We start from the raw sequence: 128514 nt of genomic DNA on the forward strand, positions 1-128514 counted from the left end.
TAAAAAATTAATTGATTGCTAAACTTTCAAACGGAATGGCGTTTTTGTTTTTTTTTTATTATTTTTAATTTAAAGAATTAGGCTGATTTTTCTTTTGTATTTAATTTATTTAGAAATATGTAACAAATGCAAAATAGATTATGTGAGTAATAATATCAAATATATAGAATTAATATTGTAGGCCGAGCGAGTTATTTATTTAGTTCTCATGTTTGTCAAAAGCGCGTTCCGTTGTTTGAAATAAATTAACATGAACGAACCGAATAACATATTATTTATCTTAAGGGCAAAATTAAACAATATTCACAAGTTTTATATTTAATACAAATCCACTATATATTATGTTTAAGTTCAGACATTATTCTATTATAATAATTTTTAGAAATCTATTTTAGCGCACAATTTAAGTAACGTAACGAGAGAGCGCGTGGAAAAAAGCGCGCCAAAACACATTTCTGTCAAAGATTATGAAATCTACAGATATGGATAACTAGAAACAGATTAATATTTTAATCTAAAACTAAATATACTTTATACAATCCGTAGTACATTCAAGCGAAATTTCTAAGTCGTTCTTTTTAGTATGTTAACTAAATGTATGTTTAATTTCGTTTAAAATGTGCATCAATTGTATCCGCCATTTTGAATTAGTGCAGGAGAAGTTACACAATTTATTTTGAAACACATTTTATTAAACTTTAACTAATTTATTATGGTTGCCATTATCATTAAATGTCAAACATAACCATCAACAATTTTTGTCTTTGGTTGCAAATAGAATATGTTATTGTAAATCGTTCGCACACACGTCAGTATGATTTGTGCTATTGTACAACTATCGGTCACCTGTGAGATCGCATAAATAATTTTGACAGCTCAATTGTGAATGCTTAAGTACAGTTCTCTATTTTGTAACGTCCCGAACAAAATTGAAACCATAAATTGATTCATTATAAGAACATTGAAAGATTTAACATGATTGATGACGAAATTCATTTCTGGCAGATTATGAAAATGTTACAGATGCACATTTAAAACGAAATTGACTAAATATTTGAACTTATTAATGCTAATAATACTGTACACACCTCCATTCGAGTAATGGTATTGTTCAAATGGTTACGTACTATAAATCTTTACTATTTCTGACAGTAGACTCTATAAAAAGGCGCTCTATACAAACAAGTACAATAAAAGAGCTTTGGCAAGAGAAATATTTGACCGAAATGACCAACTTGTATCAAAATTTCAACTTAAAAGTACAAGAGTCTATCAACTAGTTTATAAATAAATCTGTAACTCTTACAGAATACGTATTATATTTAAATGAGGTACGTTAAACCACTCTGACTAAATATTCGCGGCGTTGGATATTATTTTTTTTTTGAAAAATGACCTATTTTCTATTATGTACAATCGTGGGCTGATCAAAACATTTGTCAAAATGTGGTAACACTGTCTTAATTTGATAGCACACTAGCGCCATTCAAAGGTGAAGAAACTTTTTAAGTGTGTGTGTTATTATCTGAGTATTGTCTATGAAAAAAGAATCGTAAACTATGGCCAAAAATGTATCTTGTCATCGAATTGTTTCTATGAAGAAAGAAAACGAAACGTAAGAACTAATACGTGTGAAAATGCCTCTTGTGGATGTCGACTTGTGTTCGTTCAAACTCGTCTCGTGGGCATCGTAAGAGCGTAGTACTCGTATGTTCAGTTACGATGAGAACCAAATTATCTTTGGGAGTTGGCCTATAGTGCTGAAACCTATATTGCGAAAGGTTATATTGTACTAGTTGTCTTCCGCGACTCCGTCCGCGCGGAATAAAGAAAAAACTTAATGTTATTCCAGACTAATGCCACAAATTTCAGCGATATTAGTTTCGTAATAAGAAACATCCAACCATCTAAACTTTCGCATTTATAATATGAGTAGTAATTATTTAAAAATTTATAGACGAGTGTAAAAAAGTACTTCAAACTTAAGTAAATATGAATAGTTAGGTTTTGTAGTTAGTTTTTTTAGTTGTAGTTTATCGTTTGGACGGTTATTACTTCCATCTCTACGGTTAATTAAAATTAATTTATAGAAACAACGACTGCTACAACTGTTTCTATGTGCGGTGTATTTTCAGTGTAGATTTTTGACAAATGTTTTGATTCGTAATATAGCCAGTTGTACTCACAATATTAATAATATGAGCTTTTAATAATCTAACAATTATACAAAATGCTTCAAATGGAACAAAACTTATTTATTCTAGTTTAATATTTGATAGGTTAATAAATAATATTTTTAATATACGTTCGTCAACAAAGTCCGTACTTATTCTTGTTTAAATATAAATAAATATTTGAACAAATTATGACCATGTTGACGACCGTTTATAATCACTAACAGAATCCTAGGAATGAAAAAAATAATTAAGTCACGAGTTCTGTAATTTTTGGCATATAATTAAGAAAAAACATCCGAAGAAAACATTCCGATTTTAAATTTATTAATTTAGATTTTTAATCTATATTCATATTTCGTTGAGATGGCTGTCAATGTAATTTTCCACATGGTTCCTTTTTGAAGTTTTTGGTTATAAAGTTTAATTTCGTTACAATTAATAAACACATATTGATTAGCTTTTCATCGACCGCTCAATACACACTAAAGTTATTTAAATACTCGACTAGGTTAACATTTAACTGGATTTAGTAATGAAAAATCTATTTAAGTTAGCGTATGGCAGTAACATTGGATACTAATTATCAATTCACATTTTGCACGGAACATAGACGGAATATGCATTCAAATAAGACATCGTTCGATCGGTTCCTTCTGTAAATAGATGTTCGCGGCGCCACTGTTGCATTCCAAGATGGCGGCGAGCGAATGACGGCCGGCGACAGCTGTCAGCTAGTGGCAGTTGATGGCGCGCCGCTGCAGCCGGCGGATGCGTCTGTGCCAGTCGTCGCGCCACTCCAGCAGGAGGGTTCTCTCTCCGACCGTAAGGCCGGGCATGCCAGATGATGCTCCCTCTTTTTCCACCCCTAGGATTAAGTAGGACCTGTGACGAAGCATAGTTATTAGTATTAGGCAACATTTCTTAATGTTCTATCCTTCTTCCATCACCAGCCTGTAAACGATCACTGCTAGAATAAGACATAATGGGACTGACTTGTTAATCTTGATCTTGGGACAGTTGCACGCGAGGTCTGCGGCGCGCACGTAGAGGACGGCGGCGCCGCGGCGCAGGCGGCTGCGCGGCGCGCGCTTGTACACCGCCTGGACGGCCAGTGCCAGCCGCGCCCACGCCGCGCCCGTCCCGCCCGCTGGCTCTCGACCCACCACCCGACCCATTATGACTGCACATAACGAACAATGTTACTAGTAAAGTAGAGTCGGACGCACCAGAAGTCATATAAGATACTGTTTTTATAAGCAAGGTCATTAAAAAACATCAATGTTCCCTACCCCTTACAACATAAGGCCAACACATTTGCGATTCCTCAAATTGTTACCAATGGTATTGAAGTGTTTGAATTAAAGACAGTACTAACAAGCCACAAATGGAGTCGTAACGCTTGTCAAACATTATCGCGAACAGAAAAATACCAAATAGTTTAGTTAAGAGTTGTAATGAGCGTTCTCACCGTAGTCTCGGCTGCAGTACTTGTTGAGGTTTAGTGTGCGTGCGCCGGCGCGGCACCGGCCGCACTGCTCCGTTGCTGCACAATACATACACTTTGATCAAGTTAATACATAAAAATATACAGATGTTATAAAAATGCTATTGAAAATGAAACGGACAATAATCAATACATAAATAATAAATATACATGAAATGAACAATGATTTGTAAGGCAAATGCAGTAAATTAAAGTTACAAAGTTACTCAACATCGATCTAAAAGTTACATGCATAGCAAAACATACTAAATTACCTGAATCACTTGCAAATTTTAAACAGAAAACAGAACAATTAAATGAATTTTGATTTGTTGATGGAATTTAAGAAAAAGCCTGAAAACAAGTCCTTGTTTTAAAATGAAGACATCTATACATTTATTAAATAAGTATAATTGTGCAAATAAATCTGTAATGAAATGATATTACCTTATGTTCCCGTGAAGAATATTTTAGGGTGAAACAAGATTGCATGGTGCTAAATAAATTCGAAGAATATACTGTAACACTGAATACTGGAGACAGTTAGATGATAAAATGCGTTAAAAGTTTGAAAATTCCGAAAATATATTTTGTCATTGTTTTATTTACAATTTTGTATTATATTTTGAATCATTATTTCTTAGTAATATTAATAAGTTCATGATAATTAGAGGATTTCTTTGTTTCAATTCTTTGTTCAACGTCAAATGTTGGTGGGTATTTACTTTTAGCAGAATTAGGATGGAATATTGTATTATTAACTATGATAAGGTAAAATCACTTCGATGGCGGACACTCGTTCACATAAAATAAGACTATTTAAATAATTATAACAAGATAGGTTAAATAATTTTTTTATTAAAAGACATGCCCTTCTTAATTGCATGAATAAAGGAAAGTTATACCACGTACTGATAAATAATTTAGTAAAAACCGAGCAATTAATTCTCTAAGAACGAATTTATCTTGTAATTGAATATAAACTCTTTTGTTCAAACTCTTTGGTCATTGTAAGTACATGTTCCAGTATTATTGTTACTGGCCAGTGTGAACGAGTGCCCGACGGCATGCGGTGTGGTGAGGCGAGAGTGCATGAAGGTCCACTTACTACTTACCGCGCCCCGGCTCCGCGTCTACCGCCTCCATCGCCTGCACCGCGGTCACCACGCGTGGTATACCTGCACATAACACGGCACGCTGTTTATAAACACTTATACACGTGTCAGTCAAATTTACGTCAAGGGTGTCTTAGTGACTATTTTATTACTCTGAATGCCGCAGTTACCATGTAAAGGAAGACTTTAGAGGACGTTGTTATATGTCTAAATGAGGCTGACCACTTGCTCATCGTATAAAGACTCACGTATGCAGGGCGCGATGTGGCTCCGCGACTGTTGATAGCCCTTGGCGCAGCGGTTGCACGTGGTGCCGGTGACTCCGTCCTTGCAAGGGCACTGCCCACTCGTCTGGTTGCACGTCTTGCCGCTCGCGCCCACCGGGTGGCAGTCACAAGCTGAAGGTAAAAAAGATTAGTTTAGATTCAATAATCAAAGAAAATTACAGAAGCAGGAATAAACGATGAACATGTGTTCGAATGGAAATATTTACTGATATTTCATCTAAAACTATTCGTCAGCTAATAAAGAAAACAATCTCATTTTTATGGCCGAAGCAAAAAAGAAAATAAAATAACTGGGGAAAAATCAATTGCGTCCCTTCTTTTTACTTTTTTCAGACAAATTGAGTTGCGGACCAACAGCTTTCAGTAGCCCAGGGAGGCTATAAAGTCGAAAAAAATAAACTACGCGAAATATCCACAGTCCATTTGTTGCGGTCGGGTCGGAAAGTAGTTTTCCCATAAAAATGTTAGCGCAGGCGTGCGATGGGACCCTGGGGACAGGGGGAGGGGCTTTATGGAGACGGGACCAGTTCTGCTGACGGAGAATTGATGAACTTACACTTTTAGATGGTCGTGAAGGTGAAGATGTTTCTTAGGGTAAGACTACACTGGGCGTTTGAATATTTTGATTTATTTTATTAAATAATTCAGAGCATTTTGTGAAAAGGAAATTACGGGAATTCGTCACGTTAACCAATACTCCTACTGTTGTATATTTATGTGATTCATTATCAGAAAGTTCATTATCAACCTGCCCTTTTCCCTATGGAGGGTCGGCACAATATGAACTACTCCTCTATACATCTCTATCATCCGTCATATCTGAATTTACCACCTTTTTACGCATATCCTCTTTCTCTCAATCCATCCATACTTTCTTTGGTCTTCCTCTACCTTTATAGCCATCCACATTCACATAAACATTCACACACACACAACAGGTTATCAGCAAAAGTTTGGTAACGTCATCAAAATAAAACATAAATACCATCACTAAAATGAAAAAAATCTTTTGAAAATCTAATCCAACCAATACCGGCTTTAGGTGTTATAAAAGGCGAGGTAATTCGGTGCCCGAGGTAACTCTGAGGTCCATTACCCTTCCGTAAAGTGCGAGCAATCTGCCCCCGACCCGACCCGACCGCACGACCGCATGATAGACTTACGAGAAACTTGCGGCAGCCGCCGGTCGGGACTCGTTACAATAATTGAGTTTTCGGGATCGCCACCGAACCCTATTGTGAGGTTGAGAATAGCTGATGTTACGTTTTATGATTATTATTTCGTTTGTTGGTTCATGTTTTACTCTACAATAAAATATTTTAACTGTTTCATTATACATGTATTTTTGTAAATTAAGAATGGTAATTTTGTGTTCATGTGGGTACATTATTTTTTTAAATTCACAAATATTTGACATTAATAATTTTATTATTTTAATATTTAATGTACAACATAAAAAAATATAATAAAAATAAAACTTAAAATGAGAAAACTACGGTAAAGATTGTTTAATTTTGAGTTAGGATTTGTTAAGTTTTACGATACTTTCAACAAATATTAAATCTTCTGTTGTCAAAGTTAAACAAAATGTCGTCTGCATTGTACACAACACACGCGAGGTACAGTCACTCCCCCACGCCATAAAAACTTCAACTGATTTATATATCGTTACATTTTTAAATAAAGACGATAGTACACTGTTTACTTTCACGCCGTGCACAGGTGAATAACATTTTTTATGATGCGTCTTTTATTTATTTTATCTGTACCCAGCAGCTAACTTACTTTTATCGTAAAAAAAAAGTTTCAAGAATTATTTTTATCTTCGTTTTTGACTTACCCTTTTACGGTGTCAATAAAATGTTGTTTAATACGCGTTGAAGTTATTCAATTACATTTTTTTTGTAAATAAATTGGAGTCTGGTAAAGTTTAAACGGTATTTTTATTACGTATAATGTTTTAACACCTAAAAATGTTTATTCCTTTTTTGGTCATTTTTATCGAATAAAAGACTGTGTTTTAATAACAACCCGGTAATCTAAAAAAAAAAAATATTAAAATGGTTAATGATAAATCTAATTGAAATAATAAATTGTTTAAGCTCAAATCAAATTGACGCGGAGTGCACCACGCGCCAAAATTAGTTGAACTATAACTAACGTTCACAAAACTAATTGTACAATAGATTAAGAGTTAGAGGGATAAGGTTAACTTACGTTTGCAGGCTTTCTTGTGCGTGATGGGCTTGGCGGGATCACGGTAGTAGCCCTCGCGGCAGTAGTGGCAGTGTCGGCCCGCGGTGTAGTGTCGGCACTTGAGGCACACACCGCCGCTCGCTCGCCCTGACAGCTTGTACAGTTCCATGTTGAAGCGGCACCGGCGCGCGTGTCCGTTGCAATTGCACTCTGTGACCAAATGTGGAGCTGTTACTGTACTTTCAGACTGAACATAGTGGGACACTTTGGAACATACGCAATACCATAGAAGAGACAATTACCAATACTATAGAAAAGATCAAATAGGGACTTGTCAGGGGTTAAGCACTTGTCTTATAATCTGTAGGTCCTGGGTTCAAATTCTAACATATACCAATGTGTTTTTAGATTTACATATGTACATGTATGCATTATGATACAACCTGAACAAAGCAAAGAAATTTAAAGATACGCCAGCGTGGTTGACTATGGCCAAGTCGCCTTATGGTAGGCTTTCAGTAGGGCCCAAGTAAGCCCCTCAGTAGGGACGTATTATGAGCTGATGATGATTAAGGTGTACTATTAACAAAGTGTTTATTGTGAATTAAATTATACAAAACCGTGCCACCATCAGCTATACGTCCCCAGCGAGGGGCTCGGAGCCTACCATAAGTTTAGGGTTGATTAGTTCATAGTCAACCACGCTGGCCTAGTGCGGGTTGGTTGACTTCACACATATCATTGAATTTCTTCTCAGATATGTGCAGGTTGCATCACGATGTTATACAAAACCGTTACGGTGATAATAATACGTCCTGTCGACGCAACGGCTCACATTAAACTGTCAGCGTATGATCTGTTTTAATGTATTACATATCACTGCCGCCAGATGGCGCTCACCAGTCCCTTTGTGGTTTTCATCAACATTCGTTACGATTGATTTATAATGTAGAAGAATTATAACTTGTAGTGTTTTCTTGTTAATTTATTGTACATGTAAATGTATTATTTAAATTAGGTTCTGTAAAAATATAAGTATCGCTTTATTTGGGAAAAACAATTTCTATCTCGTTTTCATGCATTTCTCAAAAAAAAAGTCGAAAGTACCTCTATAATGTAGCCATTGAATCATAAAACAGCAATCTTCCGAAGACAGACATTAAGATAAATTAATATTAACTTGAAATGTAGTCGTGTCTATTGATTTATAACTCTGTGCTAGCTTTTAACTAAATGCTATTTGTGTTTAGCACCGTTATAAGTTGTGTGTTAAAATTATAAATTTACTGCTATGTTTTATTACCAAATAAAATGTTTGAAAACTTGTTAAACGATGACAAAGTTAAATTTAAACGGACATCTTTACTACAATCTAAAATAACTAAGGATACTATTAAACTTATTTATATTACTATAATTACACTATTAATAGTTTGTACCAAGTTTTTTCGTTAATGAAAATAAAGCTTAATTTTTATTTAAGTTTATATAGAGTCGTAATCAACTACTATCTCACTAATATTATAAATGCGAATGTTTAAATGGATGGATGTTTGTTAGAAGATTATCTCCAGAACGGCTGTATGGATTTCGATGAAATTTGGCATAGATGTAGAACACAGGAAGAACACATAGGCTATTTATTAAGATTTTTTTTTTAAATCCGCGCGGACCGAGTCGGTGCGACAGCTAGTTATTAATTATCTGCTTATAAATTCAATCTGTAAGTAAATTTTGTAAATCCAATCAATAAACAATCATACAGACTTTTAAAAGGAAATCCCTAAATTTTCCAAGACATATTTTGTATTCAATAGACGTCAGTGAATCAGTATTCAATGTTGTAGGCGGGGAAAGCCGCACCGAAGCCTTCGTTACGTAGCTCGCGCGTGAGCTTTTACGTTTGCATTTTGTTACCATTTCGTGTACAATCTTTTTTTCGATTTAAAAATTAAAGACATCATGAAATCCTAGACGACTGTGAGTACAGAAATCAGTGTAATGTATAGTTTTCCATTTACCGTAGTTAGTATGTTTGAAAAGAGAGCACGGTAATTGTTACTTTCCCCGGTGTGCACGTGGTACGGGTACGTGCGGCTGTACATCCGGCGCCGCTTTGCCCGCCGCCAGTGGACGTGACCCGGGATAAAGAACTGGCTGCCAAAGGCCCGATAGTTCCTAGCTATAGTCATTGTTGTGTTAACTTTTGTGATTGGTTCATTAGATGGAGAAATTGCTTAGTGTTAGTGGAATTTAATTATAATAATATAGCCCTTTATTCTGAAATTATTTGAAACTTATATAGTTACACGTGTTAAAAAAATTATAAAATGTCCCTAATCTCAGTGTGCCCCTTGGCATCCTCTAAACAATTCCATTGAATCTTAGGCGAGTCTCCTCCAACATGTGCCGACTGCCATCTTTATGTACTCCTCCCATCTTAGATGCTGCCAACCTCTTTTTTTTAATATATAATAAGGTGGCAAACGCGCGAATGGTCACCCCAGTTTGCCGAAATAGCAAAGCGACCGCTGCCCATAGACATCCGCAATTTCAGATGCGTTATCTACCTCTTATCGATGCAGGAGAGAACGCACAGAAAGAAAATATTTCCACTTTCTATACATTCCCTCCTCCGTCAAATCCACTTCTCCCTTCCCATCCTTTCCTTATAAGAAAAGGTTGGGAATCGAAAGAGGACTAAAATTAGGTCTCCGGTACCACACTCATCAGTCGAAACGCGGAATTGCTTCCACTTCACGCCAGTCTTCTGTGTGGTCGTGGTATTTCACCGGGCGAGCCGACCAATTCGTGCAACAGATGTTGTAGTTGCTGGCGTCTACCACTATTATGTATTTACTAGAATTTACTTTACCCTTATATTTACTAGACAGAATTTATACCACGGAGGGAGTCTACGCCGAAACTCTCTAATTAGTTTCTTATCCTCTTAACAGAGATTCGAATATGTTTTTGTTTGCATTGCCTTTCATTGTATTGGTCTTTGTACCCTTTTTTAATTTCACGTTTCAAAGGTTCTAGTTTGTTTGATAATATAATACTCCGAATATAATACGTCGTTTTAGATTACTGTCTCGTTCTATACATTCATAGAATTAATCTCCTCGCTATAAACAGTTAATTTTAAAGACAATTAAGATAAAGTGACTTAGGCACTGTTAAATCCTATCGTGTTAGACAGTGCGAAAGGAAGCCAGACATCGTCAACCCTCTGTAACATTGTTAAAACGAAGGGGAACTCCAAATTGGCGCACTCGAGATAACAAGTTTATTAATTCAATTAATCCCGAACTCAAAATGGATGTATTAGCGCTTAATTATTCGGCACAAAGGTTGAGCGTCCCTGGCTCGTGTGGAAGACATGTTAATTAGTAACGATGTTCAGGATTACTCGTGAAATTTGAAACACCTCAAACATACAGTTATTAAAATAATATTTCCTTAATTATGTTATTGATATTAATGTAAATTACATTTCTGAATATATTTTTAATAATTAATGTAATTAAATAAAACAATATTCAAGTACAATAGTATGTTTAAAGAACTAAAATGTAAAAATCCAGTAAAACGTTGTAACAAAACCAGCCATAAAAATTAACAAAATACAATCAAAATCTTTTGAACCATAAAACGGATTGTGAATTCAAATATTATCACATAAAATAACTATTTGGAGATCATAGTTTTTGATTCTATAAACCATAGAATAATTTTACAAATGTCCGTTATTTTATTTATTAGAGCGGGTAAGGAGTGTATGAGATTGTTTAAGCCATTCGTTTGTTGTACATAAACTGACAGTCAGATTAACTCTAATCTGAGACCAATGACTAAACTCCGATGCTAGCCAACTAGGTGCCCTCAGCGGCAATAATTTATCCATTGGCGATCCGCCAGGCGGTTTCAGGCCGAATCCGAAATACAATAGTCCGGTTAAACGCACTGTTTGTACGATTAACTTCTGATTTATAGTCTGTATCGTTTATTTCGTTTTCGTCGCTCGTGTTCGTTGCTGTGACATTGCGGTCTAGATTTACGTGAGATTGAGATATTATTAGTAAATTTGTATACTGTATTTATATATGAATTAGCTGTCGCCACCGACTCCGTCCGCGCGGAATTAAAAAAAAAAACTTGAGAGGTGTCAAGGGACACCCGGATGGAACGAAGTTCCTTTCAATTAATTAGTGAAGGAACTAATGTTTATTCTATGAATAAAAAAACTTAAGTCTTCACAAGAAGTACATTTTATTTCTATGAATTTTCGTTATACGAGTATATTGTCACGTCGTTGCCATGGTTACTATAGGAAAAAGTGTCGTGACAACTTTTCGTAAGAATTTTTTCCGTCTAGCCCCCTTTCACAACGCGCGATAAGGAACTTCGTTCCAAGAACTTGATAAGTAGTCTATGTGTTCTTCCAGACTATGTTCTACATCTGTGCCAAATTTGATCAAGATCTTTAGAGCCGTTCCGGATGTACCTTTATACAAACATAAACATTAGCATTTATAATATTAGTAAGATTAATGGATACATAAAGTTTTATAAATATAGACTAGACTCCCCCGACTGCGCTTGCTGAGTCTATCTCCCCTGGGAGATGAATAAAACATCCGAGAATTGGTCAACACAACTTCGCCACACAAGTTATGATTGGTACAATATATGAGCGTATACTGCGGTATATTGATTGTACCATTTAATTATGCTAAAATTATTCGTCCGTTTCTACAAAAGTCTTAAATAATTTGCTTAACCACAATCCTAATTAACAGCGATGACAATTTTTCAACATTATTTTGACACAGGCTATTTCAAAATTGAACGGTTACACTGACGATATTTTTTATGTCCTGCTTTATACAAATATTCAATAAAATTAACAGATTAAAAATATTTTACACTGGCTGTCGATAGCGAATCCGTTCGCACAGAATTAAAAAAAACTTAATTTGTAGCCTATGTGTTCTTCAAAATTTTAGCGAAATTCCTTTAGCCGTTGAGATATCTTCAAACAAAAATCCATCCATCCATCTAAAATTTCGCATTTAAATATTAGTAAGATTATATAAGTCTACTTTCAATGTTTTTTTTAAATTTTATAGTGTCGCTTTTGATTCCGTTTTGACTTCCGCTTAAGTATGTATCTTGTACCATACGAATGCAACATCTTGGCTCGTATGAAATGCATTAGTTCCTACAACTAGCTCGATACAAGGCTGTCAATAAATAAATATTGCATAGAGTTGGTGCACAGGGTATGTCGATGGCTCAGTCTATATCCAGGCAAGACAAGTAATTGATATGTCATCAGGGATAGATAGGGAGACGTGGGAACTTATAGAAGTGATAGGAAAAAGTATTAAGACAAGCAAATCGACCATGCACAAGGATTATTAGTCTAATAGTTTTGATCATATAAACAAAAAAGTAATGAGATTGAATGTGGATGGCTATAAAGGTAGAGGAAGACCAAAGAAAGTATGGATGGATTGTGTGAAAGAGGATATGCGTAAGAAGGGGGTAAATTCAGATATGACGGCTGATAGAGATGTATGGAGGAGTAGTACATGATGTGCCGACACTTCATAGGGATAAGGGCAGGTTGATGATAAAATTAACTCAAGGAAGGTTAAATAAGTTTAAGAAAACTTTGAAGTGTCTTAACTGACTTTAAAATAAACATAATTTCGTTGTATCAATAAATTGAAATTCACAAAACTAAAACTACTAATTCGTCCGTAAAAAAAACTTTATGTCCTGACATTTATATTGTTAATGTTAAAATTTAGAATAAAACAGAATAGTTACATTGATAGTATATTTTAGGACTAAGAACTACGTACATTATTGTCTTCTTATATATATATAAAAGAAAGTCGTGTTAGTTACACTATTTATAACTCAAGATCGGTCGAACTGATTTAGCTGAAAATTGATGGGGAGGTAGCTTAGAACTAGGAGACGGATATGGGAACTTTTTTATCTTGTGTGCATTTTTTTTTTATTCCGCGCGGACGGAGTCGCGGGTAAAAGCTAGTTAGTAATAAATGCATATGATCAAATATGTTTATTCTTTGATAAATTTAATTACACAAGTAAAGTACATAAAGAGTACTTATATACATAAAGTAAATGGTTTCTAGTCAAGATAGTTACTGTACTTTCAGGTCACGTTTTTCGATTCTCGGCAAAATAATTCGATGACGACAAAGATAAAGTCTTTTCCTCTGAACTCTACCTACGACGTTAAATTTAACAGGTAAGATAAAATAGAGTAACATGCAACATTATATTCATGGGAGTCATCGGATTATCTCAGAGATCCACTATATATCTGATACATTAAAAACCAAATTCTTTCAACACTTCCATTTGAAAATGTTTATTTGGCGTCTACTGTTTTGTACTTTATGGTCCATAGTATGATAGTTATAGGTTTCACAAACGACGCCATAGATGTTCAATTTATTTATCAAAAAATCGTATTTTTCATCAAACGTGTCAAACCTCATCAAACATGTTGATTGTTTGACACATGGAAGAAACACAGCCATATACTATTAAAAAAAAAAGTATAATCGTTTAAGTACTATATGTCAGTCAATCATCAGCTCACTATACGTCCCCACTGAGGGTCTCGGAGCCTACCCCAAGTTAGGGGTGACTAGGCCATAGTCAACCACAGCCAAGTGCGAGTTGGTTGATTTCACACATATCATTGAATTTCTTCTCTGATATGTGCAGCATCACGATGTTTTCCTTCACCGTAAGAACGTCGGATAAATGTAGATATGTTAATCGAGAATCGAAAAACACATTGGTACATGTCGGGATTCGAACCCAGGACCTGTAGATTACAAGTCAAGTGCTTAACCCCTGAGTCACCGAATCTCTTAAGTACTAATAATCCCTAATAATCAAAAGAAGTCCTATATTTTAATATTAATTAACTTTCACAACATAACTGATAATCTCTGAATTCTTTTAATAACATCTTCATATGTATAAATTAAAATATTTAAAATGAACCTTATCCGTTGGTAATAAAAATCAATAAAACCCGAAGAATTATATCCCAAGTACTTTAACGTATCGTAATTAGACTTTTCATAATTTATCTTTTAATTTTAATATGTTTTATGGTGAGTTGCGATCGTAAAATTTTTTCACGGTCACTAAGTACAATCACGCTCATCAATTTTATGCGACTCTAATTGAATACCTCTTTTGAAAATGATTTACGTGCTTTGTAAAAATATTTATGGCGACTGATTGTACTTTAAATTTAAAACTTTAATGTGGCGAAGTTCAAGTAATTTTTAAATATAAATTAAAATTTTACTACCAATAAAACATTTAATATGTATAATTTTAGTTGTACCATCAAACAAAAGAAAGCTTCTCGAGACAATAACTTATTTTTTAAATGAATTCTGACGTTTAAGGTTAAAGCAAACATTCAGAAAATAGTATGATGGATGTACTTTCTAAATGTATTTAGCATATTTTAATTTGACATATTGCTTTTTTGTGTTTTCTAATTTAGATGACACGGAACCAGAGATTAAAACAATACTAAATCGTAGGTCTGTTTTATTTATTTAAAAAAAATTATCAAAAATTTTATCACTTGTGTTCATGACTGTATCGTTTAAGATGCATCTCCATAAAATCTCACCTTTTCGTGTTACAAGTTGTATAATTTGACGACGTCGCTTTGGCGTGAAATATTCATAATGGGCTCTTATTATGGCCATACGAGGTGTAGGAACTAATGTCAGCTCTCACCCGGTTAGTACTTCGAATTAAATTTTATTATTTTAAAAGATATTGGTGCTTCAAAATATATGCAAGTAATAGGAAGTTTTTCATTTGGAGTTTTTACGCTGGAGAGATAAGGTTTTTGGCCATGCATAGGACTTAAAGACCAATTGGTGTCTAATTTTTTGAGAGTTTCGATTTGATTCTTGTTCTAAAAAAAAAAAACTTTAATTAAAGTAAATAATTATTTTATAATGTAACCACCATACATCTACAAAATAAATCCATTTGTACGTTAAATATGTACTAAATTTGTTACAAAGTGAAATCGCCCGAAACCAAAATGGAAATTAATTAAAAATTGTAGTTGAGCTTTCCGAATTAAAACACAATATTTAATACAAAATGTACAGTTATTGTGTATCAGGGGAACGCATAATGAATCCCAACACGACATTTGATCTCTATGGTGTGTGGTACAAGTTAGGAACGCGGAGCGTATGAACCTTCGCACACAAGGCAAATAATATTGTATTCTTGCGTCGCGTATACACAACGTTGAATCTTAGACGTGAGTCGTCTATTCGGTCAGTACAGGCATAGCGATTTTATGTCACATGTGTAGATTTGCGCCACCATTTTCAAAATTGCAGTACCTTTTCTCGGGTCGATTCTGACAAACTGGTTGCGAGCGACTTTATTGATAACAGATAGAAATGTCAGCTCTCCGTGCTTAGAATATTGTCACAATATGAAGTATTTATTAATCGTGTTTATGACTGCCATGATTAAAATCGGGTCGGTATTAGGATGATCACTTGACAATTTTGTCAACCGTCGTGTGCTTTTATTTTGTGGCACAGGGTTTATTTAATTTCTGTTTGTGAGTTTAGCTTTGATATGCGAGAGTCTGCATATTAAGCTCTCTTAGCCCAGGGCTGGCGATCAAAGCGAGCAATTATTTCAGGAGAGCGCCGTTTTGATAGCGGCGCATAATTTCGTCTAAATAATTCATTATAAAAATGCGCCATCTATTCTCGTATATCATAAACAATACCGGAAACGAGCTTTTTGAGTTTAAAAGCTCAATTTTGTTTCAGGAAACTTTAATTGCTATCTTTTGTTACTTTTAGCTCAAGAAAGGTTTGACTGTTTTACGAAATAAAACCACTAAACCATCAACATCTTGAAAACAGATCCAAAAAGTTGTTCTTTTATACATTTTAGACAAGTCAAATAGGAAAACGGTACCAATTTTACTTAAAAAAAATTACTGTAATATATTTCGAAACTTCAAAGTAAGCTGATTGTGCAGCTTTGAATGCAAAGAAAAGGGATTGAAATAAATCCCTAGTCGAGAGAAAAGCTTTGAGAACTAAAATCTGTATAGATAAAATCGTTTTTAGCAACATCGTTAGAGGATTACACCAATACTAGCGTAGTCGCATCACGATGCTTCGTTACGTAGTGTAAACAGAGCCTTAGCTAAGACAAACAGAATTAGTATCAACTGTTCGACGGTCTGTTTGTCTGTCTATTTGTTTCTATTGATTGTATTGTATTAAACAATGACAGCGTAGTCTAAATTAGGTGTTTAGTCCCGTTTGATTTAAAGTCAAGAATGCATATATCGAGTCTATTTCTACTGGGTTTTAACACTTCGAATGAATACGTAAAACTTACAAAGTAACAGTTATACAGTACTACTAAATGACTATTTTTGTGGTAGTGTTGTTCATTTTAGTAAGTTCATAATATTCAACTGGACTGTAGTTGAACTGGAATGATTTAATTGACGTGAATCGATATCAAATATAATTAATAATATCTCTAACATTGTACAATTCTCTTGTGAGAAACCTTTTATATTCACGTCGTAAACATGATAAACGTCCATCAAAGTTTGTTCGATCGGTTACTCTGTGAGGCGACAGTTGACAGTCGCCAGTCGTCGCGGTGGTCCGTACGGAACCGGCTCTCGCAAAATGCCGTTCCCATTCTACCTCACTTCCTTAATAAAACTTTTCTAAACGAAAAAAAACAAGAACTTTGAAATACGGCCTCTGTCGGCGCAAGTTGTAACTCGAGATGCGTACACCGTTACTATTTAGAGCCGGCGCGACAGCGCTGTGGACAGCGGAAAGAGTGGCGCTAGTGTGCAAAGACTAGTGCGGGGAATATCGATATCGATGATTTAGAGAAAATTAATATAATGGAATATTTCAAGGGTTTTACAAATTAAAAAATAATTATAAATAAATTTTAAAATCTTAGTAGAATAGCTCCGTCTAGAAATAAACCTACATTTTCTTATGAATATAACAACAAACACATAAAAAATTGTTAATACAGCGAAATAGGCGTGTGAAAATAACAGGTAAGTCATTAAAAATAAATTAATAAATCTCGATAACTATTTTTAGTGCCAGATAAACCCCTAATTTATATCCAGTACAGTCGCGTGGGCAGGTGGGGTTGTAACTTCGCACGCAAAAGTGTTAACCCACGGGATTACATCGACTTAGCGGAACATGACTGGTATACTGGCACACAAAAGTACAACACTACTTACGGTTTGAGTGTAATTGATCATGGCATTGTACTTACACTATGTTGATTATTCAGGACTGTAATATGTTCTTTTTTTCAACATCAAAAGTTTATTATTAAAAACATTTATTTTTTGAACTTGTGTAACTTGTGCTTTCACAATATAATGTAAAAATATATTTTATGTCAAGCAATCCGCACTTGGCCAGACTAAAATCAAGAAACTAACTTAGGGTAAGTTTGAATCCCTCGATGTAGATGTGTATGATATAGTGACAAGGTATACATACAATAATGAATAATCAATCATTTGAATCATTAATTTTAATGATAAATAGCAGCATAAAGTGTGTCATTGTCCGAAAAAATAGCTTGAAGAAATGCGATGATTGCATATAAATTATTTATTAACGTATACAGATGTAACAGTTGTGTGTGTCAGTGTACGCCAGAGTATGCAGGTGAACATTTTACGACCTCGTAAAGCAAGTGAAGGCGGATAAACCTCTAAATAGAATTAGGTGCGCGCTACACTCGCTGGGTCCGAACATCAGACACACGACAGGCGAACGTGTTCGACAGCGAACAGCTGACCAGAGATATTGCGCTACATTTTTAATGATCTGTCATCATTTAATCTACAGCCTTTGCAACCTTCTTAATAAAATATCGTTAATTACTAATATTAAGAGAGATTTTTTAGATGCCTTTTATCGTGGGTTACTGAGAAAAAATCCCTGTATAAAGTATGTTATTGTTATCTCTATTTTGTCAAAGACTCAAGAAAGGTCACAGAAACCAACTGTGGGTATAAAAGTAATGAGCAGTGAAACATCACGTAGAACTCTTCAGTGTCATTAAATGATCACTAAGGAAGACTTTTATATTGATTTATTTATTACTTTAAAATTACACAAAGGGACTGTCACAACGAGAGTCTCACAGAACATAATCTATACTAGGTAATGTAAGTTATTCTCTCGAATAACATGTAAATTGTGTATCAATTGGAATATTATTTGACATACGATATTCATATTAGAACCGCTAGAATCAATCACGTATTAAACGCTTATGAATAATCAAACGCAACATCAAACATACCATTATATTAATAATTTAATTAACATAATTTGTTCATAACCAGACTTATCAAACCGTATGATTAGTAAATTTGAATTGTGATTTATTATAAATGTCTTCATTTTAATATGATAATATATTTTATCCATAACAAATTATTTAAGAGTACAAAAACTCGGTACTGCTGTTTAAATTTTAATTCCTAAAGACATCTCGACTCATTTGAAGAAAATAGTTACATTTCAAAAGATGTAACTCTTATCGTTAGATTGGTTAATATGTGTTATTTAAACTAGTGACATAAAACCAACTAAAATGTAGATAAGACAATCATAGAAGGGTAGAGAAAAAGTGGTCAAAGAAATACAAGATATAAGTATATGATTTGTGAGAGTCAATGAATATAGACTATTTGATTTTATAAGGTTATATGATCTTACTTTTTCCACAGATAATTAATTAGTTTATATTCGCAAATGAATGACAGAGTACTAAATTGCGCCGTTTCGTCAACTTGGTATTGCAGATGTCCATGGGCGTCGATGAACACCTTGGTGTTCCCGCTGCTCGTTAGCCCCCTTTTCTTATAAAAAAAAAACTGCCCTCATTAATTGCCAGTAGGAAATGACAGCTTGTTTAATTGGATTAGAAAATTATCTCTCCACTCGCTTAGTATTGTATTTTCAAGTTACCTTACGCTAAACTTTATAGAGATAATTGTTTTTTATTAAAATTTAATTTAATGTAATATATAAAATTCTCGTGTCACAGTTTTCGTCACCGTACTCCTCCGAAACGGCTTGACCGATTCTCATGAAATTTTGTGAGCATTTTCAGTAGGTCTGAGAATCGGCCAACATTTTTTTTTAACTGCGCGCGGACGGAGTCGCGGGCGACAGCTAGTAATTCATTAAGTTTACTTTTAATTTAAAATGATTAGTAGAAATATGTTGTGTTTAGACTAGGCTTATAGAGTATTGAGTTGCAAGAAAACTTTAGACTTAAAAACAGTTCGAAACATTGCAAACTTAGGTTAGGTTATTAAACGTTTTTAACCTTAGGTTATTAAGATTTTGTTTTCGCCTACACTAAAATTGTAAACGGTTGCGTTTAACTCTTATGTATGCAACAAACAGTCGTTCGTGTCCATTCTGGTTTGACTTGTTTATAGCAGTTTGAGAATTTTTATTGCGCTATGAAGGCAGCGATGTTATGTAATTTTTATTTGATACACTGCGCCATCGAACTCATAGTATCGTAGATTTAAACATTAAATATTGTACCAATTTATTTAATTTAAAATTATTATTATATGTTACAATTTTACAACGAAAAAAATGTACTCAAAATTGACCTCTATTGCTTAAATAAAAGTAAATATGTTATAACTTGTAAAACAGATTTACATAGCTCACTTTCGAAAGATAAGGAAATAATAATAAGCTATTAAAGAGCTATATGTTGCCGGACATTGTGGCAAATGACCTACGCGGGTCACGGCGGTCGCCGGTGAAAGTGTCAGAATTATTGCTTGCACCGCAACAGTACAGAAAAAGATACAAAATACAGATAAGGGGTAAGTTAGACAAGGACAGATGTTACAGTTGAGTATTTCTATTTGATATTAAGATTAATGTTCGCGTTACTCAAGGTGTCAGAACAATGCCGCCTTTAAATATTGTTCTTGTTCGTAATAATTTCTTATTCCGACACGCACTAATAATTTAATTTAAAGATTGCCGGAGATTTATACGTTTTTAACAGTTTTATCAAACATACGGAATTGTCTACAAACAACGTATTTGTAAGAAATCTATCTATATATATAAAAGAAAGTCGTGTTAGTTACACTATTTATAACTCAAGAACGGCTGAATCGATTTGACTGAAAATTGGTGGGTAGGTAGCTTAGAACTAGGACACGGACATAGGAACTTTTTTATATTGTGTGCATTTTTTTTTATTCCGCGTGGACGAAGTCGCGGGTAAAAGCTAGTGAACAAATAAAAATAGTAGAGTGAGAGACAAAGGTAATAAATAATGATTGAAATCTAATTAATTTGGGTTTCTGTTTTCGTAATGTTTCGTAACAAACCAACTTAGAATTCATTTAATAAATCACGTAACATCTTGGATTCTAGTTTTGTATGTGTACAAGAAGCTTTTTGTATGTGTACAACAAGCTTTTTGTATGTGTACAAGAAGGACACTTACTGAATGAAATTTACAAACTTCTCTTTAATATTATCCCGAGGGTATTGTCAAATAAACAGGCTTATGATAAGGCATTGTCTTCCATCTTGTTTTGTACAACGACATTTTAACTCGTTACATTAACACGCCTCTATCCTCTAGGGTACGGTATGATATGACCAAATAACAATACTGAATAAGTTCGCAGATAATTAAGATTATCATAGAAAGGGATAAACTTTTGTTGTTTTGATTAAAGGACACTGATAGGACTTGTAATTTTAAAGCATTACTAGTGGTCGCCCGCGACTTCGTCAGCATAGTATTAAAATAAATAAAGGCCTATTATATGTTCGCGTGAACCAGCTACCTTCCCGGCTAAGTCCAGTCAAAATTTAAAAAAACTGGTTTCTCGTTGTCAGCAACGCAAATACATCATGTGTACGAAATATGACTTTTTTCGATATTACATACAGACACTCCAATTTTATTAATATGTTTAGATAAGATGTAAAACATATTACTACAAAAAACTTTTTTTTAATATCATAAGGTGGCAAACGAGCAAACGGCCACCTGGATTCGCCGCAATAGCGAGGCGACCGTTGCCCATAGACATCCGCAAATGCAGATGCGTTGCCTACCTTTAATCAACGGAGAAGGGGACGCACAGAAAGAAGATATTTCTCCTTCCTATGCGTCCCCTCTTCCGCCAAATCCACTTCCCCTTCCCATCCTATCCTAATAAGAAAAGTGTGGGAAGGGAAAGAGGACTAAAATTAGGCCTCCGGTACCACACTCATCGAAACGCGGAATGGCTTCCACTTCACTTTGTACAAAACGAATGTGTTATAACTAATTTGCAATAATTCCAGGTAGACATAACCTAGTGCGGACGGCTGATAGTTGCTGGTTGATATTGATGAAGCTAGTTAATACAACACTAAAGAAGATAATTTTCCCCGCTACAGATCTCTGGTTTCGCTCGTAACATGTCTGAAAATAGCGTCCAGTTAACTCTCGTCTAATTGAGATCACCTCGTAAAAGACACAATAAAGCCGTCGTGAAGAGCGGCTCGCGGTTTTTCTCCGTATGCCGCCGTGTGCGACCGCCTTGATAATTGGGTCAGTCCATTTTTACTTTGTTCTTTTTCTACCAGACGTATCATTGAAGTTATTTTAGTTTTATTTTGTTACATTGGATATGCTATTACATTATGATATTGAACCTCCTCATATCTCACTCTTCGAGTTTAGTTAAGTCGTTTAATATTTGTTTTTTGAGATCAAAATCCCGTTGAAAACGTATCGTCGTTCATCTCATTATCATTTGGTCTTAGAAACCAACGAGTTATTCATAAAATAAGTACACTATTTAAAAATATTTAAACATTCAGTCTCCGGTAGATCATAAACAATTTTAAAGACATGATAGCGTTAAAATTAATTACAGAGTAACAGATGATTACAGAGACTGGGAGCTTATTGTGCACTACGCGGTCTATTACGGTCCATTATACCAGCTTTATACCATGCACTGGTACGAGCATTACCATGGAACTGGTACGGATTTTCTGTCCATCGATCAAAAGTGTTTAACTCATGTCACGAATTCCAACTCGTTGTTTAGCAACAGTAAACAGAGTTTAAATTATGATTGATTGGTGTCACTGGAAATGTACGTTTTTTGAGAAGTAAAAGATATGCAGAAAACTGACAAAGGTACATTTTATTAAAGGATTATATATATAGGTATATAGACCTATGGCTTTTTTATTTCCTTAACATTTAAAAGTAATCTCGACTTTATTCATATAAATTCATTCTTTTGCCTTTTTTCAATCTTTAATTTTTAACGTAAAGCTCGCTCTATTATTTACCATAACTTAATAGTTAAGGTGTATATACACTAGAGCATTTTCTCAAGCATTTCTATGTAATGTAACCTTCTTACGAATGGTATATTATAAGTAAAAGCATAATTTCCAAAGCACTTCTGTTTCCTGAAATGTGATACACTAGAACATATCATAGAGCGGCTTTTTTTTGTTACAAGTAAATGCTCTAGTCTATATCCACCTTTATGAGTTTATTTTTTTATCAAAATTTAACTGAACCTATCATAGAATTGTTTAAATTATGACAAATATTTTCTTACACCTAAGCTATTTGTCACTTAACTAACACTTAGGTTTCAACGCGAGCTTCTCTAATGGATACATTATAATTGCGCGCCGGACAACTTTATAAACCGGTTAAGTTATAGCTTGTAATGCACTAAGCTAAACGCCCGCCGTTTAACTTATCTAAGTACCGCAACTTAAAGGGATTAAGTTAATTCACTTGAAGTTATAGACATCGTGTACAGATAATGATATTTATTTATTTTAATTTATTTATGATTTCATGCGATGGAAAAGATAGTTTTCTGTGACAGACGACATCAACAAAATCTGTCGCACGAATGGGTCCGCTCGACCGGGGAAATACCACACAGAAGACAAGCGTGAAATGAAAGAACTTACGCGTTTTGTCTGATGAGTGTGATGCCAGAGGCCTAATTTTACTCCATATTCTTATAAGGAAAGGATGGGAAGGGGAAGTGGATTTAACGGAGAAGGGGATGCGTAAGATGGGGAAATATTCTCTTTCTGTGCGTCTCCTCCTCCGTTGATTAAGGGTAGGCAACGCATCTGAAATTGCGGATGTCTATGGGCAGCGGGCGCTTAGTTATTTCGGTGAATTCAGGTGGCTACTCGTTTGCCATCTTATAGAGTTTTAAAACGTAATAATAGTTCTAGTTGACATTTAAATTTGACATTACTGAAATAATTTATTCGCCCAATTATGGACAACAATCGTTTACTTGTATTATAAAAATTATAGCTTATAAAACTGAACTTTTAAGAGCTCTACCAATCTAATTCAACAGTCAACATTAGGCAACACTCAACAGAGGTAAGCTGGCGTAGTGGTTGCATATCGCTTCAGTTACATTGACAGATCACTTCCGACACGCTAATTGTAACGGGATGGTGACGCCCGTGTAACGTGGAAACACACACCGATAAATTGATTGTATCAATTTAACACGAATAGTCTCTATTCAGATATGTCTTGCGATTTAATAAAGCGATTTCGACATATCCGAGGAAAAATGTCACGTCTGTCTGCTGTCCAACGTTCGCGCGGAATTAAAAAAAACAATAAGTAACCTATGTGTTCTTCCAGACTATGATCTCCATTTATGCCAAATTTCATCGAAATCCAGTGAGCCGTTCTGGAGATACCTTCAAACAAACATACATCCATCCATACATCTAAACATTCGTATCTATATATATATAAAAGAAAGTCGTGTTAGTTACACATATTAAAACTCAAGAACGGCTAAATCGATTTGACTGAAAATTGGTGGGCAGGTAGCTTAGAACCAGGAAAGGGACATAGGATAATTTTTACCCCGTTTTCTATTTTTTATTCCGCGCGGACGGAGTCGCGGGAAAAAGCTAGTTTATAATATTAGTAAGATTCGTTTATAGTAAACATAGATAGAAGAATAGACTGAAGTTTACGGACTTAGTATCTTTTTAAAAAAATAGAAATATTCTAGATTCATAATATATCTCTGACTTTCATTTTGTTAAACTTCTTAGGGTTTATTGACTGTTAATACTAGTTTTGTACGAAGACAAAGAGTATTTTAAACTATCTATATTAATTATATCCCTGTAATATCACAGAGGGAGTGAGGTAAGAAGGGGTGAAGAGCTAGAGGGATAGGTGCCAGGGGTGGAGGGCAATCGATGTACTCGTGGCGGAGTCAAGTCGAAACCGAACGCGATTGAGGTCTGAGTGGCGAGCGGTAGGGGGCGTCAACAACCACCTGACGTGTAAAGGGCTTTCGAAACAACTAAGGGCCTCTATTTTAAAGATTTTTTTTAAATTAATTAGGAAATTGTTTTACAGCAAGAATTTATTAAAAAAAACGTTAAATTAATAAAAAATGATATTTAAATTTCACAAATTCAGATAAAAAAAATCGAGGTAATAAAATTACTCGGTACATTAATCGATTACCAACATCTGATCTTTCGACTAATCGAGATGCAGTATAACCGAGATATCGAGTGGAGTACAAAAATCGATTGATCAAAGTCCTACAGTTATCTGTAAAAATAACTCATCGCGACACTAATCTTGATAAAGTACCGCCATTTTGTGTTATACCGAAATAATATGTGTTTCGGAAATTGCGCGAGTAAATCATTTCGAATAATACGAGATTAAGGTATGTCATTTGACTTGCTTGAGTCCGCAATTAATGGTGCTTGCAAAGACCTTGTAATATTTTTATGCAGTTACTTCGCTTGGATTCGCACAAGGAGTTATTTAACTTCAAACTTTCGTGGTTTTTACTAATATAATGTTCGTAAGAAACGGGATTCTTACCACGATTAGGCTGTTTGAGCTCCCGATATTTCGGCACAGTTGCATGCGCCATGTTCACGGGTTGACTGGTGTTGTGCGGTAGTGTAAAAAATGTTAAAGATAGCCGTATCGGTCTACCTTCTTCCTGATTCGGCGACCACTACCACTGTCCGCGTTCTCACTGCACATTAAGTCCGCACTCGATGTTATTTTTGTTTGTCGACAAACTACACTCACTGTGTCCACATTTGTGCGCGTACTCGAAGTCGGTTGCTGTCCAGTCTTGTTGTAATACTGAATCACTGGATTCCAGGCACTCGACAATTTAAACCCATCTTCGCGATTGAAGTTTTTGCATTTAGCAATTTCAATCGCTTCTCTTACCAATCTTGGTATGTAGTGGCGTTCTGTCGATAGTACCTGGGGACTATGAAGTTCAATCCAGTGATTGGTGGAGGGGTCCAAAAGGTTTTCAGCTATAGCCGACTTCTGAGGATCGTTGTTTTTAACAACAGCCAAACAACAAACAAGTCAAACAGCCTAATCGTGGTAAGAATCCCGTTTCTTACGAACATTATACAAGGAGTTATTGTTCCATTACCAAGAAAAATAACATTTAAAGTTATATTATCAATGTTTAAGTTGTTATAATAGGTAGCGTATAATAATAAGAGCGTTGGTGGCTCAGGGGTTAAGCACTTGACTTGCAATCTACAGGTCCTGGGTTCGAATCCCGCCATGTACCAATGTGTTTTTCGACTCTCGATTTACATATGTACATTTATCCGACGTTCTTACGGTGAAGGAAAACATCGTGATGCAACCTGCACATATCTGAGAAGGAATTCAAAATATATGTGTGAAGTCAACCAACCCGCACTGGGCCAGCGTGGTTGACTATGGCCTAGTCACCCCAAAAACTTGGGGTAGGCTCCGAGCCCCTCAGTGGGGACGTATAGTGAGCTGATGATGAATAGGTAGCGGGAAGAATAAATAAAGACGAAGTTACTGTAGAGAGAAATTAAACTGTGTTAAATATTTTGAACGGCAAAAGAATTCACACGAGTTATAAAGAGATAAACAATACTGTCATCAAATAATTTCTTAGTTCACACTTAGTAAAATATGGACAATGTCATTTTCAAATTTTATCTATCTTTTTAATTAAGATTTATTATAGATTAGCTGCTGCCTACGACTCTGTGCGCGCGGAATTGAAAAAAATCTTAGTAGTCTGTGTTCTTCAAGACTATGTTCTACAATACGATGCATGCGGCCGTTCTAGAGATATCTTCAAACATCCATACATCCAAACATTCACATTTATAATATTAGTAAGATAATAAATTAAAAATCTAAAACATAGATTCTTTCTATTGTTTTTCAACCATTCTCGTTTGCAAATTTTAAAACTCATTTTCAATATGTATTTTATTTCAGTTTATTCGTTATACGTTACATAACATTTCAAGTGAAAGCAGTTAAGGATTTTTGTACTTTTTATTCAAGTAAATAATGTTTGTATTCATTCGATGACGATTGATGTTCCCGACTGGGATTTTATTTATCTGAGTCCATTACAAGTTTCGCGTGGGCCGCGGGATATCTTCTTTGGTTCGTGATTTATTATTGTCTATCTACTGAGAACGATAACATACAGATTTAAATTAAATTCTTTATGCAACTATGAGTAATATTTTTGCTTAATATAAATAACGTCTCTTAGATAAGCTATTCAGTTTATAACAGTATCAAGCAGTTTTCATGATTACAAAAAAAACTTTTTGGAGTAAAGTTTGAACTTTAAGTTATTTAATTTAAAATTCTCTTAAATACATGTTTACTATATTAAGATTTTTATATTTTAAATTGCATATTCCAAAAATTATTGCAAACGCAAACTCTTAATCTTATTTCTTACTAATATTATAAATGCGAAATTTTAGATGGATGGATGGATGTTTATTTGAAGGTATCTCCGCAACGCTTCAAAGATGTAGAATATTGTCTGAAAGAACACATAGATTACTTATTAAGTTTTTTTTAATTCCGTGCGGACGGAGTCGCGGGTGACAGCTAGTTAATAACATAAATTATGATACGTTCAAGACAAAATGTTCGTATGTTAATTAATGCAATATCAATAAGTTCTTAATACATGCTAATTAGATATATGTAAATGTAGAGAAATGTTGTTAAAGAAAGACTTACGGACGCGTCGCCGCGGGCGGTAACATGTACACAGATAACATATGTGGGTGACGACCGGATAGCCCGCTAATTGTTATTTATAGTCCACTTAGATTAAGGAATAATAGGGAATTTGCAAAAGATGTATTGAAAGGTAACAAGTAGAATATGTTTAAAAGAAATATCACGTTTTACTATTGATTCTGTAAACAATATTAACATCGTTAGAGTTAAACTGTGTTACATTTGGAGTATTTTCACAATGTTCCCACTATAGTTTACCACATTTAGAGTTAGTCCAATCTATATATTTATTTACGAAAATGGTAACAGTATCAACACAATTTAAGTTTTTATAGTAAGTAAAAGTCACACTTAGCACTAACCGTGGATTTCTGAGATTAAAATCTCCGTTTAAAACTAATTTTTATCTCTAATTTGTCAAATATAATGACAGAGATTACGATGTCTCAGAAACCCACGGTAATATTGTATTTAAGTAGAGTGAAAAATAGTTTTTTTAAATTTTTTCAAAATATTAGACCAAAGAATTATATAACAGCGGTTCAATATGTTCTATAAATATGTATTAAATGCGGTTCTAATCGTATTCTGTACAGCCGGGGGCGCCGGGGCCTGCATTAGCTGCCTGAAATGAAACGCCTGTCTCGCCCGCAGCGCCAACATGCGGCGGTTGTTACAAACGAATACAATATTTCTCAATAATCTCGCATTTACCAATATCAAAGACTGTTTCGTGGTTTAATGAAGCTCTGAAGGTTTGTAAATTTAGTCGTGGGTTTTATTGACGAAAAATAAAAATACACTGTTTTTGAGTATAGTTGAAAAAGGTATGCTTAGATGTTTTGAACACGTTGAAAGCATGAATGAAAGATGTTTGGAGCGAAAATGAGCTGCAGTGTTGGACGGACTTCTACCGTCCAGATTGGTGAAGGGTGGTTTTAAGAGATACATAGATGTATGAATACGTACGAATACGAATACGAATACAAATACGAATACATATCGAATACGTAGATGAATATATATATTTAGGACATCTTATTGCTACAACAGACTGCACTGGTAAAGAAATTCAAAGAAGAGTAACCAATACCTGGAAGAGGTATTGGTCCTTAAAGGAAGTTATGAAAAATAAAAATATAACAATGAAACATAAAAGGAAAGTATTTAATATCTGCATTTTGCCTTGTTTATCATATGCGTGTCAGACGTGGGCATTAACAAATAAACAACTCAATAAGTTAAAGGTTTGTCAAAATTCTATAGAAAGAAGTATACTCGGAGTAAGGCTTAAGGATAAAACAACATTGAAACATAATAAAGAAAAAACACAATTTAACAACATAACTAATACTGTAAGAAAACTAAAATGGCGTTGGTCAGGACACATGATGAGAGAAAAGAAGGAAAAATGGTCTAGATTGGTTACAGAATGGTACCCACGTCAGGGAAAGAGAAACAAAGGAAGGCAGATAAAGAGATGGGAAGACGACCTCAAAAAAGTCGCAGGTCGTTTGTGGACGAGAGAAGCCAGGGACAGACAGAAGTGGAAATCTTTAGAGGAGGTCTTTGTCCAAGGACAAGCTGTAGATTAAGGTTAACAGTCGCCGGTCTAAATTTATTTTTTGTTATTAAACAATGTTAAAACTTGTAAAAAATCTTCAGCAATAAAGGCTTTATTATTATTATTATTATTAGATGTATGAATGTAGAAAAAGCGAGAGAGATTTGTCAGGACTGTGCCAAATGGAGGTCCGTGGTCTCTGTCTACCCCTCTGGGTTGCGAACGTAAGATATGTTGTTATGTTGTTTCAGTTAGTAACTGAAAAAAAAAACCTGGGTTTATATCGTTCAGTCGTAGTACTTTAATAACACTAAATTGTAACAAAGGAAACGTACGAAAGAGATTACCTACTAAAAAATCAAAACTTGAAAGAATATAATCATTTAAGTCGCAAATAATTAGAACTAAAATTAAGATCTTATTTTACGATTCCAAAATGTTACGTTCAATTGATATAATTGACGTAACATATTTTATCGTTCCTTCAATAAATTAGCAAAGTTATCTCGATCGAGTAATAAAATTAAGCTCCACTTAATTAAAGAGCAATTATTTTAATTACTTAATTCATTCATAATTTACAATCACGGCAAAGAGACCGTAATGTAACATGGCGTCCAAATTGATACCAGCGCCCTCTATAATTTATTATAACTGTAACGATAACGATAAAATTTATCATGTATATAATTTTTATTGGAAGTAAAGGAATGTTCCATTTTTAAAACATTTATGGGTTGGGTAATTTAATATAATGGATGCTTGCTGTTTTACCGGTAAAAAGTTTCATTTCTTAAATTGTTCCTGTCTTGAACAACAGTGGTGGGTTCGATAAAATTTTGACTCACTTTTAATTTCCATTATGTTCCTGCACCATTCCCTATGGAGACATAGTATGTACTACTCTTCCATATATCTTTATCAGCTATCATATATTTGAAGTAATTACAGAGCAGCTGTCATGTAAAGTGAATCTAACAGTACCTAAAGATTATTTCTTTTTTTATATCATAAAGTGGGCAACGAGAAAGCGGCCACCTGAATACGACTAAATAGCGAAGCGACCACTGTCCATAGACATCCGCATTTGAAGATGTGTTGCCTACCTTTAATCGACAGAGGAGGGGACGCACAGAAAGAAGATATGTCCTCTTCATATCCGTTAAATTCACCTCCCCTTCCCATCCCGTCTTTATCAAAGGGTGGGTAGGGAAAGGAGACTAAAATTAGGCCTCAGGCAACACAGTCATCAAATGAAACGCGAAACTGCTTCCACTTTACGCCTGTCTTCTGTGTGGTCGTGGCAAGCCGGCCAATTCATGTAATGGATATTGTTGTTGTGGCCGTCTACAACAATAACACCTGTTCTTAAATTGTTAAATATTTTAATTTATAATCCAACAGTATCCGTGTAAATCGGTGGGAGCTTGTTGCTTTCCTCGTGAACACGTCACATCGCTCTGTCAAGGCTAGCTATAGGGTCATTGTTTTATTCGTTCCGTTCCTGCCCTAATTCGCTACGCAATCGATTGTAAACGCACCTTTATATTACACACGAAGGATATTAGACTTTATGACCAATGATGAAGGTTGAATTTGTTATAAATATAAGATGGTCGCGGATTTACTTGAACGAAATGCAATGCTCAGAGCATCGTCACGGTATTCGAGACGTGCCTTAACTAACGAAAAAGTAAATAATTGTTACAAGTGTACATAATTTTTTACATTTTAAGTTCTTGAAATTATTTATGTTTACATAATAATATATCAAGTACAGTCAAAATCTGTTATAACGACATCGAAGGGACTACTCATATTGAGTCGTAAAAACCGATAGTTGTAACAACCGGTGACAGGTATTAATAGGAAAGATATGTATATAACATTCAGCCAGGACCTTTGATTTTGGTCAATTTAACCGGTCCGGTATGTTGTTCTAAACGATGTCGCCATAAACGGTTTTGACTGTATTTATTTAATATCTTCTTTTTATTCTTCTCAGCCACATAACGCCCACTGCTGGGCATAGGCCTTCCCCATAGATGTCCACGATGAACGATCCTGTTCAACACGCATACAGGATACTCCCGCGACCTTGACCAGATCATCGGTCCATCTATCTATTAACCCATAACTTAAACATAAATTATGCTATGTCAAGTTGCATCAAAACGTTAAATTTAAGTTCGTTATGCAATTTTATAACTTGTGTAAATATCATCTTATTTTTTTGAGTATAGCGTAAAGGATCTTTTTTTTATTTTCTGTGTACAAGCTTAAATCTTTTATATTAGAGGTGTTTGTTGGATGAAGATTAAATCACACTTTATTACAAAACATCTAATCTAGACAAGTATCTTTGGACGCCGACGACGTTTTGCTATGAACTAGACACAGACAGCTAAGTAAAACCAGCAAATGAAGCAAAATTGGATTTCTAAGTACGTGTCGGAATAGAAACTAATGTTTGAAATATACCTTATAATATATCTCTGCTATAGTTTCTAAATAAAGTAAACTAATTTTGAAGTCCTGAATTTGAGTTTACATTTTCAGTAAAAATGCAAATAATTACATTTATTGTTGGTTTATCTTGCTGTGAATTCAGTCTTTATATTTGTGAAATGAGAAAAAAATACTAGAATATTTTATTCTTATGTAAATGACAAAAGAATTTTACATTTCCCTTTTTGTTTCTATTAACGCAAGTGAACAAGATCAACATTATCTTAAAAAGGATAAAAGCTTCGACATTTGCTTTATGCAATCTCTACATGTAAGGTTGTACAATAAATAACAACGTACAAATTGGCTGTATACATTTTTCTTGTGACTAATAAGCGAGTGATAAATAAAAGGCGCGAAACATACTCATTAATTGGCGCTTGAAGGCGCGTCATAACTCGTGCCGCCATCTTAAGTGGCGCTGCGGTCGCGCCTTTTCTCTTTAATTTTTTAAATAGTGATAAATGGCTCCGATGACATACAGCCATTCAGCATAAATGAATTATCATCTAAATTAGATATTGTTTAATGAATGTAAGAATAAAAGGGACTGCGTGGGTGTCATAATTTATTTGATCTTTGAACTAATTTTACTTTAAAAGTAATAACTTTTACTTGATTATATTTCTGTTTTGACCTCGCACTAGGTTCAAGTTTGTTGGAATGAAAAAAAAAAAAAAATGAAAAAATATTTATTGACATCCAAAAAATACAGTGAATTATCCAGGATCCTCGCACTAGGCGCAGCCTGTATCGCGAGGACCCAGCTCAGTGATTTAACAAGAAACATCGTTAGATGGCAACACATGGGCATTAAACAATATTAGAATAGTTAGGAGTTAAGTAAACAGTAAAAGAATATAAATGTAGTCTATAATATTTCTGCATACATCAGTTATCTTCCAGAAAAAGTCCCGTCAAAATCGGTTCAGCCATTTCGGAGGTTAGTCGAAACAATAACAGTCTTGCAGACAGACAGACAGATTAAAAAAAGGTTCGTGTTGTAAGTTACGAAAATATATCACGTGTACGAAACATGGTTTTTTAGCTATTAAATACAGACCTTGCAATTTTATTAACGGTATACATGTAATGTTACTCATTAATTTTTTTTACATGATCAGGCTTCATTTCACTTTCAAATTATGGCGGCGGGAAATATTGAAATCTTATAAGCAATTAGCTAATATTATATACGCTTTATGATTTATATATACATAAATAAGCCTAAAACTAAAACGGATTATAAAAAAAAACGCACGATTAGGAATAACATACGTGAGTGTTTGGATGTATGGCTGGAATTGGGCATAAATGTAGAACATAACCTAAATACATAGGTTACTAATTAAGTTTTTTTTTTAATTCCGCGCGGACAGAGTCGCGGATGGCAGCTTTTATTTTATATATTAAAGTGCAATATAACTACTAACAAATTCCAACTTCAATCTATCGCGTACTATTCATAGCAAAAAGTAACCAAGTTCCCATTAACAGTTGAATGAGCGTTCCGAATTAACAGTCGGTTATTTAATCGATACCGAGATACGTTATAAAATACCGTTGACGCAAACTGTTATTCGCGTATTGGATTCGTTTCGTTGATGTTATTTTACGATGTTTACTGTTTTTATAAAGTTGTATTGAACTTTTGAACGCTGCAATATTAATTTAGTTTTTTTATAGGATTTTCGCATAATTTAATTGTCATAGGTCGCGATGAAAAGAGATGTAAAATATTGATTTACCGTAGATTTCTGAGATCAATATCCCCTTTTAAAACGTATTATATTAATCGTATTATATTATCTCTGTTTTGTCAAATATGATAAGGGTGACGATATGTTTTATACAGAGATTATGGTCTCAGAAACCAACGATTAATTAGACAGAACAGAATAGAAGAAAATACGTAGTACAACAATATAGATGCATTTTGTGTGAATGGAGATTTTTATAATATTTACGTTTAAATTTACACTGTAATTGTAAAAACAAACATTAAAGTTGTCTTTAAAATAAATAGCATTTATATATATGAATGACGTCCAGACAAGATACAATAAAAATGATAAAATAAAATGGCAGTAGCTTCGTACTTCACGTGGGTGTAGGTTTGAAATATTAACGCAGCTCGCAGATCGAAGATTGTACGCTGATGGATGGAAATGCGCTTTAGCTCCGAGAATATTACATGTGAAAAGTGAACGTTGTGTCAAAAACATGTTTTTGATACCTTTTTTTGATTTTTGTATCGCAGTTCACAGGAACTGTTGCCTTTAAAAATACAATTTAAAAGTTTATAAGTAAACATATAGTTTCTATTCTATTTGTTATGACCAGTTTTTAAAGTATTTTTAATGAGAAATATATGATATATCCTGCTCAAAGGATCATAAATATTATTCGTTCGCAAATATATTGAAAGCAGATAATGATCCAATATCCGCTTTAAAGAGATGTGTTTGCGTTTGTTTAACAAATATTTATTGATGGAAACGATTATCTGTGTGTCGAAGGCAAAATATTGGCGATATCAAAGGCTTGATAATAAGCCGGTTAATAAGCTCTTTGTTTACCTCATTTAACAATTTCATAGCAAGAATAACTGGATGAGTTTATGTAAATAATTGAACTGATATAATAAATCTAAAGTATATAACTTTATTTTTCTACTATATAAAATAGATATGGGACAATTTACTTGTCAAACATTAATAGTGCTTATAGGATTTCGAATGGCGAACTCTTAGGTCAATAAAGATTAAGTAAAGCCATTTGATAGAAGATTTATGTATGTTTTAAAATATAACACGCTTATCCAAACAATGTTTGCGAAGCTAAAACAATACCTATTATTACGTAGAAATAAATCACAAGCAAAAATAACAACGGCGAAATAGAGGCGAAGCATGATAAAGTAAATTGTACAGAATTACCTTACTGATAATTTGGACGGTGCAGAGACCCCGCGGCTAAAGTGCACAGCAAACAAAATAACTCAGTGATTACTGACCGAGATGATATGATTGCATGACTTACTGCCTGCCTGCTGCAGACGTGCGCTGCATAGTGTAGGGGACCTAGGATAGCACCCTGAGGCATGCTCGGAAATTTTACATCAACTAATGTGCACTTTACGTTGATACGAAGTATGAATACTTTATGAATGTATGCTGTTATATTTCTGAAGGTAGCAACTTATTGTCGCGTTTAGATTAATACATCTATGAGTTGAAACCGAAACAAAAAGAGTCAAATGCCTATCTCGAATCGAATCCCGGGGTGGCCGGTTGTGATAGTAACTCACTATGTGTGGTCGACTCAAGATTCACAGAACGTAGACGATCTTCGGTATCGATATTCAGAATTAGATATTTTAGTAGAAGGTTAATGTCAAACGAGGATTTACCGTTTAGTTACATCAAGGTTATCGTCAGTAGTAAGATTTTTGAGAAAACTATACAAAATTTAAAACAACTCTTAGTAATTAAACCAAGAAATAACAAAAACATAGCAGTAACAGATCAAACAGACAAAAAGAATTCAATGTCTACAGTCATAAGATTTAAAATACGGTACGTAATCGATCAGTTAGATTTTGTGCGCAATAAACTTACCTTCTATTAAGGTGCAGTCGTAAAAATGGATAATGCTAAATGCAAAGCCGGTGTTCTGGCTGGAGGTAACATACGTGTTCAATTAGAGGACTCGTTTCTAATTCAGCCTTTCTTACGTCTATGTAATTAAGGTCGAGTTTATATTGAAGAAATTTACCGTTCTGTGGAAACATTTCTTGTTTTACAACAATGGATCTAAAGATGGGTATTGTTGGTCAGTTTGCATTCGTAATAGCAGAGCCGTTATTGTAAACTACAAAAAAACCGTTATTTATTTATTTATTTTCGTAACGAACATTATTTACATGAGCAAAATTATTGATTGAATACAAAGATAATATCTGTCGCCGTTTTTTAATATTCATTTGCATGGCACCAAGAAATTAATGAAATGTCAGTAAAATTATGCGAAATGGTTTTAAAGGTTTAAAGCTCATAAATCCTGAATCTGCATGTCTTTTAATAAAATATAACTCATTTTAATACTTGGAAAGAATTCTTCACGCATCGCAATTCGATCTAGAGACAAAAATCGAATAAATCGCAAAGGATCGAGACAATCGAGTCACGAATCGCAGCCGCAGCGGACTCGTGATGGCGGGACGCTAAGCCAGAATTGTTTTTTTTTTGTTGTCATCGAGACACGCGACTGCTGGAAGATTGATCCTCACGACTTGAATGTTGTCAAAGACTAACTGATACTGAAAACAACACGATAACAATCGGCAGGTAACAAAGCATCTTTAGCATTTTCATTTAGTTACTTCATAGCAAACAAACGGAAAGCTAATATAGTCATTTTGTACTAATAATTTCATTCCACATAACTCCTATAAATTCAAAATAATTTTCCAGGAATCTAATCGCTTGCTAGTACAGCAAAATTTATTGTCAATGTTTAGCTGTGGGCGACTAGCGTGTTAATAAATCGTGGCATTTTGAACTTATTTATAATAATGGCAAAACTACAGATCTGAATTTTCTGTACTTTATAAGGAATGTTAAGTGAACGCAGACTAAACATCTCGCAGTCAAAATCTCGCCTAGAGCAAGTACCGAGCAACCCTTATTCCCACGATTAAATCGGCACCAGTATTGAGAAGCAGACTCATGTAATTTGTTATTGTTAAAGATAACAAAATTATTTAAGATGTTGTTTACCACAAAATAGACAGATTTATCAATTTAACTCAAAACATACGAACAAAAAGTCAGAAATACGGTGAGAAATCCTTTTGACACTAATATTCTCCCACGGGCATATTCACATGGTTGCAATCAAATCGCAATTAAAAAGTATATAAAACAAAATGACGATCGCATTATCGACCATCGAAACATTTAAATTGGCAGAAAGGGTATCGCAGGTTTGCTTTATGGTGTGGCGGAAAAAGATGTCCGTTAATTTATTGCAACGGCTGGGAATACGGTATTTAAACCCGATTCGAATAAAATATTTGTATTGTAATCATGCAAATATGATTAATTGTTAACTTTTTTTACATAATAAAGTTAAGGCAATGTTGTGCAGAAATTGTTCAATGATCACCATTACAAGTAAGTAAAGATTAGTGAAGTATCTATAGGTGTGTTTTAATATTTGAGATACAAAGGAGTTACAAAGTTATTTTGTATCCAAATTGTAGCTTTTTAAACTATACGATAAGTGCACTTATCCATTAGAACTCCAAAATTAATTCTTTGTTGCAATAATTGCAAAAAAGATATTTCTGAAAAGGAACGTATTAATTCAATTACCATATCGAACATTGATGCTATAAATATCCATAAACAACTGCTTTTTTCTTTTAAACCAAAGCACCATAATTAGGTAAGGATCCGAACGAGATGTTTATCGATACAGCAGGCACCTCACTCGACACGGGCGAGCGTGAAGCTACAAAATTGGCGGCCATTACGCGTATCTGATCTTTGGCCACAGCTTCCCGCGCCCGCGCACACTAGCGCCGCGCGTACCGTTACGGCCAGCTGCCGACCACTGCCGACTGGTTCTACAGATACAATTTTAATATTCCAACATTTTAAATTTGGAATGTCGATAGAATCCCGAACGTTTTGGAATTTTTCTTTTGTTTTTTTTTAATGATTTATTTATTGTATCATGGTATTTTGATTTTGAGGTAACTCAGATTCCGATTTGGGAACTTTACAAATGGCATATGGATGCAAAAACAGTTTCTGATTACGTTGTTTTTGTGATAGTAACTAATGAACTAAAATCATGGTAATAACAAAACGATTTTACGCTGGCAGTTTTACATTTTCACAGGCATAAATTTCTTTACATGGCCATTTTAATAAATCCACATATTCGCTAATTTTTACCTATTATATAAAGTCTGTGAGAAACATTAAAAAAAACACGTTTATTAATAATTTGACCATAAAACAACAATAAATTAATAACAATTATATGAAGAACTTAAACCAGTTTCCATAGCACTTATATCAAGGACCGTTTATGGACGTACAAAGGACATAAACTATGTTTTTACAAGATAACATCTCATCTCGGATCTGATAAGGAATTAATTACAGAAAAACGACACCATTACAATTTGTTACGGTGACATTACCAAGATGTTGAGACTCGAACGAAACTCGATCGAAAATGTTAGAGAATATAGATTTTTTTAATAACCATTAATAAATAAACTCCTTGTTTAAAGTCACTTTAATTATGTTCTCCTGTGCTATATTTATAGCTTTGTAAAAAAAGAAAAAACCTATGTGTAAATATCGGAAACACATGAAGGTAGGATTATAAACATTTCAAAGAGCGTATATTTTAAAATGTGTAGAGGTTGTATATAAGACCTTTTTATATAACACGATTGCGCAAATTGAAACATTTACATTACAGTTTTTGTTTACATTTGTTTGAAGATTGACATAGATTTATTGCGATTTGATGTTTGCCTTATCTGGTAAATAGTGGAATGGTTTCTCCTGATACCTCCAAGAGCAGAAACGCAGGTAAGAAGTAACAAATAAGGAAGTAACGCAGATGGTGATAACGTATTATAAATAACACCTTAAAGGGCAAGATTGATCGTTGAGTGATGTTTTCTCTGAATTTTAGGTTAAACATAACCTCAAAAGTCATTAACACTGTAAGTACTTTTTGCTGTATTTGGTCTTGTTTTTTTTAACACTAGGTAGTAATATTTATGTTACTTAATTTTTTCTGGAATTTAGTCTATTAAACGATAAAAACACAATAATTGTATCTAGTAGGATTTTACGTATTTTTGTCACATTTGTAACTTATATAGTTGTTGTTTTTTTTTTAATTTCATATCTGACTTTCTTAGGATCAGCAAATAATGAGTGCTGTAATGTTTGAGTCAAGTATAAGTGATGACGAAGCAATACGGAGACCTCACAGATTTCATGCGTTTTTAAAACTACACTCTATGCAACGTACGTATGTTTTACAACGTATAAACACTTTTATAGATGATAATTTAATTGAAAACGAACAACAAAGTTCTAAAACTAGAACTAAGCGAAACAACGGCTATATAGACCCAACTAATATTATTAATGTGAAAATTTGTAAGAAGGTCTCTCCGGAACGACTCAACTAATTTCGATGAAATTTGGCATAGATGTAAAACATAGTGGAAGAACACATAGGCTACTAATTAAGTTTTTTTATTAATTCCGAGCGGACGGATTCGCGGACGACAGCTAGTGTTAAATAAAATAGAAAACTAGCTTAAATTAAACTTTTTCTTCGAGGTTATGGTCTAAAACGATGTGACTAAAAGTTCAATCTTATGCTCTTTTTTATCCATCAACTTGTTACAAGAGTTTAAACACTCGTACAAAAATATATTTTTTTTTCTTTATTTATTCGAAGTAAATAAGATGTTTTCGTCAGTGGATGTTTACGATTATATTAACATTCCTTAGAGAATCCATCATTAGTATGACTTCTAAAGTCTGTTGCGTTCCTTTAGTGCTTCTGATGGGTTCGTCCGCATTTTTTGCTGTATAAAATTAATACCTAAACGTATAACAGGATGCAAATCTGTTGAAGTTGCATCCTCTACGCTATTGTGGGTAATTTCCTGCTTACTTGTTGTTGTTTGGACCAATAATAAGAGTATTAAAAAAATAATAAGACGAGTGAGGTGTGCCAGGACCAAATGGAAGTACGTTATCTCTGCCTACCCCTATGAGATAGGGACGTTAACGATTGTTGATTTATCACATGGTCAATGATCATATTTTACAGAGTTACCAGTTACTTACATTTAAACTTTATCGTTTTTATTCCCCCTATGTTCAGTTAAACATCGCCAAAGGATATACGAGTATTTTCAGATTAACATAAAACACGTAAAAGAAATCTGTTAATTAAATTCACGTATGAATCACTTCATTCGAAATTCAAATTCATTTAAACTAATCGAATTAAGGTTGATATGATACGGTTTTGAACCAGTGTCCGATATAAGCTAGAAAGCTCAGGTATGTAGGGATCCTGATTTAATTGGAGACCAGCTTAATTGGACGTAATTGAATTAGTGTTGCCAGACTGCAGATATTTGCGATCCGAGCCGGAGCTTAAGGTTCCCAAATAAACAGAGTAACGAAAGACAGAACATGATAAATGGGGTGAATTATTTGATACTCGTATCTCTATGACATTGTTACAATAAATTTTATCAAATAACTGATGACGAAATTGAAACGCGTCATTTAAAAAATTGGAATCTATATATATAAAAGAAAGTCGTGTTAGTTACACTATTTATAACTCAAGAACGGAAAAGCTTAGAATCAGGAAACGGACATAGGATAATTTTACCCCGTTTTCTATTTTTTTTTATTCCGCGCGGACGGAGTCGCGGGTAAAAGCTAGTAGGTAATAATTTACAACTGTAAATTGCAGCAGTTTTTACAATTTATTTCGTACTGTCAAAAACGTTTGGTTTTATACGCAACTGCAACCGACGATTAAATAGCATTCAATCAATCTCAATTCCATCGTAGGGGATGTTGGTCGCCGCAACAAATAACATTGAGACCGCAGGCGGCAGAGGGCGCTGCCGGCACAGGCAATAAACGCACAACAGAACAAAAACATTTCGGTCACAAAACAATCCGTTATTACTTTACGCAGAGCAGTAGAAAGTCCAGTACTGCTATTTTAAAGTTCAACGTTGAGACAGACAAGCTACACTTACTACCATCAATATGAAAGTTGCCATAACTTCCAAAATGTGATAAACATGCGACATTTTGGAAGTTATAGTCACTTCTATACATTTCAGACTTTTGCTGTACTGCACTGTCTGCGACTCTGCCTCATAGTTCTGCTCCCGTGTGTAATCGCAGTGGTACTGTACGGACGGACAGACAAATATTATTGTTTGCCCCTCTATTTGTTCTAGTTTCCACATTAATCGGTACCGCTATACAAATTGTTTTTTTTTCGATCGACTTTCTTTATTTTGGTTTAACTGTTATAACAGTAACTCTATGGGTTTTTAGTTTTGTAACTATTGGATATATATCTCTCTATTAGTTTCGATAACAAGTTCACCAAATGTAAAAAGTTCAATGGAATGATAATTTCATCATATTGAAACCTTTGTGCAAATTAATAATGACAAACTAATGCACAAATAAAAGGTAAATTGTCCGATAATTAAATTTCATCGGAACAAAGTGACCGTCCAAATAGTCCAAAAAGGAATGCCTCCAAATACGTCGATGCTCGTTTACGCGCGGTCGACGCGATCACGCGTTAATTCCCGCCAAAAACGGCGGACATTTTGTAAACGCGAGCGGACATTTTGAAATGGCGATGATTTAACGTCATCGCTGTTATCGGTCCACCTGTTCGGATAAATTATTGTTAATTTACCCTGTGGTCTACGTCATGTGTTGTTAATCGTTGAACGTTTAAATAAGTTATTGATGTATAGTCTTCAAGTCAAACAGGGTTATTTGAGCCGGTGAGAGGCGCTGCTCTGCTCAGGGAAGATGTAAAACCTGCCTGGGCATAGAAAATGGTATAGAATAAAAACATTACATGACAAATACAGTGCGAAAAAGTTCTTGTGTTACTTATTTGACGTTGACAGGAGGCGCTAGTTATTTTTTATTATGTCCAACCGGTAGTATTTATAAAATGTAGTATAATGCGTCTGATTCTCTGTGAGTGCCATCAAACTTATTGTCAAATTAATTATAATAACTTTACAATTGACAACCCTATATCAAAAGGATATAAAATCAAATATTAAATGTTATACTAGAGTCGTATTTGAATTGTAATTTATGTCGTAATGTACAGATTTTGATTTCATATTAAATTCAATATTTAGCAATTGCAATGATCGAATACTTCCTCCAATATCTACAGACAGAATCAACGTAGCTTTAATTAACGAGAATAAATCAAACTATCATTGAATTAAGGGAGATTGGGGATTTGAATTATGCGTTTGTGAGGAATATAGCTTACTTACTACAACTGTTAAACTTAGTTAATGGTCACTAAATTACTGACATGAATACAAGGTAACTAAATCTAAGCTGTAAGATAATAACGAAACGGAAAAGGAAAATTAAAATCAAGTCAGAAAAAGGTATAAAACTTTAAGTAAAGTTATTTATAAGAGCTAGTACGCTATTCAATATGTATCAGTGTATTTAATTGAATAGCATTTAGTTTAATTGATCTTAGTTATAACTGCGAGGTGTCAATGAGCGCACACTTCGCCTGTCACCGCGGTAATATGTCCACGCGGACGAAACCTGTTTGACGTGTGGTACAATTGACAAGATACAATGATTATTAGAATATTTAAAAAAAATCAAATCGGTAAAGTTTACTACGGATACTAAAGATAATTTAGAGCCAATTCATGTGTTAGAGGAAAAGCCTAGTTATGTAAGCTTCAAAAAAAATTATGAGGTATGTAAATTTCTTATTTGACAATGGTTTTAATTTATCAACAACATAAATGTAAAATGTAGACTTCATACAAAGTCAAGAAATGATTCTTAGTAATACGCAGAAACGCAAGTTATGCATCTTTCTGAACAGTTGTTCTATCTCACTCTAATCCCTGAGACGTCAAGATGACAGACGCGATGACAGCAAGACAAATTAATACGCGCGACACGAGCGCACAGATTATAAAAGCGACCAGCAGTCCTACGACACCGGTCGTCTGGCCGAATACCAGAATGAAGAATGATCAATCTTAAGATATGAGATGTCTCGACTGTAGGTGTGTTTGCGTAAGTTCGTGCTTACTGCTTAGGCTGTGACACTCGGAATTGAGAAATTTAAATGTACTGGCTGATAATAAGATTTTTTTCTTTTTACTCTTAACACTGGCTGTCTTGAATATACGACGAACTTATCTTGGCCATTAAAAGACGCTGTTATCGTGATTTGTTAGAAAATTAACTAAATCTACTTAGGCATAGACAACAGTACAAGAATCTCGTAGCACTTTTTTTAATTAACAGGGGGATTACCTTACTGTGAATGTGTACTGTGTATCTTGAAGTGATGTCTATGTTCAAAGCCTGTCGGTTAAACAACGTATCAAAGCACAGGTAGCCGTGGTCAGTGGTTTTATATTCGCTCGTGCCAACATACGTCGCTGGCTTTGTGTAAACCGATATTGCTGTCGTACTGCTATGTATTAGTAACCACTGCACTGTGACATCTTTTTTCTTTTTTGTAATCTTTTACTATTTTAAAAATAAAACAAGGTGAATATTTAGTTGTTTTTGTAATGAAGTATTGTTGTTAGGTTAGGTTAATAAACAGTTAAAGACTTGTATAAAAAAAAAACAGTTTTTTACATTTTATTTAAATATGTAATTTACAAAATTGTTGCACTCAAAATATCAGAAATTTGGTTTTGATTCTGTTTATATTAATAATGCGAACTTTCATTCTAAACACCTACGAATATTTTCTCTAACTCTTGAAATAAAATCGTTCATAAAGTTGATATTTTCATCTAATGTAATAAAATGATATCAAAGTAGATGGTTTGCATATATTAATGTGGGTGGTAAATAATAAAAATAGATAAGATATGCCCGAATACTGAAACGTTACTTAAATATCTCCTTTCGTAAGCATTGCTTACAATTTAACAGACGTCAAAATTTAAGTGGTATACACAAACGCAAATCAAGACATGTAAGCGCGTGATTCCGTAAGTAGACGTATTATTTTTACGTCATGGCAACATCCTTTGTTTTCTGTCAAAGAGTGCTTGTTCTCGATTACGTTTTCTTAAAATTCACTTTACGTATCCGTTTCACGCAGCATGGCTTGGACAACCTATAGTTGTAAGACGTGTTCATTCCCAAATAGTAAAGAAATTTAAAATAAAAATACTAAATAATCAAAAATCAAAGAAGGTTGTTAAAAAATATCCTTTCTGTTTAAAGTATTTTTAAATAAAAAAAATTAAAAAATTTGACCATACTTTTGTAGAATGGAAAGCATCTGGCGTTATGTTTTGACAAGTTTAAATTAATAAAATTTTAATAAATCATAATATCATCAAGACACTTTTTAAGCAGTTTAAGCGGGCGCAGACAGATGTCGCTAAAAACCTATTTGCGATTTCGATATATTCTCGTTCAGTCGGCATTTTTATATAAATACTAGCTGTCGCCCGCGACTCCGTTCGTGCGCAGTTAAAAAAAACTTTATAGGGGTATGAATAATAGATTTTGGCCGATTCTCAGACCTACTGAATATGCTCACAAAATTTCATGAGAATCGGTCAAGCCATTTCGGAGGAATACGGGAACGAACATTGTGACATGAGAATTTTATTTGTCCGAATGCGATGATTATGATGAAGCAGACATGTTAACACCTTAGATTTTTACTTTTAAGATAGCCCGCGACCACTCTTAAATTGTTGGCGTACTTAAGTCGACATGACAGTTCTTTTGACAGCAAAATGTCGTTGAGTGACGATCCAGTATAAGAAATGTGATATTGAGTGGCCTTTAAGCATGGTACGACTTGAGTGGCATCAAAGTTGAGATGCGTCTTTAACTGACTTACGAAAATTCCATATTGGAGTTTAAGCGTGGTCTTATAATTTAAGACGCTCTTACATATTTAAGTGACGTTTCAGTATTCGGGCAATAGTCTAACAGATCTAAGAAATTTGTATGTCAAAATAGTTTATATCAAGTTTCGCCTACGTTTTATTATTTTATCACACCTTCATTGTTTACTTTTGTTTTATTTTTTGATCCAAAAGTATTGAAGTTATCAAATTATTTTGGAATATTTAATGGTCTAGATCCAAATCAAGATACTTTATCGATTTCTTCTGATGAATTCATACGAAAACATACATAAATTGATATTTCTGGGGTTAGAAATAATTTTCTCGTGTCTACATTGAAACAGATAATAGTGTAAGCTTGTATTTTAACAAAATAAATATAGAATAATTAACTTTATATTGATATTCTACAGTAAATAGCCAGGTATCTCTGTGCGAATCTCGTACCTTATAATATTTATAGCGCAGGTAATATTTAATTTACAACTGCGTTGTAGCAGACATGTTCTCCGTGTTGATTCTTAACTACTTATGTTTTTCACATATTTCGTCCATTTAATGCATTAAATAAGTTAGATTTCTAACATTTAATTAATCCTTACTAATATTATAAATGCGAAAGTAACTCTGTCTGTCTGTCTGTCTGTCTGTCTGTCTGTCTGTCTCGCTTTCACGCAAAAACTACTGAACCGATTTAAATGAAATTTTGTACACAGATAGTCTAGAGCCTGAGGATGGACATAGGCTACATTTTAACGTGAAAAAGGGGTTGTAAGGGGTTGAAAGTGGGGGTGAAAGTTTGTATGGGATTATCGTCGTTTTTACAGGTAGAAGATTGAAACTTATTTTCAAGGCTAATTTGATAAAGTTAAACATGAAATTAAATTTTTGGAAAAATTTTACCCCCAAGGGTGCTAAATAACAATAGGGGATGAAATTTTGTTTGGCAATATATTCGGTTTTGGTGAATGTTTTGTTTAATATGCTTTGCTGTAACCCTTACCAATATTTAGTCTAGAGCCTGAGGAAAGACGTAGTCTACATTTTAACGCGAAAAAGGGGTTTGAAGGGGTTGAAAGTGGGGGTGAAAGTTTGTATGGAATTATCGTCATTTTTACAGGTAGAAGGTTGAAACTTATTTTCAAGGCTGCTAATTTGATAAAGATAAATATGAAATTAAATTTTTGTAAAATTTTACCCCCAAGGGTGCTAAATAACAATGATGGATGAAATTTTGTTTGGCAATATGTGAGGTTTTGTTGAATGTTTTCTTTAATATGTTTTGCTATTACCCTTACCAATATTTAGTCTAGAGCCTGAGGAAGGACATAGGGCACATTTTAACGCGAAAAAGGGTTTGCAAGGGGTTGAACGTGGGGGTGAAAGTTTGTATGGAATTATCGTCATTTTTACAGTTGGAAGCTTGAAACTTATTTTTGAGGTTGCTAATTCTATATAAATAAATATGAAATTAAATTTTTGTAAAAAATTTACCCCCAAGGGTGCTAAATAACAATAGGGGATGAAATTTTGATTGGCAATATGCTCGGTTTTGGTGAATGTTTTGTTTAATATGTTTTGCTGTTATCCTTGCCAATATTTAGTCTAGAGCCTGAGGAAAGACGTAGGCTACATTTTAACGCGAAAAGGGGGTTGAAAGAGGGGTGGAAAATTGTATGGAAGTATCGTCTTTTTTTACAGTTAGAAGCTTGAAACTTATTTTTGGGGCTGCTAATTTGATATAAAGAAATTAATATTCAATATTTGAAAAAAGTTTACTCTTAAGGGTGCTAAATAACAATTAGGGATGAAATTTTGTTTGGGAATATTTTAGATTTTGTTGAATGTTTTGTTCAAAATGTTTTGCTGTTACCGTTACAAATATTTAGTTTAGAGCCCGAGAAAGGATAAAGACTACGTTACAACACGAAAAAGGGTTTGTAAGGGGTTGAAAGTTAGGGTGGAAATTTGTATGAAAGAATCGTCATTTTTACAGTTAGAAGCTTGAAACTTATTTTTTAGGCTGCTGATTTGATATAAATAAATATGACATTTGAAATTTGTAAAAGTTTTACCCTCAAGGTTGCAATGTAACAAAACGGAATAGGGGATGAAAGTTTGTATGGGAAGATGTTTATGTGAATATTTTGTAATTTTAATATTTTTTGGCATTTTTAATAAGTTTAAGTAAAAAAAACAACAACAACATAATTCTCGACCCGTAACCCAGAGGGGTAGGCAGAGACCCAGGACCTACATTTGGCGCGGTCCGGGCACACCTCTTTCTATGTTCTTCTACATACAAAGCATAGCACGTTGGTTAAATAAAATAATTAGCTCAAAAAAAATGCTACCCAAAATAGTATTTCACGCGGACGAAGTCGCGGGCACAGCTAGTTTTTTATATCTTCTCATACACACTTTAATAATCTTTATTTAAACTTTTTTTGTCACATTAGACCAAGTGTGACAAAGAAAGATCGAAAATAAAAATAATTTTTCATAAAATGAGTACAATTCTTGTGGAATTTATACTCACAAGAAGAGGAGCATTCAAATCTTTAATAAAATTAAAACTAACTCTTATTACATCGTATATAAGAAACAAATTCGTATAAAATTGTAATATCAAATTTCGTAGCAAAACTCTATGCTAGTTCTACTGTAAAGTATGCCAAGTTTGGTAACTATCAGACTTTAAGACAACTTACAGTATGCTTTAATTATTTAAAATACAGGTTTATTCAATAGCATATTGTTCTTAACCGAAGTTTCAGTCTTTATCGATGTATGACACACTAGCTGTTGCCGGCGACTCCGTCCGCGGTAATTGAAAAAAAAACATAATAAGTAGCCTATATATTATTCAAGACTATGTTCTTTCTACATTTGTGCCGAATTTCATCAAGCCATTCCGGAGATACCTTCTAACAAACATCCATCGATCCATCCATCCATCTACACATTCGCATTTATAATATTAGTAAGATAGATTTGTAGAAAATGTATTTTGTTTTTGCCAGTGTCTGCGGACTCGTTTAAAACTTCTATTAACTCGAAAACATAGATTATAATTATGACATTTAGTTTACATAATAAATATAATATGCATAAAAAATAGAATATTAAATTCTTCAGCGTTTCGTATCATATTTAAAGTGGTACACATAAAAAAAACCGAAAAACAAAAGGCATCACGCGTCAAACGCGTCGGCGACAAATCTTGAGATCAGTGTAAACGCACGAAATGTCCCCAAATGTTGATAGCGTCGTACGAGTCGCTATCAGGCTATTTATCGGCATACGAGCGACCGTATCTGATTCCACATCGCTCTTTTGTCGCCGACACAAAAGCAAAATGAAATCATAAAGCTCAAATCATAAGCTTTATGATTTCGTTCCGCTTTTGGGACTGTAATGCCTACAAGGTGCCGTTTTAGTCAACTTTCGTTATTTTATTATAATTTCTTAAAATTTTGCAATTCATTTAAAAATTTGCATCTTACACAAGTTAGGTAAATAGTTAAACGATGACTTGCACTGTGGTTGAAATGTTTAATCAAAAATGCCATAACCAAGATGCCTTGTTTAGCGGCCATAGGTTGCGACACTAGCGCCAAGATAAACACACTAGCGCCACGTAGTTTATATATTTTTTTGTATCTTACAATTCAAAAATCTTTAAAAGTGAACATCGTGTCGAAGACTTAAACAATTTGTGGAGTATTTCGGGTTGCTACGTGCTAACTCCTGATCGTAAGCTCGGGTCAGATTGTGATCCCTTGTAATTGCGTGGGTTCATATCTCAGAATGTGGCGGTAATTAAAGTATAGATTACAACACTTAGGGTGTGAAAAAACTATCTTTTATTTTACACAATTGTATGTATATTTCCATTAAAAAAATATCATGTTGATTTCAATTCTTATTTAAAATGCTCACGGCTTATAAAATTTTAAACAAAGTATGTATATTAATTTAATAAACACCGCAGGGTTAAAAAGACAATCATTAACAATTTCAAGAGTTCAAAGTCAAGTCAAGGTCAGTAATATAATTATTCTAATAGCATACTACAGAGGTTTAACTGTTTCGATGCAGACAGATAAAAACTATAATGTTGCCAGACGATGTTTTTTCGAGATATCATTATACTAATTTAAATTGACCTTTAAATATAATCTACCTTTTTAAAAGTTATCCACAATAACAATAAGTTAAATATATACTAGAGCATTATCTCAAGCATTTCTATGTAATGTAACGTTCTTACGAATGGCATAATAAAGGTAAAAGCAAAGTTTCTAAAGCACGTCTGGTTCGTGAAGTGGTGATACACTAGAATTTATCATAGAGAGGCTCATGGTTCTGTTACTAGCAAAAGCCTTAGACCAGTGTTTCCCAACCTTTTTGGATCCATGTCCAATTTTTCAGGATGAACATGACTATTGCCCCACATATTAATTTTGTTTAGAAATAAATTTCTCTCGAGGCCTAAATTTACAATGTGAGAGAAATAATTAAATACTACTTTTGGCTGACTAGATCAATTTCATATAAAATTTTTAAACACGAATACACATATAAATAGTTTAAATGCAACGGATTCTTGTCTCCAAAACGTTTTTATGTACTTTTTAGCACTGGCTATCATTGTAAGTATGTAGCCTTAAGTTTTTAAATCTCCGAATTGCCCCCCTCTAAATACAAATATCCACTGCTCTAGACTCTAGTCTATACCTAACTTTACATAAACATGTCTTAGAAATAAATATAAAACTCTTTCACTTTTGGGAAGCTACACTATCTGGGGTTGAAATAAGCTATACATTTATTTCTAGATTTTTCTAATTTCGCTGCTAGTTATTTTATTGTGTTTTAAAGAAATTTATTTTAATTCTTTTTAACTAGTAGCCATGTGAATTAGCTAAAAATTTCTGGGAACTTCCCTCTAGTATCAATCAAGTGCACAATCTTCAGTCCGGGCGTATTTATTCGACGCGCGAAGTCTTTGATCAGAGCGTTGCGTCACATCAAAGCAGCCGACGTCTTGTACAATTCGACTGATCGATTCATACATGAGCTGCGAGTCTATTTCAAATCGATTTTCATGGAAATCGAGTTTACAATGACAACTCGTTGCTCATTTTATTTGCAAATAATCTAACGCCTATTCCTCAGTTGCTATTAGTGGGTGACAGGGTTCCTAATCAATCGCCAAATAGAATGGAAGCTAAATAAATTATTAAAAGTAAGTACAAGTAAGTGAGTTCTTAGATGACTTTCCTTAACTTTTTGTGTCTCAAATGCCTTTATTTAAATTTAATCAAGTAAGCCAACATTTCTCTTTTTTGACTTATAATAAAAACTTCTTTCCTTTTTGAAAGAAACTGATAAACAATTTTTTATTTAGTGTTTTACCACAATCAATGTGAAAGTGAATCTTGCAAAGTGACAAAGTCCAAAGATGGTAGAAACATTTTCCCGCATTAAATTACAACAATGAAAATAAAAAATAAATTACCAGCCAGTATAAGACCATCGACAACATCAAAGCCCATTGATAAAAAAGGTTTAATATCTTGACATTATTTATAGCGCGAAATAATGGCCACTGACATGAATGGCTGATACAGACGTTTTGAACGAACAAAAAAAATAATAAAGCCGTGTAAGAATAAAAGTTTATTAAATCGCAACGACCACACTAACCGATGCGATGGAAAAAGTGCATACGAGCGAAATGGAATTTATCAAAATGAAAAATTGTTATTTAAGGTAGAGGTTTTTTTTCATTGGCAGTCTCTCCGCGCGCCTGAGCCTCATCAATCACCACTCGAAAAAAGACCTTTAAAAACAAACAATCGAGCGCGCAATTTCAGTTTTCCTTTTTGGTTAGGGTTCCTTAAATTACAATTGAGATGCAATCGATTTTTGTGTGCAAAATATTGTTGACAACTTCTTCATTAAAAATCGTAGAAAGAAATATCTAAATGCAAGGTCTTTGTAATTTTTCGCTTTAAAATCAAATGCATTTAATGTAATTATTAATTTAACTATTATTAAATATTTGCAATTGCATTTATTTCAACTTTTAAATGCATGGCGATGTTAACGGTAAATAAAAATAATCGTTTAATCGTTCATAACCATGTCTGACATCGTTGACTTTGGCTAATTGATCGAAAATATGACGCGCTGCTTATGACATCTGACAGGTGACAGATGACAGTTGGCTTTCATTTTAATTAAAAAAAAAACTGGCAGGTGATTGCAATCGATAAATTGGCTTTTGCACATTATTAAAATTGCAAAAAACTGAATTTTTGTATATTCAAAGTGCGAAAGCAATGTATCTGACTCACATAACAATTTAAAATTATCACCATTCAGCGAACGAAAATAGAATTGGTGTGCTGAAGGCGTGCGGTCATTTAGCTATATATTTACTTTATAAACTTATTAAAGCACTTTATTAGCTGCTAACGACACGTCGCAGTCTACAGACTACGTTAACACAGCAGGACCATGTACACAGACTAAATAAATACCAATAGTATCAAGTATAAATAAAAATAAGATCACAACTCTGGAATCAAGTAGTTGTTAATGTGTACGGTCACTGACTGCTTTGTGTACATTGGAGTAATAAAAACATGGGAATGTTAATATAAACATTGTTTTTACTAGAAGTAATAGGAATAAATACGATTAGAGTTTTCACCACGTCTTTATTTAGATTAATTTTTATTGTCTAATTATTTTTATCTTTCGTGCCTATTGCGCATATCTTGTATTTTGAATTCAAATACAGTGTAAACTCTTTATAACGTTATCCTTTATTGTTATAAACTCCCTGTAACGTTGAAGTGAGCCCAACTTGGTTTGCGTTAAAACCCACATAATGAAACACTCTTTATAGCGATACGCCATTCTCTATTACGAAGAAATGTATTCATTTTTGTAGACAGTAAATATTTATTATCGGTATTATTGTTTATGTTATGTTATCTTGTTAATTTGGTTGTTTTTTTGTTCACTCCATATAACGATTACTCTCTATAACGACAAAAAATGATCAGTCCCTTGAGTTTCGTTATAAAGCGTTTACACTGTATTGTAAACGGGTTATGGAAGTCAACGTTTCTTCTTGTGGTCATTTTTAGGTACTAAGTAACTACATATTGTTAGAGAGAAAATCAACACTGCCAGTGTATCGGCGCAACACTAGACATACAAAAATATCAACGCTTACGTCCCCTCACTACAGCTGTTTGACACTTGGTTTTGGTAACTTGGTGCGCCATTCGCTCGAAATGATCTTAACTAATAATGTCTAAAAATAAAATATTTGTGTACTCGTAAATACCATGTTTTGTAAATAAAATCAATTTACATGTTGAGTCAGTGGATATTATTACAATTTCAAAGGTATTTAGACGTGGTTAAAGCTTATAAATACATATTTAAGCGTAAAACAAATTCAATAAGTGATTTTAACTACGACGAAAGTTTGCATTTCATTAAACGGACATTACAAATGTAATCAGAAGTCTCTTAAGTCTGAGAGTTTGTGAACTAAACGTCTTGTTTATGGTCGGGTGTACAGTGGGTGGCAATGACAAGGTACAATTCAGGGACTTGGGAAAGCGATGACAGATTTAATGACCCGACTTCGGGATACAGCTATTTGTTGCGTTCCCCAGGGAAATGTTTTAGAGTAAAAAACTTTTATCATGAAAGCAATGAATTATTTTCTCGATTGCTGTTTGAGATGTATTAGTAATTATTACAAATTGACTAGATCTATATATATAAAAGAAAGTCGTGTTAGTTACACTATTTATAACTCAAGAACGGCTGAATCGATTTGACTGAAAATTGGTGGGCGGGTAGCTTAGAACCAGGAAACGGACATAGGATAATTTTTACCCCGTTTTCTTTTTTTTATTCCGCGCGGACGGAGTCGCGGGTATACATAAATTAGAAAATACTTGAAAATTTTTACTATATTTAAAATGGTGTCCCAAAAGGAAATATTCTTAGACCATTTTATATTAATAATATTTATTGATTAATTCCAAAAAAAAAATATTTAAAAGCATTATGCAGATGCACTAAATATTACCTCTATATTGAGAGACAGTAGCACGAGCTTTTATCACTTATGTGTTTGGCCACACAAAGCACCCGGAATTGGTGCTAATAAGTGTTCTAAGTGTTGTTTCCAACACCTCGTTAGTGACGCGAATAACTGTAAAGAAACTGTGAGTAGCCATCGTTATTCACGTTTAACTAAATCGCTTGAATTAAGTTTAACTTTGTAAACGCTCGCTATATGAAAGAAAGAGAAAGGAGAATTTATTCAATAATTTCGTGATTGTTTCATATTCTTTTGTTTTATAATTATGTTAAACATACCATAAAGAAAATTATTGCTGCTCTAGATGTCAGTGTTACCTGTAACAAACAATGAATTAAATTATTAAACGATATTAAATTAAAATGCATTCATATTGAGTTAACGTAAAAACAACTACGTGACTGCGAAAAAATAATAGAATATCAAAGAATAGGTTCGGAGTTCGCTCATATGACATATGTGAAAAATATTTCGTCAAAAAATAAACATGGGGACTCTTCGGCTCTTTGCTTTTGAAATGACACCCGTCAAAACACAAAGATGCGGTGACTGAATGCGGTTCAAATTATAGAAGGTAGCGGGAGCGATTAGCTGCTAAAATATTGTATGTATAAAAATTAAATTACAGTTTTATCAAAATAAATAAAGTTACTTAATAGTGCTTTGCTTTGCAATTAATACAGTTTGGATTACACATTTACTCTACAAGATTTTAAAACGTATCAATTTGAAAAAATAAAGTTAATACTCATCTTGTAAATTTATTTTACTAGTACATCTTATTAAAAACATTTTTTATAAATGAAAAAACGCTTTAAACATTGAAATGTTCATTAATATAAAAATCATTGTATTGCACCATAAACTCACTCTTGTTTTTGTGTCATAGACAATATTTAGTTTTTGTACCAGTCGTTCTGCCAGACTGGCAGTACGTCTCGGCTTTGTCGCGTGACATTTGCTACGCGTCACGATCGCGATAACACGATGTAGATCACGACACGCGCAAATATGTCCGACCGCCCCACCTCTGATTACAGCTACCCAGTATTGCTTTTTATTTCTAAAAATACACTAATTGGAATACATTCTATGCAATAGTAAACAATAATTCTAAATGCGATCACCTGTCAATGACCTTTTCAAACTCATCGCTAGACCGTAAGCAAACGTCACTTTGTATATGACGTTTCCCGCGTGCTGTCGCGCGCACAGATACAATAAACAAAAGCGCGCCACAGTTTCCGAACATTGCCAGTAACAAAAATAAATTTGCATGAGCTATTAGTGTTCAGCTAAATGTTTCCGCAATCGTGACACGTAAACTAACATTTCGCTTGGACAATGAATATACTGTTTTGTGTTGTGTAGATGAGACAAAAACAATAGTTGAAAACTGATTTAAAAATGGGACGTCTATAATAGTGAAATATCTGAAAGTTTATAGCAGCTGACTGGTAGTTTGACTAACTCGTCCATCTCGTGACGCGCGACGAATTAACTTCGTACACAATTACAAATTGTCTTCGAAAAACATTTCCAATGCGAATCACAGGGATTGTTTCTCTCCATTCACAAAACAATAGGTTATTAGTGTTTTTGCCAACGCAACGCAATAATAATGTAGGGCTTGTGGACCGATGATTGCAGCCCGGCGCATAGCCCGGAACCGGGTACCGTCATCAAATAAATTCTTAGTATATTGTGCAACAGATAAAAAATATAATATTTAAATGCTTTTCCAAATCAGGTTGTTATTATCACAATAATTAATTTATGAATCGCCTTTTTTAACAAATACAACAGGAATATTATGTTTTTGATATTTCTAGTGCCATCTCCACTTCATAGATTTCACTATACAGTAATGCATAACGTAAAATTTCTTCTCGTTTGACAATAAATACTTAAATTAAAAAAACGTAAGGCAGTTTATTTTAAATATCAGCTAGACAGTGAACAGACTCGTTAGTGGCAAACATTTCGGCAAATTGCCAACAGACAGGAGGTAAACAACGCAATGAAATAATTTTACAGAAAGACAAATTATATGAGATGTTAAACATAATAATGCTGGTTGCTAATAACACACTTTCGTTGTCGCACTTCTGTATATAAATTCTTCGGGGGCATTAATAACAATATATATTTGTAAAAAAACTTTGTTGCTGTCGGTACACTGTCAAGGTGCGGTCACAGTCAAACCCATGTCATTACAATCAACAAGATCCAGGACGGACATAATGAGTGATCCCTTCGCCCCCTACCCGTCGTCTCTGTGGTACACTTGGATGAACACAATCACAGAAATATGGATAAAAACAATACGATCTGACGCAATGACACATTTATGTGAAACAATCTTCTTATATATATAAAAGAAAGTCGTGTTAGTCACACTATTTATAACTTAAGAACGTCTGAATCGATTTGACTGAAAATTGGTGGGGAGGTAGCTTAGAACCAGGAAAAGGACATAGGATAATTTTTACCCCGTTTTCTATTTTTTATTCCGTGCGGACGGAGTCGCGGGTAAAAGCTAGTATTATATATAAGCGACGGAGTCTCAGGCGACAGCTAGTTGAAAATAAGCGTAATACTTTACTTACTACAAATTCAATCAATCATATACTTTACACTAGTTAAAGATTTTTAAATATATAAACAATTCAAACATTATTACAGCACAGTAATGTTTTAAAACAAACAGTAAACATAAGACTATTAATCTACATGAAGTCCAAAACGAAGTGCTCTCCGCACGCCGACAATTATAACGCCATCAGTCTTCACGGACAATTGAGCTGGAACAGGGAATTACATTAACTCGAGTATAACTTCTATTGCAACTTATCACAAGGTATTAAGTGCTATATTACAGTAGCCACATGATAAGAGTAACGAGGTAGATCCGGGTAAGATTTATGGCCCTTAACTAGGGGTCGCTTCGGCAGATTTTTGTAAATCTTTCATTCTGTCCGAGTCTGCCGCTGACCTCTCAAATGTCTTAACCCGTGTTTCCAGTGAAATTACATTTGATAAAATAAAAAGGTTTCTACCACACTCGGGTTTTAACTTTAGGATAGGATATTTTACAAAGAAGATTGATCTTCAAAATGCTATTACCAAATTGAAAAAACGAATTTGTTTTTATATGTTGATATTGTAAAAATTTCTTCAATTGAATAAAATCTGTTGAAAAATATACGAAGCAATTCGGTTTGTGGAGAAGTAATAATAAATATATGTAACATAATAAAGAATAATACAAACAGACACTAATCATCGTCACAGGGAGTGCTACAACAGACCGACTGACATTTCGTTCGAAATCGTTTCATAGTTATATAAATAAAACGTTACGAAATTCATGTAGACATGACAACGTTTAATAAATTAACTCTTTATTAGTGATACTATTCGTTTTACAAAATCATACTTTTAATTATTAAAAAAAAGACCTTAAAATGTCTCTTAACAGCGTTCATACGACAATTTAATTATTTCTTCATCTAATGCAATGTAATCAAACAAGTTTACATTAAGAATACATAATAATTTGAGTAATTCATTGTGCTCTAAATTAAATGTTGTCAGTGCGAGACGCGACGCGACGCAACCGCAAAATCCTCAAAATAAACACTCGCCATGAAGACGGACCCACAACGGTTCCGAAACTAGTCGGTGCCATCACCGGAAGATCACACGAGTAATTGTGTACAATATAGTAAATCGTATTATTACAACAATTCCGCAAATAAAACAAAATACTTTACAAGAAACAAAGCAAATCAATTCATACATAAGATAATCCAGGTCTCGTGAACAAAACATATCTTTACGATCTCCGCATCCGTTGGATACAGCAGCCGGGGCGTATGTTTGTTTATCTCAGAGACTTTGAGATGCTCTGGCGAGGCCTGGCCGGGGGAACAATACACGATACACTGCTCTGATTGTTACCAGCCTTGTTTTATTTTCCCGCCTGCCATATTACCTGCATTATGTCAAGAGTAACGTGTTTATTCGTATATTAGGTCAGCTAACTTACCGATATTTTGTCTATTACTGGATATAGAATGTGCATACTGTTGTGCATGTACATATTGAACGTATTTTGATATATTATAACGTGGCCGAATTTGCCGAAATGGCTAAGCGACTGTTTTCCATAGATATCCACATTTTCAGATGCGTTGCCTACCCTTAATTGACGGAAGAAGAGACGCACAGAATTAGAATAATCCCCTTCCTATGTGTCCCGATAAAATCCCCTTCCCCTTCTTTCCTTTAGATTCACTTGACGTCTGTTTTGTGTGTGGTTGTAGTATTTCATTTCGAGCGGACCATTCTTGCAACAAATGTTGTTGTTGCTGGGCGTTTACCGCTAATAAAAAAATAGATAAAATTATAACAACTATTCCACAATCGACTTATTTAAGGAGGACTTTTGAAGGAAGCAGCTTCATTTTTATAACAATGTCTAATAAAAATGTTAGTTATTCAAAAATTACAATTAATTATTTAGCAAATAAATAGTATTCCTTCATGTTGCAACGTCAGCTGTGCCTAATGTCAGCCGTAGCTCAATCAGATCAACAGGCAAACAGCGCGACGTCAATAAACAAACAAGCAAATGTTTAGATTGTAAGTAACGATGTAAACTTACGGCTTCAGCATCAGAGACAAGAATACCTCACCTCTGTTATTTCAACTGTAATATATACTACGGAATCCCACGACTAAAAGACCTGGATGCAGAACACCAATTATTTTCCGAGATACCAAGTTTCGCTTTTGACGGATTACGTGACGGAGGACATAACCATCATCAATTTTTGAATACATATTTTTTATAATATATCTATGAAAAATATTTTTACACATTACATTTTATATTTTTAATAAATTCAATATTATATAAAACATCTTTGGCAACATTTACAGTGAGGATCATTACCGTGGATTTCAGAGACCAATATCTTTGTTTTGACAAGGATAATGATGGGGAAGACGATGATATAAGACATATAGTTATACAGACACTTAGGTCTCAGAAACCCATGGTTACTCTGCGAAAATGTTTCTTTTCAATAAAGGATTACTTAGTAAATAATATCCAGAAGAAATTCTGTTTTCCAATGTTCTGTTTGTTGTGTAACAATGTTATCAATTTTGTCCTAACAAAGTACCAACATCAAGAATCAAGACACTAAAATCCAACATAATATTATACGCTCCGGGTATTTCTTTTTAAAAAATTTATTTCGTCAAACCACAAATAATTCTGTTAATGCTATTGACACATCAATGCACCCATAATCCCCGTCCTAAATAAACCATTTGGATACAATAAAAATGAACATAAAACTGCTATATAACTATACAAATATAAACTTTATTTCTTGAAACATAGAGTAGAAACTTTATTAAGAAACCAACAACAAAATCGTTTAATAACAAGAAGAATTTAGGCAACTTTTATGAATGGCCAGTCATGTTCGTATTTCGAATAAAAAGAAATGAAAATAAAAAAAAAGATTCGGTTTTTGTTGACGCGAAGTCTGCCGTAAATCGTCGGCCATTCAGAACCGACGACTCGAACGGATCTTAAGAAAAAAATGGACGAAACGATCGCGAGATGGCGCGCTAACTACCTGGATGTTAAACTAACTATGAAATTCGATGGGTACCGGGAATAAAGCCGCAATCGTAAAAATGAAACTGTTCAGGAAAAAATATTTAATGAAATTATGGAATAACTATAAAACCACTGAATATCTTAAAATAAATTATATGTCACCTTGTTCGTTATTTTTTGCCTAAAGTACTGTTGCAGTTACAAGATTGTATATTTTATCCAAATAGGAAAAAATCGGTAAAGATCATATTGCTACTATTTATGTCGAAAGGTTGTTCCCATAATAGCCACTTACAGCTTTGTTCCACGAAAAAAAAAATGAATGTTGATACAGTAATAATATGTTACAGCTTTTTTCAGTGTATTATAGGATACACGATGGATACAGTAACCATAGTTTGTGTTCTTATTCCTTGAACTTGATGAGCGTTTTGTGGACGGTATTCATATTTTACTGTATATTCATCGTTGTATGTTTTTTTTTTAAATCTTTTATCTTTGCGTGAATATCTTATTTTTATTGACAGTGCTTTTATTATTATTATTTTTTTACTAGAAATATAAGAATGGATCATTTAAAGTGGTAGAAATAAAGAGCATTATGTTATTATTAAACAATCATTTATTGAATCAAAGTAGCATAATTAAAATGACAAATTCGTGACTTTATAAGACATATATTATCCATGAAAATTAAGAATTCCTAATAAAAAAGGTACTTAATTATGCTTAACTTTAAAACTTGTGCTATTTAAATAAAATTATTTTATAAAATGTACCTACTCTAATTATAATAAACTAAGACTAGTTTATTAGGAACTGTAGGAAATAAACTCATCTAAACCAACATTCGTATTATCTTAACATAATAAAAAAATTGGGTACCAAAATATTTAAAGTAAAATCACGTCTAAAGACTTGACTCCTGTAGCGGATCCTGTACCTCAGCAGCTTCGTCGGTTCCACATGCCAAAGATTTATAGAAATCGTGATAATATTGTGGAATATCATGACTGTTACAAAGACTCAGTAGATCAGAGTACAGAGCTTTCGACACAGGAACCGGTTCGTTGTAAGCTCCTTGTAATTCAGGAAGAGTTGCAGATTCAGCTGTAGAATACGTAGAAACAACGTGTCCATTTCCTGCTCGCTCAAACCTGGCCCTTCCTCCCCTTGTGCTCTGTACTCTCCTCCTTACTCTGCATGGTAATGCACGTGTTTCTAGTTCTAAATATTCATCTTCTAAACTATATTTAAATTTCAATTTACCCGGCTCGGTATGACACGCGTTGACTTCCATAATGTTAGACCACATCACTTTATTACCGTTTGAGTCATGCATCCAGTTTTGCCCTTCAATTAGCAATTTAATGTTTAAAAAATCGGACTGGTTCATCTCAACGACATTATACTTTTCACCCGTAACTTTCGCATTCATGGCTATTCCGTACATTTGTTCTGGTGAGTATATAAATTTATTTTTCTTTAACTCTCGCTCTATGCAAGCGTGCATCGAATCGCCTTCATTTTGGCTGTGGCCTGTTACGAAAAATCGGTGAGTGATATTCATTTGAAATTTTGTAGCCGCATACAAACATAGCGCAATAAATGAAGCGATTTTTATTTTGACCACGACATCCGTCTGAATACAGTGATATTTTATTAATCGATCTGATATATTCACTCTCCAGAAACTTGAATATGCAACTACCAATCTCAATAGCACCTCGTTTAGCTATTGCGTGATGCCACATAAAGCAGTAGCCTAGTTTTCGACTTGCATCAAACACTGTTAAGTTGTATACTGGGTATTTACGCTTATAGTAAAATACTCCAACTTCTGATTTGGGGATGTAGAGAACTTTCTCTAAATCGAAAATTGCAATGGTTTCTGAATCGCTTGCTTTTTCTTTTTCAGTTTCTTTTATATTACGTACTGTTTCTTTATTTTTAATGTGCATATCATAGTTAACTTGCATTGCTTTTTTTGTATCGTCATCAGCTCGTTCATAACGTGTACACGTTGCACATTGATCTTTCTTAGGCTTAAAGAAAGAATAATTAAACTGCGTATTAAATATCTTTCTGTACTGCCGTGCAGACGCCATTTTAACATCTTGATAATTATCTTGTTCTGAAAACCATTGCTTATACAGTCTATACATTTTCGAAATATTGAGATCGTCAGATAGGTATAGTTTTTGAGAGTCCTTTCTGACGTAATGAGCTTCCACTGTCGGGAATAGTTTTATATGATGCACGACACTTTCTTCAGTTGACGAGCCCGTTTTGAAAACAAAAATTTTGACATAGGTACATTAATTCGAATCATGAACAGATGACTATAAAATTGTAAAATAATTATTGTAGATTATTATCTTCAGTAATACAAATAAAATAACTATAGTTTGGTAGTCTTGTGCGTGAATTAATATTTGCTGCCATTGAGTAACGACTCAACGATAGTTTAGTAGGTACAGCAATGTTTAGTGCGAATCTGTTAACATCAAAGTAGGTACAGTAATGTATAGTGCGTTTAATGTTTACATGTTTTATTCCCTGGAAGAAAGCCGTAATTACAATTGCTGGTCTAAAATTGAAACAAAAATTTCACTTTCAACATAACCGTATTGTTCCAGTAATATTTTTTGTAAACGTTTACCAGGAACAAACAATTAATGTACAAAGTGATTTTTCTATTTTTGTCATTTTTCATCAGAATTAAGTAAAAAAAATATATAAGGTGTATTTAGGTCCGTAGATACCGAATCTGACTTAACCCGAAGACTGTCGCAATATCCATTGCGACATTATTCCAACTACCCATCGAATTGTTAAGACTCTTTACGTCCCTTTTATCATTTTCTGAAAGAAAGTTCCAAGGCACGGATTTATACGTCTTTTAAATAAGACGCCGTTTATATAATTACTTAAAAAGAATCAAGTTGTCATCTCTCGATGACACAGTCGCTGTGGAAGCGTCTTGTTCTAATTGAGTAGGATTCAATTCCTTAATTTATAGTTAGTTAAGTAATTCTGTTTTCTTGGATATAAATCTAAGTATCTGTTAAAAATACAAATCATCTACAAAGCAATAAGGAATTGGTAAACAATATTGTCAACTAGCAAGCGAGGCATCCTCGACACAAACATTGTTTACTTTCGGGTGACCAGAAGTCAAGCTGACGTCCCTTGAGGTTAATGAACTTGCTCACAGACAAACTACGGAATTTAAAATATTTATAAATATGGAACATTTTCAAAACGAAAAATTTATAAGATTTCTGTGAAATTAAGTGGTAGAAAGACAAATAAAAATACTGCGAGGTACGGTAATAAATAACAGAATTTAAAATGTGAGGTTATGTTTATTTAAATACCTAAATCAGTATTATTTAATAAAATAAAGCGTAAAGAAAGTGTCATACCCGTATTCCGACTTTAATATTGCATGCATTCACATTGCACTAATACGAAAACATTCTATACACAATCTCTTTACACATTCAAAAGTATAATAAATTAATTGAAGTTGTTCATTCTGTCCGCCAGAGCGCGGTGTTGTATTCAATAGATTTTATAGCGCCTATAAATTCACTTTATTTACGCACACAAAGAAACAATAAACTGCCGCTTTAAATTATTGAATTAATAGTCCTGCTTACGCCTTATTTCTAACGCGTATGCTTTTAAATTACCTACACGTTTGTTAAATATTACAATGTAAGTTATTATTTGTAAGCTCCTAAAAATGTGCAGCGTAGAAGTTGCTATTCTGTTTTACTTTCAGATTAAATTTCTATGCAAATCAACTGAAAATATCACCAATGATTAGGAAATAAAAACAAAAAAGTGTAATGTAATCTTAACCATTTAGCACAAATAAATTTCTTTATCGGCAATATCCGTAAATAAAAAAAAGTAAACCAACATTATGTTATTACTTTGAAATTGGATAAGTTCTCAGTAAGAAAGCGGCAAATACTAAAATATATTAATGACTCAACTGACAGCTCCCTGAACAAACAACGAATGCCGATAATCCGCAAAAACTATGCGCTTCGAACAACACGGAAGCTTTGACAAGATTACATTGAAAAAAAAACAGATAAGCTCTTATGACTACGAGTATATTGTTCGGTTCCATATTTAAATCAATTAAAAATATCGTGTCTAGATTATTTTTTTAAAATTATAATTATTTCATATCTTAATACCTAATTTTCCATAAACCATTCCCGCTTTATTTTGGTGAACGCTAAATAAGATATATTTTTTTCCATCAATGAACTAAAGTTAATAATCTGTATCGAAACAGTAGCAACTGGCCGGCAAAAAAAACTCGTTGCGGATACGAAAAAAAAAGTATATCGAAATTGGAACACGTGTCAAAGTTTAAAGCGTACATTAATCATGTGAGGCGGTAACGTGACGGGTCCGTGACGATCTCGAGAATTAATTACCACGGCATCAATTAGCGATGATGAGGCTTATGCAACTTTGCACGCTCTATATTTATAATTTATCTTCAAATGTACATGAATTGTCCCTTGATGGAAAATTAGGTAATGTTACATTACCCTAGAACTCTGCTGTAATACTTGTATAGATACATATTGCCATCCTTTACGTTCATTTTGACAATAACTGAGAAAATAATATGTAATAATAATAACCCGCTAAAATACATTATCGTAATGTCACTTCTATTTAACTGTAAAGGTTCTTTGAATGAAAAATGCCGAATTAAAATTACGTTACGGTGTCACGAACATGTAACATTATGCAAAAATACTTTAAAGTATATTTCTTTGGTCGGTGTCTCAATACACACTTGACCTTTGACTGACAACTCCCTTAGAGATTTCAAATAGAAAAAAAAAGAAAAAGTTTGCTTTACAAAAATGTGTCATAGAACATTTGCTGCAGTAATCAATTCCAAGATTTAGTTTCAATTAAATTATCTAGTGAGGATTAAATTCAATTTCTGGTTCGCAATATTTCCCACATAAGACTCCCTAGACTCCAGAGACTCCCAAGACTCCTAACACTCCCGACACTCACAGCTATAATGGAGTAATAACTTAATTATAATTTCCACGAGACGGCGACGAAGACGTCGCATCGTAAATATAATTAATATAAGTAATTTATCTCATCAATTTGTGGTACTTGCACTTGAGTACTCAATTTATTGATTTTTACATCAAAGTAAATAGTTATTTTAAGATGTGTTTTTTTATTAAATGTATAAATTAAATACCAGCCAGATATTTCAACCTATAACTCTTCAACTTCCCGCGCGATTCTTTATCTTTATTTTATTCTCATAAAAAAAAGGCAAAGGTCTTAGTGGACATTATGCCACCTCTTTGGCAGAATGTTTAACTCTAAATTAAACACTCTCTGATAATAAAATAAAAACTAGAGAGATATCGTTTGAACGTTAATGTGGAACAATCCTTGTCGCTTACGTAAGATTTTGTAATCAAATCGATTCCTTTAATCGCCGTAATTCCTGAGATCTGAGCAATACTATGTAATTACTCTTTTCTTTGTAATCGTGGTCCACTACAAGGCTTTGGTTTTAAAGGGAAAGCGATTAGCCCTTTGTTACCCGCTGCTTATTCATAATGAAGTGAGCGATAAAGAGTGGAGTAAATCCGAGAGATTATTTTTTCTCTCAACTCTAATCTTAAATGTATAAAGTGAACTAGGATTACAATTTATAAAGAATTACTTTGCCTTCATTGTGAAGTAATAATTAATTACAGGTTAAATTATAATTTATTAACTGTGAAACCATTCTTCTTTATGTTTTAAATTTTCAATAATGTGTCTACACCTAATGTAAGTAAAACTTTGTAAAGTTTATTGGTATAAGTACACTCAACAGTTTTGTGCAATGCTTTCCTCATCTGATTTCTTTCTACCTATATTATAGATCCGAATGTTTAGATGAATGGATGGATGGATGTTTGTTTGAAGATATCTCCAGAACAACTCAACTGATCTTGATGAAATTTGGTATAGATATAGAACATAGTTTGAAAACACATTGGCTACTTATAAAGTTTTTTTTTTAAATTCAGCATGGATAAAATTTCGGGCAAAAGCCAGTTACTAATCATCATCAACCTGCCCTTATCCCTATGGAGGGTCGGCACAGTATGTACTACTCCTCCATACATCTCTATCAGCCGTCATATCTGAATTTACCCCCTTCTTACGCATATCCTCTTTCACACAATCCATCCATACTTTCTTTGGTCTTCCTCTACCTTTATAGCCATCCACATTCAATCTCATTACTTTTTTATTTATATGATTATCATCCCTCCGCATAACATGTCCAAACCACGCTAACCTTCTGCTCCTCAATTTCTCGATAACTGGCGCTACTTTCAAACTTCCTCTGATATGCACATTCTTAACTTTATCTTTTCTTGTCACACCACACATCCATCTTAGCATACGCATCTCAGCTACATGCAATCTTCTTTCATCCGAAACCTTGGTGGCCCAACATTCAGATCCGTACAATAAGACAGGTCTTACGATTGACTTGTAGATCTGTCCCTTAAGCTTGGGTGGCATTCTTGGATCACAAGTCACACCGGTGACCTGTCGCCATTTCATCCAACCTGCATTTATTCGGCTTTTCACATCCCGGTCAACACCACCATCGTATTGGACGAGTGAACCGAGGTACTTAAAATCGGAGCAGGTTGGTAGGTCAACACCATTTAAAGCGATTGGAAAAAAGCTGGTCGGACCACCAAAATCGCAGAATAAATGTTCAGTTTTGGTTCTGCTGATTTTAAGACCAGCTCTCTCCAATTTATCTCGCCATTTTTCCAACCTGCTCTGCACCTCGCATTCATCCTCCCCGACAAGCACGATGTCATCAGCATAAAGCATACACCAGGGTGCTTCCTCCTGTATGTCTGACGTTAGCGCATCCATTACCAGGAGGAAGAGATACGGACTTAAAGCCGAACCCTGGTGTAGACCTACCGAGACACCAAACCTGTCACTATCGCCAACAGCGGACTGGATGTGTGTATTGGCTCGACAATACATAGCACGAATAAGCTGCAGGTATTTCCTAGGCACTCCTTTCACTTTCAAAGCCCACCACAAAACCTTCCTCGGAACCCTATCGTATGCTTTTTCGAGGTCTACAAACACCATGTGCAGGTTTTTATGCACACGCCTATATTTCTCGCAAAGTTGGCGAATAGCAAAAATGGCATCGGTAGTCCCCCGTCCTGGTGTAAACCCAAATTGGTTCCGAGTTACCTCACTCTCCTCTCTTATTCTTCCGTCCACCACTCTCTCCCAAGCTTTCATACTGTGTGACATGAGCTTTATTCCTCTATAGTTGTTACAGATTTGTACATCACCCTTGTTTTTAAAAATTGGCACCAGCGAACTCCTACACCACTCATCTGGAATCACCTCTTCCTGTAACAACTTGTTGAAGAATAGAGTCAGCCACACCAATCCGTCCGCCTTTAGGAGCTTCCATACTTCCACTGGTATTCCATCCGGCCCAACTGCTTTTCCGTTCTTCATACCTTGCACAGCTTTCTTTACTTCATCCACGCTAATCTCTTTCACCATACCAATATTAACCGGCACTTTTTCCAACACTCCACTCCAAATATTCTCTTCGTTCATCAATTTTTCAAAATAATCCTTCCAACGCTGTTTAATATCATTATCATCCGTCAATACATTTCCTTCATCGTCTTTAATACACTTGATGTGGTTTACATCTCTTGCATTCCTTTCTCTCTCTCTTGCTATACGGAACAGGCGTTTTTGTCCCGGCGGGCTGTTCAGGGATTCATATAATTTATCTTGTGCCTGTGCCTTAGCAGTTGCGATGGCTTTCTTAGTAAATCGCTTACACTCCTTATATAACTGCCTTTTATTCTCTTTCAAATCCTTATCATTATCATCCACACCCTGCCACTCTTTAAATGCTCTCTTCTTTTCACTCAAAGCCTCACGCACATTTGCACTCCACCACCAAGTTTCTCTATCAATTTTCCCTTTACCTTTTGTCTCTCCCAGTATACTTTTTGCCACATTTCTAACACAACTGGCCATTTCATTCCAACTATCATTTACCGTCATCCCACTCATATCATTCATTTCTATCATTTTATCCACTACTTGCTTACAAAATTCTTTTGCACATTCATGCCTTTAATAATACTAATAATCATCTAATTATATAGTTTTTGTACAATGTCTTTGTTTTCCAAATTGATATATAAATTGAAACCGCATTAATGATATTGTGTCAATGGAACTAAGCCTAAACCACAAACGAGCTTCCGACCAGAGTACATCTGCGGTCAAATGTATTTAACGTAACCGCACCAGCCGCCGTGAAACTCTACACTAAATTGTTTGGCCACATATTTCGATTATAAATAATTACTAATCCAAGGGCTGGCGCGCATTTCGGACAAAGGTTGAGCCTGGCCATTCAACGGGGAAATGCCGCCAGCCTCTTGGGCACCTTACCCTGCGAGCGTAGCGATTTGGGGTCGATTTTTTACATAATCTAGTTTTATTTTTAGTTTGGTATAAGTATATAGTTTAGTAGTTTTAACATATTATTCATAGTTTTTACATAATAATGTTGTGTAATTTATATTAAATACTATTTTTAATTGTATTATAATTGAAATATTAAAAACTTACAATAATTACTGGTTAGAGTAAACTTAAGTTTTTTATAGCAAATAGGGCCATTTGAATTTGTCATACGAATAGCGAGTAAGCGTCCATCCATGGAGCCGTTCATACCTCTTAACAAACATCCATCCATCCATCTAAACATTCTGATTTATAATATTAGTAAGATGTACAATATTGTGTATTTGACAGCTATAATTACTTACAACTTACATCAAGAGGTCACCGAGACCATTTAGTATTGTCAGAAGGCAGAACGGAACCGCGGGGAGGTATGCGGAGAGAGGAGGGGGATGTGGTCATCTGTGCCAGTGGCTGGTTTCCATAACACAATGTGCGAATAGACTTGCTTTTAGTCTAGGACAAAATGACGAAACGCTTAATGTGAGTTAGAATTGATATAGTACAAGAGACATCATGGTTTACGAGCTACCGACATTCTTGGTGAACATACTTCAATTGTGCAAAAGTTTGCCGAATTACAAATCGATCTGAAGAGCTAATTGTGCGTCTGAATAGAGTGGGATAAGGGCAGGGTGATGATAGTAACTGCTTTTACTTCAAACCATCGGATGTAATAACAATTCCGACGATCTTAGAGTAAGAAAGACTCGCCACAAAATGCGGTACTTTTACATACACAGTTGCTTTTAGCGCAACATAAAATAGTTAACGAGCCTCATTCCGGCTTAATTGCTCATTCGCCAACACTAGGCTTAGACATCGTAAATGTACTTCATCTAAAACTAATCGCACTTAACGTTCACACAGCTTGTTAAACTTAGATTAGATGACTTCAATTGTGGAATTATGAAGTCATGTTAATACTATTTATATATAGTAAATTACAATGCAAATATGATTGGATAGTTTTACTGATGCTTATCTATACATTAATTTATACATCAACCTTTTCCCCTTTCTTAATTTAATGGTTCAGTACTCATACAGTATCTAGTCGTTCGTCTGTTTAAATCGCGTATTTAATTCAAAATATTTGTTTTGTTTTAATTTAGTAAAAGTCACTAATCGTTGGTTTCTGAGACCAAAATACCTTTGTATATAAACAGAGATAACAATATTATTGTTGTCTCTGTTTTGTCTAATATAATGAGAGCGATGATGATATGTTTTATACAGTTTTTTATACAGATTTTGGTCTTAAAAACTAACGGAGACAACTCTGTAGTAAGCAAATCTTTAACCTACGTAACTTTAACCAGATCTTGAAGATGTTTGTTCGCTTAGTCTCAACTTAGTAGTAACTTAGCACAGAAGTTGCCGGGAACGGCTCAACTTATGCTACTGTAATTAAATAAAACTTAAGAATCTTAACTGCTTTAAGATTAAGTTATGTTTACATTAAAATATTTTAATTTGATATCAAGTTAGGTTAAATTAATTAATTTTGTAAAAATGTTTGTTACCAATATTCGTGTATTAATTAATTTAATATAAAAAAATAACTCTCAAAACAGAACAAAAATATCTGTAATCAATGACAGCTACTAGGGTTGAGCAAAAATAATTTCTCGCAATATCTTTTTTTTTAAGTCGAGGAATCGGCGACCGACAATGCGGCCTCTGGACAGGACAAAGGACAACTACAGTCATTGTCCAGTATTTTATGCTTCGCCGCTGCCCGCTGTGTGCCGTGTACAGATGTCTTTATTGTTCTCAACATTACTAACTTACTGCACGGAACAAGAATACTTTAGAAATTAAATTTATTCTCGTGCTGATTAAAAATATTTTAAGATATTAACATACCAATTTTTGCCTAGTACGATCTCCATATAGAACTTTACAACTACGACACCTAATCTATCAAATCACGTATAATTTTCCATCCATTTTCTTTTTAATAACTGCTCGGTTATTTATTTAGATGCTTCAAAATAAATATTTCTAAAAACAATACACAATATAAAATTCATTCCATTGTACAATCATTAAAGTATTAAAATAAGCCCAATCCTATACAATTTATAATCCCTTCTAATGAAAAAGTACGAGTACAAATGAAAAATCAAGCATTTGGTTTGCCCCGTCCCGCTCCGTATATAATCCTAATTCAAACAGAGAGCGAGTAAACACGCGAGCTAATAACTATGCAAATTTCGACAAACAAATCTGACAAGCGCAACTAGTGTAGAATTACGAGCGTGATTAAAGCGGACAGTTAATGAAAAATCCCTCCGACCCTCGGGCGAGGAGCGGTGATGCAGCGTGGTGCGGGCTTGTTCCGGGGGGAGGGGTGAGTGCTGCGTGTCAAAGGGTTTGCAATAAAATGCCTAGATCGCTGGCCGCAGGCAGCTTTCTGAAGTACAGTACAGAACAAAAGTGTTCAACATTTTTTGACAAAAGTAAATCACTTACTTTTAGATTCTGTTACACCTTTTTTGTAAATTAAACAATAACAATTAAAATGTTTGCTTTTAGTTACTACTGTACTACAATATTTATGAGTCTGTTACGCTTTTTTCTTATGAATATGTCACAGATTGTTTATGAATAAATATGTCACTCCTCTTGTATTAACGAATAGTTATAGTAGTTAAATACCAATAGTTGCTTATTTAATGTATTACCAGTCTTCTGCATCTTAGAATTAACTTCCAACGCGTTATTTAATACAATAGTAATGCCTCGCCTTGCACTGAAGTTATTACTAACACCACTTTTGTGCACAACATTACATTTATACGCAATAAATGAGTCCACTTGTCCGCACAGCACCGACAGGCACTCCCAATGATCCGGACACCTCGACACCTGACACCGGACACCAGACACTTTGCACAGACATTTATATTTTATAACAAATCCCCACCTACGTGCTTGTTTCATCCCGCACCAATTGAAGATCAAAGAGGGATGATATTTAATACTCTGTGTTACGTCGAAATTGTACGACTTTGGTGAATAATAAACAATTTATTTGATACTCTTCTAAGTTTCCATTCTTTAATATTTTATTATATTATATGAAAATGATCCTAGTCTACAATTAAAAAATATTGTTACGAATTGGCTTAATCAACTAGAATATGATGAAGTAGAAATGTTACTTAACGCACAATAACAGACACATTCGAAACAAAATATACCAAAATACTTTCATGCACTTGCAGTTTACACGCACACAACACAACACAACACACACGCGCGCATTAACACTTAAAAGCAAACACACATGCAATGTATTAGTTAAGTCATAACGAAATGTAACAGAATAAAAATGTATAAAATTTCATATGTTATGGAAGAACGGAGCATCCTGACACAAGTATGTACTTACTTAAAAGGGTGCCTCAACCTAAAATTTGTTTGTAATAATTGTGTTTTGAAATAAAAAAAAATTATTATTAAATTTATTATTATTAATTATAACTACATTCCGTTGGTTTTTGAGACCAAAATCACTGTATAAAACATAATATCGTCATCCCTGTCTTTATCTTTGACAAATCATAGATAACAATGTATTTTTAACGTAGATTTTTGTCTCTGAAACCTACGATAAGATAACTTTACTTACTAATATATTAACAGAGGACTTTTAAGTGTAAAACATTAAGCTAAAGGTATTGTTTGTCTTAGTATACAATTGCACGAGTGTATAAAATTTTACAGATTGTAGAGTCAATTCACAACAGACTGTGCTCCAGTAAAACTGTTTAGTATTCAAAATGTCTTCAAATATTCAAAGTGTACAATATTGTAGTGTTTACAAGTAAGCACTAAGGCTATCCAGAGCACTGAGGCGCTGCATAATGTATGCGCTATCGATTGCCAGCCCTCTTTAGACGTCAATTTGTCAGCCACGTCCGGAGTTCAAAGGCTTCCATTTTGCTGATCTATGGTTATTAAAAGTAGAACACTGACGATCATAAAATATTACTAAAATATGGGTTAGGTGAAAACTGTTTAAATTAATATTAACTTAGAATATATTAATAGACGAAACTTCAAGTAAGGAGCAGTGTTACCAAGTGCATAATTATTTGAATTGCTTACGTCACGTAGTTATATAATCTATATATATAAAAGAAAGTCGTGTTAGTTACACTATTTATAACTCAAGAACGGCTGAATCGATTTGACTGAAAATTGGTGGGCAGGTAGCTTAGAACCAGGAATAGGACATAGGATAATTTTTACCCGGTTTTCTTTTTTTTTTTTATTCCGCGCGGACGGAGTCGCGGGAAAAAGCTAGTTATTTATAAACGTTCATATGTAACACAAAGTTAATACTGCATCTAATAATTCTTTTGATATTAGTACTGGTCCTTCGAGTCGGATCCTAAATTATACATTCACAAATAAATACAATTTCAATTTCATTTAGGAAATTTTAAATCATTTCTTTATTAGTGAAAAGAAAATCTTAATTATGTTATCAGTGAGCTGAATCTCCATTTAATCTAGAATTTCTGACGCAAATAGTTTTAAGCGTCCCAAGGTACATCTCTTCCAGCTCAAGTCCAATTAAATGGAGGGAATTAGCAAAGTTTAGCAAATTTAAAGCCAACTTAGCGTTGCAGCAGCAGTAGAGTTATGCACAAGTTGCGTTAACTAGACGGCCCACTAATTACTAGCGAAGTTTCAAAGCCTGTTGTTATGTCTAAATTTAACTTCTGATGGGCGTTGTATATACACGTTGTAACGTTGTATATATAACTGTTTGTGATAAGTTAAACTCAGATAGATAATTACAATGTGTTGATGATAATCAGGAGTCATTTGTACAAAATTTCGTGATGATAAAATGTTAACTAAAGTTAACCTTTAAAATCTGAACTGGGTACTTTCATGTTTCCTTCATGAACGTATCGGAAGCATTAAGACGTATAGATACTGTGGAATAAATTACAGATAACAAGCATTAGATGAAGGCAGTATTGACGGATGGATGCCCTGCGCCTAACCCGCAGCCGCCCCGCAGCCACCCCGCAGAGTACATCGCTCATTCTTACTGATGACATTATCTTACGCCAGGACGTGATTCCTGTTTTATAAATTCATTTGTCTTCCTCCGTGGTCGTACTCTCGTTTAAAAAGGATATTCCAAAGTAATGGAAATTTTAAACAGTATCGTCTATAGCTAAGCTAGTATTTCTAAATGTTTTGTTAAAGTTTAACCATTAATCATTCTTCTAACTAATTTAGCAAAACAATATATATGATTATTTTAGGAACGTATTTACAGTAATTGAACTTAACATTGTGCTCTGTGCGCCCGCGTGTTACGTCTAGCAAACACGAGATGTTTTCACATGTTGAAAATACTCTCACGAACTAACAAATTAATGAGTATTAACTGGTTGAGTTCTAAACAGTAGCGTAACATTTCAATGTTAACTCAGACATAATAATGGTAACGAAAGCTTACATTTGCTTTAGTGGCTTGTTTTGAAGGGAATTAGACAAAGGGCTATTAGCTAGAATTTTGTACGCAGAATTGTTACTGTTATAGATGTAAAAATAAGAGTACACTTAGGGAACAGTAAGAGTACATATAAGTTTCTTATGTTAGTAATAATAATCTTTATATAACTATGAAGTAAAAACATTTCTTTGATTTGTTAAATCAACAAACTATTTTAATAATAACATTAATTGACCAACTTGGAGCTTATTATAACTATGTCGATAAGGTAATATGCATCCATCAACGTTTTAAAAACAAAGGAATAAAGTCTTAAATCGTGTAACACAGACGAAGTTACATTGGTAATTGATGTAACGATAACGTCGTATGCAAATGCGTTTACACAATCAAAACGATATCACTTAATAGAATAGTGAGCTCATGTCCTCCATCGCTGGTAAATTCCCTTCAATAAAATATCTATTTGTCTCGTTTAAGTCACAAACAAATAAAAGAGACGGGCAACAATTGAATGCATAAAGTACAGGCTCAAAGACTCAGTGGACAGTTTCCAAGTCACACGTTGGTATGACATCAAGAATTCGGTATTTTAGAACCGGTTAATCGGGTTAAAATTTCAGGTAATCTTTTTCATTTATATAAAATTAGCTTTTACCCGCGACTCCGTCCGCGCGGAATATAAAATAGAAAACGGGGTAAAAATTATCCTATGTCCTTATTCCTGGTTCTAAGCTACCTGCCCACCAATTTTCAGTCAAATCGATTCAGCCGTTCTTGAGTTATAAATAGTGTAACTAACACAACTTTCTTTTATATATATAGATAAGCCTGAATTCACGTTAACAATATATTAACATTATTTATAAATCATTAAATAATTTTTATTCAAGAGTTTCTTTTAATAAAATTCGCAAAAACCAAGAATAAATGAAACCATTCTAAAAGGAAGATTTCTTATTAAAAGCTTTAAGTATCCAAGATAAGATTAAATGTAGACAGAATTTCTCTTGTAAAATGAAGTGGTTCACTCTGACAGCAATTATCTCAAAGTATTTAAGCCCTTGGATTTAGGTTTGCTTAAGAAAATAAACGACTTCTTACTAAATTACGTTACGGTTGTTTTACAAAATTAACTGTGATTCACAAAACATCTGTTGATATATTCTATAAAATTACTAGCTGTCGCCCGCGACTCCGTACGCGCACAGTTAAAAAAATTAAATGGGGGGGGGGGTATGAAAAATAGATGTTGGCCGATTCTCAGACCTACTGAATATGCTCACAAAATTTCAAGAGAATCGGTCAAGCCGTTTCGAAGGAGTACGGGAACGAAAACTGTGACACGAGAATTTTATATATTAGATGATATAGGTAGTAATTCGTAATTTGTTTGTCTTCTGTAGTACATAAACAAAAACTTAGAACATTACACTTATTTCAATGAAAGTTTCTTTACAAAAAAAGATAAATAACACCTCAGTTACTACTCCGATGTCTTCATTTTCAATGCATCTAGTTTCGTTAACAAAGGAACATCAAATTAAAGTCCAGGTCAAAATTCTTGAACCTTGTACGTGAAGTGCTCAGGCGGTGCATAGAGTTGCCAAACGGTACTGATTCAATGCACAATACCCAATACATTACGTTTAAGCTAAACCTTCGCTTAGTACGCAGCTATGGTTGTTGTGTATTTCAAATTCTCTGACCAATAATCATTTAAAAAAATTAAAAAACTATTTGAAGGTTTGTTGTTATATTAAGACGTTTTTTAAGGAATTTTCCAATAAAATTAATTTCAAATTCATCAAAGTTTGATAGTACCAGTATTCATCCTTCGAGCTGTTTTATTTCCTAAATCACATAGAATTAATTTATTGTTATTAATATTAGATAAGAAGCTGGTATGTATTTGTGTTTGCACGTCTCTTTGATGTAACGACAGAGATGCAGTACAGCCGTGTCGTGTCTCTGTAGTTCTCAGACTTGCTGTGTAGGAAATCCTTTCTATATTTAGAAATTCTTGGTTCAATTTGTGAATCAATAATGCAATTGTACTTTTTTAATTTTACCCTGTTTTAATCTATATATATAAAAGAAAGTCGTGTTAGTTACACTATTTATAACTCAAGAACGGCTGAATCAATTTGACTGAAAATTGGTGGGCTGGTAGCTTAGAACCAGGAAACGGACATAGGGTAATTTTTACCCCGTTTTCTATTTTTTATTCCGCGCGGACGGAGTCGCGGGTAAAAGCTAGTAAGTTATAAATATTAGATTATAATCGACTTATCAAAATCAATATGGTTCAAATGTAACATATTGGTTAAGTTAATTGCAACAACCATTAACTTAAATGGATTTAAAATCTCTGACAGACTCTTAGCTTTATTTAATAAAAAAGTCTCCGGAAACAGCGAGTCGAAGTTGGATTTTGATGTATTTAATTACATCACAGACATGGCCGCCGTGGAGGCGAATCGGAGCGGCGGGAAATTGACTCGTAACATTTGTTTCAACCAATGTTTCTCAAAGTATTTCACATCGATTGCAAGCGCCGTCAGAAGACCCGGCAAGCGTTTACAATTGAGAGAAATAAAGTGGAGGATTCATAAGTTGAAAAAGAACTGTAGCTGGGGATTTAGAAACCAGTAAAATTTTCTCTTTACGAGATAGAAAAAGTTTGGGAATCTCTGGTTTAAAGATTTAACTTTTTTCATAAAGCGAAAGCAATTTCACCGCAGCCTCTTTGATATTCCTCATATTCGGAGCGCGGGAAATACCTATTACTTGAGTTTGTGATGTTACGGTTATGATAAATTTTACGAATAAATTTTATTTTTATAAGTTGAATTTAAATTAAAAGCTAGGAAAATAATGTATGTAAAACTTCTGTTCTGCGACATTTTTAGTTGAAGTGAGCGAAATAATATACTGATCAAATCAATTACTATGTCTTGAGTTTTATAAATGTTATAAAAAGACTGTGTAGGTAATCAGTGCTACTAGCACGAATATTTGTGACAATCTCCTTCGTATTGTTATCGTCAATTATGTAAAAGATTTTTGGTGTACTTTACATCCGATAGTGCACAAATTTCAGTACATATATTTTTTTCGAAGACGATACGATGGCGATAGTCGTAATTATTCATACTAGTTCTACGATTACAATTAATAATTATAATAAGTAAACATTTTCAAAATAACCTGCATATTAAAGTATATATTACACTAGATGTCGCCCGCGACTCTGTCTGTGCGAAATAAAAAACACAATAAGTAGCCTATGTCTTCTTCCAGACTATGTTCTACATTTGTGCCAAATTTCATCGAAATCCGTTGAGACGTTCTGGAGATATCTTCAAACAAACATCCATCCATCTAAACATGCGTATTTATAATATTAGTAAGATGTACCTACTTCCAATTGAAAACATCATTAAGATGCAAAGTCATGTCTCAATTTAAGAGGCCAATGGAAATTGATGATCGTAAAATGATGTATAATTGTTAAGTGTCGTACATTTTGATAAATACATTATTAATATTATTAAGCTTAATATTTAAAGTAATGTACAAATATAAATATAGCATGCATGTAGCTGAGATGCGTATGCTAAGATGGATGTGTGGTGTGACAAGAAGAGATAAAGTTAAGAATGTGCATATCAGAGGAAGTTTGAAAGTAGCGCCAGTTATCGAGAAATTGAGGAGCAGAAGGTTAGCATGGATTGGACATGTTATGCGGAGGGATGATAATCATATAAACAAAAAAGTAATGAGATTGAATGTGGATGGCTATAAAGGTAGAGGAAGACCAAAGAAAGTATGGATGGATTGTGTGAAAGAGGATATGCGTAAGAAGGGGGTAAATTCAGATATGACGGCTGATAGAGATGTATGGAGGAGTAGTACACACTGTGCCGACCCTACATAGGGATAAGGGCAGGTTGATGATGATGATGTACAAATATAAATATAAATGATATATTAAAAGATATTTTGCTAGATTAAAAGAAGTATTATATCAGACTAGTCATTTAAAGCAATGGTCAAAATAAAATATAACTTACAGAAATATATTTACATAAAGTGTGCTATTTTTACGTGAGGTATTAATGCTTATTTACACGAAGGTAGAACGATGAGGCAGATTAGTAGACAATGCAGTACTAAGACAGAACAATACTATTTTGTTAGTAACTGTACGTTTAAATAATAGCAGTACTGCACTGTCCACTGCTCTGCCTTTCTGTTCAGTTCCTGTATACATAGCATTGGATAAATTGTATACAATCAGTCAAACAAACGCCTGCAGTGTCACGGCAAATAAATCAACAGAAATATGGTCCAAATTGCAAACCGGTGCCGAATGCCGCCTCACGTTGATCTTAAACGAGGTTCAATTTAATTTTTAAACTATTTAGTGAATATAATTAAAAATATATACGTTTATATAGAAAATTACTGAATATTAAATTTTGTATCAATTTAAAGTATAAAAGAAATGAAATTTTGCGTAACTTAGCTACATAACTAGCGTATTTTTATTGCAAAAAGATTCATGAAACGCTTAAAATATTATATTAATATAAAAAACAATTTTAAGATATTTCGAAATATAACATAACAAAAATGTATAATGTAAACAATAACTCCATTGAAAACTTCTAAATGTAATTGTGTATAATCTGTTTTCATTATTGCCAGCAGTGTATCCGAAAAAATCATAGACACAAAAAATCTGTGTCTTTTCATCGCAGCGTTCTATTTTCGAAACTCCGAGCGTGTTTCGATTAATTTGTCATACTCTCAGCGCTCATCGCCGAGTCACCTAACCAGAGCTATTATTTATTTTTATTTTAAACGGCGAATGCCTAATCTTTATCGCTTCGAGAGATTTATTATGTCTGGCGAATAGGGTTGCTAGTTATAAAAAATCACTAAGACAATAAGTAACTTTATTGCCATTGCAAAAAAATGTGAGTTGAAATATGCTTTTGTGCAAATATAGAGAATTGTAATAATAAGCATTAAAAAATTTTGTTTAATACTGCATAATTGTTATGTAAATTTTATTTTATATATTAACAAGTACGATTTCTAAACGTCACCTGATATAAATCAAGTAAACAAACCAATTTCATTCAAAAATCCTGGCTACAAAATAAGAAATGTCCACGGTATGGTTACCATTCGGCGCCAAGAATTCAAATAAATTTTATGTTTCCTTCATAATTTATAATATCCGGTGACATAAGTTTTATGACGTTTTACTGACACTAAAATGTTGCCTGTATTTTTACATATTTAGAAATTTTTAAATTATAAAATATTAATAGTACACCGAGAATTACTAATATACTTTTCTTTTTAAGGTGTAAAATTATTTTATAGTTTTAAATATAATTTCTAACGACATAAATAAGTAAAAAAAAAGAACTTCGGCGTGTTGTAATTATTTCTTTTTATTTTGGATATATTTAAAGTTACTTTGAAATACTGTAAGAATCTATCCAGAAATTATAAATGTACGCATCGTTGTCGTCCGACTTAAGACTTACGACTCGAGTGACACTTGTGTCAATGAATATTAATTAGTTTAATAAACCTACTTTAAACTTAAAGTCTCTTAGGCCAGCTACACACGTAAGTTTTAACTGTTCAATTAAAAATGAAGGTACCGCTTTACTGTAAACTTAATTTAATACACTTCAAACTATTTAAAGAGTCTATCATTTAATTATTTGTTACGAGAAAAGAAGAAGTCTTTATAATAGTTCTAGGCTAATAGGCTCGTAGGTACGTAGACTATAATAAGCCACAATTAGAAAAAAAGAAATTTGGCGATTTACACCGGTTTTATGTTTTTAACTTGATAAAAATTAATTTATTTGTAAATTTTAAAGTGAAGTTAGAAAAAAGATCTGTAAACTTTGGTTGTCTATTAATGTTTATAGCTTCGTCTTACAAAATCTGTAATTCCAAACATATGATAGTTTACGTAGGAGCCTTTTAGTTATGTTTTGGAGCTTACAAAGTCTGCTACTTAAGAACGAGCTTTTATGAAGAAACAAAAGAACAAAAGTGTAATTGTATGTAGGTGTATGGTTCAATAGCTGGGTATCGGCAGGGATACGTGATGGTAAGGCGGGAGGTGTGATACCGCCTCGGGCAGGATTATGATATGGTCCAAGTTACAAGATTATCATAAGAAAAAAAAATTTGGTAAGCTAGCCATATTATATAGCATTGAACTGAATTGTTTGTATCGACCGATTCTAAGTGAATTTTATTATTAGGCCATTTCGTAATTGTAATTTATATATTTCCACTGGGGTTTGGATGTGCTTTGTGTTTTATCATATCACTTCTCATTAATTAATTAAGAACAACTTAACAGACGTCTGGTGACGGCACCGACTAGTTTCAGTGTGAGACGCGACGTGACCGCGAAGTACTCAAAATAAAAACTCGCCCTGAAGATAGACCCCGACAGCTCAAAAACTATTGTTAGGCATAATATAGGTAGGTATCAGTGGTATCGCTCGATGTTTATCACTTGGACCCAACACCAAATAAATAATTTGTCGAGTGTAGTCACGAGAGATGAGGTTTAGTAGTAATTTGATGGGATCGGAACTTAACTATCAGTTACCGCGATTCTGCCCGGTTAAATAGATGCCACATTTTATCGCTGACCGGATTAATTCAACTTGACCGCGTTTAAATTATACAATTTATATTAAATTGTTTAAACTTTCGTGAGACATCATAATTAATTAATTAAGAACGGCTTAACTCACGTTTTGATCGTCCGGTGGCGGCACCGACTAGTTTCGGACCCATCGGGGGTCCATCTTCAGGGCGAGTGTTCAATTCGAGGACTTCGCGGTCGCGTCGCGTCTCGCACTGCGGGCCATAGCGCGTAGCGCGCGGCTCGAGGGGGCGGCGGGCGCGGGGGGCGCGGTGGCCGTTGCGTGCGTCGGCGACGGCGATGTCGACGAGTTCAAAATTGACGAGTCACTGTTGTTGTTAACATTAAACGGGGCGCAAAACGTACTGACGATGTCCGACACGTATTCAACACCATCTTCGTTGTTCTTCTGCTTCGGTCTCAGCAACACGGGTTCCCACGCCGGAGACAGAGACCAACCCTTATCTCTATTAAAATTAGGTCGACGTCGGATTTCAATGGCTTCGAGTAACTTACGTGACACGAAGTTTTTGTCACGAGCCAAGACTTTCACTCGGTCAAACCTAATGTAATGAGAGTTGGAGGTAAGGGCGTGTTCCGCAACCGCTGACGTGTCGAATTGAACACTCGCCCTGAAGATGGACCCCCGATGGGTCCGAAACTAGTCGGTGCCGCCACCGGACGATCAAAACGTGAGTTAAGCCGTTCTTAATTAATTAACAATTTATATTCTATATTAATTTAATAGTTAACTATAAACTTTGTTTTATAAATAAATATACCGTCTGCTTTTTGATCTGGGTTGAAAAGGGTTATGATGTTTGACGGATTCATTAAAAGTTATGTTCCATACTTAATTTATTAAATTAAAAATCAACTTTATCAGCATCGCGCAAAAAGGTTGGGTAATATTTCGATAACAGCCTTACACTAATTGTGATAATCGCCTTCGTATCATCGACACTTATGTTAAAATTAGTATGAGATTTTTGGTGTACTTTACGTCCGATAGAGGGCACCACTATTTCTAATAGAAATTTTGTACTTAATACTTTGAACTAGTTTTTGTTCTTAATGGTATAAAAGTTAATGAAAATTGTGTGCATTTAAATTTAAACTCCCTTTTTCATCTAGTTAAAATTCTTTGCATAGACATTAAAAAGTTCTTTCAACAATAAGAAGACATCAAAATATTTCCAAACATTTCACTTCCAATAGCTTTAACATCAATAAAGGGCCGCATCTAATCTCCATCTGCGGTGACAATAGGACCACTTAACCTTATCTAAGATCAGATAGTGCAACATAACTACGACGTCCAGCGCAACTCTAATTGTATTATTTACCGGCACTAATGGATTCAATTAATTATCGGCTTCGACTCCTCGAATTGACTCCAAACTTGCGTGCATTTTAAATACTTTTATAAGAACTTGTAAACACACACTGATTTACGTACAGGGACAAATATATCAGAAGATTTTCATATGGTTAAATCGTCTTCAGCATTCAGCTAACCCAATTTAGGGACTAGGCCATAGTCAACCATGCTGGCCCAATGCAGGTTGACTACACACATCTCTTTGAATTTCTTGAAGATATGTGCAAAACAATGTTTTAATTGTACATAAGAACGTAGGATAAATGTACAAGATACCACATAACTTATATAGAAACGGCTAAAACACTCACGTATATATATCCGGTGTCGTCACCGACTAGTTTCGAGCCCTTCGGGGGCTCTTCATCAGGGTGAGTGGGATTGGTATTATTTCGCGGACGCGGCCCGTCGCTCACTCACATCACTCATAATGTCTCACGAAAGTTTGAATAATTTAAGATACCACATAGATACATGGCGGGGATAGAACCTGGACGATTTACAACTGCGCCACCGACGATTTAAATTTAATCGTAAACAGTAACATCGTCTTATTAACATTAAACAGATGATGTAGAGAACAACAATCAAGATCAACAAAGGGACATAAACAAGTGAAGGCGCGGGCAGTTCATAAACAAATGCCTGATCCCGCGAGCAATGGCCGTAAACCAGTTGAAAATGATTGAAGGAAAGTTTCATTAAAAGTCTGGTTCAATAAATACTTTAACCGTCGAGGAGTTAACAAGCGTGCCAGGGCTTTTATAGGTCTTTTACCGATATTTACAGCCGTCGTAAAGGCAAGTGTAACGACCTGCGCCTGCGCATGCACTGCACTTCCTCTCTCTACTCCCCACATCCTCGTGATTGTCTTGTTTCTTATGAAAATATGTCATACAGATTTCTAAGCAAAAAATTAGAGAAGGCAGCATTAGAAGAACATTGTCTTTGGTGTTAATAATAGCTAGCGAAGAGAGCACTCAACTCTAACACAATAATTTCAATATATTTCTAGACGTATTATTATTTTATTATTATTAATCATAAAAATCCTACTTTATACAAAGAAAAAAAAAATTATGCGATCTGTTAAAAAATTTAATAAATAAGATAAGTATGTATATAATAATTCCATATTAATAATCTATACATAATAAATTTACGTTATAACAAGGTAAAAATCGTCAAGCACCGCGTTTGCTATTTTATAAAAACTCGATTAAGTCTAATTTAATCCGAAAAACATCATCCATTTTCTACATTCATGACATTTTTAATGATTTAATTTCGTCACTACACTACTTAAGACGAAATACTTGATAAGTAAAAACTGTTTTAACGTTAGTCTTAATACTTACGTATCATTTAACAAAATGAAATGACAATAGGTCGTAATCTTTTAATCAATTACAGTCGTAACACGTGCGGCGTCTGACAGGTTAAATAGATTGTTCTCGAAACTTTCTCCCGCTTTGAACTGTGCGCCTGCGCCAGGTCGCTAGCGGGCAGATTGCTTCTCTAGGTCACGATTACAAAATGTCTGATGAACATATTGTTATATAATAGAGAAGTTACAATACGAGCAATTAATTGATATTAATCAATTAAGTGTGACATACTCAAAGTCTTAATAAGGGACTAAATGTAGACTTCTCATTCTAAAAGTCCATTAAGGAGTGTGTACACATTAGTATGCAGCAAAAAACAAAATTAAGTCAAAACACAGAACCTCCTCCTGTTCATAATATACACACGAAAATAAATTAATCAAGTTACAGGTGTAAAATTTAATGAATTTGTGTACATTATTATTTTCTCCGTCTTTCAAATCTTTTAACCACTAATAAAATTTCTGTTTTCAAATCAATTGATTGGTAAATCAATTTCTAAACCTTGATTTTCCCTGTCTCATGTCATATATTATTTATAAATCAAGCTATTCGAGGGCCTATTAAACATACCATAAAAACGCCCAATTCAAAATATATAATAAACATAATGAGGTACACTTTGGTTGCCGGTAATTTGGTGTTCCGACCACTCTGCGTCTTTGAGAACCTCGGTAAACAAGGTAAGAATCGTAAAACTTTGCTTATTATCGATAAATTAAGTTAATTTGATAGAGTAAATTATGTGTTGTGTATTCTTTTGAATGTATACAAATTTAAGATTATAAATATTATTATTGACGATAAAAATAAATGAAAGCATTCAAGTCTGTAGAACCAACTTGTATTTGAATTTTCATCGTGAAATCTTTAAACTGAATGCTACCTAGAGGTTAATTATTAATGTAATTTTTGGCGTTTTTTTAAACTTGATTTTCAATTAAAACAATCTAAATTTCATTATATTTTACTTTAGCATCTTAGGGAGAAATGTGTCAACATGATAAGACGAGTGCACATTGAACCATCCAACACGTCTATTCAAGACTCATTAAGGTCTTAAAGGAAAACAAGACTGAATATTCATCACAATACTACCACCTATAAATAAGAGAAATTCTTAATACCAAACTCATTCGATATTCAAACGTGATCGGTGCAACATAACCTTTAAAAGTGTTAAACCTTTTTAGTGTAACCATGAAGTTTTTAATCGTTTTGTTGACGATAATTTGTTTACAATTATCTCAAGCTAATCTTTGCGGAAGAACACTGGCCGAATCGATTAAAACAATATGTGACAACGTAATGATTATGGAAAAATCGATTACGAACGATTACACATGGGAATGGATCAAACCACATCTGTTTCATAAGCTGACAAAGACAACAAGAACTATACTAAACGAGTGCTGTAAAAAAGGATGTACCATCGACGAAGTTCTACACTACTGCTAAAATTAACACCTATTTCTGAAACATATTATTTATTAACGTTGAACATTTAAGTTGGTTTCAGATATCTTGGCGGTTCTTAACTATGCGCGTGTCACACAATTTGACATGTAACAATGCGTAGCGGGATGAGGAGGGAAGGTACTGTACAACGCATAGATGACCACAGACCACCAAGATATTTGAAGTCATAGTAACAGTTTTAATGGTATTATAATAAAGATTGTATGAGAAGAGTTACTTCTTTCCTATCTTTAATAATCATAAATCATACTAATATTATAAATGCGAATGTTTAGATGAATGGATGGATGGATGGATGTTTGTTTGAAGGTATCTAAAAAACGGCTCAACGGATCTTGATGAAATTTGGCACAGATGTAGAACATAGTCTGGATGAACATATAGACTACTTAGTACGTTTTTTTTTTAATATCGCAAGTACGGAGTCGCGGGCGACTGCCAGTATGTTAATAATGTATAAAATAATATTGAATCTTGAAATCTGAACATTGAATTCAGCTCATGAATTAGCGTAGTCGTATGTGGTAAGATATTGAAATCATTATTATTTAATATAGCTTATATTAAATAGCGACGTTATAGCGATAGATAAATGAAAATTCCGCCTGGGGGAGACACAGACTGCCTACAAATAAATATCGCAACCCCTGCGGTTGTAGGCGGTGGTTCAACACACAAGCGTTGAGCGTTAGATCAAACCCTCAGAAAACAAAATAAAACACCCAGACATACAGGATTGGATGCTGTTTTTTATTATTATTCTTCGTCTGCGAAAGAGCCAAATATTGACAGGATACTGGCCAGTATTTATTTTCGCCCCGAGCCTCGAGGTCTACATTTATTGAAATTGGGAATACCTACTCGCCTCCTACTCGCACCATGAAAGAATTCAGGCACACTTGCAGTAAACGTAGCATTATAATGTTTCATAAAATTATAAAGTTTAGAATAAATAATACTTTGAAGTTATTTAGTTATTTATCTTAGAAGTTAAATATTCTCGTCGCGTCAGCTTTTAACTTGAGATAAACAAAATGCTTAGAGATTGTCTACTTTATTACGGATGTTGTAAATAAAGTTTTGCGATACACACGTAATAATCTCTTAAAGCTATATAACAGGGGAAGGCACGGGTAAGAAAATCTGCGGCATGAAGTTTAAAATTTACTTGTTTGCTATTGTCAACTACTGGACTGAAGACGACAGAGATTTGTGTTCTACATCTAGACAGTAAATATAATAAAACACTTGCAACACATATCAAGTGTGATAAAAATATCTGATGTCTTAAGTTAACATACAGACTATGGTCAAGCCGTCAAGTTGAGATAAGTTCAAAGTTACAAGGTCAGTTGAAATCTGTAAAGACAAAAGAAGCTTAACAATACCTCTAATTATGGTTTAAAGTTGTCTCTACTTCACGTTTTATTTTAATATCCACCTTATTCTCTGGGAAATAGTGTCCAATTTTCAATAACCTTTCGTATTTCTAAGGACGTACATATATCAAAATTAAGATGTAATTAGTGAAGCAAGTGTTGATATGACGTAACAGATGTTTGTTAGTTAAGAATAATTATGTATATACAATCGAAGGGATATCGTATTTCAATCAATCATTTTATGTCTATAGCATTTAATTGTTCGGAATAAGTTATGTAATCGAATAACTTCGCAGTAATTTAATAATTAAATAACGTTTTGTAACTTTACATTATGTAACTTAGAAGACGAGATCAGTGTTTTAATTCTGCATAATTTAAAAATAAAGACATCTTAAGGCGCTGTTTCATTGGTCGTAAGGGGCCCACATTGATAGTCCTTACATTTGCGTTATCGTGCATTGTCTAGATACACCTGCTTTATATCGACTGATCATTTTGATTATTCATTACCCCGTATGCGGGGACTTATGTAATTGCGCCCTTACGGAGGTTCATAGTACAAGTTCTTTTTCATCACATTTGAATTTACTCACGTCTTACGCATATCCTCTTTCAAACAATACTTTATTTGGTCTCTCTCTACCTTTTAGTTATCTACATTCAATCTTATTATTTTCTTGTAAATACTCTTTACTCTCTTTGTAGTGAAGGTTACGAGGTCAGTATGTCGTTCAACATAATTTCATGTCACATTTTTCTCACGTAGCAAAACAATTTTTTTTGTTTTTAAATGGCTACAATGTCGCACAACAATGCTCTGTTTAAGAAATAGCTTATTATTCCTTTGTTTCATACTTTTGTTTTGCTAATTTTTATATGGGGCTTAGTAAAATTGTATCCAGTAAACTTTTAATCGTAAATTATTACTGTTATCTGTGGGCCTGGAACGAATATTTATGACGAGCGCAGTCATATCGTCATCTTTAGTTATGTCAAAATTAGTAAGAGTTGTTGTACATTACGCCCGATAGGTGGCGCTGCACAAATTTTAATACAAATTTTAGTCGATGACGTCGGCGATCGTCACAAATATTAGTGCTAGGCTCACTTTAGCTTTAACTTCACTATTTAGACCAGGGATTCCCAAAGGGGTCGATATCGACCCTAAGGGCACTGAAAGCATTGCTAATTCTCAATCTGTCTTCTTCTATTGACCTAAGTCAGAATGAATAATAATAATAATTGATCTTAAAAGTAGATAATTTGGCCATGGGGGGTTTGTGGTAACGGTTCATTTTGGAAAAAGAGGTCACTTGTCCAAAATAGTTTGGGGATCCCTGATTTAGACCAAACTTAATTTTGTTTTTTTAATCTTACTTTTGGATGAAAATAGAAATTAAATATTATATTGAATACTTTATTATTTTAACACAACCTTAAATATAAAATTATAACTCACCCAAGTTACCAGAGTTGTACCATTTTGGTATAATATAAAGTTACCTGTAAAAAAAAATATTTTATTAAAACCAGACATATCTAATAGGTCTATTATAATTATAATCATTAAAAACGTTTATATCAAAAATGTTACGACACTTCAATTAACTTAATGGCTTTAACTAAATTGAGCAAGAATATATGTTTTTTTATGTCGTCATATTTTCGTAATAAACGTTAAAGGACGTCCACTTTTTAAGGTTTAACATATGAACCGAAAAACACATATGTTGTACCGGAGTTCTAATTTTAGTGCACATTTCTTCTTTCTAAGGAAAAATAGATTTTACGAAGGAATGCATAAGAAAGGATATTCTCTTTCTATGCGTCCCCCGATTAGAGGTAGATAACATATCTGTAATTGCGGATGTGTATAGTCAGCGGTCGCTTCGCTATTTCAGCGAATTCAGGTAACCGCTCGCTCGTTTGCCACCTTATGATATTATATATATAAATAGGTTACTAGATATATTATTAGGTTGAGTACCATTACTTTACTATGGTACAAACTTATAGGTCAACTCATTAATAATGTGTACATCTACACTGAAAAAGTTGATAGTGATTACTTAAATATTGTCTTAGCGTAGATTTCTCTTAATAATTATAAACAAAGGGGGACTCTAAGTGTGGTAGTAATCTTTTAAAGTATAAATCAAGTAATATCTTGAGAAATCTTGAAACTGCGACTAAAACGTTAGAGTTAGTTTTCTTTATTTTGCGTAAGAAACGAATGATAGAATCAGGCACAAGGTGCGTGGGCAGACGACTAGTTTAGACTGAAACAAACCTTATTTCCTAATAGATATACTGCAGCTGATAACCGACAGTTTATTTTGCATTATAAAATCCAGGATAAGTTTTGTATTTGTTACCAGAAAAAGAAAACACAATTTATTCAATGTACTGTAACATTTTTACAGGCAAAGTAATGCATGAAATTCTAGTTCTTATTAATATTATAAATGCGAAAGTTTGGATGTATGGATATTCATTACCACGTAACTTCGTACAACTCTCAACTAAGAGAGAATCTATGGATCTGAATGAAATTTAATTCTACGCGGACGAAGTCGTGGGCGACAGCTTGTTTATCATAATAATCTATGTTGACAACATTTTAAATAAATACCAAAACGACAGCCGAGTGGGACTATACTATGTCCGTTTTCAAAACACGGAAAAAAACGGCCTGTCCCATTTTGTGAGTTTTCTTTTAGAAAATAAACATTAATTCGACACTAGAGCGTCGTAAGTGGGGCAGTCGCGTGCATATAGGCTGAGCGGGACGAATCGTTCATAAATATTTAATAAAAGTTCAGTAAACTCTGACGAGGCGCACTACATATCTGTCACTGAATTTATGAAACTTTCACAACATTTTAAGCTTCAGTTTAATTACAAAATACTTCAGTTTAATTCATAATTCTCAGATTTCTAAATGAAAGATCAAACTAAATACCCTGACACGACTCTTGGTTCTTTTATATTTAAACATTTTATCTTTAAATTAAGTATTTTAGTTGACACTAAACTACTTCTGATTCTTTATTGCGTTTTTCTTAAAATATTAACTCGTTTTGTGGATTTGTGGTTGATTCTGTAAGTTGTGGTCTCGCTGTAAGATGCATACGTACAACTTCAGATTGTCACCTGCAGTCATAAAGTAGAGAGCAAAAGGGAAGAGTCTCAAACATTAGCATATAGTACGTAGCTTGCTTTGCATAAAATATTATACCGCCCTGCTAACAGCTTCTCAATAGTATGCCTATATTATATTATTCTTTTTGCAAGTTCTATACTTTTACAAGCTAAAAAAAAGTCTAAGTGTCTCTTTTTCTTGCAGGATTTACTATTTAATTTGATTTTTTATCGGGTTTTTCATATAAACTTAAGAACTCTTTTATTAAATTACTGCATCTACATTTTTTTTAAATCAACTGAATTAGAAAACGAGTTTTTTTTCTATAGGCGTAGTTCTCAGTTTACAAATAAAAATAAAAACTATATATTTAGTTTATCACTTCTTATAACTACATTTGTCTAATACGATTATTGTTATAAGAAATACAGCAAACAATCTCTCTCACTTCTTCTCACTTTTGTTATCCAACTGCACATTGTCGCGACACACCGGGCGGTCTGCGAACTAACCCACGTTGCTCGGTGTGGCACCGACATTACGCAAATCACTGCCTAAGGTGTAACAACTGATTTCATAATGTTGCAAACTTTTGTTTACATAAACTAACTTTATATAGATTCGTAACTACTAATTACTGCTACAAAATAATTATAATTCAAAAAAAGTTAATAAAGTATTTAAGGTATCTAAGAGCAAATACGAAGGAGTCCAAATCTACAATAAATTACCCGATTACATTAAAAACGCCAAGTCCTTACATAGTTTCAAAAATAGACTAAGATACTATCAACTAAATAAAAATTATCACTAAACAGTAAATAATAAAAAAAAAACAAAGTATATAAAAATAACAAAAATAAATAATTTAGTAAACATAAATGTATAAAAATCTATAAAAAAATAAATAAATCATAAAAAATAAAAATACTCCCTAAAAAAATTAAAAAATCTATGCTACCTAAACCTAAAGAAAAAAAAATGTAGATTACATTTGCATAATAAGCATAAGATGGTTTTATTCTCTCGTGCTATGCATTAGGTGCATTAGGGGTGCACGACTGGTTATTGCTGGTGCATCCCGCGTGTGATTCGTGCTTTATGTTCGGATTCAATCTTATCCGGGGCTGATATAGACTGTACAAATGTAAATTCTGACTTCACACAATGAAATATAATAGTATTATATTATAACGTCGTATTAAAACACATTTTACTACGTCGCAGCGATCATTAATACATGTTAATTCCGTGTAGTGAAGGGCTGCACTATCATTATTCGTCAAGCTCGCCACTCGCCGCGACATTGTATTTCACGCGTCAGTGAAGCAATGCTACGTCGGTGACGATAATCTCTGAACGTGACGCTGAGACACACGGCCGCCACGGATCGACAACAAAACCACCCAACTACATTTTTTATATTGTAACGTAGAAAATGACCATGCGGCCATATGAAATCGCCGAATAGCGAAGCGACCGCTGTCCATGGACGATATGGTGCCTACCTTTAACTAACGGAGGAAGGGAAACACAGAAAAAAAGATATTTCCCATTCCTATGCGTCCTCTCTTACGCCAAATCCTATCATTTATAAGAAAAGGGTGGGGAAAGAAACGTAGAGTAAAATTAAGCCTCCGGCACCCAAAATATTTACTGTTTAAGCAAAGTCTGGAAAACAAATGTTTTTTTTCTTTTATTTTTGCTACTATATTTATGAATTTGATGATATTTTGACGTATTACTTTTTAACTGGCAACATTACGTGTAAATTATTCATTCATTGATCTGAATTAATAGGTGTACAAATTAATATTTGTAATTTAGCTATCCTACGTAGATATCTGTGTGTCAATTCATACAAGTGTCTAGCCATGTACGCGAGCTAAATTCTAGGAATGGAATAATAAACAGCAAGCTTTATGAAGGGCCGATGCGACGTCGAATGAGATTACAATCCCGGAATCCTTTCCACACTTTCTTACAACGTTATCTTAAATAACAAAGCTAAGAATATTTCAATAGTAAGCTTTAAAATAAATGCAATGTTTTATACTAGCTGTCACAAACGACTCTGTCCGCGTTAACTAAGAAAAAACTGATTAGCCTATGCACTATTCTATACATTAGGTATTTATTTTTGTGGAAAATTTCGTCCATATCCGTTCAACTGTTTTGGAGTTACTTAAAAAGATCCATAGATGCATTCTAACTTTCGTATTTATAAAACAGCTCTCGTTATTTAACAGATTAACAAAATCGTGCTCTATGGTAGAACGAAACTCATTTCGCAATCCCGCCATGTCTCCCGCCACATCGATATTGAGCAATAAATATTGTCTATGGTGGCGGCAACTTTTATCGCGTGTGGGCAACGACCATAAATAAATGATTAATAGTTTTAATTACGCAATAATGCAGCGTATAAAATTGCATACAAACTTTTGACTGTCAAAGGAATTAAGCATACAAGGATGAATGGAACAAGCAACAGTACCATGACGATAAACAAGTCTTTGTTAATGTTAATTGTTGCACGTTACACAGAAAGAATTAAAAAAAATACAATTTATCATCTAAGAAATAGCGTGGCAAAAATCTAGTTTAAGCTTCTACTTGAACACCCACATTGCGATCGGATAATGTTTTATTTGAATCGTCCAGTTTATACGTTTGTTGCAAATAGAAAATTTTATGATGTTAGCGAAAGCGCGGGAAATGGGGACAGCATTAAACTTTATTGCCGGTGTCCACCGAATATCAAATCCAACCTCGACACTTCCTGCTACAAACTACATAATTTTACGTCGTTTTTCTCTTTTTCTATGATATTTTTATATAAGTAGTTTACTATATATATACACACATTTAAATTGCTAAAATTGTCTTAATTAAAGTTAAATTCTGTACCAACTGACAAATATGTAGTAAAAAAAATATAATTTTTCAGATATTATAAAACTTGTAACTTGCAACGGATAAATATGGTTATAAAATGAAATTAAGAGCCTAAGACTAGAACGAACAGTATTTTTATGTAAGTGTTTTAGGCACGTAGGTAAAAGTAAAATTTTATAAAACTTTCATCGTTGAAATATCCTGAAAACCATAGATACAAAAAGATACATAATTGAAAATAAATGAGGCGCGTGTAGTGACGTCACGCGGTATTCACAGAGCCTTTTGAAAAATTAACGAGTCGCAGCAATGTTCACGGATAAAAGGCCCTCCTTTCAGATGAGCCCTCCCAGTGTTGGCAGACTCTGTCGCGGCTGTTGCTCTTTAGGGTTGCCATTGATAATGTTTCTGTGGTTAGATATTCTACAATCTTGCGTAAAAATACGTCAATGCGTCGTTAAAAAAGTAAAAAAAATATATTAAAACTGTCTGTGTGGTTTATTATAAAATAATAAACGAGATCATACCAAAATTATTTCTTAAATAATATTATCAGGTACAAATGCAATCACACTGTGAATTATTTGCAATCGGTGTTTAAATCTCAACAAATATTCAAAACTCTAGTCTCAAGTTTGCAAACTGTGTAACTTTTTCAATTCGCAGTTAACTGTTGCTCGGCAGAGCGGCAATTTGACGGTAAATGGCGGCAACTTACCTCGCCTGCGACGGTAACAGCTTTTGCCTTTAAGCGTATTTCGGAGATTGAGTAACACCGTAAACTTTGATATACTTAAAGTGAAAATTCAAAATTGATATAGCGTAGAAACTATCAATATTTTACAAGTAGTATTTAAAAAGTTTTTTTTAGAATTTGTAGGTTATATTTTTACTCCGTTGAGATTGAAGGATAGTGAACCATCGAATGAAAACATAGATACGTAATTTTCTGTGAGTGTAATTTTAGAACGAAGTTCCTTATCGCGCGTTGTGAAAGGGGGCTAGACGGAAAAAATTCTTACGAAAAGTTGTCACGACACTTTTTGCTATAATAAGTATGTTAACGACGAATGACCGCTACTTCACCATGGCAACGACGTGACAATATATAACGAAAATTCATAGAAATAAAATGTACTTCTTGTGAAGACTTAAGTTTTTTATTCATAAAATAAACATTGGTTCCTTCACTAATTAATAGAAAGGAACTTCGTTCCATCCGGGTGTCCCTTGACACCTCTCAAGTTTTTTTCTATGTAATTTTTCTGTGAGATATTATAAAGTTGTTATCACTTCCATTTGGCATAGATCCACATATTTATATGGATAATGAGATTGTTATCATGTATACTAGCGTTCTTTACAAAAGCTAAGAATACTCTTGTGTAGTGTGCCCGAGCTTTTACATAATGTAAGACGTGCATTACAATGACGTCACTGGAACAGCGCACGTCATTACTTAGGCGGAGAAATATCTGCCATTGTTTGTCCCGTGTAGGATAAATGAACCCAGCCCTTGGTAGTTGCTATTTTTTATTGTAACTGAAATTCATGTATGACTAATTCTCTAAGTCTAAAGTAAAAAAACTATAACCTTTTTCCTTATTACAGACGAAAATTTCAAATGATTCTAAAATCAAGTCTTTTTTATTGAAACACTTTTAGTTACTTTATTATTTAAATAAGATTCTTATTTACTTGTTAAAATTAAATACGAAAAAGTGGAATTTTTCAAGAAGTCAAACGTCAGTGTCAAATCACCCCTAAAATTATCTCATTGAAAATAAGTCACTAAATGTCTTTACATCGATAGAATACCAAGAAAGGAAGTTATTTCATTTCGTTTAATAATAATTTCCTGCTCCAGGCCAAAGATCATTGCGTGAAAGGATTTTTTAGCTGTCAAAGAAAATATTATCCCGATCACACTAATTTGTGTATAAAATAAACCTTTTTCTTTTAGCCTCAAGGTTTAAATTCCTTTGCATACGATAAAGTTGACAATTCATCACCGATAAGTGTATGCCAATGATATTATGCGTAGACACGCGTCCTAGCGATTTACTCAACAAATTATTACAACGTAAAATACACTCTATTTAAAGTCAGTAGAATCGATTTTAGGACTGTTATCTTCTTGAAAAAAACATAAGATATCTTTACTAAGGCATTCCATTTTCAAAAGTAAATCCTGATATTATGCATCGGTATTTGAACCTTGTTGTTATGAATTAGAGTCGTAATTGCAATGTCAAGGTTGATTAGGGTGGCGGCCACTCAAGGTGCCGGTGCTCCGTAGTGCGGCGATAATCCGCGAGCGTCGTGCGCGGACGCGGTTTTGAAACGTCAACGTCACGAACGGCACAGATTAAAAACATTTATTTTTCTTTTATCAGTCAAAGATGAAAGCTAACATGGTTGTTAATATTGATTTAAAAAAGGATATTTTTATATTTCTTCAGACCCGGTTTACCCTTTAACTTAATTTTGACGAAGAATGTCCTGTTTGTAATCTTTATCTCATCTGTAATTATTAAGTCTTTATTACTGAAACCAGAATAAAAGAAACAAGATATTCGCATAGTTTATTTCACCGTCAACATGTTCCATACAAATGTCTGAAGTTTTTATGCAATGATACAAAAGGAATGAAGTATTCTACCATTAAAGCACATAATTTGCTCTTTATTTGTAAAGGTCGCTGCCCCGCGCTGAGACATGTAACATTATTTTATTATTATGATAATTCTTGTACGTGATACTGTAAGGTCCTCCTGGGAGCAAATTTGTCATCCATCACCGTCATAAGAGATCATTTACTCTGGTCGATTGCCGCGAGCGGTCCCGGTCCCGGGCTTGCTTCCCGACCTCAACTAATAGCCTCCCGACATCGCTGCTGATTTATTGAATGAAATTAATGCGTTCCCGATAAACGGCCCATAACGCAAATATAATTTAAAAATTAACTATAAGTCTAATACCTACATATATAACATTTCGTATCCACCACATCAGAATTGTATTTATTAATTAAAAACTCAAGTTCCCCCTTGTTATTATTTCTTTCCTTTACATTAATATTCCCTCAAAATTTTGACATTTCAAGTAAATTTTTCATCAAAAGCCGTTCAATAAAACCTTCTTTGTGCTACCTAAATGCCAAATTGCCACGTATATGCGAGGGGAATAAATCAGGATCCCAAAATGCGCACCCCCAGGGTCCCATTATATTTAGGGCGAATACTATAAAAATGGGGGTGAACCGTATGAAACGGATACAATAAATAAACGCCATAATTAACTCCATTCATACATAGAATTATCTGTCCTTATTTGAGAACGGACGAATTTTGGCAAATGATCACAATAACATAACAATAGATCCAAATGCGCGCGAATTCGATACGTGGTGACAGTCGGGAGCGGGGGCGGCCATTTTGTATTGTCATCGTTGCAAATGTCGATGTTACTAATTGAGGGTGTTTGTAGCAGGATACTGGCAACATCTGTGAACATCGCGCCTTAACAAATGAGCGCTCAATATTTACAAATTAACCGAGGGTAAGGATATTAAGCTATTAATATACTAAATTACCCTATAATTCAAGATGTCTTAGTACATTGCTTTACTTACGTTGAAATTGTTTGAATACAAATGGAAAAAAAAAACAATTGTGAAAACTGTTTCCTTGTAATGATTATTCTCGACGTACACATTATAAATGACAAGATAAGAAATAAAGAAATACAATTATGCACGCTCATAGTGTTTTTTTTTAAGATAGCCCGCTGTGTACTCCGTGGTTTTAAAAAAATGTCCACTCGGCTCCATGGTGAAGCCGCCTTTGTCTGCTTATCATTTAAAAAAAAGATAACCACATTCAGCCACCGTAAATCCTCCAATCTGTCAACATGAATGACTCATTAAAATTCCCGCGTAAAACAAACAATACGATCCATTTTAATATTTAATTCTCTACGTGTCTGTTCTTAACAGCAATAATTTTAACTACTATTAGGCATTGTATTCAAATAACTGTTTTGTGTGTTTGGAATATAGAAAAAAATAGGAAGTCTATTTTGATTCTTCGAATTATAAAGAGTTGACAAGCGATTAAATTGTGGAAATATGGATTTGATTAACATATTATACAGAAATCATAAAACCATTGTAAGTATATAAAGTATTTATTTTATTAATCCGAACCTAAAAATATAATTTATAAAACATCACTTTCGGTTTGAATTTTAGAGTCAGAAGTGTACCAACAGAATTAACAAATGTCATCGAGACCGATACAATATTTTTTTTAAATAAGTAATAAGGGAGATAAGCTACCAGTTTCGCCCGTAATGCCAGTGTGCGCGTCCTTACTGTAAAAAATAAATGTCCCACGTGTACGGAAGTCAGACGTGGTGAATTGCAATGTAAAGTAGTCAATCTGTACACGTGGGCGTAGAAACCTGCCTAATTTCTTGTCGAGAACTTGTAACGGTCTATCTAGATTAACTTAACAGTTTCTAGCACTACTGTTTCCATTAAATGACTTAATTTACTGTTGCCATCTCTTACAGATAATAAGCAATAATTTTATTTAATTTGTGTTCTGTGATATTGGTATAGTTAACTAAGATAGCTTCAATATGATTAAACGGACATGATTGATAATGTCCACAATAATCGTTTTGATTTGATATAATTTGATTATATATATATTAGAAAGTCGTGTTAGTAACACTATTTATAACTCAAGATCGGTCGAACTGATTTAGCTGAAAATTGATGGGGAGATAGCTTAGAACTAGGAGACGGACATAGGAACTTTTTTTATCTTGTGTGCATTTTTTTTATTCCGCGCGGACGGAGTCGCGGGTAAAAGCTAGTTGATAATATATTACGAACTTCTCCAACATACGGTTGAGTATAAATTCTACTTATATATATGTAGTTTCATAAACTTTTACATTATTTAACAATTAATTTCTCGGGAAAATCTATTAAAAGTTCGATGTATTATACACAATATGATGGCAGGAAGCAATGATAGTGAATCTTTATCAGGAGTCGACGTGCCTGCTTCTGGCTGATAGGAGGCGAGTTGGATCTCATAAATCCTCCCCCAAGATAATAACTAGCGTGTAACTATAACTGGGCTATTCCGGGCCCACCGCCGCCGCCCCTGTACAATTTATGACGTGTTTTGTAACGCGACGTCGCCAGAGCAATCATTACGCGAACGCACTGTAAGTTCCAAATGCTTTGCAAGGGACGCATCACTCGACTCTTTTACTCAACGTTTTTACATTCTAATGGCGAACCTAAGTGGTTGATGCTGTTTGTTGTCTTTATGTTTAGCGAAAGCTTTTTTTTAATCGACGCAACGTTTACGTCGGATATTAAGTGAAAGGATGTCTTTTTACCTTGTAAAACTACGCGGTTTATTAAATGATAAATGGTGCAAAAAAATATTTTATACGTTTCAAGCTTGTTGCTTCTTAAAGCATTAAACACAAATAATCAGTTCAGAAAAGCCTTTGACCCTAGAACTTTCGTTTTCAGTGGTTGTTATTCTATGAGTCAGTCCAGTGGTCCGTTGTACAGGATCGCGTGCGCAGAACACCATTAGCCCCGTTTGTTTTAAATGCTATTTAGTAACTAGAAGATTTCTAGTTGCAACAACGTATCTGGATTAGATTTTTAGAAAGTGCAAAATACTGATAAGCTTTGGAACTAAACTTTTTATCACATTTGGGCATTTCACAAGTTGATCTTAGTTTGAAAATGAAAAAATGAAAAATTATTTATTGACATCCAAAAATACAGTGAATTATCCAGGATCCTCGCACTAGGCGCAGCCTGTATCGCGAGGACCCAGCTCAGTGATTTAACAAGAAACATCGTTAGATGGCAACACATGGACATTAAACAATATTAGAATAGTTAGGAGTTTACGTAGATTAAATTGAAAATATGCGTGTTTTTTTTATTTATTTTAGTAATAAATTTTAGAATTTGTATCCATAAGAAACAAATGTAACTGCGTAATGCAGGAAATCTGAAGCCATTGCAAAAAATGACACAGTGGTCCACAGGATTATTTCACTTTGAGTCTTTTTTGTTTTTGCAAAAAGTTTACCATTGTAAAGTTTAGAAAACAAACAGTTGGAAATGTTTATCTCCTTTTACTTGTTCCCACTAATTCTTTTAGTGAGAAATTCAGTGTGTGGTCTAATATTGTGCCGTTACTAGCTCAAAGTACGGTCAGCACCACAGGACATGGCACTGATTGTGACAAAACACCAGGGAAGTATCACAAAAAAATATTCTAACCTCAAAACTGGTCCCGGAGTGGGCGGGCGGTGCCTCCTTAAATCAATTATATTGTCACATTACCATTTACAATGACGTTAAACTACAAAACCATAATAATATCGAAAGTACACACGCCATAATCACCTTTAACACATCCGTTTTAAGATATAAATTCGGTAAAAAGATGTAAATGGTTAGTAGCACAAAAACACACACTGTCAATCCCCCAGTGACGGAGTGACAGTCGCACAAACAAAATGAATGAATTATTACTTCCGCGACCCGCTTTCAATTGATACGACTAAATAAATGAAAGGGCCATTAGAGCTATTAAAATAATGGACTAAAACATTACCGTCTACTTATACCTATACAAGATCTAGGCAAGTATTATACGCGTGTGAATTGAATTAGTTTCCTCGCGAAAACGACACAGAAACAATATTTTCATGCTATGTCTAGTCAACTACGCTGGCCTAGTGCAGATAGGTTGACTTACACACATATCTTTGAATTTCTTCGTAAATATGTGCAGGTTGCATCACTATGTTTTCCTTCATCGTAAAAATGACAGATAAATGTACATGTATAAATCGAAAAACGATTTGTTATGTGGCAGTATCGAACCCAAGACCTGCAGATTTCAAGTTAAGTGCTTAACCCCTGCGCCACCGACGCTCTGGTGGGTCCGGCAAACTGAATGGCACTATACAATTCATAAAACGTGGTAAACTATTGGTACTGGCATCTTTGTATTATTAATACGTACTTCCCACAGCATAATCTGTGGTACCTAAATAAATAACGTAAAACGTTAAGCGATGCCAACGCTATTTTTGTTGAACGATAACAAACTAACGAAAGTGGACATAAATAATGCAGCGATGAAAGCGCCTCGCTCGTCAACCAATAAATACAACGACATCGTGCCCGCGAGCAGCGTGCGGCTTACGTGTCACCGAATTAGAACTATGCACTCAGTCAATCTAATCAGATATGAAAGAACATTATATTGCACAGATTATAAATCTTATTTGTCTTTTCAGCTTAAGCCTAAGAATGGTTGGTGTGGGTCGTATATCTCAAAAATCACCTTAATTATAAGTCCTCATCCAATGCCTTCTTTTTCAAATGGCAGTTGAGGTGAAGTTTCAGTTACCTTTCGCACGGCAATATATTAGAGAAAGTAACAGATAATAAACGGTTGTCGCTTAACCTTACACTAAACGTCTAAACGTTAGAAAAGACATGCATAAATAAATAATCTGAAGAGTGCAGCGTCTGCTATTGGGCTCAGAGGAACGCGGGGGAAGAGGGTACATTCGCAATGAGGTATTCAAATGATGTTGATACTGGCACTCGCCTGTCGGGGATCATTAGCGTGAATATAAACACGTCAGGCGCGCGGACACGCTGCGCCGATGAGAACAAACAAACACGCACCGTCGGCATGCCCCGTGCATAATGCAAAAAAGACTGCCATATTGAATTAGCTGTATAAACGTTTTGTACATTAACCACAGTCGGAATATTATTATCTGCAGAAGCTCGGAACAATTTAAACGTGAAGTAAAGTTTAAGATAATTGAGGTAGGTGTACTAAATTGATTTTTGTGCAGCAGAGATTTATATGTCTTTACTCCAGTGGTGTAAACACATTGTGCTATAAAAGTAGACACTGGTAGAGTATCCAATATGGCAATTTCGATGCTAGACTGTTAGTCGCCACGAGTCGCCCACGCCATCGAATTCCGCAAACTGCCTATATTAAGATTAAATCAGCTTGTACTTAACATTTAAACATTTAAATTGGCTAAACCTTGTAATGTAATTCACCCCAAAATTATGATTATAAAAGCTTAAAAGAGAAGACAATAAATCTTACATTAGACTTAACTAATAAAGTAAAACAATCTTAAGGCATTACTTAAAAAGTACGTTAAATTAAATTACATTTTACCAATGTTTCCAGTTTTACTTTAGAGCAATAAAATAAGTGTATTTAAACAAAACAAACGTTGATTTTCTAATCCGTCTTTATTAAGCCATTAAAATTGACTGTTCGAGTTCAGGATAAAAAGAAATTTTACGACATGAAAAAGTGGACAAATAGGCGTAAGATAAACAGACGTATTTCTCTTCGGCGTCTATAAAACAATCCGATACAAATATCTGGGCATTATCAATGTCCCACACGTGGGCAAGGAGGCAGTTAAATAAATCTCGTGACCAATCGTAAACAACTACAAAACATCTTCTTAACACTAAAGCATTGTAATAAAATGATTTTATCTCTTACTAGGGTTGGCATATTCTACTTTCTTAGCATTCCTACAATTAGTAATTTAGTACAAAAGTCTGGTTATTTTCAAAAGAACACAAATAAAACAACCTTGAATTAGTAAATTATTTGACCACCAAAAATCATCATTTTTATACCTCATTCTTTATTTGTTACTCTCATGACATTTTCTAGTACGGTATCCAAGTTGATAATATACAGTCGAACCTTGATGAGCAGGAAACCTTTAAAAGCGAGAGTCATTATGCAGTCTCTACGCAAGACCTCCGTAAGCAAGAAACTCGGGTAAGAGAGAAACCTCTAAAAGCGAGAATAATATGTCCCTTGGACTCTCGTGTGTCCAGGTTCGTCGGTAGAAACTTTTTTCATATTGTACATGATTCAAACTGGCACGTTTTGTTGGAAAATTACTGGCAATCGTCCAGTATTCGTTTAAAAGTAAAACTGTTGACAATTATGTGTCAGTTACCCTAAAACTAAAAGGAGGCGGGTCGGAATCACCTGAATGATTAAATCATTTCGAAAATAATCGTCGGGGACGTTTTTTTTATTAGAACTGGGTATCAGCTTAAACGGCAATTCCATGTGACCTCGCGACTTGTTTGTTTTTTAAAACGATCAACAGAGTCCGCTCGGTAATAACTGGCAGCGCGCTAACGACCCTCCTTTTTTCGGTTTGTGTTGCCATATTGGAACTTACCGCTTTTGCCTAAAATATTTAGCAATTTTTTTTTCTAAATGTTTTTGTGTCAACAAGGAGAAAAACAAATGAAAGCATTTTATTATTAAAACCTTTATTGTGGTTTTTATCTTACATAATGTATTTTAAATATGGAAAGTAATTGTGTGTTCTGTATCTCTTTTTTATTGTGGTCTGATTATGTTGAACGTCAGGTCAGTAAAATAATGAATTCTAGTGATACAAAACGCATAATATTTATAATTAGTGAACTCTATCTAAATCTATTATTGGAAGTCATTTTAATATATCCATAGTCTACGGTTGGAGCAAACATTTTCTACTCTATGTGGTGCGGAGCGCAGGGCGCGGGAACAGGGCACTCCTACGCAGCGCAGGAGACGATTTGTGGCCGACGATTACGAATTACCATAAATTTACAAAAACTTTTAAACTAATCCTCCAAACGATTATGTTTGACATTACGATGTTTTCTAAATTTTAGAAAATGTTTTTTTTTTAAATTCACGGGTACGATCAATATAAATGGCAATTTTCTGCCACATATTTTGTTTCCAGCCATTTATTTTTCAACAAAATAGTAATAAATTTTTTATACCTATTTATATAATAAATATCTACAAAACTTAGAACTACATTTATTAAAGTATCATTGGATCATATTCCTCGGTTGTTTTTCAAAAGGTGACCTACATATTGAGAAATAAAATGTTTTTATTGACATTCATTCGGCTCACTAACTTGTAGACCAAAGACAACTTTAATGTTCAATAATTGGTCAAGGTGTGTGGGCCTGCACTATGAATAGAGCAAGCGTAGGTGTTGAAGATGGAACGAAACACTTTTATGCAGAATTCAAATAAATACAGAAATATGTAACATTTCGATTTTGTTGCTTTATGAATTATAACATTATACTTCTAATATCTACTAAACTCTAGCCTTACCAAACTTTAGCATTTTACTTTATCTGAAATTTTTTTTATATTACAAGGTGGCAAACGAGCAAGCGACCACATGAATTCGCCGAAATGGCGAAACGACCGGTGCCCATAGACATTCGCAATTGCAGATGCGTTGCCTATCCTCAATCGACGAAGGAGGAAACGCACAAAAAGAGAATATTTAACCTTCCTGTACATCTCATCCTCCATCAAATCCGCCTCCCCTTCCCATCCTTTCCTTATAAGAAAAGGAGTGGGAAGGAAAAGAGGACTGAAATTAGGCCCCCGGCACCACACTCATCAGACGAAACGCGGAATTACTTCCACTTCACGCCTGTTTTCTGTGTGGTCGTGGTATTTCACCGGGCGAGCCGGCCAATTCGTGCAACTGATGTTGTTGTTGCTGGCGTTTACCACTGTTAAAAAATCAGTTAGACCATTAGTTTGTTGAAAGGAAATGATAATAAAAGAAAAAATTAAAATCATTATTTAAGATGAATAAACTAGAAAACTGAATGACTAACTTAAAAACTGTCTGATTGTTGTCTCAGGTACAACATCGTCATCTTTTATTATTTCAAATTTGACTTCATAAAAAATGTGAAATGAAAAAAAACGACATTCGGATATTTAAATGAATTCATTTCATAGTTTTCTCTCACTACATCTTTTAAATTTTATTACTGAAATATAATTTTTTGCAGTTAATTTCCAGTTTGAATAGTGAGTTAAGTAACAAGTTTTAGCATTCCCGGCGCTAGTTTAAACAACTTTAAAGCCTTGAATGTTGCCGCCTAATTAAACTTCTATTAGAAAAGCTGACGACTGGATATTCTCAATTGCAATTCATTTAAAAATTGAACAGTTTGTCGACTAATTGCTTAAACATTAATCTATTAAAATTCGTTAGTTTCTCTTTTCGTCTTTAAAGTATATTCTTTTTTAAATAAATACTAATAAATGTAACATTTTATGGAAATAGAGATATTTTTTTGCTCGTGCGTTGTTTGTTTTTAAAACAAAATAAAGTGTGTAAAGTATTTCACGTTGTGTTTCATCAAATCTTATAATTTATGTATCAAATTACAAGTTAATCGACAATAAAATCGATTAAGTTAAAAACATGTCAAGCCATCTTTATTTGGAAAATCTTATAATTTCAAAATCAATTTAGAAATCCCTTAATTTCCTTAAATGTAAACATTTATCTCGAAACAGATGAATCATGTTTAACAAAATATTATTTTAAACCTAATCCCTTGGAAATTAAATCGATGATTTTGGCATGTTCTTTGAATTCACTAAGCTATTCGAATAAGGAAGGGATTGAGGAACGTTTTCTTTTTAGAATTCAAAGACACATAAATAATTTAATAACATACAGAAGAACTAACTAGTATAACGTTGAGAAAGAAAAGAAAAACTAATACCACAATCTAAGTAATGTTGATTGATAATACTCTTCGTTAGAAAATGGCACTCAAAGATAAAGGATTTTATATCTGAACCCAAAACAACTATGTTATTTGTCATATAAGAAAAGTGTCTCTGCAGTTTTCGTAATCAACAAAAGGGTACAAATTGTGGTAAATTCCTTTCTTATCATTGCCACACAACTTAAATTGGTCGACGATATTTCCAAACAGACCCTTTACTATCACTTGTAAGATAATCTGTGGCAAAAAATGCCAAATGTTTTGAGTCACTTAAAATGCAATTTATGTGTTGAGAGGATTTTACTTCTAAGAGAAATTTAGCTTCGTATGTTGAACAAAATAGATTTTCAACTATTAGTAGTGAATATATTTAATAGGCAAGAGTAACATGAATATTAAATACTTTAGGTGCTGTTTTGTACAAATCTTTGACTTTAGAATGAACAACCAACGTTTAAGAAAACAGTAAAGTTGTCAAAGAATCGACAGAATAAGAATGGACACAGAACAGAGTTATCTACCGCTGCATGTAGTTAATCTTTGTTAAATTGATATCGCATTAGTCACCAATACAAATATAGTACCTCGGATCTTCGTATCCCTTCATTCGTATCATTTCACTAATAGATGTTGTTATGCGTCAGAATAAGTCGTTAGCATTTCCGCTTGTTATCTCACAACTTTAAATAACACAAAGATTCCCACGATAGTTTACTCTAACGGATAATTTTATTGTTACTTTGATAGTTTGCATGATGTACGAACATTATTCGCCCACATCGATACTGTCGGAATAAAGGATTGTTTCCATAATAATAGAGTGATACTAGCTGTCGTCCGCGCGCAGTTAAAAAAACTAAATGGGGGGGGGGGGTATGAAAAATAGATTTTGGCCGATTTTCAGACCTACTGAATATGCTCACAAAATTTCATGAGAATCGGTCAAGCCGTTTCGGAGGAGTTCAAGTTCGAACCCCGTGACACGAGAATTTTATATATAAGATTTCTTGGATTATTTGTAACAATGTACACTGCAGAGGAGGAAACAAACGTAGTAAAATTGAATTTACAACAAGCACTAAACTAACAACTCCATTTTTTTTAAGATTTTGTTTCAAAGGTTTCTCCTTAGTTTTATTAGAAAGTTGAATAGTGTATTTTTTATTATACAATATCACAATGAACTGTATCCTCGAAAAAGTATAATAATTTTCTTATTGACTCGTTGACAAGACAAAATAAACTCTACATATACAGATTAAATATAGAAAGATAATAAACAAGATTTATCAGCGGTGTTGGGCCGCGTGCTGGCACGATTTAAAAAGAAAAAAATTCTATCTAGTACTGATAAAAGGATGCATGGCTGTCCATAGATTATGCGAAAGCAATTCACACTGAGATTGTAATAATTTAAAACTTTATCCCTAATATATCAATTCAGATCAGATTGTATTCGTCTACTATTTGAAATAGGTCTTTTTAAGGTATGTAATTTTATTTTGGTTTATTTATACATCCATTGATTTCATACAAAAGGCAAATGAAAGTAGAAAGTTTAGTTTACAGTTAAAGTTTAAAATAATGTGGTTTATTTTTGTTTCGCCTGATTTTTCTCGTCAACTTTTTATTAACACTCGCCTTTTCTTCAATACTTCCGTGTCATCAATTATTCAATATAGTTTTGTATTTACTTTCCACATTAAATGAAACGATGAATGAATATCGAATTTTACATTTTTGGATCATCTACTCAAGTCTTTAATCTATGACAAAGAAACAATTCTTATCGTAGCCGAAAATAAATATTGAATGCACCCTGGTTCATAATAATTTTACGACAATTGTTTACAAAGTTGTGGTTACTTAGTAAATTATTTTAACATCTCAGAGATTTTTGTCATTTCAAGTCTTGTTTTAAATAAATACTATATTATGTATGGATCTTAATTTTTACTATCTCAGTTGGTTACCAATATTACTACAATTTAAAAATAAAATACGCAAAAGATTTTTTTTTTATTATTAATGTTTAATACATTACATATTTAATTTCATTACGCATTTTTTCCTCTCAAATATTTTATTAGCGATATCTTATTTTAATTATAAAAAAGAGGCAAGCATTAATCTACGTCTGCTCACCTCAGTAATAAAGCTCGCATTTGAAAGCTCGTACGATGTTGGCAAAAATTTTGTAGTTATTCAGTTAAGTATTTGTCTCAACGTTATTTGGTGATAACATTGATATTATACTTTATAATTGTTTTCCGACTTATATACATTAGTTGCCCAGTTTCGCATCAAATTATGGTCCAAATTTTGTCATATCAGAAAACATCATTAAGCTCGCCGCCAAGCTGTTTCGAAGCTCCGGTATGAAGACGTAGTTATATGTTTTAAATACCGAATTCTGAAAAAAAAGTCAGAAGCGTAGCATTACATTACCTTTGCATTCGTTGGCGTCGCGCGCGGTGGCACGTCCCCAGGGTCGGTCGAAGTGGAAGGGCTTGCAGCGTTCGCAGTCGCGGCCGGCAGTATTGTGCTTGCAGTCGCAGGCCAACTGCTGCGCCCCCGCGCCCGCCCCGAGCGCTACGCCGTCCTCCGCGCGCGCCGGCACGCAGCGGGACGCGTGCCCGTTGCACTTGCAGCGCCCGCCCACCGCGAAGTCGGAGACGGCATAGTGCTGCGTGCCCGGCGCCGCTTGCCGCTTGCCATCAGGCTCCTCGCCCTCGCTCACCATGTGCAGCCGGTTGAAAACGACCCGCACGTCGGTGGCGGTCACCCAGTCTTGCAGCACGGGCGAGATGTCGAAATTGGCCGCACTCGGGCGACCCTCTAGCGTGCTGAAGGCCAGCCGGGCGCCGCCGGAGCCCTCGCCGGCTAGCCGGTGCGAGTCGGAACAACGCGCCTCCTGCTCGTTGGCCGATGTTACGGTCGCCTTGTTGGGCCGGCCGTACACACGTCGGCACTGGCTCGAATAGAACTGGAAGGGCTGCCAGGTAACGCCGTAGTCGGCGCTCTTGTAGATGGCAACGGAGTCGGGGCGGGCGGCTCTCGGGCAAAACTGCAGGCTGACGTATGTGAGCTCGTACTTCTTGCCGAGGGAGAGCGTGAGGGAGACGTTGTCTGGCGGGGAATCGTAGGCGGCAGGCGGCAACGCGGCGGAGCGCCAGCAGGTGACGTCGTGTGGGTTGTTGAGGTCGGTGAGGTGCGCTGGTGGGTGCCGACGGTCGGATCGCGCAGCGTCGCACACGCGGCAGGCGCTGTCGGGTGGCTGGTCGCCGGGTGGGTCGCACAGGCTCTCGGGCCCGCGCCGGCCGCAGGTGGAGGAGGCTGCCACGGGGGCACCGAAGGCCGCGTTGACGAAGTCGGGGATGCAGCGGCGGGGGCGCTCGTCCTCGTAGCAAGGGTCGGGCGGTGCGCCGGCGAGGGCCAGGGCCGCGGCGGCCAGCAGGGCCACGGCGCGCACGGGCATGCTGCACTCACTGTCACTCACTCGCGAGCCGGGCCGGCTAGCGGCAGACACGTGCTCTCTGTTCGGACGCCGCGCGCGGACTGGCTCGGCGGGGCGGGAGCTTGCGACTCACGGAGCTTACGCCGTACGCATTGGCCGAATGTTTTAGTGAAAGTTTTTTTTTTCTATTTCCTCCAGGGAAACGGGATATAGAAAATATTGACAAATAATAGAAGGTTTGCTTTTTGCACTGTTTTTGTAACTTTAAAACGGAAGAGCTTTTCGATGACTTTTTGAATTGAGATTAAATTTGTTTTAACTTTATTTTTAAAGCTTTTATTTATCAAGATGACCACATAAATGTGAATAAAGAGTGGCTAACACTACTTACTTAATATTTGCTTGATAACAAGAGAGGTAAATCTGCAAAAGCTCATAACAAGTAGTCTATACTTGGAGCTTTGTCTAACTTTTAAACTTACGATAAAGCTAACCATCGCGTCAATAATTACAACAATTGCATTATCGAAAGCTTACAAAAATCGAATTTTACAAGATATTGAGACTAAAATATTGATCCTTTGCGATATACAATCGCTACTCTTGATCACTAAACAAGTTACACTGTTATAGCTATTAATAAGAGTTCAACGATCTTCAATATTTTTTCAAGTGATAACAAAACCTATTAGCTAGATTTGAAGCAAAAAACACTGTTACTTGTTAACCGGAAAAAAATGTTAAACATGAACATAAAATGTCGTGGGTTCGAATCCACTATTCACAACTGGCTTTAAGTTTAATTTGAAGGTATCATATATTCATATTATAAATGTGAAAGTTTAGATGGATGGATGTATGTTTGTTAGAAGGTATCACCGGAACCGCTAAACAAATCTTGACGAACTTAAGCACAGATATAGAACATAGTCTGGAAGCTTGTTAAGTTTTTTTTTAAATTCAGCGCAGACAGATTCGCTGGCGACAACTAGTCTTAAATAAAATTTAAATAACTAAAAGATGAATAAACATAATTCTAAAATTAACATCTTAAATCTGCAAAAGTATGCAATATCTATTTAAATTATCACAATTAAGGTTTAAGAATTCGCAGAGTTCGAGGGAAGATAAAGTAATTAATTATCTGGCGGACAGTAAATAAAGGCTGTTATTGCGCGGCTCGGCGCGCTTCGGACACAACAAATCATGCACTTTCCCCTGCATTCGGATTGTAAATTCAAACTGTTAAGACAATTTATTTAAACAATAACTTAATCTTATTAATTATACTGACTAGCAAGTAATCTAATAAGCCTTTAGTCTAATGACCAGAGTACATATGAAACATATTATGGTGCATTCGACACCAGCATTCCACTATTGTTATGCCATAATTTGTAAAATACGTTTAATTGAAGTAATTATAAATATTTTAATTAAATCTATATATATAAAAGAAAGTCGTGTTAGTCACACTATTTATAACTCAAGAACGGCTGAATCGATTTGACTGAAAATTGGTGGGCAGGTAGCACCAGGCTGGTAGAACCAGGAAACAGACATAGGATAATTTTTACCCCGTTTTCTATTTTTTTTCCGCGCGGACGGAGTCGCGGGTAAAAGCTAGTTTATAATAAGTGATAAATGATTATTCGTATCATCGTAAGTTAAAATACACGAGACGAGATTTCTTCAATATAAACGATTGTTGAAACACATCTCACTTTCAGTTCAACAATCCGTGACAAAAAATTGAAATGAATCTATTAAATAATCGATTCACTATTCTCTCGTTTGTTATGCGTATCTGGTGACATGCAAACTTCTCGCATCGTTGAGTACGACTCGCGCTGGGAAATCGATAAATAAATCGAGTCGACTCGCTTATCGAATGTGTTGCCATTTTATACATTTAAATGTTGAGGTAACAATTAAACGTATTGTGCATTCCTGGAACGAGAGATTGTAAATGTACCAGAACACTTGGATATGTTTAATAAATTAGGAGATAACGATCAGCTACTAAGGAAGCAATCATTTTATTTATCTCACAGAACATATCTCTATAATCCATTGAACTGTTTTCTATTTTTCATAACTTTTACCTTTAAAGGATATTTCTTACAAGTCCCGTAGGATGAAGAGTTAACAACATTGTACAAACGTTAATAAATCTTTATCCTAAAGTAATTTACTATTAAACTAGAATTAAAACTATCATCGAATCATTGATTTAAAGTTCATTATCATTTTGTTATCTTAGTAAAAGAGGGACTTGAATGCGGGTTGCTTTACATTCTATCAAATCATATTCAATTCAGAACTTTAATTACACTCTATTTGAATAGTTAATTAAATATTACATCACAAATAACTTTATCTTGTTATTAATCATAAACACAATTGAAGATAATTTATAAGTACATTATGGTCTTCATATTATACAGTTATAAATTAGTAGAGATAAATATGACAGATGTCAATAGTTTAATTAATTTGTCAGATATTATTGACTATTGAAAGATATCTCATAATAAAACTAAACAGGTGGCGGTAACTGTTCGTTTAACTATCGACTGATTTTATTAAGACTGGAAAATAGATAATAATATGTTTTAAAATATAATTTTTCTTGTGAAAATAGTGATAAGTACCCAGTTCACATAGAGAGAGGCAACGTACGTAATTTCTTATGTACTTATATTCATTCTAGTATTAGATTTTAACTAAGCTTTGAATGCTTAACATTTATATCTCCATAATATCAAACGCACTGAACACGATTCCCCGTCTAGACGAAAACATTATCATGAGCTTAAAATCCTAGCATTGAAATCTAATTTACCACAGTTGCAGGTAAACTTACTTCTAAAACGAAAAACAACTCAAAGTCTTTGGATTTCAGTATATTATCGTTCATCATCTAATAATGTTCTACCATCTAACAGAAGAAAAAACGTCGGGTGCTGAAAATTTAATTAAAATGATACCAGCGTTAATAAAAGTACAGACAGACAAACAGACAAGCGGCAGAGCTCGTTTGCGAATAGAAAAAAGACGGGAGTCGGGATTGAATTGACGGCTTGCTAAGGCTGAGTAGCGCGGTGCCATACAAGCGGGGATCCGAGGGTACCAGATGCTCTATAGGGCTCCATAGGGCTCCGTAGATAACTGTGATAGGGGAGCTTTGTTACTAACTACTCAATTAACTGACTCATTGTACTCATTCTGAAATTTTCATTTGGAATATTTCTGTTTTGGCATTTGTACAATGTTAATTTAAGGACTATTAAAATGCTCAGAGTTAATTTTTGTATACTCAATTGAAGTTTTGTTTAATCTAAGACATAAGAATTACACTTAACACTTAAGCACTTTAACGGCTAAATTTCGAAATAATCACAGTTCGTTTAGTTTTAAAGAAGATCTTATATAAAGATAATTTTTTATGTATCAAATACTTATTTTTAATCAAAATGCGTTAACAATGTATACTTAGTTAAAGAAATACAAGCATATGCAAGCTGTGAATCGCACAACTGGGTCGTTTATTTTGAGTGTGCCACGATTTGACAACGTTACAAAATTAGCCACTCGCTCAAAAGTTGACGAAAAAAACTTTATTTTACACTATAATATATCAGAAATGGAAATTATTGGGGCTGATGTTAAGACAGTCTGTTTCACAATATCCAAGTAAATCCTGAATAAGCATCTTGGAACTTCTGTCAAATAAATACATCGTTGGCGTTTCACAATCTCCAAATAAGCATTGAAACGCAAACTATTAGATTATGTGTCGGTTATTTTATTTGTTAGTTAGTTATTCAGAACTTCACTTGGATATTTAATTAGCTGAACAGATAATGCAAACACAACAAGACTGTCTATGACTCTCTGTTTTAACTGTCAAAAATTGTCTATGTTTGATTTATCAAACATCAGAACCATAAAGTAAGATTTATAAAGTCACGTCGGAAAACATTTGCTGCCCTCCCCGGCTCCGGTCGAGTGGAGATAATTAGGACGGGCCGTGTCCGCCGCCCTCGGGTCAAACGGACCCTCAGCTGCCCAGCGATGAATATAAAGGTAAATCCTGACCCGAAACTACAGAAAGGGAACATTATAATGTTATCTGTCATAATTTTGATCCTCCTCGAGTAAACGGTCTAAGCTTCTTGTTTATTAAATGGTCGTATGCTCGTTTATTTTCATTACTAGTTTTTGGCCGCGAAATCATCCGCGCATAATTTTTAAAAAAATAGCCTAAGTGCTATTACAATTGGCTTTCTTTTACATGCTTTGAAAATAACATGTGTAGATGAACAAATTTTCATTATCTTACACAAATTAAAAATAAAATTAACCAAACTAAGTATAGATTTAAAAAATTACTAAGTACTTATAAAGTACTTTCTAGGTTTACGTATTTATGATTGTATTGTAATATTTTGGGCAGCGACGAGGTCATTTTACAAAAGCACTATCTGAAGCACTCTTGAGCAGCGCTGTGGGCTCTTATTCCGAATAACTTTTTCATTTGTCGCGAGGCCAAGTTCCCGCATTGTTCTGATGTAGGTCGCAACTGAGGTGACTTGCACCTCGGTATTTTTGTTCTTTACTATTTGTTAAGTGCGAAACGGTTTGCAATGTTACTTTTGTTTTAATTTTTTTTTTTTAGCTTAAGTCGAAAGACTTTAACATTAATTTCGAGTTTACCTGTTTATGTTTTTCTAAATATATGTATTATTATTCTTCTTCGATATTTCCACAACTATCCCAACATAAGTTACTTGTTAAACAATTTCTCTAATATTCCCGACGTCATTCCTTGACAAAGGACTCGAGCGCGCCTTAATGAACCTAATGATGGTCATTACGCGAATGCCTCGCGCAACAAAGCGCTCGCAGAACCACCAACATCTCGTTACAATCGTAATACCTCATTGTTCTAATAAAATACAACGTCTCTCACTTTCATTTGCTTAATTTGAGAGAGAAAGATTGTTAAGAAATACCTTAGATATATTTGCATAACTTAAAAATAGATTGTAAATATTTCAACGAACGAAAAAGCTATAAGGTTACAGGACTGCTTTATTATTGTTAAATTAAATTCATACCATTACAATTAAAAATAGTGAAGATTTTATTAATTTAAAAAATAATTAAAACACTTTCATTTGTAAATAATTAAATCTAATTATGTTCAAGTAAATTAACTTGAAGCTAGAAAAATAAGTATTGAATACGTGAATTTAATATTCATTGCGAGTCAAATTAATTAGAATTGCACTTTACCGTATACAAAGGCTGCAAAAAGTCGCCTCGTAAGTACTTACCCACGTATGGGAGTGGGGTAGGCAGCGAGATGCGACCCCATGCCCGATTAGTCGACAATTACATACCGACGCCTCAGCAACACCGTATCGGTCCCGACTTGATCTTGGGACCGTTTTTACACGTACCCCTTTTATGTGTACCAGCCATTTTGATGTGACTCAGGATAGTATAGTGCTACGCAAACTTTATAGCCGCTTGCAAAAGACACTGCATATAATACAATTTAAGGCATTTACGAGGAAGTTAAGAAATGCAGGGGCGTGGCTCATCCTCGCGTTGTCCTATAACGGTTAGAGTCTAACCTAAGTAAATCTACGAATACTGTCGCTCGCAATTAACCACTAGCTGTTATGAAGTTTGAATCGATTGAATAGATAAGGTTGAAATTAAGATTTAGAATGCAAAGTTTTAGAATGTTATGCAAAATAAGTGTTGTTTTTTGGGATATGTGTGTTCTGAGCAATTGGTTAAATTTTAATAATCAAAACATTAATAATAATACCTCTTTAAATAGTGTTATTTTCTAATATTAATATATTCTTAGATTTTTTTACTTTAAGTGCAAAAAAAATTCTATAATAAAAAGCACTCCTAACTTTTTTGTAGCAAAAAACAAAAGACAAAATCAGTAGCGACGTTAAGGTAGGACCAGATGGGGCGGCAGCCCAGGGCGCCGGGCACCGTAGTCGCCAGTGTAGATATAAAGAGGCGCCTGCGGGGCCTCCTAAGCCCAGGGCGCTGGAAATGCTAAAACCGGCCCTGGATATAAAATTAAGGTGTAAATATTTTATTAGACAAATGTAAGTTGAAAGAACGTTAAATCTTATTTGCTTAGAGTAAGATAAGAAAGGAACGAAATCAAACAAACGTTATCCTAAAGATATGATGTTCGGCTCTTTTGAATCAAATATATCCTTTATTTCTTCTAAAAAGTGATTCAACTGCTTCACCAGACTTTAGCCATTAATTGACAAATGTGAGTGCACTTGCCCCAGTTACTTGAGAAATGGCTAAATTTATTAAGCATAGCTTGGACGACGCCATTTTTAGCCGACTTCAAAAAGAAGGAGGTTATCAATTCGACTGAATTTTTTTTTTTTTTTTTTATGTGTGTTACCGCGAATCTCCGCCCCTGGTGGTCCGATTTTGATAGAAATTATTTTAATCGAAAGGAAGTGCTTGCAGGTGGGTCCCATTTTTTTGTTTTTTTTTTTAAATAACTAGAAGACTAGTAGATTTTGAATAAGCTTCAAAATTTGTTGCGAAAATTAGGGACATTTTTGCTTTCAGCGCTTACGTAGGCTAAACTATAAGACCTACATAAAAATGATGTATGGCGAATTGTAGCTCTTTAAATGTGCTAAATAAAAGTCCGCGATAGCATATATCTATCTTTTATAGTTTTCTCACAATAACCATTTTTTTTCTTTAGAAACATTAATTAAATTCATGCCCTATTTCCGACGCTATTATTCAAGTTCAATATTAACCCTTATGTAAATAAATATGTTCATTATCAAGAGAATTTAATGTAGATTATATTTGCCGTTGAAACTATATCATTTTGTCTAATAGTTTAGGAGATATCGTAAGAATAAAATTACGCGGAAACGAAAAATGCTACATCGCGTTACAATGAATAGCACAAATTTGCTTTCTGGGCTTACGTAGGTCAAACTATATGACCTACATTAAAATGATGTATGGAGTAATTATAGATCCTTAAATTTGCTAAATAAAAGGATAGGTGGCATATATCTATCATCTATGGATGTCTCACAAAAACCATGTTATTGTGAACAAACTTCGATTAAAATGCACACGAAAAACAGCGTCGTAAGCTTACGGCGCTATTATATTATATTCGATATGAATCCTTATCCAAATAAATATGTTTGATAGCTAGAGTATTAAATGCAGATTACATTAGCCTTTAAACTATGTAATTCTGATCAATAGTTTGGAAGATATTAAATGATCAAAAACTACGCGCATTCGAAAAATGCTACTGCGGCGCGCGGCTGTACAAAATTAAAGGCAAGCTACGATGTTTTAGTTCGTTAATTTTCAATTTGTAAACCGATTTTGATAATTATTTCATTGTTTAAAGGATAAGTGGTTATCTGCTGCATTGTAAATTAGTTTTTGAATTGAAGTACACACATATTAAATAGGAAAGTCCTTTTCTTTATTTGTCTTATTTCTTTCCTCATAATATGTATTAAGGAAATTTGTAATTGAACTTCAAATTCACTAAAAATTGTGAAATAAAACAAAAATTTTAAGAAAAAAAAATAGCCGACTTCAAAAATAAACAATCTCAAACAAAATGCACTCAAAAGTAACATAAAAAAACAATTTCAAACAAAATGCATTCAAAAGTACCATAAAAAACAATCTCAAACAAAATGCACTCAAAAGTAACATAAAAAAAAATAATTTCAAACAAAATGCATTCAAAAGTACCATAAAAAACAATCTCAAACAAAATGCACTAAAAAGAAACAAAATAATGACATGAAAACTTCTTTCTTTCTTTCTTTCTTTCTTCTCTCTTTCAAAAACCCTCTAAACTCTAAAGAAAGTTCTCTTCTTTCTTGTAACATGTCTATATTGTATAATTATTGTTATTTTGGAGTCGGTTTCGGCCTAAGTAGGGACATAAACGTAAGTATGTCTAATACATCTCAAATATAAAATGTCACCTATTTACTTCGGCCGACACCGACTGCGAAATAACAATAATTATACAATATAGACATGTTACAAGAAAGAAGAGAACTTTCTTTAGAGTTTAGAGGGTTTTTGAAAGAGAGAAGAAAGAAAGAAAGAAAGAAAGAAGTTTTCATGTCATTATTTTGTTTCTTTTTAGTGCATTTTGTTTGAGATTGTTTTTTATGGTACTTTTGAATGCATTTTGTTTGAAATTATTTTTTTTTATGTTACTTTTGAGTGCATTTTGTTTGAGATTGTTTTTTATGGTACTTTTGAATGCATTTTGTTTGAAATTGTTTTTTTTGTAACATACAAGTTATACTGAGAGTAGAGTAAACTAGAAATATTTTCCCAAACAAGGTAAACCAATTGATATACGAAGTGTAAATAATCGAGCAATCGTTATAAAAATGCCGACAAATTGTAAAAAAACAAGCCTCAGTTGGTACAACTCCATCACTTGTAGATGCGACGTGTTTTTGTGCTGCAAGCTCATATCTTTGTCAGCTCGGATCTGTATCAAGCGAGGAATGCAGTCTCGAAAGTCTTTCCAGTAAAATCTATAATATTTTTATAATTAACTAGTTTTTACCCGCGACTCCGTCCGCGCGGAATAAAAAAAAATAGAAAACGTCGTAAAAATTATCCTATGTCCTTTTCCTGGTTCTAAGCTACCTGCCCACCAATTTTCAGTCAAATCGATTCAGCCGTTCTTGAGTTATAAATAGTGTAACTAACACGACTTTCTTTTATATATATAGATTCCACGTCTGCTATTACCCGTTCACTAAGAGACTGTTCACTAAGACTCTATTGATTTCTATATAGATAAGCCTTTACGCTTTTTTCCATGGATTTCTTCAAGAATAAGTAATTATACCCAAATTAGCTCTAATAAGTAAAAATTTAAATTCTACCTCACTAACTCGTAGAAGAGCTTAGTGTAGTAATTTTCAAATTTATCTATAACATACTAACTAGCTGATGCCTGCGACTTTGTCCGCGTGGATGCAAAAACAAATTTCTAGTAATAAATATATATAGCTTTAGGAACTTTTCAAATAGGTGCAATAGTTTCGGAGGCTATTCAATGCAAAAAAACAAACAATCAAAACTTTTCTCTTTATAATATTAATATAGATTACTATATTTAAAACGTAAGTTGCTACAGGATCGAATAAAAATCCGTTAGGTCTGTTGACTCTCTAGACGTGAGTGATCAATATCCCAGGACGCCAGGACATCAGTCGCACACTTGTCTGCCGCGTCTCGTTAGCGTGGCGTGACGCGCTAAGTGCAAGCGCGGATAACTTCGTAATTATGGTGACTTTGTTTAGTGCACAGGTGAGAATTAAACGAGGGCGGACTAGTGCAAAGGCAGCATTCTTTCTTTATCTATTACTTACAATAAAGTCAATTCTATGATTATTTTTATTGTTATTAACACTACAGTTACAGAGCTTGGTACAGTCGAGATTTATTGACCGCAAATTAAAATTTCTGATGGAAAAATGTAACTAAATATTTGTATCAAATTAAGAACTCAGTCCATGTCCTTAAATCTTTCCTATTCCTCTTCTTTCAGCTTTCTGATAAGAATCCGAATACGAAATGAATTGTCAGAAATCAATGTAGCGAAGAAAAACCATTATGCGTGCTAAATACTATATCTGAATGAGGACACTTTCTAAATAAAACCAAATATTTGCGTAATACTCGATATATGTGCTAAAGAGTTATAAAACAATTTTGGCAACAAGGTAAGTGTATAATTGGCCATTAGCGTTGGGTATTTTTTCGTGTCCGTTTCCCTTGGCGTACTGCCAGCAGGTGCCGCGGGCGGAGCTCGACGCACTAAACAACCTTAAACATAACCTCATTAATAAAACGAGATGAAACTTTATCTATTCTATCTCTTTGTATAATAATAATATTACTAATTGGGCTCTATTTATGAAATAAAAAAGTATCCGAAAAGCGGTTAGTTTTTAGGAACGAAGAGGGAGTTATATGCGAAAGTAACATAATAAAATAGTGTTTAACATATATGTTATCGAGACATATAACCCTAAAATCCTGAACTGTCATGTCAACGACACAAATTTAACAAGAGATGGCAACGTTATAACACAGATAATCAAAAATAAAACACTTATTCAGTCTATACTAAAATAGTACATATCAAAATTATTTGTAAATGTGGCGAACTATTCCGGTCGATTGTTATCGCATGCCGTTCATTGACTGACGGTGAGGTTGCGAGGTATTTTTGCGCGGGCAACACTTATAGAGACGGAAATAGTCCGCCTGTTGCATTGTTTTCAAACTTGCTTTCAACTGAGAGCTTGACGCTTATATACTTTTACGTCATTCATTTAAATTTTTCTAAGTTTGAAATTTTTTATTTCCGTACTCAGATTTCATAACGATATTCAGACTCAAATCATAAGGATATTTTTAGATTGGTAGTCGCAAAAAAAACAATTTATGAATAGCGAGTCAAGAGGGTCTTAGCAAAATGTACCATTTATACTGGCGCGGCCGCACAGCTATAAGTCGCGCGACTAATAACGCTTTCAGAGAAGGATCTTAAAATTGTTATTACAAAAAATTGATCCTTTAAACGTGCATATCACAACACGAGAATGTAAAGGAAACAAGGGATTAAATGCGGCGTGCGCTTACGCATGCCGAGGTATCGATTTTATCGTTTTGTCGCATCACACATCGCAGTTCGCACATCGTATGTTATTGTGGCTATTTGCGTGAACGCAGGCCGGAGACGCGCCCGGAGATTGTCTTAAACCACACCAATATAATCACCAAGCTACTTTCTATTGACATAAATATCTCATTCAAGATATTTTTGAATATTTAAATTCCTTATTTCAAGTATTAAAATCTTTTCTATTTAAAAAAATTGGACTTCTTTATTTTTGTGTTTTATAAGGAAGGGGGCAAACGAGCGACGTGAACACCGAGATGATCAACGACACCATGGATATCCGCAACACCAGAGAAACTGTAGATGCGTTGCCAGCCTTTAAATAACTTTACATTCTTAATAAACAAAGTACATAACATATTTACCTGACTTAGAATCCTCAAACATATCTCATATGCCCAGTTTACATTTTGCCAGTTAAAATTCAGCATTAGATAGCTGGACTGGAATAATGTAAGCTGGAGAATAATGTAGACTTGTCATAATAAAGCTACAATAAGGGATATTTTTACTGACCAATTAAACACTAGTAGCAGTAATCTTCCATCGAAGGCGTTTTAGCACCTAAGTGATATTGTTGTACAATTATGATTGACGGCTGTGCCACGCTTGTCATATAATTACAACAATATTTACGACGTTGTAAATGTCAAGTAACACCAAGTTTAGGGGATTTTATGATTGGTGGTAGAAGAGGTGTTACATGGCAGAGAAAGCTGACTCATTATGACGTCAGTTCATACATTATAATATAATAAAAATTCATATTTTTCAAATAACTATTGAACATTAAGAAAAGGATAGGAAGACGACGTGTAATAAGCAAGTAAATAAAGTTACCTGCAAGATAAATAATTAAACTATGTATTTAGTTAATTATTTTTATAAACATATTTGCGATACTTGTGTCTTATTTATTTGAAAGACTTAGGCTATGTAGATAAGGAAGTCGTGAATTCTAAAATAAAACGTATCTATTTATCTCAAGGTGTTGAAAGACGCGCCACCAACGAACAACGAAACTCCAGCGAATTACTTTCCAATTGATTATTGGATGAGAATAAATAAATTAAGGTGACCATGTGTATATACCGGGTGAATTTTTCATATTAGAATTAAAGAATTAAGTAACCATTTTATCATCCTGTGCATGTATTTGATGTGTAGAAAAGTATTTTGTATTTATAAAAGTTATGTTAGTAGACCCTTTTTTCAATTACAGTAGCAATTTCTTTTAATAAGAACATTTAAAATTACCAATTATTGTAAATAAAAGAATGCAAATGAACAGTTATTATTGATATATATTAAATAGGATCTCTGATAGTTTACGAGAAGACTAAATTTACGCGGAGACTCTGTAAGGGGCGCGGTGCTTATCTCTCGGGACAGGCTTTAAAATTTATAGACCCTTAAACAAACTCGAAATTAAACACTTCAATAAACTTTATAAAGGTCCGTGAATTTCGAATTACAAATGTGAAGATTCTTTGAATATTTTAACTTGCGCTTTTATTTAGCTAGGGATGCGACCCGGCTTCTCACAGGGACTAATGTATTTTAATTGACAAACTGACAACTTCGATGGATTTTTTACCCAAAACTTCCTCAAACCACGCTATCTGTTAGTGAAGAAATTTATTAAATCATAATAAAATTATTAATATGATAATAAGATTAAATAATCTACTTATATTTTCAAAAAGATAGTAAAATATTTGTACAATTGTATAAAGGTTTCTGGCAATTTACATAGCTGTCAAATCTGAAAAATGTCTTGTAACAAATATCTCGCATTCTTGTCCCTTGGGAAATGGGAAGGGCTACGGTTGGGACACTATACTTGTTCACACTAAAAGGTTTCCTTAACCCTGTAGTAGCCTCAGGTAGCAGCGAAAAGATTTTATAACCATTTGCAGTCCCTTTACCCTGACACGATTTTATATTATTTTCTTGTTATTCTAAACTAAAACCGTAATGTAAAGTTTATTGATTCATAAATTTAATTTTAAATACTTCTTAAGGCTATACGAAATAAACGATAGAAATTTTGTCAACCAGTATGCAATTAAAAAAAGAAAACAATTACAGACTAGGTACATTCTATAGCTTGTAATGAATGTGAAGAAATCATTGCACCCCGAACACGACCCTTGTTAATAACGGAACGTATTCAAAACATTTAATTAAGCCGCGTGAAACGGAACGCGCAGAACAGGAGCAGGGGTAAGGGAGTCCCCCGCCCGCGACGATGTACCAACTGAATGCAATTGGATTCTTTACAAGTTGCATTGGAATTCAATAAAGGGTTGCCACCTTCTCTGTTGTTACAAGCTCTGTTCACACAGACACTACTCGTACTTAGCTGGATTGTGTTATTCGCTTGACTAATGAAAGTATAGTAATAGAATAAAATACGCTTCGTATTTACGACCGAAGACTCAAATATTATATAACAAGCTGTCGCCCGCGACTCCGTCCGCGCGGATTAAAAAAAACTGAATAAGTAGCCTATGTGTTCTTCCAGACTATGCTCTACTACATCTATGCCAAATTTCATCGAGATCCGTTGAGCCTTTTTGGAGATACCCACAAACAAACATCCATCCATCCATCCATCCTTCCATCTAAACATTTGCATTTGTAATATTAGTAAGATTAAAATCTACACTTAATTTAACTCATAGTCATGTATCTTGCTGTTTTCGATCTAATTCCATTCTGAACGTTTAATGTCATTCCCATCAAAATGGGTAGGAAAACAAGATCCTCGTTTTATAGAATTTTTCGGCTTTTCCTATTCTTGCTTATCCAAGCTCGACTGTAATTTTAATTTTCATCATTATCAGTTTAATTGTAAAAATATAAATATTACTTAACATTAAGTTTGTTAGTATCCTCTTCGCACTACTAAATATAAGTGAGCTCAATCGCGATATATTTTAAGGGTCAGCAGAGTTATAGCAGAGTACTAGGGCGGGCGGAGAAGCACCGCCGCTAATTTTCGGCTGTCGCTCTCGTGCTGTGTATTACAGCCGTGACGTCAAGTAGCAAATTATTCAATTATCTTGTACATAACTTTTAATGGTTAAACTCAATAAAGCACCTTGGTGACTAATAAAGCAAAAAATGTAACTCAAGTAGTTGAGAGCGAAATCACATATTGAAGTTTTAATACATACCTACATTATAACGTTGTTTTACAATGCGTCGAAAATTACATGAACTTATACTCGTATATCACATGCTTTTAAGTAGTTAGTCAAAAAAATAAAACAAAAACATCTCAAAATACCTTTGCTAAATTCAATAAAAACATTTCACCCTCGGGAACCAGAAAATAGAATTAAAACAAAATTTTATACTCTTCGGTCTGTGAAACTCGTGCCCCTAGAGGTAGAACTGAATGGCTTTAAGATAACTTCGAGAGGAGAAATAAAAAAGTATTACGGGCGTCTGCCCAATATTTCAATAACTCCTAAATAGAGGGAAGGCTCGGGGTCTGGGAGGGAGCGCCCCACGAAAGACGTGAGCCGAATGCGTCGGCGCTCAGCAGCCTGAAGTGAAGTCTAGTCGCAGGCAGCAGGTACAACTTTCAGAAGTAAATAAGGTTCAGTACACATCAAGTATTTCAGAACAGTCTGCCTACACGGAAATATATTTCGATCCCTACTACTTTGAAACTTTACAGTAAACAGAAGCTAATGCTGAAAGATAATTACCATTTTCCTTGTTGTTATATTGTATGTTTATTTCTGTCATAAAAATTTTCATTTTTTAAGACTAACAACAGATCGTATTCGCGCATTTCTTTAGCAACCAATAAAGATCGCTTAAATGAACCTTTATTTGTTATTCTTGCATAATTGGGGACTCTGTACACTTTACTAAGTATCTTAACCCTTCAAACGATTTGGCACAGCTAACTGAACTCAGTAGCCTTTTTATATCATAATCATCAACAGCCTTTATCTACCCACAGCTGGGCATAGTTCTTTCATAGTAACCATATAATTTAACTATGAAATACTGGACAACGTTTTATACGTTTAAACGTGCTCAGAACAATAGTCGTTATCAGTTCAGACGCTGTAATGTGTACGCAGACTAACATCTGCTCTGTATTCATCTCGGCATTTCGCTTTACATTTCTACGTATTTTATTATCAAAGCTTTGTACGCACCTCATTCAGTTATTTCAGCAATGGGCCTATAAAGTTACGATGCTTAAGTTTAATAATATATTTACATTTTCAGTTGATGGTATTTGAAACAAAATTAACAACAACTTTTGCTAAAGTTAAAACATGTTTTTACTTTAAAATTAAGGTTAAGAGTTTCCAAAATTTAATAGAATATTTGAAGCAACAAAGTAAAATTTACTTACATAATATATTAGTTAGGAATCCATAATTATCAATATAAAGAAGTCAGTTAAAAAAGTGTGCCTAGTACTTCTCGTTTCCTTCACCAACTCACTGGAAACGTAACCGTATAGTCATACCATTTTTTAGTCGCTATTTAAGTTAACAATCATAGAGTTTAATATTGGATCACTTTATATCGCCGAAGAACAAATTTACAAGAAACAAATCAAATAGTTTTATTCACAAACAATAGAAACAGCCGTTGAGTAAAGTTTTCTAAGAAACACTAAACCGTGCTGGGAACTATAAAAGCCGATCCGGTTTGATTCTTAGCACAAAAACCTATTGTTTCTTGTACATTAATTGTAATATTTATAAACACTAGATTTATTATTTTCTAGTGAAGCATTCTGTGTATTATTTTGAATTTAATAAAGCACAAAATAGCAAGGTACCATGAAGTATAAGTTGTACGGTCTTTGACCATATCTACAACATTAGAGTCGACGGCATATCGTGTGGTAGAAGTATTTATTTCTCATATAAACCTCATTCTTTTTCTTTTTAATTTATAAATTATTTAGCTATATAACTCTACAAACATACTTATCACTATCCCTAATAAATACGTCTATGTTTCCTTCATTCATATTTCCAATAGTTTGAGACGCTAAAAAATAAAAAAGCGTTGGAATAAAATCTGCACGCTCATATACCTAAGGAATCTACCTACTTTGATAAATAAAGTGGAGAATTTTAGTACCAACGTAGAATGTTATTAGTAATGTTTGAAGTGCTAATACACAATAATGTGTAGTCACCGCGCTGCACTCAGCGACTCCGCACACAATGAGAAAGGAGCGCCGCGGGGAGATGTTCGGGGCGCGGGGCACTGCCACAGCCTAATTGCTCCACGGCGCTATCGAGACGATGTCCTTAATGTACGGTAATTGCATCAGTATATAGTACAAGCTTCAAAGTAAGCCGGGAAATTCAGTGACATCCAGAATACTGGCCAGAAATCGATACCTCTTTATAGCGTGATACTCTAATACTGATTTCTAGGGATTTATTCTATTTTAGGGCGTTTATTTCTTTTGTTTTTTGTGAAAAATGTTTTCCAAGTCCCTTTTCATTCTCGTTGATAATAAAAGTGAAAACTATACCCTCCCTTTTCCCTACTTGACCAAAGTAGAGTTTTTTCGAGGTGAACAATATTAATAAATTCTTCATTTTCAAAATTAGATAAATTTTCCAACTTCATTGTCTCTGTGCCACATCATCTTTACATTTCTATTAATATTGCTGAACCCTCTTGAAGGCGTGACAAATGAAGGCTGACATGGTAGCCGCCGCCCTCGCGCGGCCCGCGATAAAAAACAAAATCCTCTTTCCTTTATGACGGTCTCACGCGTAAACGAGCTGTCGATTCGCGTCGAGCAATCCCATTATCTTGGCCCCGACGTTCCGGGAGTCCCTACGAGATCCCGGAACAACCCGGGACTCATTCCCGAGTGACGTGCCCGAAGAACCCGGGAATTAGTCCCGCGGATTTGATCTATTTACGGCGCGCACGACACGAGCGGACGTTTATGGCTTTCACGCTTTTCTATTTAACGAAAACTTACTTTTTCAGATTTTCGATTTGAGTGAGTTATTTTCACTGGTGATTTATTGCTTATTACATTGTACCCATGAATCTTTCAAAGTCTCGCTGACTTTGACTTTTGTAACTCTTTCAAACTACTTAATGCGCACTTGTGTTCACATAATATCAAGCGACTCGCTTTTTGTAATATAATATTGTGTAGTTTATTGTGATATAATTTATAAAGTGGTTCAGAAACGTGCAAAACGTATCTTATCGAGTAGCGAGTTAAGGCACGGGGTGTAGAATTACGCTTTCTTCTCGATAGATACATAACCTATACCCGCGCGTGTTTATTGAATGCCAGTTTCTTTGTTGTGGTTATTTGCTACTGACCTTTTGATTCCACTTTATATAGTAAAGGTATCACAAAGATGTTCTGCTGTACTGTTCCATTGGATTACAAAGTTCTCAGTTTATTATTTTTGCGATAAAAAGGGCTATTGCAAAACATGCAACTACTTTTAATTGTTAACATACTTGTTAAGTTTTTAACTCATTAAATAATTATTAGAAGCTAATAAAGAAATTTTGACACACGGATAGACTGAATCTTAAGAAAATGTATACATAATGTTGTAAATTTCATAGGAAACAGAAATAAACAAATATTAATATTAATTAGTAATTATAACTACAATTTTAAAATCAATGTTCAGATGAAATACTAGTGTAATTATTACTAATTACTCATCTCATATAATTAATGTTTTAATTTTTTTTTTTTTTTATAAGAGTAGGGGGCAAACGAGCGGCGCGAACACCGAAGTGATCATCGACGCCCATGGACATCCGCAACACTAGGAGAATTGCAGATGCGTTGCCGGCCTTTAAGAAAGAGATATGCTCGCTTCTTGAAGGACCCCAAGTCATAGTGGTTTGGAAATACCGCCGAGGACAGACCATTCCACAACGCGGCCGTGCGCGGCAAGAAATTAATTAGAGCGTACATGTTGCCTCGATACGTTCATACTAAAGGTGAATACAAATTGAAATGTACAATGTTAAAGCTGTGTGGCCGAATAGTGCGGTGTCATGGCAATACCAGCAACAATGCACCGCGCGGCGTATCAAATCAAACGCGCCTCAACACTACTCGCTGTCACAATTTATAATGCACTAGCTTTTAGCCGCGACTTCGTCCGCGCGGAATAAAAAAATGCACACAAGATAAAAAAGTTCCTATGTCCGTCTCCTAGTTCTAAGCTACCTCCCCATCAATTTTCAGCTAAATCAGTTCGACCGATCTTGAGTTATAAATAGTGTAACTAACACGACTTTCTTTTATATATATAGATATAGATTTACTTTAAACGTACGTAGAGCTTCACAATTATGTAAAAACCTACAATTTTAGAAACAGGAGAGAAAGCACGGATCGGTAGCCTGTTGCGTTTGTAAGTTTCATTGCAGTCTTCGTTTTATACAAGTATTTACAATTATTTTTCCTGTTGTGGATAGTAAAGATCTGACTCTTATCTTCCTTATTAGAAAATATAACACAAGTTTCTGTTGCTCTTTATGATTTTATTCCCGCTCTAATTTAAAACTTTTCGGTAGACATTTATAGATATAATTTAATTTGTGTATTCCCGCTAGTTCTTACAATTTGTACCAACATCACAAAATCGTTTATTAAAATGTTTCTATCGCACAGACAAAAAACTATAATATTGTGCCGTCACAATAGAAATGAACATTAACAATATCTGTGCTCGTACCGTTTCTAATCGCCCAGATTATTATGTTATCTGTGGCGATGCGTTTTGTACGCGACTGTGCTGGCCGCTTTGTAAGATTTGTATTTTTTTTACTGGACTATCCCAGATTGTGCTCGGCCAGTCATTATTTGAATATTATCTTTCGAAGGTCAGATTATTCTGTTCATGGAAAATAGGAACAAAATTAAAAAAAAATAGTCTCTTAAAAAATGATCTTCCGTAAATAACGTCGTGTTATTACTTTTAAGTTGGTATACATCTTTTATACCTCGTTTTCGAAGTAAATAATTTAATGTTTTAGTTTTTTTTATATTACAAGGTGGCAAACGACCAAGCGGCCACATGAATTCGCCAAAATGGCGAAGCGACCGCTGCCAATATACATTCGCAATTGCGGATGCGTTGCCTACCCTCAATCGACGAAGGAGGAAACGCACAAAAATAGAAAATTTAACCTTCCAATGCATTTCCTCCTTTATCAAATCCACCTCCCCTTCCCATCCTTTCCTTATAAGAAAAGGGTGGGAACGAAAAGAGGACTAAAATTAGGCCTCCGGCACCACACTCATCAGACGAAACGCGGAATTACTTCCACTTCAAGCCAGTCTTCTGTGTGGTCGTGGTATTTCACGTGCCGATTCGTACAACTGATGTTGTTGCTGGCGTCTACCACTGTTGGTAGTTACTTAAATAATAGGAATCAAGAATATTCGCACTGTACTCTTTAAACTTATACACTTACGAGTTTGTTCAACAAGCAGTACTATAAATTGACCTTTGATCAAAATTTACAGTTTAATAAAAAAAAGATCGTTGACAGGCAACAAAAGCTGCGTACACTTCGCAGAAAGTGAGGAGCGTTGCCAATCGGCGGCGGTTCGCGGTAACGACTGTCGACAACCAGCGCGATATGTTTAGAGCTTATATTTCTAAGCGTGGGTTTCCACTTGTATAGAAACATTTAATCATCTCCCTCTTATCCTCTTTCCAAAGCAAAGACAATTTTTTTAATACAACTATACTACATCAGTGAAAAACACACTATTAACATAAAGTGATTTCTATTTTTTTAAATTGTAGCAATTTTAATACCAGTTTTTACTAAATCATATTTCCATGAAATGTAAAACAGGCGAGAATATGTCATAAAATAAATTGCCATATTTTTCGCAGTTTGACTTCCTTATATTAAAATCAGCGGCCCCAAAGTAGCAAACAAAATTAACTCCCCAAGGCTTACCGTCGGCAAACAGAAACACCTCGTTACAACTATCCCTCATCTCGCAGGTGCAGGGGAGCGGAGTGTAAAGGGAGGGGGAGGATAATCCCTGAAAAATGTCAACAATATTTCATCGCGACGTCCCTCTCCCTGAGAATGGAGGGACGCAAACAGGATTAAAACAAGTTGAGTGTAATATAATTTAAAAACAGAATATTAATAACACGCAACGAAAATTGACGATGACCAAATGAACTCGATTCACAGTGTTGGAATTCGGACAGATAATATAATTGCAAACCTATAGAAACGGTTTAGAAATACATTAGTGTAAATTCAACGATACGAATTGCCATTCACACCTATGTTTATTTTCTACACACAAACATCAGACCTAGGCGTATTATCACTACGCATCTAAATGATGCCTAGCATATTTTAATGATGGTATTAATTTTATTGGAATTCAAATCTTGATTGCCAAATCGATATCACAAGACCTAGTTCGGCACATCTTTTGATGATAAAGTCACCAAAGCTATGCCTCTCTGTAATTATTTGGCAACACTGAAATCGTTCCAGTGTCAAATATTTGACATTTACACTTCTTCGTACTCATCAAAGAGTATGTAACTACTTCGTAGTACTCGTGTATAGTCTATGCAATAGAAGTGTTATGAACTTTAGAAATGTTTAATAGGATCAATATCTAATATATAAAATTCTCGTGTCACAGTTTTCGTCACCGTACTCCTCCGAAACGGCTTGACCGATTCTCATGAAATTTTGTGAGCATATTCAGTAGGTCTGAGAATCGGCCAACATCTATTTTTCATACCCCACCATTTAGTTTTTTTTTAACTGCGCGCGGACGGAGTCGCGGGCGACAGCTAGTAAAATATATGTATCACTCGATATAAGTACTATTATAAGAATACTTGAATAAACTATTTTATAGGATCTACGTTTTATTAATATTCAATACATTTAGGTTAATTATGTATCATCGACTACTAAGGTTAATACTTAATCTATCACTACATTTTAATAAAATTGGATTGTCTGTATGTAATATAGAAAAAAGATTCATATATCTATCTACACATGATATATTTGTGTTGCTGATAACGTAAAAGCTAATTTTGAAATTTTTATCTATCTATCTGTCCGCAAGGCCGCGTTTGTTCCGCGTTATCTCCGGAACGGCTGGACTGATTTTGACAGGACTTGGACGGGAAGGTAGCTGATGTGTGAGGGCTCATTATAAACTTTTTTTATCCTGCGCTGACGAAGTCACAGGCGACCGCTAGTTGCTAATAAATTTCTATCTATGTTTATACTAACGTTAGACTAAAATTTTTAGCCTGATTGAGTTACAACGTACAAGTTATGTTAACTCTTCTCTCAGGTCAAAGTTTACATCGCAGAGTCGTGTACAAACATCAAGCTAGTGCAAGCAGTGAGGTATCTGATGCCGGAGAGATGCGGGAATCTTAAACGAATTGAAATAAAATAAAATACGTCACAGAGCGCCACGACATGCTCGAGACGACGCTGTAAATCTGAACCACTAGTGATGTTCCCGATTTATAAAATTCATATCGATAATATCAAGTTACTTACAGCTTAGGGATATAAAATTAATTAAAAAAATGTATTGAGCCGGACTTAATACTTGGATACTTCTCAAATTGGATCTCTCAAAAATCGACCATGATGGCTGATAGGTCTTCCGCTTGCTTGTAGAATTTTTCCGGATATAATTTATCTTCGTAGCTCACTACATAAAATCTTTTAGAATTATTCGCTTGAAAGCGAAGTTTGTCGATAAGCGACGTAAGCATCACTAAAGTTATATCTTTGTGCATCGACATTAATGTAAAGATGCAGGATGTTATATTCCAGATCTCGGCTCGTTTGCATTTTATTTGTTTGGTCGCGAGCCCTGGGGCCGCGGGGGGCAGGGGACAGGAGGAGGTTTACAATCACGAACCTCACTGACTACTGACTTTGGTCTGGGGATGTTGCAGAAACTATCAACTAATGTTACAACACACGAAGCTGTTACAAATAAATTATGCATTAACTAGTAACAAAGTCTAATTATTATAATACTGTCCTTTAACCTGTACGAAGTACTAATTTATTGCTCGAAGTACTATTTGGTGCTGCTGAGAACCTACTGTCGCTTTTTTGCCGTTTTTCATTTAGTAAGTGGTTTGAAATATTACGTTAAAAAAAATCGGCTTCTTACGCATAGATCTACGTAATCTAATATTGTCAGATCATAATTTTAACAACGATTATCTGTACCCCGACTCCATAATAATAATCCTTTCCTTGTGTTTTAATGAGGGCAATTATAGCAAGACGCTTCCGACGAGAATTGTTACAAGTATTAAATTTAATTTTAACCCCTCCGTATTTGTGAATTATACCATTTATAGAATAAGATCCTTAGTTAACTTTACCCTGGTTCTATAAACGTTAATTACAATAAACTGTCGTTTTAACCCACTTTTATTATAACCAAAATTATCAGAATGCATTTAAAAGAAGCGAGATAGATGTGAAATCCTTTCATTTTTACTTATACTTATTTAATCTAGCCTACTTATGTCAAGTGATCCAGTAAGCGTACTTCTCGATGGTACACTTTATAAAATTGCTAAATTTTAAATCCCATTGTATATGACTTTCGCATATTGATATCACTAAAGTTTATTACGAAAGCTCCAACGGAGTAAAGTTTCGTTTTTGGCTGAGTTCCGTTCGTAGTTAAGCCACTTGCTTGATAATCTGTGGCTTAGTTAACTAAGTTACCGCGGCGGGCGGCGGGCAGGCAATTTGGCAGCGCGCGAAGTGGGCCGCGCAACGCTGCCAAGTGGCGCCTTATCTCCGACGAGCGGCAATCCTGATTTATATTCATGGACAATATGACACTATTGTTCCCAATGTGGGACACGATGTACTCGCATTGTCGAGATAAACCCTCTCCGAAGATTGCTTTGAATAAATTTTATGCTTTAGCAAATCTAAGATTT

General features: G+C 34.3%; 1 protein-coding gene across 2 annotated transcripts; it reads right to left on the reverse strand.

The window, feature by feature from the left end:
* Positions 1–2574: 2574 nt before the first annotated feature.
* LOC106709148 (netrin-B) lies at positions 2575–105778 on the reverse strand. 2 transcript variants are annotated; one of them, XM_045680200.1, is made up of 7 exons: positions 104724–105778; positions 7280–7468; positions 5024–5173; positions 4776–4838; positions 3646–3720; positions 3171–3357; positions 2575–3059 (listed from the first exon to the last, which is right to left on the reverse strand). In XM_045680200.1, exons 1-7 carry the CDS (start codon positions 105751–105753, stop codon positions 2909–2911), a joined length of 1845 nt encoding a protein of 614 aa, XP_045536156.1. In that variant the 5' UTR covers positions 105754–105778; the 3' UTR covers positions 2575–2908. The 2 variants fall into 2 exon arrangements, with proteins under 2 accessions (XP_045536156.1, XP_045536157.1); XM_045680201.1 differs by having other exon boundaries at positions 2979–3059; positions 4769–4838.
* Between the last annotated feature and the right edge of the window lie 22736 nt (positions 105779–128514).

The sequence above is a fragment of the Papilio machaon genome, chromosome 12, assembly GCF_912999745.1.
Source record: "Papilio machaon chromosome 12, ilPapMach1.1, whole genome shotgun sequence".
NCBI lineage: Eukaryota > Metazoa > Arthropoda > Insecta > Lepidoptera > Papilionidae > Papilio > Papilio machaon.

Excerpts from the sequence above, each read along its gene's own strand:
- LOC106709148 (XM_045680200.1), bottom strand. The coding sequence starts at position 105,753 with ATGCCCGTGCGCGCCGTGGCCCTGCTGGCCGCCGCGGCCCTGGCCCTC. Across the intron at positions 3,721-4,775 it reads AGACGCGGAGCCGGGGCGCG|CAACGGAGCAGTGCGGCCGG; the intron begins GTAAGTAGTAAG and ends TGTATTGTGCAG. Across the intron at positions 3,060-3,170 it reads CCCAAGATCAAGATTAACAA|GTCCTACTTAATCCTAGGGG; the intron begins GTCAGTCCCATT and ends GCTTCGTCACAG.